At 32.0% G+C, this 141,773-nt stretch overlaps 15 protein-coding genes and 2 long non-coding RNA genes across 24 annotated transcripts in view; 8 read left to right on the top strand and 9 right to left on the bottom strand.

The window, feature by feature from the left end:
• Positions 1-2,075: 2,075 nt before the first annotated feature.
• LOC123230040 (vacuolar iron transporter homolog 2-like) lies at positions 2,076-3,042 on the top strand. The gene has a single exon (XM_044656139.1). It carries the CDS (start codon positions 2,158-2,160, stop codon positions 2,827-2,829), a length of 672 nt encoding a protein of 223 aa, XP_044512074.1. The 5' UTR covers positions 2,076-2,157; the 3' UTR covers positions 2,830-3,042.
• Positions 3,043-12,239: 9,197 nt separating this feature from the next.
• On the bottom strand, positions 12,240-20,524 carry LOC123230201 (eukaryotic translation initiation factor 5B-like). Of its 2 annotated transcripts, none has more exons than XM_044656362.1 (13): positions 20,272-20,524; positions 17,922-20,041; positions 17,267-17,820; positions 17,066-17,173; positions 16,877-16,977; positions 16,677-16,767; positions 16,039-16,149; positions 15,888-15,953; positions 14,967-15,026; positions 14,278-14,835; positions 13,845-13,964; positions 12,804-12,923; positions 12,240-12,720 (listed from the first exon to the last, which is right to left on the bottom strand). In XM_044656362.1, the coding sequence occupies exons 2-13, from the start codon at positions 20,020-20,022 to the stop codon at positions 12,655-12,657; spliced, it is 4,056 nt and encodes a 1,351-aa protein (XP_044512297.1). In that variant the 5' UTR covers positions 20,023-20,041; positions 20,272-20,524; the 3' UTR covers positions 12,240-12,654. The 2 variants fall into 2 exon arrangements, with proteins under 2 accessions (XP_044512297.1, XP_044512296.1); XM_044656361.1 differs by having other exon boundaries at positions 17,922-20,085; positions 20,272-20,523.
• Positions 20,525-24,485: 3,961 nt separating this feature from the next.
• Positions 24,486-29,689, bottom strand: LOC123228901 (cytochrome b-c1 complex subunit 6-1, mitochondrial-like). Its single transcript, XM_044654393.1, has 5 exons — positions 29,529-29,689; positions 29,275-29,330; positions 26,723-26,807; positions 24,794-24,883; positions 24,486-24,713 (listed from the first exon to the last, which is right to left on the bottom strand). Coding segments are annotated over exons 2-5 (210 nt in total). The 5' UTR covers positions 29,277-29,330; positions 29,529-29,689; the 3' UTR covers positions 24,486-24,680.
• Positions 29,690-31,762: 2,073 nt separating this feature from the next.
• Positions 31,763-35,040, top strand: LOC123228914 (anthranilate synthase beta subunit 1, chloroplastic-like). 2 transcript variants are annotated; one of them, XM_044654409.1, is made up of 8 exons: positions 31,763-31,921; positions 32,030-32,172; positions 32,600-32,670; positions 32,791-32,828; positions 32,935-33,045; positions 33,233-33,332; positions 33,750-33,882; positions 34,614-35,040. In XM_044654409.1, exons 1-8 carry the CDS (start codon positions 31,831-31,833, stop codon positions 34,719-34,721), a joined length of 795 nt encoding a protein of 264 aa, XP_044510344.1. In that variant the 5' UTR covers positions 31,763-31,830; the 3' UTR covers positions 34,722-35,040. The 2 variants fall into 2 exon arrangements, with proteins under 2 accessions (XP_044510344.1, XP_044510342.1); XM_044654407.1 differs by having other exon boundaries at positions 31,773-31,927.
• Positions 35,041-36,920: 1,880 nt separating this feature from the next.
• On the bottom strand, positions 36,921-42,775 carry LOC123229560 (ubiquitin carboxyl-terminal hydrolase MINDY-3-like). The gene is made up of 7 exons (XM_044655463.1): positions 41,967-42,775; positions 41,158-41,236; positions 39,858-40,009; positions 39,135-39,258; positions 38,820-39,005; positions 38,107-38,178; positions 36,921-38,006 (listed from the first exon to the last, which is right to left on the bottom strand). The coding sequence occupies exons 1-7, from the start codon at positions 42,377-42,379 to the stop codon at positions 37,182-37,184; spliced, it is 1,851 nt and encodes a 616-aa protein (XP_044511398.1). The 5' UTR covers positions 42,380-42,775; the 3' UTR covers positions 36,921-37,181.
• Positions 42,776-47,122: 4,347 nt separating this feature from the next.
• On the top strand, positions 47,123-51,445 carry LOC123229996 (fructose-1,6-bisphosphatase, cytosolic). Its single transcript, XM_044656081.1, has 12 exons — positions 47,123-47,673; positions 48,571-48,618; positions 48,748-48,822; positions 48,908-48,969; positions 49,085-49,151; positions 49,280-49,393; positions 49,634-49,720; positions 49,928-49,998; positions 50,078-50,143; positions 50,482-50,568; positions 50,699-50,774; positions 51,149-51,445. Exons 1-12 carry the CDS (start codon positions 47,515-47,517, stop codon positions 51,257-51,259), a joined length of 1,023 nt encoding a protein of 340 aa, XP_044512016.1. The 5' UTR covers positions 47,123-47,514; the 3' UTR covers positions 51,260-51,445.
• A 2,446-nt stretch (positions 51,446-53,891) lies between these two features.
• On the top strand, positions 53,892-72,430 carry LOC123229467 (exocyst complex component SEC5A-like). Of its 2 annotated transcripts, none has more exons than XM_044655289.1 (21): positions 53,892-54,643; positions 55,528-55,679; positions 56,078-56,172; positions 58,281-58,475; positions 58,682-58,809; positions 58,907-59,065; positions 59,584-59,688; positions 60,420-60,494; positions 61,367-61,504; positions 61,637-61,828; positions 62,616-62,759; positions 63,669-63,795; positions 63,869-64,079; positions 68,256-68,371; positions 68,464-68,698; positions 70,150-70,243; positions 70,940-71,017; positions 71,118-71,174; positions 71,248-71,397; positions 71,674-71,889; positions 72,038-72,430. In XM_044655289.1, exons 1-21 carry the CDS (start codon positions 54,302-54,304, stop codon positions 72,287-72,289), a joined length of 3,261 nt encoding a protein of 1,086 aa, XP_044511224.1. In that variant the 5' UTR covers positions 53,892-54,301; the 3' UTR covers positions 72,290-72,430. The 2 variants fall into 2 exon arrangements, with proteins under 2 accessions (XP_044511224.1, XP_044511226.1); XM_044655291.1 differs by having other exon boundaries at positions 56,078-56,163.
• A 360-nt stretch (positions 72,431-72,790) lies between these two features.
• On the bottom strand, positions 72,791-74,736 carry LOC123229027 (sm-like protein LSM3A). Its single transcript, XM_044654583.1, has 3 exons — positions 74,536-74,736; positions 73,325-73,420; positions 72,791-73,104 (listed from the first exon to the last, which is right to left on the bottom strand). Exons 1-3 carry the CDS (start codon positions 74,650-74,652, stop codon positions 73,024-73,026), a joined length of 294 nt encoding a protein of 97 aa, XP_044510518.1. The 5' UTR covers positions 74,653-74,736; the 3' UTR covers positions 72,791-73,023.
• A 5,160-nt stretch (positions 74,737-79,896) lies between these two features.
• Positions 79,897-85,367, top strand: LOC123230060 (WAT1-related protein At1g43650-like). Of its 2 annotated transcripts, XM_044656161.1 has the most exons (9): positions 79,897-80,053; positions 83,195-83,388; positions 83,464-83,526; positions 83,624-83,740; positions 83,826-84,063; positions 84,148-84,309; positions 84,514-84,665; positions 84,788-84,971; positions 85,280-85,367. In XM_044656161.1, exons 2-8 carry the CDS (start codon positions 83,216-83,218, stop codon positions 84,960-84,962), a joined length of 1,080 nt encoding a protein of 359 aa, XP_044512096.1. In that variant the 5' UTR covers positions 79,897-80,053; positions 83,195-83,215; the 3' UTR covers positions 84,963-84,971; positions 85,280-85,367. The 2 variants fall into 2 exon arrangements, with proteins under 2 accessions (XP_044512096.1, XP_044512095.1); XM_044656160.1 differs by lacking the exon at positions 85,280-85,367 and having other exon boundaries at positions 84,788-85,069.
• Positions 85,044-86,505, bottom strand: LOC123230061. Its single transcript, XR_006505008.1, has 2 exons — positions 86,217-86,505; positions 85,044-85,882 (listed from the first exon to the last, which is right to left on the bottom strand). It is a non-coding gene; the product is annotated as an uncharacterized LOC123230061 (long non-coding RNA).
• A 4,916-nt stretch (positions 86,506-91,421) lies between these two features.
• LOC123229686 (cytochrome P450 705A20-like) lies at positions 91,422-93,951 on the bottom strand. Its single transcript, XM_044655602.1, has 2 exons — positions 93,847-93,951; positions 91,422-91,820 (listed from the first exon to the last, which is right to left on the bottom strand). The coding sequence occupies exons 1-2, from the start codon at positions 93,949-93,951 to the stop codon at positions 91,422-91,424; spliced, it is 504 nt and encodes a 167-aa protein (XP_044511537.1).
• Positions 93,952-94,610: 659 nt separating this feature from the next.
• LOC123230066 lies at positions 94,611-98,438 on the bottom strand. Of its 2 annotated transcripts, none has more exons than XM_044656166.1 (7): positions 98,026-98,438; positions 97,174-97,347; positions 97,005-97,097; positions 96,856-96,924; positions 95,779-95,985; positions 95,148-95,273; positions 94,611-95,011 (listed from the first exon to the last, which is right to left on the bottom strand). In XM_044656166.1, the coding sequence occupies exons 1-7, from the start codon at positions 98,290-98,292 to the stop codon at positions 94,859-94,861; spliced, it is 1,089 nt and encodes a 362-aa protein (XP_044512101.1). In that variant the 5' UTR covers positions 98,293-98,438; the 3' UTR covers positions 94,611-94,858. The 2 variants fall into 2 exon arrangements, with proteins under 2 accessions (XP_044512101.1, XP_044512100.1); XM_044656165.1 differs by having other exon boundaries at positions 95,148-95,309.
• Positions 98,439-98,695: 257 nt separating this feature from the next.
• On the top strand, positions 98,696-101,245 carry LOC123230067 (cytochrome P450 705A12-like). 2 transcript variants are annotated; one of them, XM_044656167.1, is made up of 3 exons: positions 98,699-98,874; positions 98,977-99,583; positions 101,098-101,245. In XM_044656167.1, exons 2-3 carry the CDS (start codon positions 99,028-99,030, stop codon positions 101,103-101,105), a joined length of 564 nt encoding a protein of 187 aa, XP_044512102.1. In that variant the 5' UTR covers positions 98,699-98,874; positions 98,977-99,027; the 3' UTR covers positions 101,106-101,245. The 2 variants fall into 2 exon arrangements, with proteins under 2 accessions (XP_044512103.1, XP_044512102.1); XM_044656168.1 differs by lacking the exon at positions 101,098-101,245 and having other exon boundaries at positions 98,696-98,870; positions 98,977-99,591.
• Positions 101,246-102,592: 1,347 nt separating this feature from the next.
• Positions 102,593-104,343, bottom strand: LOC123228907. Its single transcript, XR_006504762.1, has 2 exons — positions 104,204-104,343; positions 102,593-103,091 (listed from the first exon to the last, which is right to left on the bottom strand). It is a non-coding gene; the product is annotated as an uncharacterized LOC123228907 (long non-coding RNA).
• Positions 104,344-104,616: 273 nt separating this feature from the next.
• On the top strand, positions 104,617-107,020 carry LOC123228906 (WAT1-related protein At1g43650-like). Of its 2 annotated transcripts, none has more exons than XM_044654398.1 (7): positions 104,617-105,046; positions 105,116-105,178; positions 105,276-105,392; positions 105,480-105,717; positions 105,799-105,960; positions 106,372-106,523; positions 106,615-107,020. In XM_044654398.1, the coding sequence occupies exons 1-7, from the start codon at positions 104,874-104,876 to the stop codon at positions 106,742-106,744; spliced, it is 1,035 nt and encodes a 344-aa protein (XP_044510333.1). In that variant the 5' UTR covers positions 104,617-104,873; the 3' UTR covers positions 106,745-107,020. The 2 variants fall into 2 exon arrangements, with proteins under 2 accessions (XP_044510333.1, XP_044510334.1); XM_044654399.1 differs by having other exon boundaries at positions 105,480-105,537.
• Positions 107,021-128,827: 21,807 nt separating this feature from the next.
• LOC123228677 (trihelix transcription factor DF1-like) lies at positions 128,828-131,348 on the top strand. The gene is made up of 2 exons (XM_044654138.1): positions 128,828-129,277; positions 129,515-131,348. Exons 1-2 carry the CDS (start codon positions 129,009-129,011, stop codon positions 130,986-130,988), a joined length of 1,743 nt encoding a protein of 580 aa, XP_044510073.1. The 5' UTR covers positions 128,828-129,008; the 3' UTR covers positions 130,989-131,348.
• Positions 131,349-140,599: 9,251 nt separating this feature from the next.
• LOC123230018 (trihelix transcription factor DF1-like) overlaps positions 140,600-141,773 on the bottom strand; it is a 2,907-nt gene continuing 1,733 nt past the window's right edge. The window contains exon 2 of the mRNA XM_044656110.1: positions 140,600-141,773. This exon is cut by the window's right edge and continues 545 nt beyond it. Coding sequence (XP_044512045.1) covers positions 140,827-141,773 — 947 coding nt within the window. The 3' untranslated portion in view covers positions 140,600-140,826.

Consider the following 141,773-nt stretch of genomic DNA (forward strand, 5'->3'; position numbering starts at 1 on the left):
TATTTTTTAATTATTATTATTATTATTACTACTTAAAATATAGCATAATAAGCTATACTATTTGAAGCTCATAAATATCTTTAAAAAACAAAGTCAAACATGCAAAACAGTATATTATACGTGAATTCTAAGGAATTTCCTATATTAATTGATACACAGAGCCTGAGCCTACCTTTATGTAACATCAAATTGCCTTGAAAAATAAGATTAAAAAAAAAGAAAACTGACCAAAGAAACAGAAAGTTTTGTAACTCTTCATTGTTTTGCTTGTTCATAAGTCTAATCGATCTTTCTCTCATCCATGAACTTTTTTAATTTGTCCCTGTTCAATTATCGTGCTCAATCTCGTGCTTTCCTCATGAGCTTCAAATTCTGGTATAACCGTTCGCCCTATAATGCATCATCTTCTCCATAAAATTATTGATTTTTTTGGAGAACCCTTGCCACCTCTTCAATTCCCAATTTATCATTGACAACATTTTCATGATTTTCTGTAACTTTTAATTGTGTCTTTTCCCCTTAATTCCCACCTCCTCTCTTTTCACGTTTGTTTCTTCACCATTTAAGCAATTTTAGAGCTACCTATATGTCTAGTCATTAATATTTTTCCAATTACTGAATTCATATTTACTCACCTAAATATATACATAGGATGAGAATTGGGTTTTCATTTATTAATCTGCCTTGATTAAAGGGTAATCCTCTCGACTTAAGTACTATGGCAATAGGTCTTTTTTTTTTTTTTTCTTCATAAATTAATTGAACTTAGACATTATAGATTTCACGTGATAAAATCAAGTTTAAGCTTAAGCTAGTACTATGTATATATTAATTAATATAACTTACTCTTGTTGTTTCCAGAGAGCTTTTGATAATCCAGTTCTTATATGTTTGAGGCAATTTTCAGAAACTCAGAGACAATAACATTTAATGGTATCGAACTGAACTTTCTTTTATTTAAAAAAACTAAATTTTCAAATTTTTTTAATCGAAGAAACTAAACTTTTATTATTTCCATAAAGGTATAAAACTAATCCTTTGACTTTGCAAACAAAACAAATAATTTTAATTATATTCTATACCTTCAATAGGATATATAGAAATTTTCATGAGATATTAATTAAAATAATCTATTTTTTGCTTTGTATATATATAAAACCACTTTTTTTCTTATTACACACGCATAGTTTAAAACATAAAATATTTAAAATACCCTTAAATTTTGTACTCACTTAGCTAAGACTCACTCAGTCAAACATAAACTCATCCAATCAAGGCTTAAAATTCATCTACTCACTTAGTCAAGGTTGAGATATGAGATGAAATGAGGTAAAAATGTGAAAATTTATGGCAACTTTGACTGTGAAAAGGTTGGTCAGGTGGTCGTTCATCTAACTAATTTATTTTTAAAAATTGGTTAGCCAAGTGACACGGTTGAAACCCATCCAGCCATCCCATTTAGGCAACCCAAATCTTAGAATTTTTTTCTTTTAAAAATAAAGTCAAATTAAAAAGTGATTATATTTGTATAGTAGGAAAAATAATGGCTATATATATGTATAAAAGGGGAAAAAATAGCTATTTTAATTAATATCCCAATTTTTATTATTTTTATCTGAGAATTTAATATCTTCAATAAAAAGAATTGATAGTTTAGTTACTTTAATTTAAAAAAAAAAAAAACAACAAATTCGATCTCTTTAACAAGAAAAAAGTTATAGTTTGTTTAAAATTAGTGAAGAATTAATTCTTTTTGTCTTCAAGTAGAGGTGAAAAATGAAGGTTGTAAAATTGCAGTATTTATTCTCAAAGAAGTCTCACTTCAGACTTGACATTTTACAAAGTAGTGTGTGCGGTGATGGCATATTCTTGACCCAACTGTTTTCTCCACAAACCTATATATTCTCAGTTATTAATTAGTTAATTACCATATAGTTTTCTTTAATCAAATATTACTTGTTTCTAAATTGTATTTTGTTTAATTAATTAAAATATTTTCTTCCCATAGTGGATATGCCCCACGTTTGCCTCCACCATACTGAGGCTCTCCTCCTATAAATTCACTTCTTCAAGGCGTGTGTTCTCCAGACTCCTCTGCATCTTCTTCCTTTCACATTCTCACCATTTTCTTATCATTTTCTGTTATAGTTTTAATCAATGGCAGCCAACTTGAGCAACCCCAAATTGACTGTCTCTGTAAATGATGTCGAGCAACAAACAACTCTCGAGCTCGACCACAAAGATGAAAAATTCGACTACTCAAAGCGATCGCAATGGCTTCGAGCCGCTGTTTTAGGCGCCACCGACGGCCTTGTCTCCACCGCATCGTTAATGATGGGTGTTGGGGCTGTGAAACATGATATTAAGGCCATGATACTGACTGGCTTCGCTGGCTTAGTCGCCGGCGCCTGCAGCATGGCGATAGGAGAATTCGTGTCTGTTTACTCACAGTTGGACATAGAGGTTGCTCAGATAAAGAGAGACAAGCAAAGAGAAAATCAAAATGGAGTAATTCAAACACAGCAACTAGATGAAGAAGACGAAGAGACTTTGCCGAACCCTTTACAGGCTGCTGCAGCTTCAGCTTTTACGTTTTCTTTAGGTGCAATGGTGCCATTACTGGCTGCAGCATTTATTGGAGATTACAACGTGAGGCTCGGCGTCGTGGTGGCAGCCGTGAGCGTGGCACTGGCCGTGTTCGGGTGGGTAGGGGCGGTTCTAGGGAAGGCGCCGGTGGTTCGATCTTCGGCTAGGGTTTTGATTGGAGGGTGGCTAGCCATGGCTGTAACTTTTGGGCTAACCAAGTTGATTGGCTCACGCGGACTGTGAATCAATCAATCTCCTCTCACTGCTCTCAAGTTTATTCTTATGTTTGTTTTTTTCACACTATATGTTTGCACAAAACTAATTTCTTTTTCTCTCTTTTCCTCTCCTAATTTGTTAGTGGCAAAATAGGAGGGATTTATCCATAATATTATGTAATTTATCATGTTTTAAATAATAAATACAAATGATGAGGTAGATAAATATATGAAAGTATAATTTTTATTATCAGACCTTACATCTTCTCTTTACAAAATGCATGATATGTAGGTAGAAAATGGTAGCCACATATATATTGGTTCTTTCCATTAAGTCTTAAGGACTACTTTCAAATGGCAACAAATTAATGTGACCCAGGTGTTTTTTTAAAAGGAAAATGATAAACCATATCTTCAACTTTCTAAATTTCTGAACAAAGTTCCACTTAGTATTATATCTTGAATTATATGTTAAATTATCAAGGAAAACAAAAGTTATGGAAAGGAAAAGGGGTTTTGGTGCTTTGCCAACCTGAGTGGCTTCCATGAAAAGGACTTTCATATTTCGTATCCATTTATATATACTAAAGTAGTGAAATATACACTTATTTGTGACATTATATTGAAGAAATCGATGATAGTGGGTATCTTGGGCATATGCATTATAAGCATATTGAAAAGGAAAAGACAATCTTTATAGCCAATTCGATGAATTGGAGATACATTGCTGTTTATGTTATTAGTTAAAGATAGCAAACAATAATTGTTTGAGTGCATTTTGCTTTCACCAATTTCACCTACCAATTCAATGTTGCCATGTATAAGTTATACGTTAGTTTTTCTTTTTCATATATATTTTTTGAAGTTACTTACGGCATGAAAATATATAAGAAAAATATATTTAAGAGTGATTTCCAAAATCAATTTCCACATAGAAATATTTGGAAATAATTCTTCTAAACTACTCTTGTCATTTTTTTTATGTATATGTTTTTTCAGAAGGTTATTGAGAATAATGACTTAATTAGATGTGAAATTTCCTTCTTTTTTTTTTTTTTTTTTTTTACCCTTTTAAGACGAAGAAGGTGACAATTACACATGCTTTGAAAATTTGTTTTGCAGCTTCAATTGATTTTGAAAAAGTTGCTTTCGATGAAAAGACTTTTGACCATATTGCGTTTATGGGCCTCTGTGGCACTCCAAAATTTGAATAAGAAAATGCTGTTTCTCTTAAAGCCACGATATATTTAGGCAAACACAATCCCATTTGTTAGTGCAGTGCATCTGTTATTTCAACTGCAGATGGCAATCAAAGTTGAAGAAATCACAACTCTTAGTTTTATGCATTTTCTGTTTAAGTTAAATTATCATCTCTTTGAATAACTTATCTTTTGTTAACAACTTCACTCGACTATATATATGGTTTGCTGCGTAGGGTTAAACACTCAAATATTCTCTTCTCTCTGTACAGCTTAACAGTTCAACATAAAAGTATTAATCCTCTTAAAATTTTGGAAAAAACTAAAGTTTAAATTTTCAGCAAGGGATCGAGAAGATTAAAAAGAAGTCTTGATTAATCTTGTGTTCACCAACATTTCAATTGTCCCTTGTTCTTGGAGTGCAACTACCCCTTGTTCTTGGACTGCACAGAGGACTTCCAAAACCTCGGGAGTTTTCCACCATGTGAAGATCTCACTATATCTTTTGGATTATGCAAGTTGACAATATTGTCATGACTTTGTATGCTTTAAACAGTGTATCCATCTTATTATTTTGCTTTCCTTACGGACAACTGGATGTACACAGCTTGTATCGCAAGTTGACTGAGACATGTTCATGAGAAAATTGAACATGTGTATTTATATAAATGAATATGTCCTTAGATTTAGGAACAATCATTCTAGGGTCCCAGACACTTGTTTCAAGGAATGAGGAGGAACAATTATTCCACAGTAGAGAACTCTTGTTCCAATGACTTATCCCACAAGTTTAAGGGATGTTATGAGTGCATAAAAGTATAAAACATGTTGAAATTAGTAAATGAAGGGAATGAGTTATGAGCATGCATACATACATACATACATACATGTGTGTGTGTATAAAAGGTGAAAACGTTTAGCAAGCCAAAAGAGAAGTTAATTAAAGCTTGAGCATAAGTTCATGTTTACGAAAACATACCAAGTTTGTTCACGCGTTAGATAAGATAGTACATTTTACATGTTTTCTAAATTCATTAGGGTGTTAAAGCCATGAGGCATTTATGTATGTGGGACTCAATCCCATGAGTCTTATTGTTTTATGAATACCAATTAAAACATTATTTCTCATGGTAGGTCTTATAATGTCCAAGTTTGATTGAGTTCCAATGCATTTATTTCTTATTGCTTAGTATGCTTCAACCTATGATCTTGTATGGCTTGGTAATAATGTTTAGGCTCATCAAGAGAGGATATGGATGCAAGAAAAGTTTGATGAGTTTGAGTTAATTAGGAATTATTCAAATTATGAGAGAGAGAATAGACCTTATCCGAATTTGTTGTCGACGTTATGAATACGTAAAAGTACAAAACATGTTGAAATTAGTATGTGAAGTATAGGAATGAGTTATGAGCATGATAAATAAATAAATATATGTGTGTGTGTGTGTGTGTGTGTGTGTGTGTGTGTGTGTGTATTAGCAAGCCAAAAGAGAAGTTAATTAGGGCTTGAGCATAAGTTCATGTTTATGAAAACATATCAAGTTTGTTCATGTGTTACATAAGATAGTACATTTTATATGTTTTTCTAAGTTCATTAGGGTGTTAAAGCTATAAGGGACTCAATCCCATGAATCTTATTGTTTTATAAATACCAATGAAAACATTATTTCTCAAGGATTTTTAAGGATATATTTTCTAGAAAGTTGTTGTGACGGCCACCCATGATATTTTTTATACATACTATCTCAATAAATAAAGAATTTTATGTTAGACAAAACTTTCAATGTCTCATTAAATAAGGATTGTATAGAATACAAAAAATTCTTCTCAAAGAGTTAACGATATAACTATGGAATCTGACTAGAATTAAATCTAATAATATGCTAAAGATATATCAAAGATATAAAATATATTCTCAAATAAATACAAGATATTCTCAAATAAATGCAAAATATTATAACAAAATAAATTTAAGATATTCTAAATATTCTAACACACCTCCCTCAAGTTAAAGCATGGATATTGCAAATGCCCAACTTGCCAAGTGAGCATTGAAAAAAAAGTGTTACAAAGAGCTTTAGAGAACAAGTCCGCTACTTGGTCAATTGAATGAATCTGAGATGTGTGTAAATTATTTCTAAAGATTTAGTCATACACAAAATGATAATATATTTCAATGCATTTAGTGCATTCATGAAAGATCAGGTTAGTAGCGATGTGGAAAGTTGTCTAATGGTCATAGTAAAGAATCATCGATTTGGATAAGGTTACCTACAAGTCACTAAGCAAATAACGGATCCATAACAATTCACTGGTAGCATTAATCATAGCTAGCTTTGTATTCTACCTTAGCTAAAGATTTAGAAACTGTTTGTCATTTCTTTGACTTATAAGAAATAAAACTATCCCTAAGAAAGCCAACATATCTTATGGTAGAATGTCTAGTTGTTAGGCAACTAGCCCAATTTGAATCACTACATACGAACAACTTAAGAAAGTTTTATGAAGAAAGGAAAATACCTTGATTAAGAGAAGTCATTATATATTTAAGAACTCAAAGTGTAGTGTTAAAATAAGGAACCTATGGGTCTTGCATAAATTGACTAAAAACTTGCACCAAGAAAGTGTGATGTTCAGTCAAGTGATATTTAAATAAAGCAATTTACTAATAAGACACCGATATTGACTTGGATCACCCATTTTTTCTCTCGAATTAATTGTTTGCCATGCTTGTATCTATAGGAAAAGAAACTAATTTAGCACCCAAGAAGTCAGCTTCATCCAACAAATCCAAGCTATATTTCCATTAATTAAATATTATACCTTTTCTACTTTAGGTTACTTCAATTCCTAGGAAGTATTTGAGATGTCCAAGGTCTTTGATGTTAAAAGTGACATCAAGATGTTGTTTGACATGATCAATAAAACTAGAGTCATTCTTTATAATCATTATATCATCAACATAAACAAGTATAGTTGTAAAGGAATTTCCATGAATATAAGTGAAAAGAGAATTGTCGGCTACCAACTGATTGAACCCGAAACTAAGAAGGCAGTCTGTAAAATTTTTGTACCACTTTCGTGATGCTTGTTTGAGCCCATATAGAGACTTTTGTAACCGAAATACTCGATTGTTACTTAGTTTAGCATAACCTTGTGGAACTTTCATATAGACCTTTTTAATTAAATCTCCATGCAGAAATGCATTATTCACATCCAATTGATATAAATGCCAATGTTAAACTACTGTTATAAATAACAAACATTTCAATGTGGTAATCTTTGCCACCGAAGCAAAAGTATCATGATAATCAATTTCCTCCACCTGTGTGAACTCCTTAGCTACTAAAAGCGCCTTAAAGTGCTCAACAAAACTGTCAAATTTATACTTGATTTTATAAACCCATTTGGAGTCAATAGCATGCTTACCTTCTAGTAGGTCCAAGTTTGATTGAGTTCTAATGCATTTATTTATTATTACACGGTATGCTTCCACCTAGAATCTTGTATGGTTTGGTAATAATGTTTAGCCTCATCAAGAAAGGATAGGGATGCAAGAAAAGCTTGATGAGTTTGAGTTAATTGGGAATAATTCAAATTATGAGAAAAGGTATAGACCTTACCCAAATTTGTAGTCGACGTGATACCTTGAGATGGGACCAAGGATGGTGGAAGAGAATATTCAAAACTGGCCAACTTATAAGATGTGTGCATGATGGGTTTTGGTACAGGAGATTGTATAGTTTCTATTTGGTTCAGTTCTATATTAGTTTCAATTGTGGGTGTAAAGGAGTTGGAATCATTTGAATTATGTAAAATATATGGTGTTTCCATTTAGGTTTCAAGGATTGTCTCATTGGTTGGACTTGATTGGTTTAAAGGACCTATAGTTATTGAATTTTCATCAACTAAGTTAATTGTTAGGCTTTCAATTGTTGTATCATGTATAATGCGATCCTAACTACAAGGAAAATAAGTTGTGTTTGGCTTGAAAGGAAAGATTTTTTTTATAGAATACGTCTCTTGACACAAACATTTTCCCTTTTTCTAAGTCATGTACTTTATATCCTTTTTTATCATGTGGATATCTAAGAAAAACACAACAATGTGCTCTAAGGGGAAATTTATGTTTTAGCTTGTCACGATTGTGGTCATAACAAAATGTCCTAAAAACTCTCAATTTTTCATAATTTGGTGCCTTTTTTTATAAGGGCTTCATAAATACTTTTGTTTATAAGAATTGAAGTTGACATAAAATTAATGAGGTACACTGCGGTTAAGACACACTCTCCCCAAAATTTTAAAGGTAGGTGGGCTTTGAAATGTAAGACTCTAGCTACTTCAATTATGTGACGATGCTTACGCTCTACCCTCCTATTTTGTTAGGTGTGTTTACACAACTTGTTTGATGTTTAATTCTATGTGCAATTAGAAATTCCTCAATCGTGAGAAATTCAATACCATTGTCACTTCTTATGGTTTTGAAATTGGTCTGAAATTGTCTCTACATAATGGTAGAACATGACTAAAAAATTACGATTTTAACTTATTGTTCAGAAGAAAAATCCAAGTGCACAAAGAATTATCATCAACCATAGTTAAAAAATAATGGGTTCTAGTCAAGGAAAGAACAAAATAGGCTCCCAAAATATCCACATGAATAAGATCAAAAACAGAAGCACACTGTGCATTACTAATTGGAAAAGAGGAACAAGTTTGTTTTGCCTTATGGCAAACATCATAAACATCAATTGATTTATTTGAAAAAGAAACATTTGACAAAAAACAAAATTTATCCGTAGGTAAATGACTAAGGTGCATATGCCATAAGACTGCGAGATACTCTGACCCACCATTGCAAAATTCCTCTCTAATTGTTATACCCTATCTCGAAGTTTACCCTAGCAATCGGCTTCCTCATATGTAGCACTGAAAAATGCAAAAGTTAAAAAAGAAAGTTATTGAACAATTAAAGTCACAAGTGACTTTAGCGACTGATAAAAGGTTAAATTAAAGATCAGAAATAATCATATTATCTTAAAGTTTTATGTTTAGGGTAATTTCACATTTACCAATGTGGGATATATGCAGTGTAGATCTATCAAGAATTTTAACATGCTACAAGTGGAAGCTTGTTCAATCTCACTTAACACCTTATTGCTACCAATCATGTGATCCGAAGCACCAATAACCCAAGTTTCATTTAATAAACAACATTTACCTGCAAAGTTAGCCTCTAACTCATTACCATGTGATTGGTTTTGGCTAAGTCTTGTACCAAGCGTGGTGAGAAGCCTTGCATATTACTCTTTGTCTAGGACAATAGTGTGGGAATTCCTTATGTCCATACTATCACCTTTTCGCTCATTTCAGACATTGTCCATGTTGTCCCCTACCATTCTTTCCATGCTTGCTAACTTTCCTTGGCCAACACATCCTTTCCCGACTTTGTTCTGCCTTATACTAGCTCGATTATTCCTCCAATTTGAAAGATAACCAATGATCTCAAAACACTCTTCCTTGGTATGCCTCATCTTGCATGATCACTTTTTTCAACATGTAACTATCATTGTATTGTTGTCTTTTACCGCGCCCCCTACCAACTCCTTCATAATCTTAATTTGTGGCAAAAGCTACTTTATGTACTATCAAGCTGGTTTCTAATTTCAACATAGAGATTTATTGCTCTTCTTGTAGAGTAAGAGAGAAAATTTTGCTTAATGATGGAGTTGGCTCCATAGATAGAATTTGTGACCTTAACCTGTCAAAATTCTCATTCAAACCAAGAAGAAATTGTTGTCCCTTTTTGGTTTCTCTCAACTTTTTCTAATCTTTTGTTGTCTCACATTTACAACAACACAATGGACTACAAACTTCCATTTCCTACCATAGATTTTGAATTTGGTGAAATACTGCATAACAGAATACCCTTCTTCTTAGGATAGATGAAAGAGTTTTTTTCTTAATCTTGTAAAGTTTGGGTGCATTGCTTTGTCCATACCACTCACATAACTCACTCCAAATCTCATGAGTAGTGTCGGCATAAGTCTGACTCTCTTGAATCTCCTTTGATAGTGAGTTGCGAATCCATGCCTTCATTATAGAGTCATTCTTTTTCCACAACAAGAACTCTTTGTCTCCCTTATCAAGTTTCTCTAAGCTTCCATCTACAAAACTTCCTTTTCCCTTTACAAACAGTGTCATCTCCATTGAATTTCTCCACAAGGCAAAGTTCTCACCTGTGAACTAAGTAGGAAAAAAGATAAGGCTAGGATGATCTTATAGGTGTAAGGCATATGGGTCTTGATACCATAAAGAATTTTATGTTGGACAAAACTTTCAATGTCTCATTAAACAAGAATTGTATAGAATATATTCAAAGAAGTCTTCTTAAATAGTCAATAATATAAATATGGAATCTGAATAAGATAACCTTAATAGAATGCTAAAGGTAGGTTAAAGATATACAAGATATTCCTAAATAAATACAAAATATTTTACCTAAAAGAATAAACACAATATATTTTCAAATAAATACAAAATATTCTAATAAAATAAATTCAAGATATTCTAAATATTCTAAGAGTAAGGCATGTCCCTAATAGTGGTGTCATGCATAGAGTTCCCTACTTCGCGAATTGTTGAGTTGAAATTGTTTGATCACTAATCACTTATCGAAATGTCTATATTTTGAATAGATTTTAACAAACTACAAGCTGAAACACTACTTAGTAACTATACGTTTGGTCATCATGTCTAGTCATATTTAAACAGTTGATCTCGAAACGAATTTTTTGGCCACATAACATGACATATTTACATTGAACTGTTACTCAATTGTAGATTTTTGGCCAAATCTGAGTGTAACAATAAACTTGAATTGACATATATAGATTCTTGTGTCCACGAATGAGCCCAGATTCTAGATTCACTTTTAATTGAAAAAATTAAAACAATTAAATGTGATAATCTTGCAAGGGATTATGAGCATATAAATAGAGGCATATATAATAATCAACCTTGCGGGGTCCTTGAACTGAGATCTAAGGGGAAGCAATAGAGTTTCTTCAATGTCTCTAATCGTTTATATTACATTATTTCTTACTGTAATTCAAGCACAAATCAGAGCTCTATCAATCGAAGAAAATCTGGATTTGGAGAGGGAGCGCGCCTCCTTCAATAAGTCTGTCGTGAAGACCATCAGGGTAAATTACACTTTAGATTACTCCATTTTTAGCCACCATGCATTCTTACACTTAAAAAAAATTGATATTAGTGAGAGAAAAATAATTCATTGTATCTTTATAAAAACTATTTTTATGATTTTAACAACTAATTTTTATTTTATTGAGATCATAAAAATAATAATTATAACGACTGAATAAATTATTTTCCACTCACTATCATCAGTTTTTTTAAAAGTGTTATCTGAAAAGATTAGATCAAGTCCTCTTAATGTTTACTGCAAATGACAATTAAGTTTTGTTGCAGACAAGGCATGGAGATATTTACGATTGTGTGGATTTATATAAACAGCCAGCACTCGATCATCCCTTGCTTAAAGATCACAAAATCCAGGTCCATTTAATTGCAAATCCCTCATAGCTGAAAATTTTTTTACTTAATTCAATCGGTATTGAACAATCTATTTTGTAACCTTCCGTAACAGAGACTCTAATGTGATTGCCTACAAGACTAGACCGAGCTTCGCTTAGAAAACAGATTCATTAAATGCTAGGGCCAGCAAGCCATGAGGAATTTCATTACATATCAGCTTCAGCTTGGTTGATGAGTGTCCATCAGGAACAGTCCCCATTAGGAGGACAACAAAGGAAGAACTGTTGACGGCAAAACCCAGTCTCAGAAAACTTTTTCCAAGCTCTTATCAGGAAAATGCAGATGAGATAATTAAACCCAAAGTAAGTTACAAGTATTTGCAAATCCTCGTAACTAAATATAATGATCTTCCTTACTTGATCTTATGTTTCAAGAGTCAAAAACATTGCAAATAAAAACTGAATATTAGTAGGGTTGAAATTAAATTAGTATTTTGTTTGAAGCTTATGTTCGATTAAATTATTGGATTACATTGGTCATATTCAAGAATTAAATTAATATTTTAATTAATATCATGAGTAATAATTTCCATAAAACAAGAACACCTGCATCAACAAAAATAGATTTGAATCTCACGAGGAAGAAACTTATGTCAAAACAGTAGGAAAAAAAAAAAAAACAATTTGCGGGATATAGAATGAATATATAAAAAGAGTTTCATACACTGGATTTGCATTTCACACCAAACAATTAAAGATTATTATCTGATCATCTCAACTCAAAACATCGGTGTAAATTTTAACAAAACTGGAAATGCAAGCAGAGCTGAAGAGTTACCGAACAATGATTTCTCAGCTTTTTACCCTCAATTCGGTTTGCACATTTGCATCTTGTATATCACATCTGAAAAGAATCTGGAGGCATCTTTAAGGAAGTCCCAGCTATATCATGGAATAATGGGGGCTTCAAGCACCTGCAATATCTTCATTTAATCCTTGTTCGAGTATAAATCTTTCCATCCAACAAACCCTGATCAGCAATCAGAACCTCTGGGAGTATACAACAACTCTGCCCAAACATTCATCAACTATCTACTTTCATTGTATCTTGAAAAGGTTCTTCAGCTTCACAACCAACCTCCATTCATCAATAGACAGTTCATCCTGAACATTCAGATTATGGTAAGCAACCAAAGTTCCACATTAACACTAAGGAAAAGAAACTAGAAGCACAATCACAAACTCACCCGATAATTGGCTTTAAGTATATCAATTGACTTCCTTGAAATGCAGCTGACAAGCTCATCCTCAATTTCAAAATGCCTGCCATACATTTTTTGCTGCTCCTCAGAATTGGAACCAACGATCTGGAAATATACGAATGAAACAAGTAAATATTAACTCAATTAAAACTTGAAAATAAAACAATGTTTGTTCAGTGGCATAACTTCCAATTTAACATGGAGACCAGGAACACCTCAAGACCAATTCAAGGGTTATATCCCACATATAAAATATAAAAAACTCAAAGAAAATGGTTGCATATAGTTGATATTATGCAGTAATACGAGTGAAACAGGCAGAAATGTCTGACATTATAATTACAGCCAATTATCTGAATCCAAGTGACAGGTCATCAAGATTTCATGACAGGAGCAGTCAACAGCATAAGCCCGTGTAAACATTGGAGACAAGTTGGAACATAATACATAAAAGAGAACTTCAGTCCCGTTATCAGAAAAGATAATTGCAATGTTCGAGAACAAGAGAGTAAGGAAGATTTTTTTTTCAGCTAAGCAAGAGAGTAAGGAAGTTTACAAGAGCTAGAATATGTGACATTTAAGAAAATGGCAGAATACAATTCTATAATGAAATTCTAACGGCACTAAACTGGCATTACTACAAAGACCAAGATCCTAGGCCATAAGGATGTAAAATAAGGAGTAGAGCATGTTCCCTCATCATTAACCAGATTCATGAAAGATAAGTTGAGGCAAAATGACACTCTCAACTTGCCTTTCCGCTTTTCCAGCATTATCAAGGTTGAAGGAACAAATAATTAGATTGCTATCCCATGATTAAATAAGTATTAAATAATTACATCATTAGTTTCCAAAGGCCCCTGAAGGATGGTCATTGATTTTCTTTAATCATTTTCACAACTCTTAATTACTTATCCAGGATTCATCTAATTTCCTTCTGTCAAGGACAAATTAATTCCATGGGAAATCCAAACACCCTTTAACTTCAAAAACATTCTACAAGATATCAGAACTCAGATTTCATACCTTGATGGCTACCTTCTGGCCTTTCTTGGCAATGTCAACAGGTTTATGGTTATTTTCAATTGATGCAATTCGACCAATATCAATAAAGTCCCTTTGAGGGATACAAATCGGAGTTCCAACCTGCATAAAATGCAGATAGAATCAGAGGCCAATAAAACATTTGAGCTTACCACACAATGACTTCTCGATCACTTTCACAAGATGGAAAGAGCTTAGTCTAACAACCCTTTAAGCAATTTATTTTCAGATGTGGGACACTTAAATATTTATGCAAAAATGAGGAACTCCTAACAAAATTTTATTCTTCCTTCGTCAGATGCTCATGTGTAAGTGTCCTTGGCAGACATTTGACATTTTACACATGACCAGTGGTATAACAAACATATTTACCCACCAAAGCCAAACAGGTAAAAATATAAAATATAGTCTATACCTTTGCTATGCCTTCAAGGACATCAACCCCCAACACAATTGGATCTTTCTTGTTAAACACACAGTTTGGTAAAATCTTAAGAACACATGGGAAGACTGCTTCATCAGCAGCTTCCCTCTTCTTCTCCTCCTTAAGATTGTCAATATAAGCCTTGAATTGATCAAATAAGTGGTAAATGATATCGGCAATGAAAATTTTCACACCCAGTTCCTCTGCTAGTTCGCGAGCCTCTGGTGTTACTTTGACATCAAATGCCAAGATAGTGGCATACTCCTTTTTCTTTTCAAGCATTACACTGGCCTTCATGACATCCTTTTTGTGTACAGGACCTATGTTTATACCACTGACTGGTATACTCACTTCAGGGGTCTTCAAAAACTCCAGCAAAGCTTCCAAAGAGCCCAAGGTAGATGCTTGTACACAAACTCCCTCACCGCTTTTGTCAATCCTGCTCATCACTGATTTCATATCTTCCATAGCTGCTTCCTTGATATCATCCAAATCATCATCAGGTCCAACCACATATAGACCTGTGCCAGCTATAGCATGCTCCAGGCCCTGCATCAGGATATATAGGATATGGTAACATAGGTAATTCATTTAACAGAACTAAACTCAAAATGCATGTGAAGCAGCATATTACTCCAAAATTGGTCTTAAAGATTGTATGCTATTAAAGTTATAATCACCTGAGCACTGATCTTAATACCCTGTGCAGCCTTGATTTCTTTATGATGCAGATAAGTTCCCTGAAATCAGAAAGAGATTGAATAGCCATCAGACAAAATATTTTTTCACAGAAACTTATGATGCATAAACAATGGAAAAATAAAATGATGCAATTAACTTTTAGAAATAATATGATTCTAGTTTCTCCTTGAAGGCAATATTTAGGTCCCCAAAATATTAAAAAAAATTAGCCATAATAATAATAAGATGCAAGTATCTTACTGAAGGGCAATGTTTAGGTCCTAAAGAAAAACATTTGGAGACATGAGTCTCTCTCCCACCATCCATCCTCTAAACCTGATTTTAAAAGAATAAAGGCCCTTCAGCAACTAGACTATTAAGAATAGACAGAATTTAGACACTAAATCCACTCCTGCTACTCATGGTTTCATCCCTTTTATCTGTTATTATATTTACATCCCATTCTCTACTCAATTTGTCAGTCTAAGACTTCCAAATACGATAGCACATTATCCCACTCTGGAATTGAGCTAATTGTTGAAGATGCCCTGATTCTTGTTGATTTAAATCAAATGTGCTATATGCACATTGTTCAATCCTGTAGATCATTCACTATATTTAAAGTTGTTTAAATGGCATTGCCCCCCAAATACCTGAAAGCTAACAAGAAAACCAAAGACAGATTTCCTGCATGACTTGCCTTTCAAAGTGTTTAAAAGCTTTATCAGTTAACTCACTGCAATTGAAATCAAAGTGCCTTACTAATATGATAGAAGAAGAGAATGCAAAGCCTCATCAAAAGATGTTTCATAACACACTATAAGTGACAATATAACTTCCTAAGATCAGAAGTGTTACTCAGCAGAGGACGGAAATATATATGACAGAAGAGGAAAATATTCAAAAAGAAACAACCTTACCTTAACTCGAAGTTCCTTCATTGGATGGGGTGTCAATAAAGCTCGAATTGTGGTAACAATAGGTCCCTAAAAGGAAAATTTAGTCATGAGAATATAGAAACAACTTTCCATCAGATTTATGCCAAATGGGGGTTGGTTTATCAATGCTTGCCTGCAAGCCACAAACAACAATTTGATCTCCCTCATGAAGCACACCATTGACCAACACAACATCAATTGTTGTTCCATGGCCTTCAATTACCTTGACCTCCAATACAGTACACTGAAATGCAGTTCCAACAAACAATAAGGGTCAGTCGAATTTTCATTTTCCAGATTTTGTTTCTTTACTCATAAAATGAAAATACTCCTATTGTTGCTTTCATAATCTGCTTCCAACAAAACACAAAATCTTATTTTCTTAATGACAACCAAAAGGTAGTAATCAAATGAAAACAACTTTCTAAGTTTCTTTCCATTATCAAGATCTGTTCTACAAAACCAGAAAGCCCTTTCAAGTTATTTTATCTTTTTAATTAATTTTTTAATAATAAATTGGGGTTTTATTTTTAAAATCATAAAAAATATTAATTAAGTATTTCAATAATTATAAATTAAAAACTAATTTACGTAATTTTTCAAAAGCCTTTATTTAATGTGTTCTGTTATTTTCAGAAAACAAAATTCAAAGCAATCTTAAAAATTAAAAAAAATGGATTTGTCTTTCATTTTTGAAAGACATTGTGGATCCCATGTTCACAATAAAGAGAAGCACTCCACAAGGCAAACATAGAATAAAAAGAAACAAACCTGCACTTCATTACTGAAAGTAAGCTTCTCAACCATTGTTTTCTGACTCCACTGAACCAGTAGTAATAACAGATCTGGAATACCCTCTCCACTGTAACATGACAAACCCAATATTGTTCAAGACAATGGCAAAAAAATAATCACGCTTTAGGATTCAAAATGAATGCAACACAAGACTCAGTCTGGAGTCTGTGACATACGTAATAGCACTTGTTGGTACAATACTGAAAGTCTCCCCCATTTCTTTATTTTTGTAGTATAATTCAGTATTCAATCCTTGCTCTTTGAACTGGGTTATAATCTGCCAAATTAATAAGAAAAAAGTTTAAGAGAACAGGACCTGCAAATAAGGGAAACTAATAACAAAAGAAATGGCACATGTACATCACCTGTACAAGCCTCATGTTAAATTCATTTTGTACGTCTTTTGATTGTTGTTTCATGGATTTTATAATAGGAGCATTGCGAGTAGTTTTCCAACCATAGAGTCTGTCAACCTGCAAGGTAAAGGTAAACAAAAGGAAGTAAGCATCAACTAGAAAAGGTAAAGAATGGCTACTCCAAAGATGACGCTACCGATTGAATCTAACCTTGTTCAATGCGATAATAAACTCTGTATTCCTCATTTTCAAAAGATTAAGTGACTCTATAGTTTGTGGCTCTAAGCCATGCATTATGTCCACAACCAAAATTGCAATATCACAAAGTCCTGAACCCCGTGACCGCAGATTTGTAAAAGATTCATGACCAGGGGTATCAATAACTAATAAACCCGGGACCTTCAATTTTGCATCGGCTTTCAATTCCTTGGTTCTCTCACGTATGTTCACAGCAGGGAAATACGTTGCACCAATCTGTTGAGTAATGCCCCCAGCTTCACCTTCCTGAACATTAGTACCTCGGATACAATCCAGCAGCTTTGTTTTACCAGTATCAACATGGCCCATAATGCAGCAGATTGGGGAACGAAGATTTTCTTCAGCCTCTTTAGGGGTAGAACCTGCACTCAGTGCTTTATTCTTAGCTCCAGCCTCTTTCCTCTTACTTATGTCTGTAACTTCAACCTCAGACCGGCTTTTCTTATTCTCATCATCTTGAGATTTAACCAATTGCACAGGCATGGCTTTCGTGGCTGCAACTGGGGCTGTAAGATTGAAAAATAAAGCAAGGATATTTATCTAAGGCAAACCATGAAAGAACAAGGAAATAACAACATCAAATGCCATAAAATACAATAAACTTTACCTGTATTAGTCTCTTTCTTCACTTCGGGTTCAGGCCCAAAATCAACTTCTTCATCATCAAAAGCACCTTTGACATTAAGATTAACATCATCCCAGCTCTTTGCATCCCAATCCATATCATCATCTTCTTCTTCTTCTTCTTCATTTCCATTCTGCTTGGGCACATTATCAACTTCTGGTTTCTCTTCCACGGTCAACGATTCCCCTTCTTCGACCTTCTCTGTTTTTGAAGAATCAAACTCACCAATGGTTTCTTGTAGCTCTTGATCTTTTTCTATTGTTTCTGCAATCTCCTCCACCTTAGCAGGCACAGAACCATTTGCTTGATGCTGAACTGGTTTTGACTTCTTTGTCTGGTATTTGGGCCTTTTTGGTGAGGCGCTTTCCTTGTCACCAGCAGGGAGAGCAATTCCTGCATTAGCCAGAATCTGGTTTCTCATAGCCTCCAACCGCCGTGCTTCTTCCTTCTGTTTTCCAGTTAAAAGCTTGCCTTCCTGTTTCTTCTTCAAGAGCCTCTCCTTTTCCTTTTCCTTCTTCCTACGTCTAGCCTCTTCTGCTTGCCTCTCAAGTTCTTCTTGCCTTTTTCGCTCCTCTTCTTCCTTCCTTATCCTCTCCTCCTCTTCCCTCTTCTTCCTCTCTTCAGCTTCTTTTCGTTTAGCAAGTGCTTCTTGCATCTCCCTTACTTGCTTTGACAGTTTTGGTCCTTTATTCTTCCCATCAGCCTTCTTGGTTTCTGCTTCCTGTGTTTCTTCTGCTGCTGCAGCAGCAGCAGCCACCGCCGCAGCTGCCTTCTTCTCTTTTTCCTTCTCCTTCTTCTTTTTCTTTTTCTTTGCAGCAGCAGACTCCTCTTTTTCTTCCTCTCCTTCCTTCTCATCAGCAGCATCTGCTGGTTGAGCTGATTCAGCAGGTACAGGAGGCTGAACTTGCACTTTCTCCTCTTGTGGAGGCATGCTGGTGGGTTTCACCATGGCAGGCGCTTCACCAAGCTCAGCAAGGATCTTAGCCAAATCATCCTCTTCTTGAGCTGTCCTTCCACTCTTCTTTTTCTTCTTTTTACCCTTTGAAGTCTCTGCCACCTCTTCTTTCTTACTAATTTTAGAATCATTAGACTCAACATAACTAGTTCCAACACCCTGTTGCTCTGGTTCAACTACACCTGTAATATCACTCCCAAGTCCAGATTCTTCGTCCAATGAAGTAAAAGCACTATTACTCTTCTTCTTAGAAGACTTTTTCTTACCCGTAAATGACAATACAGGTTCATCTTCATCCTCGAATTTATAAGGCTCATCATCATCATTTTCCTCATCAAGCAATGCTCCACTAAATGAAACAACACTTTTCTTTAATGACTTCGATGACTTCTTTTTCTTCCCTGAGAATGTAATTGGTCCAACATCATCATCCTCATCTTTCCTCTGCCCATAAACACCTTCATCATCATCAAGCCCAGTAAATGAAGAAGCCGCATACACACTCCCACCAGCCTTCTTGCCACCCTTCTTCAACTTGTTATCCCCTTTAAAAGTAACTTCTGCCTCATCATCTTTACTCTCCTCCATGTCATTATCGTTATCAATGACCTCACTTTCACCCTCACTAGCACCATCAATCACATCAAAAGCTGATGCTGTAAACAAACTACCACTCTTTTTCCCACCTTTCTTTGATGGCTTCTTTTTACCACTGAAACTAACTACAGAATCATCTTCTCCCTCGCTATCTTTATGCCCATTATCATCTTCCTCTTCAAGTAACCCAAAAGCAGAAGGTGAAAAAACACTATTCCCACCCTTCTTCCCCATAGACTTCTTCTTACCACCAATCTCAATTGCCTCAAAATCATCCTTCTCCTCCCCCTCCAAATCATCATCTTCGTCATCTTTCCTAGAACCCTTTTTATTCCCCTTTTTACCCTTCTTTTTTCCAGTAATTACCACCTTCTCCTCTTGAACGGGTGGTTCTTCAGAGAGTTCAGTTCCAATAGAGTACTCATCATCATCAATAACAACCGCCTTCTTCTTAGATTTGGTGCCACTGCCCTGAGCGGCAACAGGCGCCTTGTTCTCGTCGTCTCTCGCTGTTGGCTTCTTTCTACCCATTGAAATTCAGGGTTTAACTCTACAGAATTCAGTTCAATTCGATCAACTTAAGTCCCTAAATATCTGAATCCCAATTAAAAATAATAAATAAATAAAATTAAGAATCGTGCGAATATAAACAGTTGCATATAATCAGAGATGAATGGTATGAATAAAATTGATTATATAAAACCTAGCAAATAAAAAAAAGCAATAAATGAATCTAAATCTGCATATATTATATAATACAGCAAAGAGAAAGAGGCTAACTTGAAGCGAGAACGACGAAAGGAAGAGCGGAAAGGGATTAAGATTGCGGGAAGATGAGACGCATAAAATATGTGTGCACAAAGGGTTTTTTTCGGTAGGATGATTTCAAGAGAAGAAAAGAAGAGGGAGACACAGAGAATTTGATGTTAAAGAAAGCATCAAATGCGTATGGTCGAGTGGATGGTTTCCCTTTAGGGTTGCCTACGGACCGGGTTGAAGCTGCAGCAAAATACGAATTGGATTTGCTTTAAAGAGAAGATATACGTTCATGCATTTCTAGAAAGGGCAATTGATTGGATGGCCAAAAACTTTATTTCCGCCAAGGTTTAGTTACCCCAAACTCTTGTAGGAAAATTTTTAAAAATCAAAATATTTATTTATCTAATAAATTTTATAATTATTATTATTAGAGATAAAAATCATTATTTAAAAATTTTAATGCTAAATTTTATTTAAACTCATATCCTCACTTCTGCTTCATCCTCCATGATCCTATTTTATCCTCAAACTTCTCATCTTCTATCACAATATCTTCAAACACATGCCTTCTTTGACTCCTATGCATATCTTCATCTTCTTCTTCATCTTCTTGATGCCCATGATGATGGTGGACTTCACATTTTTCCTTTATACAACCACCCCCAACTTTATGAAAAATTTTAGTTTCATCCTTATTCAGCTTTAGTTTTTGGATTTTTATCTTCGACAATTCCTCTCTTGTCAACCCAGTCTTTATCTCTGATAACGTCTCTCTTGACAAGTGCACTTCCTCCCCCCTTTAGTCGTTTTCATCTCAAACAAAGACAATAAGTCTCTGTCTCATACAAAGACCATTCATTTTCATTTGTGATAAAGATGATTTTGTCTTCATTTTCGTTAAGATGATGACAATCGAAGGGGGAATAGAGAAAGACTGAGAGAGAAAAAAGACAATAGGGAGAAAGTTGACAGACGAAGACTATTAATGATCGTTGAACAGGAGGAAAAAAAAACGGTAGAGAGAAATGGTTACTTTTCAAACTTTAGGTAGAGAAAAATTATTAGATTTTTCAACTAAGGGAAAAATACAATAAATTTTTAATTTTTTAAATATTTTTAGTTAAATAATGATTTTACCATTGACAATAATAGTAAAATTTAATTAATAAATGACTATTTAAATTTTTAAAAGTTAAAAGTGAGAGTTGAAGATACACTAAACTTTGGGTGAGAATAAGTTCTTTGGCCTTAATTAAAATAACTTATTGACTGATATGTATAAAATTAATTAACTTTTTAAATAACGTTTGATTAAAAGAGATTAAAAATTATTTTATTACTCAATCTTTTATTATTTATATTACTTTGATAATCAGATTATCATCTCTATCTTAGATATTAAAATATTACAAATATACTCTTGATTTTATTATAATTATATCTTTATTTATTAATTTTTTTAAAAATAATCTTATTTTTAATTAATATAACAAATAACATAAAAAATATTTTAAAATAATTATACCTAAAACTATTTAAGTAAAATAATATATTAATATTTTTTATTACCTCTAACTAAACACAGTAATTATTTATATCTATCCATTTTTATTAAATTTTATCAAACAAAGTAATAATTTATACCTAATAATCCTCAAAATAATATTTTAATTTTAATAATAAAATATTCCTAAAACCGAACACTTCCTTTGATTTTATAAGGTTTAACTAATCAATAAAACTATGTGTACCCACTTTAGATACACAAATATGTATATATTTATATGTGTCATCATGTGATTGGATGATTTTGAATTAAAAATAAAACAATAACCAATCATATGATGACACATATAAGTGTATATATATTTATGTATCCAAAATGAGTACACATAGTATTGCTTTTAACTAATATGTTAGACTTGAGGAAAACTATTCATATATAAAATAGCCTTGGAATGATTTTCAAGAGATATTTCCACCTAAATTTTAGCCTAATCTTAAACTCACATCTGCATCTGCGGAAGATGAAAAACTTAAACTCCCACCCTTATTTTTCCTCATTTTCAACCCTTAAAAATACTCATAATAGACCCTAAACCCAAAGAAAACAACACATAACGATTTTAGTTGGATTTTTCCGACACCTGCAGTCATATTTTTCATGATTAAAATTGGGATAAAGTTAGTAAATTGTTCATCATTATATTTTTTTATTTCTTATAATATTGAGATTTAACTATTTTATAACAATTTTATATATTTCAAATGATAAGTTTTAACAGTTGTATTTTTGTGTGAAATATATTTAATTATATGCAATTTGTATGAATTTTGTCTATAATTTTATACTTGAATAGACTTAAAATTAATTATTAATAAAATTAAATTTGAAAATAGATGATTTGATTGCATTTTTTTCACCATGTGTGTGTAACACCCCAAGTCCAATAACCCGGCCCACTGTTAAGATATTGTCCACTTTGGACACACAGTCCATCATGGGTTTGCTTCTGAGCTTTACAACCCAAAACGCATCTTAACAGTTAAGGAGCTCACAGACTATTTAACCAATACAATTCTCCCACCACTAACCAATGTGGGATCCAAAGACAGAGCACACACAGACCCAACATCTCTCTCGTGCTTTGTCGATGTGGGATTCGCCTAAAGGTATCACATACACCCCCCTTACGGGACTCAGCGTCCTCGCTGAGGTTTGCCCCACCATCGTTCAAGAGGACACGCGGAGTTGCTCTGATACCATTTGTAACACCCCAAGTCCAATAACCCGGCCCACTGTTAAGATATTGTCCACTTTGGACACACAGTCCATCATGAGTTTGCTTCTGGGCTTTGCAACCCAAAACGCGTCTTAACAGTTAATGAGCTCACAGATTATTTAACCAATACAATTCTCCCACCACTAACCAATGTGGGATCCAAAGACAGAGCACACATAGACCCAGCATCTCTCCCGTGTTTTGTCGATGTGGGATTCGCCTAAGGGTATCACAGTGTGATTATAGTAACCATAAGAATCATGCAGGGTAAGAGTTTATTATTTGCGGTTACATTTTATTAATCTTGTTTACAAAGCCAATAATAATATCTAAAATACACGGGCTTTTAAAAAATATTAAAATATTATTTTACTTAAATATTCATTATAAAATTATAACACAATTAAAATTATCTTAGTAATTATATATTTATATTACCTCTAAATTACCTTCCATTTCATTTTGGTAACAAATTTTTATGGTATATTTTATTTTTTGACAAATTAATAAAAGATAAATTTTTAGAGTAATATATTGTTCTCCCAAACCATATACACTTCAAGATAACAAAATAAATAAACCTATAATTAGAGGTATACCCAGTTTAATTTAATAAGATTTAAAAAAAAAAATTTAAACCAAATTGAAAGAAAAAATAGTATGATAAAATCTCGAATCAATTTATACTATTTTAAGTTTCAAATCAAATTAAACTTAACTAAAAAATACTATTTAATCTAATTTAGATTATAGTCTAAACTTATAAAAAACCATTCACTTTAAAATATTTTATATTTAATAAATTATAATTAATAAAGATATAAATATAAAATACATGATAACAAATATGTAAAAAAATGATAAAATTATATAAAAACAAATGATACAATTAATTATTTGTTAAAAAATTGCGTCAAATACAATTATATATATTTTTATTTATAAAATATTTAATTTACCATTTGATTTAATTTAAAAACTCTCAAAATCATAACCTAAGAGATAAACTATTTTTTGTTTAATTTATCAAATTAAACAAAACCAAACTATTTAATAATCAAATTAAATCATTTTATGACCCAATCTATACAATAATTTTCAAAGAGTCCTGTGGCCAATTTATCATCCAAAAGAATTTTCACATTTAACGATTATTCAGAGACCGACAATTCGGACCCAACCGTGTAATACCCACATAAACAAACTTACCTCAAATTTTGATTCCAAATTGAGCATCCTTTCACCTAACAATTAAATTGCTAACAAAATGTCAAACTCCAAACTAAAATTGTTGGCAAGAAAACCTGTAAACTTCACAGTTTATCACTGCAAGAAGTACTTGCATCTTATAAGCCATGTATATTTTCTACTGTTAGCGCAACCATTCATTCCATTTTCTCCACATGAAAATGAATACAATTGAGATTTTTGAACCAAACATATAAACCACAATAGCAGTAAAAAGTTTACTCTTATTGCAGATCAAAAAGATTCAGTTCAGAAGGAAAAGACCCTAAGAAACCGCAGCAGAAGTCAAAATAGATATAGTTTTTGGGTGCAGAATGACCCAATAAAGCATTGTGCCATAGTGCTGACAGTGCCAAGAATTAAAAGAAAACAAATGAGATGGCCCTAGCAACCCGTTAATCACTTCAGTTTTGCAAGCAGTTTGGGTGCGACCTGCAAACCACAATGTTGAGGTCAGCTGCTGACCTAGAACAGTCTTTTAATGACCCTCATAAATAATGTAAAGAACTTACGCATTTATCAATACACCACAAGTAGTCAAAGTACTGTCCAGTACAGTGCTTGTGACCACTGAGATCGCTTTCAATCCTCTTTTTACAGGCCTGCAATAAGGAGCATAGTTTCAAATTTCTAATAACAGAAACAATTAATAAGAAAGCAATGCCCCTTTGAGAATTTGAAATATTTAAAAAATTTTGCAAAATTGAATCTGATTGTTCATTCATTGCTTAATCTTGTTTTTCGAAATCTTAAAGTTCCAAATTGGCAGAGGAGACAGCTAAAGCAAAAACAGAAATAGTTCATGAAACAATTCAAGGCAACAAAAAGAAACAGAACATAACAAATTTCGTGCTATGGTATTATATTTTTAGTATAGCTAATATATAAAAAATAAGAGCTCAGACAGCTGCGGCATCCAGTCACAAAAACTCCATCTTCTCAATGAATGCAAATTATTCAACAAACTAATGAAATTAAAACAGATGAAGCAATAACTGTTAACTGATGTAGCAACATCCAGTAAATAATCCAGCTTTATCACCATCAATTCATGGCAAACGAAACAAGTTGGTTGTGCTAGAGAAAGCTGAAAGCATCATTTATAGCTGGGTAAAAAGCCTGGACCTGGTCCAATGATAAAATAACTATAAATTAAATTAAATTTTCACTTTTTGCCCCCAACAGTCAAATTATTTTTCAAATATACATTTTACTCCAACAATCACTGACCGTTGTTGGGGGGAAATGTAAAAAAAGTTACTTTTTTTGCACTTTCCCCCCACAACCATAAAAACCTCCCAAACCCCTCTCATTCTTCACAAAACATTCTAGTTTCTTATCTTCTACAACATTCTTACTTTTAACTCTCAAACTCTAATTTCATCAATTTTCTATATTTATTAACACATTTTTTTATTATTTTATTTATATTAGTATTTATTTAAATTTTCTTTACTCTATAGTATTTTATAATTTATACTCAAATCAATAATGCATTCCTCAAATTTTGGAGACGAAGGATCATCTTCTTCACAATTCATAAAAGATTTATGTAAATGCTGATTTTATCTCCAAAGATTATAGGTGGCATGTACAAACATTTATTTTGCATCTATAAATATTAGATTTTTTTTTTCAAAAAGCGTAAAGATCTTTCAGAGTAGCTAATTGTAACCCTTCCAACACTTGAAACAACAGCGACAAGTGGTTGCACTTTTGTTTGAGCTTTGCCTAAAGATCCCAAACTACTTAACCTCTTCAAAGATACAAATTTGAAAGTCATTGATGAAGATAATGATACTTAGTTTGTAACAATTTCAATTACTATATCATCTACTTGTAATTTGAAATTTGTGATTTTCACATCGTATTTTTTAATCATCCAACTCAAAATCTATAATATATATGCATTATTCAATTACAACTTATATTGATCATACTTGTTACTTGTAATTATTTTTAAATTTAAATTATTGTTTACATTTTTTCAGACAAAAGTTTAAGTTAGAAAATTAAGGAGTAATTAATAATATTAAAGTAACGTAAATATAATAAAATTTATAATTGTAAATTTTAAAAAATATAAGTGAAGGACCCAAGCATGGGCCCAGCCCATCAGGCCCCTGCATAGAGCCCAGTCCTTGAATTTGGAGACAGGGCCTGCGCTAGGTTTAGTTCGGGCCCCATTTGCCCAACTCTAGCATCATTTAGAGTTTTGCAGGCTATTTGTTGTTAATTAATCAGGCAAAATGCATGATACCAAAACCTTAGAAATATTAAATACTTTTTGGTTCCAATTGGAACTTGAAAACATGATGCATACATTTATGAAATTAGCAAGCATGGCAAAAAAACTGATCTATAAAATCACAAAACAAATAAAAGAAAAGATCATAGGAATTCCATAAAACATGTTGAGTTTCTATTATGCAATGCTTTACCTCATATTCAATTAAAGGCTTCACACATTTAGGCTTGCAAGCATCTTCAAGATACTTCTTCGGATCAACAACATCCTCATCCGCCCTATATTGAATTGAAAGACATATTCAAATTAATAAATGAAAGATATATCAGTTCAAACACATAAGTTACAACTGGAAAATAATAAAAAAGTATAAACTACAAAGAAAACCCTAATATTCCAAAGACCACATAAGAACTAGACAAAAAATTATTGATATATTCAAACGTACATTCAGTTCAACTTCCTCAATTATGATATATGAAATCCATAAACAAGAATCTCAATCAACAATATTCAGAGCCCTTTCCAATCAAGTATGTGCTAGAATTTTGTATCCCAAGAATGAAAACATAGACCTATATGATATCTCAATCCTAGATGATACCTCATGTGCAAATCAGAGATTGAAAACATAGACCATCTCTTCATGTGTTGCCCATTACTTAAAACCTTAAGTAGAGCCCTTTATTAGCCTTCAAGTACCCCTGGGCTTTGCCCCAGTCTTCTTTTCTACAAAGGCTTTGCTTTGGTGAAGAGCACACAAAAGCTTGACTATGTGCAATGGCAGACCCAGGATTTTTACTATGGGGGGCCTCCGCAACTTTATCATTGTTAAGGGTGGATGCAAACCGAATTGTGACTAAACACTCTCTGACTTGAGTTCCGACGAGTCAAAGTTAAGAGTAACTCAAGTTTAGTTTGAATAAAAAATAGTTCAACTCGAGTTAACGATTAGTTAACAAAACTACATTGTTTTACCCAATAAGAAGTAAAAAAACTTTGTTTTAACAATTGTTTGATATAATTTCAAACGAATCACGAGCCCAATTTAAAATGAATAGAGTCATTAGCCCAACTGATGACCTGAATTAAGTTGAACTTCCTCTAGCTCGATTTCATTCTAGTTTTAAAAACTAGCTAACTCTCCAAACTCAAGCACAATTTGAGTTTGATCGAGACTAATTCAAACCAAGCAAAAATGTGTTGAAACAGCTTTTGAGATCAAACCAACTTAGTTTAAGTCCACCCCTAGTTATTGTTTGTCAATCAACTAGTGAAAATTTTTTAATAAACACCTAATCTTGAATATATAAAATAATACAATATCAAGCAAATGAAAGAAAAAATGTAATAACACACGTAATTTTTTACATGGAAAAATCTTTCCAATGTAAAGAGAGAAAAAAAAATGATCTACTTGAACCCAAGTTAGGATGTTATATTTGGAGATCTAAATATTTGAATATCGATTAGTTAAAGATAAAAGTAAATTAAAATGGTATACCTGAAGATCTTCAATTTAACAAGATTTTCCATTTCAATATATTATGAAAACACTGAATGATATCTTCATCGTGAATTGTATGAAAACCTGGGTAATCTTTATATCCAAAGTCTTAGTTCTTATTTTGAATAAAATTGGGTATTTTGTCAAAATCCCATATGCTTTTTATATATGAAAATATGTATCAAAATTTTTATTTTGAATATAACTTGGTTAATTTAAAGGGGCAACGAAAATAATCTACCATGAGAGACAACTGCATTTAATTTGCACAAATTAGATAATCAAGATATGCATACATGTATAAATTCAATGAAAAAAATATAGACACTAAAACAAGATGCACAAATCACTAACTGAATTATGAATCTGCTGCACAAATTCTATGATGAAAATGGTGTTTGTGAAATAGAACAATAAAACAACAAAAGTCTGACATTTTTCATTTTGAAAATAAGTTTTAGCAAATAAGATTAGAAATTTAGAAATGAAAAGTTAATAAATAATTTTAGGGGATTCGGACTCACCATTTGGAATATATTATAAATTAAACTAAAATGAAAATAATACATATATTTTTAATTTATGGTAAATATAATCTAACTATGTTGATTTTTTTTAGAATTTGAGGGTAGCCTCACTACACACTAGGTCTACCCTTGGCTATGAGATTCGTGGTGCTGCCTATTTTTACAAATATTTTTTAAGGGATGACTTGAAATATATGGCCTTGCTTAGGCTTGTGCTTCCTCAAAGTTTTTAAAAACTCATTTCTACTTCACAATCCAGTTTCCTATCTAGTGACAGTTTTATGCTCCTAGTTTTCTAGTTTATATTCACAAATTATGAGATAACATTCTTGCTTTGTTTAGAATCCTAGAATTCTTCTACCATAGGTCAGGAAATTTTTGGGGACTTCTGGTACACTTCCAGAGCTTCTCACCAAAACAAAAAAATCCGAGTCAAGGGAAACTCTCTGGTTTGTTCATTCATATCTGTATTTTCCCTTGCTCAACTCCTAGCTCTCATTCCATATACACATATTAGCGGACAAAAACTCATACACACTGGCACACCGGAGACACATATCATAAGGACGTACAGAGAAAGCATGCTCTCTACATTCTACCCAGACTGTAAAACAAGAAGCATAAGCAACACAATTCCGACGAAATTGCCTAAAGCAGTTAAGGGCATCCAATCAACCGAAAAATGTTATACATTGAAACAAAAATACTCACATTGAGTTGAATTTGAAGTCGAAACGACTTAATCCCAAACAATAACTATATATTTCCTGCGAAAAGAAAACCAACAAAAGAAAATCAAAATTCCAAGTATTAAAATTATCACAGAATCAACGCATCAATTAATTCAGATCTGCGCTAATTATTCCGATCTACGATCAACGCCAGGGAATTTTTTGAAATTGACGACAGGGGCTGAGGTTAATCGACATTATCTAGAAGGAAGTGAAATGAGATAATCATCAAACCTGGTTTTGACGAGAAGCTAGAACAGGTGGCTCGTGAGTTGCAAAATCTTGAGCTCGCAGTTTAGTCTGCGAAAGAACGTACTACATCAAAAACAAGAGTAGATTTGTAACACGAGATCGGCGAATGGACTGGGACGGGCCAGGGCGGGCAGATTGTTTTGGGCTCTTTGTAGAGGAGAACAATCCGACCCAATAATATAGTTAATTTTTGTTAATTATTTTTTAATATAATTTTGATGGTTTATATCAATAGTAAGTAATTAAGGCAAAAAGAGTTGGTCCCACCCAAGAAACAGTAAAATCTCAAATTGACCCTTTTTCAACTTTCGAAAACCCGAACACCCACCCATGAGACAATTTCGGTTAAAATTTTTAATTAGTGTTAAAGGTAAAATAGTTATTTTAATAATATTATTAAAAAACATAAAATTTATTAAATTTTTTTCCTTGATTTTAAAAACTAACACTTTCATCCCTATACAAAGTTTTTAAACTTTAAAAAGTAACATTTCCCTCCCCCCATCCCCCCAAAATCCCTAAGTTTCTTCCCTACCTTTCTAATGACCATCTAACGACTTCCTCATTTTTTTCTCTATTTGGCCAATCATTCTTTACCGTCAAAGTAGTTGGCTAATGTAAGATGATGTGATGAAGAGACAAATCTCTTTTCGTCATACGATGCAACGGAAAAATTTTTGTCTCTTCATCACACTGTTGTACGTCAGCCAATCATTTCGACAATAAGAAACGATTGACCAAACAAAAGAGAAAAGAAAGAAGTCATAAGAGAGAAAGGGAAGATACTTAGGGATTGGGTGGAAACAAGTCTTTTGGCCATTAATTAATTTAGTCATTTTTCAAGATTAATAAACCCTAACTCAGTTGTAACATCTTTGTGGATAACATACCAGGGTTAAAATGAAATTATCTCAAATTGTTGATTCATTTCAAAACTCACATACCATCTATACATTTATTGTCACTCTCACACATACCACCTAATTCATTGTAGATCTTGATAATTTGAAGAGATTTTTTTATGCTCAAAATAGGGAGAAAAAAAAATGTTACAACATTGTTGATATTCATTTTTTCATTGCTCGTGGTGTAAAGATTTTCTTGTAACTGCATTGATAATACAAATAGCATACATATGAGTCTAAAGTTTTTCAGTTTAATGGTTTAAGTTGGATAGAGATTGAATTGATTATTTTGTTATTGAATTGCATGCATGGTCATGTGAATGAATAGGGTTAGAATCAAGTAAAAGGGAAATTGGGCATAAAAATTTCATCTTCATAACTTTTGCAGTATTCATGATTTACATCTAGTATGTGTGTTTCAAGAAAAGTAGATAAAAATAGGGGGTTAATTGAAATTAGTCATGCACAACACACATAGCGAGCCTTTCTAAAATTTTACTTTCGGTAAACTATAGACACGGGAGTTACCCATAATAGGGGTAATTAAATATTGATATGCATAAATTACAGGGATAATAATTTTATGAAAGTTGCTTAGTCAACTTGCGGGCCATTTTTTTGTCAAAAAAGTTATAAAAACATGGTTATCACTTTAAATCATTACGTAATTAAATAATTTTAAGAAAAAAATAAATTAATATTTAATTATATGATGATATATTATCATTTATATAAAAATTAATACTCATTATTTATACATATAATTGTTACTTATATCTAAAAATATCTTCAAAATTCACTAATTGTTTGTTATAACGTCTCAGTTTTGAATCCACTATAGGTTATAGGTTAAAGTTTGAGAATTTATCATCAATTTTTTTTATTATTATTATGTATTTAAATTATTAAAAATTAAAATAAAATAATTTTTTGTTATAAATATAAGATAAATAAATTATAAAATGAGTTAATCCTATAATGAAAACTATAATTTCATTAAAACAAGGTTACGAAAAGAAGAAGAAAGAAACAAGAGCGAAGAAACAGTGAAGAAACAGGAGGCAAGAAGCAAGAATATTCAACAAAATGAAAAAGGGAAAAGGAGCCCTTATATAGCCAATATCTCCCGCTAGGCTCCATTCTTATTTATTGCATTCACACCAAGTTTTTTTAAATTGTCTGCTTGGCTTCTTCTTCTATTGAATGCATTCCCATTATATTTTTCAACTTTGACTGCATTTGGTGGAAAATCCACCAGATATGCAACATTTTCAACCACCCATAATATATAGATATTTGTACCTTGCTACTATTGTTCAAGTATAAAGGCACGTGTTTGAAAAATCAATTCTTACTCTTCCTTGCTCTCTGTAGAAGTAATGGTTGCTGCTATTCTTTCTCAGCCGAAGCTCTCTCTCTCACTCGCAGCTTATAAAAAGCTTCATACTTTCACTTCAGTTCCGCCTTCAGGTAAAGGTTTGTCGCTAAAGGTTTTCGTCGTGTACTTTGATTAATTTTTATAACTTTTTTTATGTGGTTGTATTAAGAAGTGTTAAAAATTGTTACTTCTTGTTGCAGGAGTGCGTTTGTTGGGAAAAAAGGGAAATGGGATTGGGAAATTGTTGATGGCAAGAGTAGAATCAAATTCTAGTAAGAAGAAAAGTATCAGTCCCATTATTGTCATTGATAATTACGACAGTTTCACTTACAATCTTTGCCAGGTTCGGTCTCTTTTTAAATTGTTGTATTTGAATGGTTGTTTGTGTAATTATGTGTTTTATGTGGGCCATGTGTTCGAGTTTGTTAATCATGATTTGCTGGAAGTTGCTGGGAATTGAAACTTTTTTGTAATGGCCTTATATTTTAAAGTTCTATTCATTTCCATTCACTACGATTATTGATTTCAATTATTTGAAGGTTTTCTATATGGTCCTTTGTGCTAACTGAATTACTTAGGAAATTCTGGTAGAATGCTACTGTTAGTTATGTTTATTGTCATGACAATATTTTTGTAAAAGTTCAGATGATATGTGTTTTGAAACAATTTCTTTAAAATATATTTTGCTTGGTTATTCTATCATTCCCTCTCTCCTATTCTCTTTATGGGTCACAACTTATTTTCTGATCCTTTTTTCTGTGATTTTGAAGTACATGGGAGAGTTGGGATGTCATTTTGAGGTTTACCGGAATGATGAGTTGACTGTGGATGAACTAAAGAAGTAAGAACATTTTCTTCGCGAATACATTATAGTTGGCTATACCTTAGATTAGTTTTTTGGTCTGATAATTAAATATCTGTATAATGCAGTTGGTGTTGACAATTTTGTTACTTATTGTAGAAAAAATCCAAGAGGAGTGCTTATTTCCCCTGGACCAGGTAATTTTTTTTTTTTCTAATGTATTCTGTCTAACTATATGAACCAACATTTCTACAATTAAAAGAAAATTGTTGTAGATTGTCATACTCCATGTATTATATGTAGGTGCACCCTGTGATTCTGGAATATCTTTGCAGACTGTTTTGGAGCTAGGACCTATTGTTCCTTTATTTGGTGTGTGTATGGGTTTGCAATGCATTGGAGAGGCTTTCGGAGGTAAGTCTTGAGTATTTCTTCAAGCTCTTACAACTTGTTTCATGTTAGATATATTTTTACTTGATGTACTATTATATGTCTGCATGTATGCACCTTTCTATATGAAATGGAAAAATAGACCGAGCAATTTATTGTTGTTGCTAAGATGCTTGCTGTTTTCTAATCTTTTGGTTTGGATATGTTCCAGGTAAGATTGTGCGATCTCCTCTTGGTGTCATGCATGGGAAAAGTTCTCTTGTATATTATGATGAGAAGGGGGAGGATGGCTTGTTCTCTGGATTATCAAAGTATGTGAGCATTTCATTCTGCAACATTCAATGATTTTCATGATAAATGTGTTGAATGTCTTTTTTTGCTAAGTCTCAGATTGTTTTCACTGTGGATTAGGTGAATAGGTTAATTGGCTAGCCCATGGGTCATTGCCTTCAGTTTTGCCCCTTTTTCAGTGTCGCTCTCTCTCCCTCCTATAAATCACCACCATCCCCTCCCCTCTTCTGTTCTTTGGAGAAGATATATCTAGAATTTCATATTTAAAGAAAAAAGGGGGAAGGGAGGGGGGGTGGGGGGAATGTATTGGTGAAGCAATATTCTGCCATTACGTGGCATATTTTCTGTTTAATTTAACTTTTTCATTCATATTATAGCAAATGTAGATATATTTATTATTTACTCTATTTATTATTTACTCCAGTGTGCCTTTCCAGTCCTTTCACAGCAGGTAGATATCACAGTCTTGTGATTGAAAAAGAAAGTTTTCCTAGTGTGCTTGAGGTTACAGCATGGACGGAAGATGGGCTAATAATGGCTGCTCGTCACAAAGAATATAAGCATCTTCAGGTAAGACACTTTTCTGTATTCTCTATTATAAGTTATTTATTGCCCAACTGGAAGAGATGAAAAGAAGTTTCTGGTTTTGGGGTATGATGTCTTTGTTTTAATGAATAAATAACGATAAACATAATGATTGCACTAGTATACGTGAAATCTTATAGCTTGAATACGATGATTCCTTCTCCAAGTCTGCTTGTGTTTGTACCTGTTTTCTGGTCTATATGTGTTTGGTATAAGTTTTTACTAGGAATAATGACATCTAATAAACTATGTCATTGTGTATATCTTCCACAGTGGGAGGGGAAGTGGACTTATTAACAGTCGGTCCACATGAATGAACTTCAACCAAAATTTATATGAGGGTGATTAATAAAAGAAGTGATTTGTTTGAAACTATTATGAGGGATTATTAACATGTATATTGGTAGCCACTTTTATTGCAAATTGAAGACTCTATATAATACAGCATAGAGATGCGTTTTTGTTGAATTGTTATCAAAAGCAATTGTCCCACTAACTCTCATTTGCTCATTAAGAGAAATGAAAAATTACGGTAAGAGAAGTGTACTTTTTGTTTTGACAAAATGATATTTGTCTTACTAATAGGACATTTACTCCAATATGGCATGTATCATTATATCATACCAAAAGATATTCTCAAAACGTTCTTATAAATTATTTTTCACATGCAAATATTATTTTACTCGGTATAAATATAAGTCGCACAAATTTTGCAGGGGGTTCAGTTTCATCCTGAAAGCATCATAACCACGGAAGGCAAGACAATTGTTTGCAATTTTATCAAACTGATAGAGAAAAGGGAGGCAGCTGAATCCCAGAACTAGAGACATGATGAACTAGGCATAATCTAGTAATTATTCTGGGTTTTTCGGCCTTATCATTGAAGATAAAATAAAGCAAAAGAAGATTACATTATTTGGTGGCCAATAATTTAGCAATTTCTTTTAAATTGAATTGTAACAAAGCCAATTCAACTGATAAAAAAAGTTGAATTGGTATTGGAGGAGTTATGGATAGCGAGTTGTTGTGCTTTTCCATGACTTCTGTGCTAAATTGAAAAAGACTTATGAATAACTATCATGAAATGAAATCCGGCTGAAAGGAGGCTGTCAAGAAAAGAGTGGTGATGTAGATTACTCCCAAGACATGTATGTAAGGTTGGCCTTGTCTTGATTTAGTTTTAAACCCTAAACCCATATAAAAACTGCAACAACAAAGCCGGTTTACATGGTATTAGATCATTACATGAACAAAACAGGATTGATACACTTGAAAGCGTTGTACTACTTCTACTTTTCATTTAAAAGGTATAAAAAAATCATAATGATAAAAGAATGAGTTACATTGCAAAATGGACAATATATTAAAGAAATAAGATAAAAGAATGTTGTCATCGCCATTGTCTCAGACTGCCGTCAATATGTTGGAAAAACCCTTGGAAAAAAATGTAAATTTTTTAAACTTTGGGTGGGGTAATTGTTAGTTTTTAAACATAGAAGGTGAAAATGTAATAAATTTTTATTTATTTTTAAATATTTTTGTTAAATAACAATTTTATCTTTAACAGTAACAACCAAATTTAGTAGGTGGAAAGGTATTTAAGTTTTGAATAATTAATGGATAGAAAATTGGGTTTATATCAAATCTTAGGTGGGAAATAGCCATTTGGCCTTTCAGTTTCTATAATAACTGTAAGTAAGAGTTTCTACAGGATTCAACCTCAGCTACTACTTGAACAAGCATTTCCTAGATGAATTCTTCTACCAGGATATAAATTATATTAACAAAATCACGTTACTGTGGCAAAATATTGCGACTGCAGTTGAAGACATAGCCAGCAAGCAACACCAAATACCCCTTCTGAAGGCTTACCAGCATACAACCGCAAAAGGCAAATAGATGTATCCATCAAAAACTCAAAGCTAGACCGAACTGGGAGGACAGGGTGAAATACTTTATATTAGTAAAATCTTAGGTCTTTAATCCAGCATCTCAACAAATCTTTATAACAGTTGAATATTCTATAGCATACTAAATCCAATGAACACAATTAAGGTTAACCACTTTACAGGTAATCTTTATGGCCAGCACTCAGCAGGCACCTAGGTTGTGTTCCATTACCAACTATCTACCCAAAACTTTCGAGATATAAGTCATACCGAAGCTATTGTTCCCACACAAGCACATAAATAGGAAAATCTGAAGAAGACCTCCTAAAACCGCAACTGCACCAACAACTCGAAGCTGTAACGATGAAAAGACAGTAAAAGAATTATATTATAAGCATGGAGAAACAAGAAAAGAATGAGCAAACCTCTGATGTGGAGAATTCCAGGCCCAATGCAAAAAGAAGGAGTATGACACCGAATTGGGCCATTGTTTCAACCTGAAAGCTTATAAGAAGTGATACATGACATTAAAAAGCTGTAAAAGTTATAATATATGGACTGGAGAATAGCAAACTCCCCTTAAGGCGATACTCAACTCATCTTCAGATTTGAGACAACTCCCCTTTGTTGAAAGATTTTTGTCCAAGTTATAAATAAGCAAAAGAGTTGCCTAAGCAGTCTTATTTGTCCAGTTGGATCCATTTCATTCAGCCCAATTGAAATCTGAATTTTCTTTCTTGTCTAGAACAACCATCTTCATCAGTGAACTTAATCTGGTACGCCATGCTTGATTTCAGCCAAGAATATTTATTGAGTTACTGGCTAATTTAGCCATTAATTTAGGACAATGTTTCATTTTCTTTCTTGTCCTTTCAGAATTTTGCTGAGCAGCTCCAGCGTAGTGTAAAATTGCTTGGTGGGTATGCTTCAAAGTTTATATCTTTGTGATCTGATGAGTCATTGGGTTGCTTTTAAGATTGTTTGACTCTTGGCTTGTTTATGAGATTCGGGCTTTGAAAGTTGTGAATCTGTGTTGTGCAGCAGAAGGCTTTGTTTATTCTGCATTTTTGTGACTCTGAGCCTCAAACATCAGCCGACCAAAAACTTAAGTATGAATGAATTTTACACTAGCTATGACAAATATATATTTTTTGTGGTATTGGACAAATCAAAATCGAATTATAATGTGAAAGCTACAGAAATACACAGGTATTGGTACATGACATACTCGACACCGGAAACACCAGGGAAATAAACGCTTCTCATGCACCCGAAGGAGTGCATTCAAACTAAAGAGGACATGCCAACAGCCCGCCTGATTTCTGACTGCTTTTGTTTTTTACTCTGTTTCTAGCAAGGGCACACGAAGTGATCCTAAGTAGGAATAACAAACATTCAGACTATGCTAGGAGGATCACCAACCCAATTGCATAAGGCACGAGGCCAGCGAGTTCTAATGCAGTCCACTAATGGTGCATGCTGCGGAGGATCGGGTTTAGCCACTTCAGTTTCTTTTCCACTTGATTCATTTCCACCAGATCCAGAAGGCACAACCACATCAGCCAGGAACTCCTCTGGAGTCCATCTAGGGGGAACTGAAACCCTCAACTTTGTGAGCCGAGGCCTTTGCACAGGAGTCTCACCTCCAGAGCTCAGCTGGCTGCCATTCAGATCTGATTTTGCAATTCCATTAAAATGATAGAGATCAAAAACCTTCTTACCCATCAATCCAGTTGAATCCTTAAGGCCTCCCAAATTCTTGTCTAAATCCAAAATAACCTGCCAGAACTCGCTCCAGACAATAAAACCTGTGCTGCAAAGGTTATCAAATTTCTCACGTGGAAGTCTGATATTTGACTCCCTGAGAACTTGATGGAAACCCTCAACACTAATAAAACCACCACCTCCACTCTGATCTTGTGCATCAAAAGCTTTACGAATCTGTGAGTCTCTTTCTTCCAGTTCATTCTCATCTTGGACACTGGTATCAAGTGCAAATAGAACTGTATAATGAGATTCACTCCCAACAACCCATATTGGCCATTTTGGGAATTTCAGATTCTGACCAACCTTACAGAAATTGAGGGATTCCAGGAGAGTAAGGAATCCAACCTCTACTCTTGTGGATATGCCTTTCAGAAACATGCCACCACCCAAATCCATCCTCCCGTCAAATACATTAGGAACAGCCTGACCACAGAGTAGTAGGTTCACAATTTCCTGTTCCACGACATACATTGGAAATTGATAAAGAAAATAATCCAATAGGGCTAATAACAGAAGTAGTAAAAGAATTGATGCTTCATTGATTGTGTGATACCTGAGAGGCATGTCCAAATGGTGCAGTGACAAGAGGTAGGCTAGGGTCATCCCTGTCAGCTTGAATAGCATCCTACACAAGAAAATTTTCAATGCATTTGCAAACTTACATGCTCCGCACACAATGTAAGATGCAATTAGCCATAACCATATGTCACACTCTCTCTAGCAGATTGCAAAATGTTGGCTTACAGTGGTTTTGAAAGTGGATGCGTAAACAGTTATTGTGGCTCTAATGCTTTGAAATTTCTAAAGTTTTTTTTTTTTTTTGGGTCAATAAAATGCCAGCAAAATCTAATGCTCCAAGAAGTTCAAAATATTTGACATGAATAATGGAGTATACACTCACATTTCCATTACTTCTCCCCATATTGCCATGCTGTACTCACAAATTTATCTCAAAAGTAGCATAAATAAACTCATAGTTTGCAGTTGGTGATTCAACTGCATGAAGACAGAAAGTTTCACCTAGCCTCTTGCCTTCTGAAAATAATCATTTATGTTATCATTAAGGTTAAATATCCAACAATTAACCATTTTGCCAGCTATGAAAAATTAGGAATTTAAAAATTGTCTACTCATGTATAGAATATTCATTCGAGCAAATGATCGCCCATTAACACCACCATTCAGGTGTGAGGTCACTCATGGCTTACAGAACATCATAAAATATATTTTAGAAAAGAAAAAGGAGATTTTAAGCTACAAGCATACCAGTTCCCTTGAGAGTAATGCAGAAATAAGGAATAGCATTGCCCCCATACGACTTTGGAAAACAGGAATCATTGCTTCAAGCCTTTGAAGCACACTTGCTTGCGATGTATATGCATCCACTCTCAAGACTTTCTGCAGATCAGAACCCGATTCAATTGAAAGACCTTCTAGTGCTTTTGTAATGACCTGCAAGATCGGACATGGAATTAATCAGCACAAATAAATACACAAAGTACCGCACAAACACACTGAAATCAGCAAATGCTTCAACGAAATGCAAAAAAGCACATTAATAAAAGCCAAGTTCAAACTGACCTCATCCTTCTGACTGTCTTCAGATTCCTCAATGTCATGTCCTATAGTAGTCAAAGTTGAAATCACAGCCCTTTTATTATTTCCACATAAAAACAATATCTCACTCATACTTTTTACCAGGGCTCTGTAAATTGAGAAGAGAAAAAAAAAGGTAAGGAAATAGAGCTCATTCCTGGATTGGCAGAGAAGGTTGTGAAAATCAGATAAAAGTTAATCTTCTATAAGAACCAGATTGCTTTTAACTAATTAGTTACAGATGGAACTAATAACGGATATTTGCATAAGTTTGCAGGGTAAACAACCATCAAGTTTGATTGACAAAATAGAACAATTTCAAACTAGCAGTCCTCCATTGTTGTGTTGATTGACATTTTTTTGAACATTAAAATTTCTAATAAGCATGAAGTGCAGTCACATAAGGTATAGATCAACAAGTGATAATTGATAAACAAGTGAACCATAATAACTGGGGGATCAAAAAACACTGAGAAGCTACAATTAATATGGACAAATCTTTTATTCTTAAGAGGAAGCTGTATTATCATCACTCTCTGGAAATAGAAAAACAAAACAAAACAAAAATGCAGTTTCTAGCTTACTTTCTTAAGGGTCTATGGCTTTTCCCTTCAAAAACTAGAGTAATGGAGCTTGAAATGTTAAATCCGACTGTTTAATAACTTTACCCAGTCTAACAATGTAAAAATTTTCATGAAAAGTAATCACCTCACTTTTGCATGTTCAGAAAGAGAAGCAAAATCACTTTTTGCAATGTATCGATTTTTTGAGAAACTCCTGGGACCCAAATTTTGCATTGTGCTGGGTGCAACTTTACCTAATTCATCTGTGAAGAAAAGAAGGTATTTAAGAACAAATGCCTGCAAAACCAGAGAACAGATATTGTCAACAAACATCCAAACATCAGAAGGCATATCACAATACCAAATGTAATAACACATAGAACCATTTTCAAAGTATAATGAATCTGCCATGTACTACATTAATAATAACGAGTTTACCATGATTTCGAAAAACTGCCATGAATTAACTCTGTCAAGTTCACTACCAATATGAGAATTCAGATATAATATATAATGAACATATATGTTAAAGGAGAGAACCAGAATAAGATGGCCACCTATTTCCATTGCAGAGGATTTCATTGACTTCTATTATTAATTAGAAAGCATGCATTGGATCATTTTCTATAGCAAAGGACTTATAAATTTTTGTTAACAGTAAAAATAGTAAATACAAAAAAAATATATATATATATATTAAAATGCATAAAAGTGAACAAATAAGAAACTAGCCTGGGAGAAAAACCACTCTAAAGATTTGGCTACACTTTTAAACAGATTCAATTTACCAAAAAAGAAAAAAGGTCAGCTCTAAGCCACTTTACAGAGTGGAAGTTGCTCTCATTGTCAATTAACATGTCCATTGCGGGTTGAGGTTATAATTCTTTCAAAAACAAGATTATGAGCAACCACAAGAAGACCTCACCATAAAAAAACACAGTCAGATCAGTTTATCATTCTCAAAACAAAGAATTTGTCCACAGTTAGCAGAATTAAAATTTAAAATAGGTAAGACAGCTAATACTAACTGACTCTCAAAGAAGGACCAGGCTTTAGATATTTAGATGCATCAATGAAGCAAGATAAATTAGAACTGTGTATACTTAATGATTTGCAAGCTTATTCTTAATCTAGAAAGACACACCCAAGAAACAGGGGTTTGAGGACGTTTTTGAAGTGAACTTTTTAAAAAAAATCAACCACAAAATTGTGGCAAATAAAAACAATATCATCATTCATCCTCGGTGATATGGTAAAATTAGAAATTTTTATTTTGTATCAGAGACATAGCCAGTCTGAAAAGTCAAATGGTGAGTTACGACTAATTTGCATGTTAGGTTACATGAGTTTAAGCATTCGGAATTTCATAAAGCACAATAAAGAAGACTCATGCATCTATGTTGCAATAAACTCTTATACTCCACAATCAGAAATCTGGGAATTACTTGTATAGTTGCTAAGACGCCACAGGGCCCGCCTTCATGTTGCACTAGGCCCATAGATGTTTCTGGATCAGAGCTAAACCTACAGGAAAGTTTTACGTTATATCAGCCAATAAGTGCATGCAAACAAAATCTACCATAAAATTACATCACTGAATTAATTAAAAGCAACTTAAACTAAAAAAACAAAATGAAATAAAAATACCAAAACATAACTATATAAACACAAGAAAACCATAAAAACAGTCTACAAACATAAAGAAACGATAAGTTCTGGAAAGTATGTATCAAAAATGTATTACATGAATTATTATATTCTCTTAATTTTAGTACTTGTAAGTGTTAATTATGAATCACTGACAGAGTATAATGTATGATTAAACGCAAATCTTGCAACTTCAGACTAACAATTGTACCGTTCAATCAATCATACTCTACCCAGACTCTATCCATCTTTCTTTTAATCAGAAATCATATCATTTCAAATTTCTAACCCAAAAGATGTATGAATTTGACGTAACATTACCATATAACAAGTTGATGCTACATCAATGGACAATCTCTTAGAAAAAGAAATGTGGGAACAGAAAGCAAATTGCAAATTCTGCATATAATCAACTTAGTTGTCATACAAGAAACAAAAATTACAGTCCATTTACCATTGATATAACCACAAAACAGAACTAAGCATTACCATCATCTCAACCCACCACAACCAAACTCTCATTTAGCTAAGTTGCAGTTCATGTGACAGTTAAATACACAAAGATTGACTTCTATAATCTCGTTTTTTAGCTATAAAGCGACATTACCTAATGCCCTGATTGCTCCACTGAGCAAGTATGTCCTTCGAGACTCCACTCCCAAACAGCATCGTAAACAACTGATTCGCTTCTTCCTTCCCCAAATTTCCTTCCTTTGACTGCAAAACCTTCTCTTTCGACTCCGAAGCCTTCCCTTTCGTATCCACAACCTTCTCTTTCAAAGCCAATTCGCTGCTCTTCACAATCTTAGGCAACGAAACCGATGCACTTTTCGCCTCCTTCATCCGCTTCTCCGCCGCGGCAGCCATCAGCTCGCGCTGCATCCTTCGGCAATCCTCCGCAGAAGTAACTGGAACTCCAACAACCGCGTCCCTCGGCTTGCTCCGCTTCGGCTCCGGCGGCGTGTGATGCATGCTCATACGCAGAGCCATTTTCAAATCCTCCTCCTCTTGATCCGCCATAGATCACAAAAAAATATATATATCAACGAATTTAGGGTTTCGATTTTGGGACTTTTTTTGGTATCCCTTTACTGAATAAATCAACCAATCGGATCGATACAATTATACGATTTGGACAAAAATTAAACCATTCAGATCAAAAAAGAAAAAAAATATTCAGTTAAGCATTGAGAATTTCAGAAGGCAAAAACGGAATTCGATTTAACGAAGTTCCATAGGAATTGTAATTTTAATCGAGAACAGGGTCGAAAGCGGAAGGTAAAACAAATTTTAGTTGCTGGTGCGCCTGCAAGAGTGAAGAACGACGTCGTAAGAAGGTAACCCGCGAATCCTTTTAAAGAGCTCTGGTACTGAACTGACAATTGTATCCCTGTCTCTGTTTTCAACTGCGGAGTGGGGAGGTGATTTGGAGGGAACAGGGGGGGTATTCTGGTAATTTAACAGTTAAAACTTTCTTTTAATGGGGAGAAAGCCTTTCGTTCTGCGATGTCAGAGAATCTATGCTTAGAGTAAATATTGGGGCGAAGGTGGGAAGTGATCAGGTGTGTCAATACATGAGGAAAACAGATATCTAACCGTTAGATCATATTTGACTGAAGATCAGCAAGGACACCGAGGAGAATCTTGACGTGGGACCGTGCTTGTAATAAATCTGTTAGAGGCGTTTGATTTTGGTAATATTTTGTTACCAAAATAAAAAAATTATTTTGAAGATAGATTACATAAAAAATTATTGGATATAAATGATTACTATGTTTGATAAAATTTGATAAGTATAAATAATTATTGTGTTTAGTTAAAGGTAATAAAAAATTATTAATAAATTATTTTCCTTAAATGTCTTTGAATATAATTATTTTTAAATATTTTTTATATTATTTGTCATATTAATTAAAAATAAATTTATTTTCATCTCAAAAAATTAATAAATTATAATATAATTATAATAAAATCAATATTACTTTGATATTCTTTAAACACCTAAAGTGAAGGTGGTAATCAGATTATCACCTATATTATTTGTCATGTCAGCATCGGTAATAGAAGATTACTATAATATTTTATTACTGACAAATCAAACAAGAGAATAAAATATAGATTATCAAGATAATCTTTAAAAACTGGAACCAAACTTCCTTTAGGATTTTTGAGCGATTGACAATTATGGCAGATAACAGAGAGAAAAAATTTATCAGATTAGGAAATACAAAAGTGAAAAAAAAAATATATATATATATATATTATCAAGAGAAGTTAAGATTTAGATAATAAAAATTGAGTTTTTTGGTTCATATAGTTATAATATTATGATAATTAATTGAAATTATAAAATATATTTTTATATTTTAAAAATTCATAAAAATAGAAAATAATAATAATAATAATAAAAATATGTGTTTAATATGAGAAATGTATTTTAATATATTTTGAATTCAAAAATTTGAAATAACATATTTAAAACGTGAATAATTTATATTTATATTAACAAACAATATGGTTTTCCTTAAGAGGGTATTAGTGTCAATATCTAAAAGAACAAAGTTGGTACTAAATGAGAAAAATAACGAAGAAAATAAAAATTAAGTCAAACTTCTATATAGTTACTCCCATTATCCATGTAAAACTCTGAAATTACTTTAGAATTGTGATTTCAAAATTCTTACTCAATTTAAATATAAAAAATAATAACTTAATAGTTGTTGAAAATTTTGCCAAATATAATAGTTTATAGGATTTCGTCGACAGAATTCTAAATATATAATTTTTTGTGTGCAATGTCCCTACAATTAAGGATAAAACAAAAGATCTCTTGAGTATATGAAATATTTGCTTAGAAAGAGATTGTGAACCTCTCAAGAGAGTATACGTGTGAGGGTTTTGTATAATGTTTTACAATCTTCGACTGAACATGACCTACAAATATGGGCCTCAAGGGTTGGCATGCATAAAATAGTAGTTAGACAAAAGAAGTTTTTATTGTTGAAATGCTCACGCAAGAGGTGGTTTAGTGCAATTGTACGATCATTCTTGACGATAATATCACATTTTCAAACAACTTCAACTTTAGTTAATACTTTAACAATCGACTATTTAATTTGTATTATTCGCATGCAAAGTTGTGCACTTATACATAAGCGTTAATAGTATTACATGATTTCCTTGTAAAAATTCCAAAGCAAGTAACACTTTCCAGGAATGATTGAATGCATATGCTATATTTTACCTATGTATGGGCATGTATACCTCTTGAAAGATTGTGTGTCAAAATTTGACTTGTCCCCATGTTGACTTAAACCATTGATGCACAAATTAGCCATGAATGACAACCTTTGCTCGTTAATGTATTTATACAAGTCACGAATGGTCGTGTGTGTTTTGTATGCATAGTGAAAGGTTTAATTGTGAATGCAACACCTTACTTGTTAATGACCTTATATAAGTCATGCACAATCATGTGCCCAAGTTGCACAATCGTTCATCAAGTATTTGAAAAATCCTAGACCCAATCACGATTGAATTTAAAATGTCGTGCTTTTGCACGAATGACACAAATCATAATTATGAATGATTGTTCATCAAATGTGAATAGTCATGCATTGGTTTACGACTTGTATTTTTCAATTTTGGTTCAATTTAATCATAACTTAAGTTGTAGATTTGGACAAATTAATACTTTTAACTTGTTTTTGTATATTATTAAAACATTTTAAGTTTGAACAATCTTTTTTTTTTTTAATTTTAAATTAATGACAAAAACAAGTGAAGACTGACAATTTAAAACATGAGATACGTATGTAATTTTAGCCATTTTATCACTTAAATGACTATTCTCTAAAATGCTATACAATTCCCTATTCAAGACACTTAGTACATGTTTATAGCCATTTTACAATAATATTTACCGTTTGTCCAAAAGCAATACTATATATATACTTTTTGAGTATATAAAATGAATACACAAATGATATCATTACATTATTAGGTATTACTTTATCTTTGATTCAAAATTACACAATCATATGATAACATATTATCTATATACACGTTTTGTGTACTTAAAATATGTACATATAATTTTATTATTTCTCCATATTTACGTTATAAACCAACTTGCAACATTACCATCCATGCATATTCAATTTTAAAACACACAACATTACCATTTCAATACCAATTTCATTTCCAAATTACCAATTCTTCCCCTTTTTGTCATGAATCAAAAAGATAAAGAATCCATTAAACTTGCCAATGACTTTGAAAATTAACATTTTCAAGGTGATTTTTTATCTTATTTTTTCCTCAGTTTTGAAAATTAATATCTCACTCAAGACTTCAATTTTGAAAATTGACTTTCGCCCCCCAAATCCCTGGTTTTATTTTTTTCACTTTTTCGACCATTGATGATTGCTAGCAACTTCACCCCAAACTTCTTTGGATGTTCATCTCGTCGTCTTTCGCCAGTAACCCCATTAGCCAATGTTCATCCTCCAAATCTGAATGATGCTCGTTATCAACACTTAGACGATGATACATTATCCTTCAAAGGACGATTAGACAATGAAGTGTCATCCAATGATGGACTACAGCAAAGGATAACGACAACGACCCCTTCGTTTGTCATTCACCTTTGTCAAGAGAGGATTGTCGTTCGTTGGAGAAAGTGACCAAGTTTCAAGTTTGGTATCCTAAGGGGAAAAGTAAAAATTTCAAAACTTCATTTTAAGAAAAAATTGTTAGTTTTTCAAACTACAAAAAAAAATATGATATAATTTTAATTATTTTAATATTACTAATAAAATAATAATTTTATCCACTCGTCTTAACAAAAAAATTATTAGTTATGTGTCAATATACTCAAATTTAGACCTAATTCTTGGAATCTAAGGTCAAGTTGACTTTACTTTTTTGTACAAGTTCGTGAGCCATCACTCCCTCGGACTTGATTCTGCATCCAAGCAAGAAAATTAATTACGATAAAATAAAATAAATAGATGATTGTTGTGGAACTGCCAATAATTTTTTAAAAACTCATTAAAATAAAATTTTTTATATATAGATATATAATATGAAAATAGACACAAAAAGTAAAGCTCAAATTGTTATATGAATATTATATTTTACATTTATTAAAAGTAATACATATTTTAATCATTATTTATAATATTAAAAATAATTGTATTTTTAAGAACTCACTAAAAAAAATGATCAAAGATAGCATAAAGAGAATATTCTAAATATTTTAAATAATTGTATTTTTTAAATCATTTTTTTAGTATGGTTGTAGTTTATTTAATTTTTAAATTAAACTAAATTATAAATTGTATTTTTTAAAATAACATATATATAATTGTATAATTTTTAATAAATAACTAGATGTATATTTTTTTATATTTATTTGATTATTTTCTTTATGTATAAATTGTATGTATATTTTATATTTATTTTACATATTTATATTATTTTTAAAAAATTATAATTCAATTAATACTATCAAATAATATATATTTAAAATTAAATAATTTTAACCAGCTTAAATAATATTTCAAACTAAATTAAATTATATATTTTTTTAGTTTAATTTAAGATGTATGATTTAAAAATTTTTTAGACTATTTTTTAATTTAATTTAATTTTGAACAACCCTTAAATCACATCGAATCAAAATACGTACAGCCTTAAAAATACTAATCAAAATGGGCCTCAAGTAAACAGAAAGAAGTACATGGCTCTCTGATAAGAAGCCTCTGAGTCAACTAGGTACAAGAACGAATAAAGAAAATAGTTAAAAAAGGTAAAATCGTCTTGAAGTCCGCGATCTCGTCCTCTTCAACGAACACGCAAACCAATACAAAACAAACACTCGTAACCGTCGAATCAGCTTATCGTAAAGCCGACGAAAATCGTAAACGCTATCTTCAGTCACGGCTGCCTGCTTTCTCCCTCAGTCACCTACTGCCACGTGTCCTCTGGATTACAGAATCCCAATCCTCCCTCCCAATCTCATCCTCCCCATCCACTACTTCACTTTCTTGGCTATAGTCCATCCGAAGCACGTATAAATAATAATCCTCTCAGCTTTTTTTTTTTTTTTAAACCAAAACGGTGCGTTTTTGTGGTTTAAGAGAGAACTAGAGATGGATCACGCGACCGAGGCGCACCGGACCGATTTGATGACCATAACTCGTTTCGTGTTGAACGAGCAGTCGAAGCACCCGGAGTCACGCGGCGACTTCACGATTTTGTTGAGTCACATTGTTCTTGGTTGCAAGTTTGTTTGTTCTGCTGTTAACAAGGTCGTTTTTGTTTCTGTTTTTGTGAATTATGAGTTTTTTTAAGCGAGTTTTACATTTTGTTTGTTTATATTGACATGCTTTGATTTCTACAAGTTTATGAGCTCTTCGAAATGTTAAAAGCAAAATTTATTTAACTTAGCGTTCGAATTTTGATTTTGATTCTTGTCAGTTTTATTGTTTTTGCAAGTAAAACAAAAAGCACTTATATTAAGAAGTACTGAAAATCGCTTTCAGTAAATGCATTGAACATGCTTCTTAAAAAGGTCACATATCAAATATTTCTGAAAAAAAAATTACCGTTTTCTTTTTTTTATTTTAATATATAGGAAGCATTGACAAGCACAACAAGATTAATTTAATACAAAAATGTTTTTAGTTATAGAAAGCCCTTTAAATCATGCTATTTTTATGATATATTATGTGTGTTCTTTTAATGGAAGGCTAAAAGTAGAAGAACAAGTGCCACCAAGCTCCTTTGGTCCATCGGACTGTGAGAAAGAATAACACGAGCAATGTCACTAGCAGGACTTGGCTTAAGGATTTATATTATTATATTTTCATTTTATTGATGCCAGGAATTGTGGGATATCCTCTTTTTCAGCTTTAATTGTGGGATTTTAAGGTCAACAAAGTGATATATAACGAACTTTTTTTTTAAATAGACCAACTACTCCAGTTGGTAATGTACTGAAGCTTCTGTTATATGATTCATTAGTTTGATGGCTTCCTGAATAGGGTATGAATCTTCAAAATATATAATCGAGGTTTCCTGGTTTATCTTAGTCAATTGTGGTAATCAAAGTGCATTGCACGAATAAGTGAAGGCTGTTGTGACACCTTTTTCAAATTCTTTGGTCTTGTAAGTTTTACTCATTTTTAGTATATTTACTTTTGCAGGCGGGTCTTGCCAAACTCATTGGACTTGCTGGAGAAACCAATATTCAGGCAAGTATTTGGGATCTAAGCCTATGCTCATTTTTATTGTTCCCTGTATTTATCTTGCTTTATGAGCTATCGGTTTATATTCTGTGGGATTTTCTTTAATACAAGATTACTTTCCTGTATTGATTAAAGGGTGAAGAGCAGAAGAAATTGGATGTGCTTTCAAATGAAGTTTTTATTAAAGCTTTGGTTAGCAGTGGCCGAACAGTAGGTCTTACTGATTTATCTGTTACACTACTTAGACTTAATTAATGTGAAGATTTTTTTTCCTGAAATTTGGATCTCTTGCTAGTGTATCCTTGTCTCTGAAGAAGATGAAGAGGCAACATTCGTGGAGCCCTCTAAGCGTGGAAGGTGCTTTCTGTTTATCTCTGCTTTCAATGTTTTATTGCCTGTTAAAACTTTGATTTTCTACTTTCTATACTCTTATTAATATGCACTCACTTCTACAGTATTCCTGATAATGTAGGTACTGTGTGGTTTTTGATCCATTGGATGGATCCTCTAACATTGACTGTGGCGTTTCTATTGGAACGGTTTGAACCCTCATCTGAGAATATGCTTTATCCAAGTTGTTTCATTGAAATTCTGTACTGACAAGATATAAAATGATTATTGTTTCAGACTAAATTGATATTGCATGATTGTATTATCTTTCATCTAGATTTTTGGGATTTATGCAATGAAAGATAGCCATGAACCAACTCTAGATGATGTCTTACAACCTGGGAAGAATATGGTTGCAGCTGGATATTGTATGTATGGGAGTTCTTGCACGGTACAGAAGGACTGCCTTTCTTATGTCATAACATTTTCTTTAGTTCGTTCCAATTTTCAAAGTATGTTTTAGAACTTTATGGTCATCTTGAATGGAATATATTTGGGTGATAGAATTACAGTGCTTGGCATGATATTATTTTTTTCGAACTCATTTAAGAAACTAATATATTTTTTCAATCTATAAACTTGCACTGAATATTTTTTTTTTTACTCATTTAAAGAAAGAAATATTTTGCAGCTTGTATTAAGCACTGGGAGTGGTGCCAATGGATTCACCCTCGACCCATCTCTTGGAGAGTTTATTCTTACTCACCCAGACATCAAGGTATATATGCTAATACAGTATTAAAAAACTATGCATTTTTCCTTTACATTTACCTGGCTACATCATGCATGTGCCTTTCTGCTGAATGAGAGAGCATCCACTTTCCAAATTGCATGTACATTGTGAAGGATATGCTTCACCTCTGTTCATAATGCCTCTGTTATCTGAAGCATTGACTATCTGTTTTGCATATGCCTTTAAGCTCAGATTCCAAAGAAAGGAAAGATTTATTCTGTAAATGAAGGAAATGCTAAGAACTGGGATGGTCCAACAACCAAGTATGCTGTAATCATTTTAGCAATCTCTCATTTTTCAGCTCATACTATGGTGTACTTTCCTGACATCTCTTAACATTAGGTTTGTGGAAAAATGCAAGTTCCCTAAAGATGGTTCGTCACCGAAGTCTTTAAGATACATTGGAAGGTATCATGGATTCTTAATCTAGCTACTACAATAATTTTTGTTGTTTAACTTCTACAGTGGTCATGTTAACTGTCTTCTTACTGATTATGTGCCTATCAGTGGATGAAACCCTGTTGGTGATTAGCAAAAATACATTGTCAATACATGTTGTCAATTTAACTTTTGTCATCTTAGGTTCGTTCTTATGATTCAGATTTGAAATCTATTATCTATATGCACTGTTTGGTCTTTGAGCATCACAAAATAGACCATTAACTGCATATGCAAAGTTCTATGTTCTCTCTGGTTTTGACTTAATGGTGATTCTGTAGTTTCTGAATTACCATCATTTGTAACAGTATGGTTGCTGATGTCCATCGCACATTACTTTATGGAGGTGTCTTTTTATACCCGGCTGATAAGAAGAGCCCTAATGGGAAACTACGGTATGTTAAGTTTGGTTACAGCTTCAATGTTGTTAGTTCATTCAAGCCTTCTGTAACATTCTGTAGCGGCAAATTTTTTATTAACATTGATAGTTTTTTTGGTGGTGCTAACTTGATTTGTGTGGAACAGTGTTCTCTATGAAGTCTTCCCCATGTCGTTCTTGATGGAACAAGCGGGAGGTCAGGCTTTTACTGGCAAGCAACGGGTATGAACTTATTTATCTTTCTTATTTTACAACTGATTGGCATCAAATTAGATCTTTTATGCCAACTTCAGTTTGGCAAACCTTTGTTTTCTGTAAAATTATGTAGAAATTTTCCAAGCATTCACCATGTTCTGCTCAGAGAGGCTAGAGCTTATTCTGAACCTAGTAGTTGCTTAGCTTTGAAACAAAGATTAAAATCTTCTGGGAACTCTATATAGCTGAAGCCGTGCAAGATTGCTTCAGGCATGTCTCTTGGCAAAATAAGTATTTCTAAGTGAAAAGAAGAGACGATTAGCAAACTTATCAGTGCGCTCTGGTGCTGAAGATAAATTTTAATGTCTGGTTGAAACGAGCTGACAGCATTATTTTGGCAGGCACTGGACTTGGTTCCGAAGGACATTCATGAGCGGTCTCCAATATTTCTCGGCAGCTATGATGATATTGAAGATATCAAAGCATTGTATGCAGCTGAAGAGCAGAAGTAACGAGCTTTGGTCATGCCATGTTTCATGCTTACTTGCCTTTTAGTTTTTCATTTCTAATCAGCTACTTGTGACATACCCTTTCCTTTAAGGTCTTCGTTTGCACTGAAATGATGCAATTTATTGGTGGACAACTAATGTCCTATTGATACATTTTAAATGGAAGGAAGCGAGTAAGTTACCCGTTAATCAGAAAAACTTAGTCCAACATATCTAATTCTTAATCTTTTCCATACTATTACTCATTTTTCCACATTAACTTAGTCATATGGATAACACCTTCGAACTCCAAATTTCAATGATAAAAAATTCTTAGCTTAACTTGATCATTTAGGGAACACCTTCGGTCTTTTAGCTTTGATGACATATTCTCTATCATTTAGGATACACGTGGATATCCTAATCTATGATGACACTATATACAATACATATAAAATATTGGTGTTGAAAATATTTTTATTCTAAAATGTTTTTTTTTAAAACCTTTTCTTCATGTCCACTGGTTTGAACTAAGATGGGGAATAAGCACATTGGCCATGGTAATCATTTTTCCCTGCTCACATCATTGGACTATTGTGTCATAATTATGCCCTATTATAGGTTTATAGGCATTCTCTTGTAACAATCCTTATGAAAACATATAAAATAAAAACTGTCATAAGAAACATTTTTTTATTTGTATTCTAAAAATTGAAACTATGAAACATGTCCCATACATGTACAATGGGTATCCCATATTTACAAGTGTATTACGGGGTTGAGTTTTACACATGTACTAGAGATTACTAGTTTCATATGTGTATTATGAGATCAATTCGAAATCATGGCTCTACACCTTAAATTTGGGAATACATGTATAAAATCTAGTCTTATGAAAAAATATGTTGTCACATGCTTTCATTAAATCTTTGTGCATGCACTCAAGCCACTAAAAGTTATATCTTAGGGGGCGTTTGGTTTAGGTAATGTTTGATTACTAAAATAGAAAGATTATCTTGAAGATAGATTACTGGGTATAAATGATTACTATGTTTGATAAAATTTGATAGGTATAAATAATTATTGTGTTTGGTTAAAGGTAATAAAAGATTACTAGTAAATTATTTTATTTAAATGCCCTTGAATATAATTATTTTTAAATATTTTTTATATTATTTGTTATATTAATTAAAAATAAATTTATTTTGATCTCAAAAAATTAATACATAATAATTTTTCTATAATAAACTCAAGATTACCCCAGTAATCTTTAAATACCTAAGGTGAAAGTGGTAATCAGATTAACACCTATATTACCTGTCACGTCAGCATTGGTAATAGAAGATTACTGTAATTTTTTATTACTGACAAACCAAACAAGGGAATAAAAGATAGATTACTAAGATAATTTTAAAAACCGTCAACCAAACGCACCCTTAAGGTTATATATCATTTTTACTCTTAAACTTATGTATTACTCATATCTAGACTCATAATCATACTCTTAATATGTTTCCCCACAACATCCCTAAAAATTGATGGGACATTACATCGAATGGATGAACATTGTGCATGAACATCCATTTAGCTTTGCTTAGTTGCACGACCGTATGCCTCGAGTAAACATGCTAGCACTCCTTAACATGAACAACTCCCTTACTCATGGTCATTTATACTTGTAACTTCATTCATGACTGTATATGTTCTTGAATGATCATTCATGTTTACGTAAAAAACATATAACATTATTGCATTCATGATTGTACCTTATTATAGATGTATTTTGGTCTTTTTACAACATAAATGATTGTACATTTTTTTACATGACCATTTATTGTGTCTAAACCTACATATTACAAAAGATTGTGTATATTTTATGTATAACTATTCAATATTTAAGATTGAATTTGCCCTAACTAATAAACGATCATGTTTATCTTATACATGATCATTTGTGCGTGTATGAAACCTTAATTTTAAGTTATCATGATCATTTTTATCTTTGGAATAATAGTTCCTATTCGTTTGAAACGATATTTGGTGACCGCTCCTGCCTAACTTTTGCACCAAACCAATGCCAATCCATTTTATGAGATCCATAGTATGATTTTAGGGCTGGGTAACTTCAAAATTCCATATAATAACAAATCTACTATTCAACCATAAACATTACGTTAATTTATTTGTGATATAAATATTTTATTACACAATTTATTAGAAGAACATATTTGTAATAATTGTATTATTACTATTTTATTTGTGCTTTCAATCAAATTCAACCATTATTATGAAAAAAGATTTGATGATGATAGAATTAAAAAAAAAAGTTATGATAATTCTTAGAATTTAATTAAAAATCAAATCAAAATTATCCCATTCTAAAAATTTTATTCCACGTGGCGAGCTTTCAAGCCACTCAACTCTCACGCCACGCCCGTGCAGCTTCTTTTCCTTCTTCCTCCTGATAAATCAGTATAATTCCAACACGCACACAAAAAAAAAAAAAAAAAAACCCAAATAAATACGATAACATCAACATAATAAACAGATTTGAATTACTTACTAAAAAAAAAAAAAACATAATTAACAAACAATTAATCCAATTTTAATAATAAAAATATTTATAATAATAACAATGATAAAAACAGACAAGAAACTAATTATTTTAGGACAAAGAACAAGAGAGAAAATGCTGAATATTCTTCTCCAGACTTCATTCGTAATGAGAGATGTACTGAGTACATTAGATCACCTATAATCACCATTGGATTCAAGATTTCCCACCAAATCGAACGGATTCAATGCTTTAGTTTTGAGAGAATATAATGGAAAACTGGAGAAAGTGAGGAGACTTTGGATTTTCTTTATTACCCAAAGAACTTGAAACGGTTGCGTTTTAAACAAAGATTTGAGTAAAAAGCGCACCATTTTGATTACTGTCAGGCTACCTTAATTGACTAAGGGTTCTTCACTTCTGCTTCACAAGTCTACTTCAGTCAAACTTTTTATTTCTAACAAAAACTAGCAAATCATCCTCAGATCGGAGCCGAACCTCAAAGAATCACAATGTCGAGCGACAGCGACGAGGACGAGCTTCTTCAAATGGCCTTAGAGGAGCAAGCCCAGCGCGATCTCAAATACCAGAATCCTGCCGCTCGGAAGCCTGTTGCGAATTACGTTCAGCCTCCGAAATCGTCCGCGGTGAAGACCGGGAGACCGCCGGCGAAGAAGTATCAGAAGGAGGAGGAGGAGTCTGAGGTGGAGATGCTGAGCATCTCGAGTGGCGATGAAGAGGTGAGTAGAGATCGACGATTTACAGCTAATAATAGAGTTAGAGGAGGAAGGCAGGACGACGACGAATGGGACGGTGAAGAACCTAATTGTTGGAAGCGGGTAGATGAGTCCGAGGTAGGTTCTTTTTCGTAATTTGAGTGAAATGAACTGAAATGCTACAGTTCCGGGATGTAAATTGCTGCAACGTTGCTGGAAATTGCTGGGTTATGATTTAATGAAGTGTTATGTCTTAGTTTTAGTAACATTCTGACTTGGAAAATGACTCCTATTACTTAATTCTTGGAATAGCGTTCATAAAACTGAGGTAGATATTATGGTGCTTTTAAGTGAAATGGAATGAAATGCCACTGCACCGCGCTTTAAGTTATGACAACATTGCCTGAGGTATCATTAGTTATGATTTAATGATAGTGCTTGTTTTTTTTTTTTAATCAATGATGTTTTGGCATAAGAATAGCATAAATTTGTATGGCAACAGAGTGTACAATTTTAAAATTTTTTGCTGGTGCTCAGTCTGACTCTGTTATTTTCCATGTTTCTTATCGGTTCGTTTTTTATTGTTTCTTAGTCCATAAGCTATTTTTTTGTGTTTATTGTGGTCTAATGTTTGAAATTGATTTGGTTTGTTGGTTGAAGAGAAATGGAGTGGTATAGGTAAGCTGAGGTGGTGTTATAAGATTTAATAGGTTTTAGTAATCTTATACGTTATCATGGTATGTGGAATGTTATATTGGTAATGTTTAAGGTGAAAAATAGTGAAGGAAATGTGAATTCTACAGGATTTTTTTAAATATCATATAGCATGTGGTTGATAAATATTATCATTTTTACATTGTGATTGTGAAATAATAGTACTGGTTCTCTTCTTTGAAACATGCAAAATTAGCTTGATATTCAAATTTTTTTCCCATTTTGTGTTTGGCATTATAATATGAAGGTCTCAGTGTGCTGCTTGGTATTCATGTCAATAAAATTGTGCATTTGTGCTAATGCTATAGCTTGCTCGCCGAGTTCGTGAAATGCGGGAGACAAGAACAGCTCCAGTGGCCCAAAAATATGAGCAGAAGCCATCTTCCATTGATGGAAAGGTGCTTAATACGTTGTCAACCTTACCACGTGGCATTGAATGGGTTGATCCACTAGGATTAGGGTAAATGTTCTCCTCTGTCAAGACCTTCAATGAAAGATTCAAAATTTCCTACTTGTGTGTAAAAAGTTTTCTTAATTGGTGCTTGTTTTGCTGCTATCACTATTTTTTTTTTTTTTTTAAATTCTTGTTTAAGTGCATTGTTTGTGGACCCTGTTGCTTGCTGCCTGCCTTGAGCATTGTCAGCTTTTTGGATCTAGAGATCTATTTATAATAATTTGAATTTAGTTATTTGGTAGTTGAAACAGCGATTTCTTTCACAGTCACGGCGGGATAACCTGTTTCTTTATAGTGTTAGTACTATCTGAACTTAAAAGAGAAAAATATATATGCTGGTGGCAGTTGTAACAGTTCCACTTTTTTAGAATATTATTCTGATATAGTTTCTTCTGTTTTGACAGGAGAATAGACAAAAGGTCGTTTACATTGATCTCTGAGAAATTGTCACATGCCCCTTCAATTCCTGATAAAGAATTTCTAGACAGTGGCAAACGTGGTATTTTAATTTTTTATTCTTACATCACATGTTTGGTAATTATTGTGCAAATTCTGGGAATTTTATATCATTTTGTTAAGCTCAAGTTCATAACTTATGGTATATGTTGTTCTTATGTTATCACTATTTTTAATTTATATGCTTTGAAATGCATCATTGGATCTTATAGTTTCCTCTCTGTATTTAATCTGGCTGAGAGTCAATTAAATTTGATGTATATTTATTTTCACACTTTTGTAGTGTATTATCTACAAAGAACATCCCTCTATCATTAAGGTTGTAATGTTTGTAATATTTCCAGCAAGTTTATCTCTTTGGGAAATATACTGAAACCCTTCAAACTTCTTCAACCCGGAGCACCTGAAAAATAGTTTTGCATCCTCAAAATTTCGAAAAAGAAAATATGAAATTCAATGAGATTGTAAGTTCTAAGCAATGATTGTTGGAAAAGTTTGTTGCTTGGGCAAAAGTATCTTTTGAATTTTGAAAAGCTAATGTTGACGTCTTATCTATTTTGATCACCATTTATTAAATCTTGACTAAACTACTTCAAACTCTGTGTAAGGATCTTAAAAAATGGGACTCAATTGAATTTAGCAGTTGTAGAAAATTTAAGGTGGTTTTCGTGTAGGATGTGATTCAAACAGGGAGTAAGGGAGAGAGGGAGACAGATTCTTTATTCAGTGGCTATAGAAATTTTTACAAATTGCGAGGAAGAGAAAGAGAGATTCTTCATTTAGCGGATATACAAAATTTAAGTTGATTTTGTGAAAGGATGTGATTCAGAGAGAGTGGGAGATAGTTATCGTAGTTCAAGGGTGTGATGGCTTTCATGTTCAATGTTTCTTCTCATAATTTATTGAAGGTCATAGATTGGACCTTGTAGTTTTCCCCTTCATGTAAAATTTATATGTTGGTCAATTTTTAAGTGAGAGATAGAATCTTGGTTTTAATGGCATAGAATTGTTGGGGTAGCATTGACTCTTTGTAGAAGTTGTGATTTAGAGAAAGATGGTTATCATGGTGAAAGGTGTTATGTTTGATGTTATTGCATAGTTGCTCCTAAAAAACATAAATTGGACCTGTAGTTTTCTATCCACATTAACTTATTTGTTTGTAAATTAAACTCCAAAGAGAGAAAGAGAGAGATTCATCGGTTAGTGTGTAATAACACCTATATGGAAAATACTCCTAGAGAGAAGGAGGGGGGGGGGGGGGCAGTGGGGGTGTTTTGTGAATGGGAGTTATCACAAACAATCGCAGAATTCAAATTTATCACAGTAAGCAAGCCAAGCACACGAAATATAAACAACAAATAGTAATTTAGGTGGAGTAAAGTAAAAGACTAAGGGAAAGAAAATGCTCAAGAAATTTATAGTGGTTTAGAGAGAGAGATTCTTCACAACCAATATTCAACAGTTCATCCAAATTATCACACCTGAGTAATGCGGGAGAGGAACAAATTCAACCATTACTCAGTTAATTCAATAAACTCAAGCAATACAAGCAGTAAGGAAGCAAGACATAGTCGAAGAAGAGGGAACAAAACAGCTGATGAAATGAAGAAGAAAAAGGATAACTAGAATACAACGGTAATCAAAATGATAAATGACAAAAACAAGAGCAATCCTAGCTTTTGAAAGGCCAGTTCTGTCCTAAAAACTAAACCCACAGTTAGCAAATTCTTCCCCCATTTTAACTCTCTTCAAGCCTCCTTTTATAATATTTCAGCTTGGTCCCCACTCCACCCATTGTACTTGGTTTTGCTACCTATAATAACCTTTTGTTACAATAACCAATCCAACCAGTTCACCCCAATGTAAAGTTCTCCCAGTTGAAACCTTACTTTGTTCCTTGTACACCCTCAGTCTTAACAATCTCCCTATGTAGTTTCTTCACCATATTTTAGCCTGTTTATTATTCAATCGGATTTTGAAGGGACACTAAGAAAAAGAGTTGTTCAGGGTGAAGTTTGATGGGTTCATGTTTACTATCGGGTTGCATAATTTCAAAAAATCCATAAACTGGACCTTCTAGTTAAGTGTTGGAGTTCCTATATAATTTGATGGCAATAATGGATATTTCTTTGTTCTGTTTATTTTTTGCAGAGAAATTGATGTACTACTCTGAAGGTTTTGATGCAAAGCTGTTTCTTTCTCGAATTCACCAAGATACTAGCTCAGCAGACTTGGAGGCAGGTGCTCTTGCTTTAAAAACTGATTTCAAAGGACGAACCCAGCAGAGAAAAAAGTTGGTCAAAGACAACTTTGATTGCTTTGTCTCTTGCAAAACTACAATTGATGGTATGTGATAGTCTCGCTTAAATTACTGATGCTATTTTTAAATTATGGAAACAGAGCTGCAGTTTCTGGAATTGAAATACATCTTCTTTTGCTCATGCTTTTGTTGTGGGAAGCTTATAGGGATTTTAGCTGCAGGCAATAAACAAGTAATATAAATAATTCTGGCTTATCGGTTTTGACTCAAAAGAATATTGGATCTTGTGCAGATATTGAGTCAAAATTGAAGCGAATTGAAGAAGACCCTGAAGGTTCAGGGACATCTCATTTATTCAATTTGATGCAGGGAGTAAGTTTGCAGGCTAATCGCGCTTTTGAACCTCTATTGGAGAGACAGGTTGGTAAGATTTTAATTTTACAATTTCTTGGAAGTTCACACATCTAGATTAACCTGATTACAAGTTCTATATTTTCCTTGAATGACTACATTGTAGGCTCAAGCTGAGAAGATAAGGTCTGTCCAAGGAATGCTTCAGAGGTTCAGAACGCTATTTAACTTACCCAGTACAATTCGTGGGAGCATTAGTAAGGGTGAATATGACCTGGCAGTCAGGGAGTACAAGAAGGCGAAGTCAATTGCATTGCCCTCTCATGTATGCTAATAATCTGACTTTAAGTCATAGTTTTTTGCAAGGTTGATATTTGCTGTCTAATTTGTCACGTATTGACTGCAATTGTTTGAAAATTGATAGTTTGAATATTTATTTAACATCTGTGGCTTGCCTGCATGTTGTATTTATGCAGCTTGTGTTTGCCAAATTAATGTCAGTGAATTGTAATATTTATAATTTCAAAGTTTTCTAAGTTAATCAATGTTATGCTGTAATTTTGGCACATTTTTCATTCTTATTGCTGATATTCAAGTCTAGACTTGGAAAACTTTTATGTATTTTGTCCCCTGTCCTTACGGATTTTATATTATGTTCTTATGTTGTTTTATTTGATATCATAATCTTTAAGACTTCTAGTGGTAGCTAATCCAATCAAACTTCTCTTTATAGCATAATGCTGCTTCATAGAATTTCTGATCTCAATATCTATTGAATTGATTTCATGACCATGCTTTTTTCCTTCTTAAGAATATATCTTTACTTTTCCATACTACTCTCAGGTGAATATACTGAAACGTGTTCTTGAAGAAGTTGAAAAGGTGATGCAGGAGTTCAAAGCCATGCTTTTCAGGTCTATGGAAGATCCACAAATAGACTTGACAAATGTAAGCTCATGCTTTTGATATTTATGATGGTCCTCAATTCTGCTGAACAGGATGTCAAAAGACTAATTTTTTCTTCCTTGTCCTGCAATATGTACAAAAAAAAAAAAAAAACTGAACTATTGCTAAATGAGGACTAAAAGATTGTTAATAGAATAGAAGGAACAAGTTTAGATGGGGAAAGGGAACAAGGGATCAAAAGAAGAATAACCTAGTTAAGTGGGTAGTTACTTTATGGTTGCTCTACTTTATTATAAGTTTTTAAGCTGTGTTTTTCCCTTATTTGTTACACATGATAACTTTAGGATGAGCAAAAGACGGTCATTGTAATTTCCTTTTAATGACTGTTTTAGATGTGCAGTCTTATATTTTTTCCATTTATGCTTTTGGTGACTAAATATCTAACATAAAACATATATAATTCAGTAGTTAGTAGAGTTTTTTGGAACCTTTAATGTAAATCAATCAAGCCAATCAGTCCTGCATCTATTATACTGTTAACTTCTAATCAAAAGGATGTGAGCATGATTTTGCTTGCACTATGCCTTAGACTGGGGCCAAATAGAGTGGTTCATGGTTTCACGCACATATCCACATTGTACTAATAAGCTATCTATTTACTCTGTTTATAATATCTTCATCTCATATTTGTTGAGGATTTGTCTTAACATTTTCATTAATGTTTTTGTTCTTTTTTATTTTTGGGTACTAAAAGATAGTTCTGTTTCCTGTAGCTTGAGAATACTGTCAGGCAGTTACTGGAGCTGGAACCTGAGTCTGATCCTGTATGGCATTATTTAAATGTACAGGTCAGTAAATATGGAGTTACCCCTATACTTTAAATGAACCTGTTAGGAACTTGCTCAAGTCACCCCCAATCAACTCACACAACCAACACTCACAACCGAAACACAAACAGAATTGATTTCGAGGTAAAACAGGGCAACACCCAAAATGGAGTAACCCTCCACTGTATTTTATATATTCTCAAATGGATAATTATGGCTATTCGATAGGCCGGTGCTCCCCACTTTTGGCTATTAAAGAGGCCAAAACTCTCCTTAATTTGACTAGCTTTTGAGAGGCTAGACTCTCTCCCTCAATTAGCTGAAGACTGCCCAAACAAAACCCAATTTCTTCTCCCTTCTCTCCCCAATCTCTCTTTTATGCTTGCTGATTTCATAACTTCCCATACATGTTTCATAACTTCCTAATCCCATTTCATAACTGCCCATATATATTTCACCGAATATTAATCCTAATAGGACCTTTGTAAAATCGTTGTATACTCTCTAAGATTTAGTATTAAACCTTAACAGAACTCTTCCAGTTCTCTAACTGTCAATGATTGTCCCGCCCAAGTTGCAAACCCTTTTAGCAATCAATTTTATTTTCCTAATTCCCGTATAATATGATCATAATTAATATTAACTTCCTAATTATTATTATCTTTCTAATTAATATTATTTTCCTAATTAATATCATCCTGACAGGTTATCTCCAGATTGATCACTTGTTAACCTCTAAATGATCTCTTATCAAAATTACAAAAAAAAAAAAAAAAAAAGGACTTTGAATTCAATTCCAATATGATCAATAACTTTTTTTTGGTTGGAAAAGTGTTATGATCTGCTATCAAAGTTCAACTTTGCTGAACTCTCAAGGTTTATTGCTTTGACAGAATCACAGAATTCAAGGTTTATTGGAGAAGTGCACCATGGATCATGAAGCAAGGATGGAAACTTTGCACAATGAGATACGTGAAAGAGCTATGACTGATGCGAGGTGGCAGCAAATTCAACAAGATTTAAACCAATCTGTATGTGAAATCATTTAGAGTAATATATGTGATATTGGTATGAGAAATACTCCTTTATTTTGCTAATGAAGCAAGAATCCGTGTGTTATTTCTTGGTAATTGTATCTTATCTTATCTTTTCATTGTTGTCAGTCAGATGCTGACTACTCTCTTACTCTTGGGAACAACCAACTGCCATTAGATTCTCTGTCAGTGGAATTGAATGGTGAAGAAGTTGATGCTCTTAGAGGAAGGTATATCCGAAGATTAACTGCTGTACTCATCCATCAGATACCAGCTTTCTGGAAAGCTGCTCTTTCTATGTTCAGTGGAAAGTTTGCTAAGGTATTATTGATATTTTCTGCTATGTTGACTTGATGGGGATATTATTATAGTTGATATAAATTATCTTTTGAAAATTTGTTTGGTCATGCATTGATCCCCTTTATCTTGTATGGCTTTTATATTCTGGCATTTTTTATTTTATTTTATGGTTTCATTTTATCTAAGGGATAACATTGACATGAGTTGCACTTTTTTTAACTTTTTGTGTTAGAAAGCTAACTTATTAAATATTTTCTTTGGAGATATTAATCTTCAAATCTTTGGAAGAGAGATCAATTTCCTTAATTTGTTCATTAATAGGTGAGTATCATCTGTTGTGGCCACAAATTGTTGACATTTTAAATATGGTGCTGATTGTATATTCTATGTCAAGTGGGAAGCAAGCATCAAGAGAAGAATCTCATTGTCCAGTGTCTAATAAAATGATTGAAAAGATTAAGGAACTTGGTCAATTGCTTAATATCAAGAATGAAGTTCATTTAACATCTTATGTTTTCTTATTGCGGCATTGGTGTAGAGCTGTATCTGATATATATCCACATTTTCCTCTATTTTGGTATGTGCTTCTTGCAGTGTATAAACTATGAAAATGCATGTTGCAGATATAAACTTGTATACCCTTAGCTTTGTAACCTTTTCACCTTAGTTGCTGCCATGTTTGTGAAAAAAAAAATGTATGCTTGAATCTATTTTCATTGATATATATTTTTTTCTGTTGGAATATTTAATATTTTTTTCTTTTTGAAAGAATTGGTAATGTTATTTTGATTCTGGGATTTTTTCTTAGTCTTCCCAGGTTTCTTCCGAGCCAAATAGTAATACTTCTGCAAAAAAAGGTGAAGATAAAGTTGGAGATGGGAGGTATTCAGTTCATTCTCTTGATGAAGTTGCTGGAATGATACGCAATACATTATCTGTGTATGAAATCAAGGTGAAAATGTGCTCATTCTTTTCTTTTTGTGACTGTTGCTTTTGGTGTACACACTGTTGAGTATTACTAAGTTTTTTTTGGGTTATCATGGAAGTTCTTTTATTTTTCATGTGATTTGGAAATGTTTGAAGAGAAAATGTATTTAAATTTTTCTTTGGCTTTGATATTGTTCAAGTAGATTCAGCTCACAGTAAAGGTTTTATGTATTTTGATTTAGGTAATTTTTTTTTTCATTTCAAAGGTTTCTTTATGTTGACAGAAATAATTTTTAGTCTAGACCAGCCTTTGGATTCGTGACTTTCCAATTCTTGCTTGCACTATAATCATCTGGACTTGATGTGACTTATCTGAAGTGTAAGTTTGATTAAATGGGACATGGAATGGAATCTAATAGAAGAGTATGAAAATTTGTAATCTTTAGAGTTTTATTATGTAAGCTTCCCTATTATGTGTTGAAGGGGAGCACCGTACACTGAATGGGTCATTGCCTTACCTTTTCTTGGTATGGAAAGTTCTATCACTGGAGGTGTCTGATAAATGTTAAGGGAATCCATGAAGGATTAAATAAATTTTCAATCTGTAATTCTTTCTTTAGTTAGTTTAAGTATTGTTTACATTTTGGGAAGTCTCTAAGAATCATACATCACAAGGCACTGATGTAGGTGATGTACGTGCTAGGATAGATGAAAAGTTTTTTATGTTCTAATAAAGAATGAGTCATGGTTTAATGCTTAGTAAGAGCTGAACTGTCAAGTCTGAGTCTTTCATGTTCTAATGCTTAAATTCATAGTAACTAGAACACAAAAAACATGGAATTTAGCATCTTTAATTGAGTTGGTGGTGCTTCTGCCTCTTCTATTCTGCTATTTAATTAGGATGGTGGATTCAAATAGTTTATTTTTGACTTAGGTTCGCAACACATTTCGTGATCTTGAAGAGTCAAATATTCTGCGATCATACATGAGTGATGCCATAAGGGAAATATCTAAAGCATGCCAGGCTCTTGAAGTAAAAGAGTCAGCTCCCCCTATTGCTGGTATTGATCATATTCTGAGTCTTTTGTTTGGTTACTTCTTAATCAATTCTGATTGTTTGTTCTTCTCCCACAGTAATGTCTCTCCGGACACTTCAGGCAGAGATCACTAAGGTTTACATTGCTAGACTGTGCTCTTGGATGCAGTTCTCCACAGATGGAATATTAAAAGAGGAAACATGGGTGCCAGTGTTCGTGCTTGAAAGGAATAAATCTCCCTACACCATTTCTTATTTGCCTCAAGCCTTTCGTACAATTGTGACATCCGCAATGGATCAGATCAGTTTGTAAGTCGCTAGCTTTCTGTTACATATATTCTGTGTGGTAATCGATAGTGATACTCATGAGCTTACTTTCTCTATGACATAAGTGTTGAGGCTGAGTTCAAACCTCACTGTGTTCTAATAGTAGAGATTTTGTTGCCAATATTAGTTATTCACATTCTCATGTATAAAAATTAGAAAAGACCTTGTAGGGCTTGATCACTTACAAAATGAGAATATCTTGAACTATGACATATTGAAAGAAACTGTTTAGTTTTTATAATAATAATGATGATGATGATAATTAATATTGATTAATGTTGATTACAATAATAATTAGAGTAATATTGATTATGATATTAAATGAAAAGTTAATAATTGAGATTTAAATTTGAATATTAACATATTATATAAATTAGGATAATAAATATATGGGTGAAATAAATGGATTGAGGAGTTATGAAACATGTATGGTATGTATGAAATTGGGGTATGAAATTGGGTTGGGGAGTTATGAAAAATATGTGGTAGGTAAGAAAAGTATATAATGGGGAGCTAGGGATTGTAAAAGAAGGAGAAAATAATATTAATATTTGTGTATTTTGGCAGCCTTTGGTTGATAGCCCTTATGACTTTTACAAGAAGTTGACACCTCTTTTTGTTAACACATCTATCTTTTAATATTAATAATATTTGAGCTAGGTCCCTGATAGAAACCAACATATATCATCAAGCTTTTCCTGGCTAGTTGTTGTCATTTATATCATGCTTGTGGTGTGGCATGATAATAGCAATTTTCATGAACACACCTTGCAAAATCTTATTAGCACAATGATAATAATTAAAATAAATGGAAGCTTCCTGGTTTTTTTCCTTTTACTTCTTTTTTATATTGCTGCAATGCTAGCTAATATATAGAGTTTTCTTAGATAAATAATTACCAACTAGGATAAGTTTATATCAAAAACAAAATAAAAGATAAGATAAGTATTAGCCTAGATAATAAGATGGATTTTAAATAGACATAAGATATAATCTATGAAAAATCTAATATGATAACTTAGAACTCCTACTCTCCCCTTTAAGCTGATGCAATAATATCAACCATTCTCAACTTGGACATTAGATTATCAAAATTTTGTCTAGGTGACCCTTTGGTTAGAATATCAATTGTCTGTTGGATTGTAGGCAAGTAAACAACACACAAGATTCTTTTCTATCTTCTCTTTGATAAAATACTGTTTGATTTCCATATTTTTGGTTTTGTCCTGATGCACTGGGTTATGCACAATATTGATAGCTACCTTGTTGTCACTACAGAGTTCCTAGGTTCCTCTCCTTTATTGTTAACTTCTGCCATAAACTCAACCACATCAACTAACATATCCCATGCACCATTGCCCCTAATTTCACCCCTGTCAGCATCTGTGAATGCTTCAATTTTCCGATCAGTGTTTTTCCCAAAAAATAGGCCCCTACCTAGAGTCTTTTTTAGAAATTGCAAGATCTGATTTATAGCCTTCAAATGCTTCTCTTGTGGATTATACATGTGGTGGCTCATCACACTCACAACAAAGGCAATATTTGATCTTGTGTGAGATAAATAATTTATTCTACCAACCAGTCTCTTGTATCGTCCCTTGTCCATTAGTGTATCTCCACTATCCAGGTCAAATCGTAAATTAGAATCCATTGGAGTTTCACTTGGTTTACTGCCTAACATCCTAGTCTCCTATAGCAAATCTAGAATATATTTCCTTTGTGAAACTACAATGCCTCTCTTACTTCTGGTAACTTCCATCCTTAAATATTTTAGATGCCCACGCTCGTATATCTCAGAATCCATGGTTCCATTTCCTCAAGGTTATCCCCTGTTAGAATTATATCATCCACATATGCTATTAGAATAGTGGTTTTACCATTCATATGCTTGAAGGGAGTTTGATCAACTTGCCTTTTGAGTAAAACCATAGCTTTTAACAACTTTAATGAACTTGTCAAACCATGCTCCAGGTGACCTTTTTAAATCATATAAAGGTTTCTTCAATTTACTTTCCTAACTACCAAGTCTTATCTTTCTCTAAGGCTTCCATTTCCTCCATTACAACCTCTTTCCACTTAGGATGACCTAAAGTCTCTTGTATTGTCTTAGGCAATTCTTAGCTTCTAAGTCTTATTTTTTTCTAAGGCTTTCATTTCCTGCATTACAACCTCTTTCCACTTAGGATGACCTAAAGCCTCTGGTATTGTCTTAGGCAATTCTACACTGGATACATCAAGAGTAAATGTACGAAACCTTGAAGATAGCTTATCATCTAAACCCTGAAGATAGCTTATCATAGGATACATATTTGGAAATAAGGTGTATAGTACTAGATCTAACCCCTTTCGTATGAGCAAGATGTTGGTAAATACTATCATCAACCAGAAAATTTTCAGGAGCTAAAGAATTTGTATCTTGCGGCTATGTAGGTTGCGGCTCATGCATTATTTCTTCTTGTGATTTAGGTTCTATCCAAGGTTGAGGTGATTGACCATGGCATCACTAGTAGGTATATTACATTGAGTTTCACATCTTTGGTAATAGATCTTTAAGCCTTCCAATTTAGTCTTGCCAATCCTCCCCTTGGTTCTAAATTTTTAGTGCCTATGCCTATAGGTTCTATAGGTGGTGTCACATACCAAGATGATGATGTTGGCATTGACATAGGAGTTTTCCAAACACTATTTTTTTCACCTAATATCTCCTCTTGAAGAGGAGTGTTTGGAAAATATGATTGTGATTGAAAAAATGTGACATCTTTTGAGACAAAATACTTATTTTTTACGTGGACAAAAACACTTTTAGCCTTTTTGTGTAGGAGAGTTTTATACAAAAACACACTTGATTGCCCTAGGGTTCAACTCTTCTCATTTATGTGAAAAGCATGTACGAAGGTTTTGCATCCAAAGGTTTTTAGTGGGAGTGAATTTAGATGTGTAAACCCTAGAAAAACTTGAATGAGAAGTGAGACTGGTGTTTTAAGGTTTAGGACCTTAGTTGGTAAGTGGCTGTAAGAATGACCTTCTTGCAGTAATAATAATTCAAATACTCTTTCTTTCTCATCCATCTTGACAAACTTCACACTATCCTGTGGATTGTTTCAATCTGCATCACAAAACAAGTCTAGCTCCTGCCATAGCTTTGTCAAAGTACCATAATATTAAGTTACTAACATAACACTTGTCTTGTTTCTCTCAATTTTGATTTCAACTCAATAACTTGAGCAGAATTACCCAAATCAGAGAAGGTATACCTGACAACTACCCGTACATCCTTTGCTGTAGGAAAGAAGAGATACGATTGCCTGATATATACTTCCATTGAATTGATCAGCCAAGACATAACTTCACTAATTTTTGCTTCTTATTTTTGATATGCTGGATCATCCTTTTTTCTGTGCCTTCATTACACCAGTTAAACAACCCGTCTTTGCTCATCCATGAACAATCAACTTCATTGATTGAGACCACGGTAGATAGTTCTTACCATTCAGTTTATGGATAGTTATCCGAATTGCATTTTGATTCATGCTACCTTGAACCGTAGCCAAAGGTTGCTGAATCTCAGTATGCGGTGAAGTTACATCACTAGCCTAAATAGCAGGATCCCTAGGACCAGTCATCATGACTGTTTTCCATCTTTTATTTGAGACCAATTAGAAACCAGACTCTGATACCATAAAATCAGTTGAAGGTAACTGGTTTTTTCCTTTTTATTCTTATTTATATTGTTAAAATGCAAGCTAATATATATATATATATAGAGTTCTCCTAGATAGATAGTTACTAACTAGGATAAGTCTATATCAAAAACAAAATAAAAGATAAGATATATTCTAGCCTAGATAATAAGATAGATTTTAAATGGATAGTGGATATTATCTATGAAAAATCTAATCTGATAACACAAAACTCCTACAATAATAATAATTTAATGGATATTATGTTCCATGGTTAGTTTAGTTTCATTGTGTGATGAAATCATATGTTTATCAGCTATATTTTAAAAATTGGGAACTAGTCATGTTGTAAGCATATTTTACTGGTTTCCTCTACTATATTACCACTCTCCATTTCTGGAATAAAGGCTTCAAACAAGTTCATGAAAGACTAGTTGTGCTATCTTTTTCTAATCATCTTGTTTTACTTTTTCGTCAGGATGATTCAGTCTTTAAGGACTGAGGCTACAAAATCAGAAGATATTTTTGTGCAGCTTCAAGAAATTCAAGAATCTGTTAGACTGTCATTTTTGAACCGTTTCCTAGATTTTGCAGGTACTGCTGACAACTCACTATTTGTCCTATTTTTGGAAGCCCTTATGAATTCCGGCTAATTTCTTATGCTTTCACTTCTGCACACTATTCAGGTCATTTAGAGCATGTTGCCAGTGAGCTTGCTCAAAACAAATTAACCAAAGAAAACTCAATTCTACAAAATGGAAGTTCATCTGTACCATTTGAAGAGTTATCGTCTGATATCCCAGGAAGTGTTGTTGATCCACATCAACGTCTGCTGATTGTCTTAAGCAATATTGGGTACTGCAAAGCTGAATTATCGTCTGAGCTGTACAACAAGTACAAGCATATCTGGCATCAGTCTAGGTATGTAGTCACTTTTTATTGGAAACCGATAGGAAGATGCATAGCATTTTCCTTTGTGGTAGTCAATGTTTTCAATGTAGGCAACATTGGTCAAATATCATTCAGCATATGTTTGCCTTGCATATTTGATGGTAAAAGTTTATCGGGTAATGCATTATTGTATCATTAAGGCATAACTTTTGATGTGTGAAAAAGAAAATGATGAAGTTCAAGGTTTGGACCACTGGGTCGGCCTTTTTTTCCCTCATACATTGACCTCCTTCAATATTTATCGATGTTGAACGTCATTCATACCTACTCGCAAATGCTGGATGAAGGTGATAAACTTGTAACTTACCTAGGAATTCTGCTTTCATTCATTTTTATTAGCCTTATCTACAATTTATTTCCTTATTTATGTTGCTTTAAGATTTTTCAGTTGAGGTAGGTTTCTATTAGGTTGATTAGAAATTCTGTCATTGCGGATTTTTGATTTTATAAATAATGGCCATTTTTTTATATTAGAGACAGACATATAATTGATGTTAATGACATAAAAAAGCATTGCTTTTTCCCTCAACTGCCTCTAAATTTCTTTATTTTCTATTTCTCTTTTGCTCTGTCTTTGTTAAAACAAAAAGACACAAAGGTTTTATTAGTGAAAGAAATATGAATCATAAATTCAATGATGAATCTTGTTAAATTTATGATATTTTTTAAAACTGGTGTTCTGTTTCATGATGGTCATAGCAGCTAAGGTGTTTTTCAAATCGAAATAAGATGCTGAAGTATGCGCTTGTAACTCCTGTTTAGGTTTGATTTGGTTTGTTGCTATCTATTCTGTCTGTATCTGGGTCTCTGGTTTGATTACATTACATGAAATGGGGCATATTAAACTTGATAGTTTAAGCTTTTTGGTCAAGCAGTTTGTTAAAGTTTCATTTCTTCAATCAAGTATCGTCATGTCTAATAGTCCTATGTCTTTCCTCAATATAAATCTTTTAAATGTAACTAATTGGTCATTTTTATATGCTTAATAGCATGGACTACTGATGATATTATTCTATAAAATTATATTATATTATTATAATATCAAATTCAATGATGATGTCATTCTAAGCATAAGGAACCAGAATCATATTAATCCAAAATTATCCAACCGGTACTACTTACTAAGTTCATTGGCTAGTCTCGTTAGACTTGGATTTAATTATTAACGGATGTCGATATGGACTATTTTTGTCCCCGTCGGTTGCATGCCTGGTGTTATTAGCCTGGCCTATTCCTTTTTGTTTTAGTCTCAACTAATGATTTTAAGGACATATTGTCTCCCGGCAAGTTCTGCAATGCTCAAGTTATAAAAGGGGTGCATTATATTTTTGTTATTTATGCTTCAAAAGTGTGTGGCTAATTCTATCACACAGTCCATCTGCTGATGACTGTTATTACCATGCTTTCATTGTTCACTCTAGGGAAAATGATCATGAAGACAGCGATATACAAGATCTAGTGATGTCTTTCTCTGGACTTGAAGAGAAGGTTCTTGAACAGTATACATTTGCAAAGGTAAATTTGCGATTACTTCTCGAAATTAGATTGAAAAGTTAATGCTGCTGATGCACACATGGGCACTGTACTTTGCGGCTTAGCTGAATAAGGTTTTTCTTGGTTTTGGTAGCAGGTTTTTAGAAATATTATAGGTGTGATTTTCACTGGACTTTTTACCATGTGAGGTGGCAAATGTAGTCTAGGTACAATATAGAAACCTAAAATATAATTTATTTTTTAGGAGGCACTAAACTTAAATTATTGGAAAACTCACTTTAGTAGCAGTCTCTATTGCACTCAATGTATCTTAATAGATGGTTCAGCTGGGTGCATTTGTTACGGTTGTACTTGTAATGTGATGAAGCTTTTTAAGAGGTCAAGAAAGTAATGAGAGAAGAGTGTATGAATACTGTATGTGGGTCTTTCAACTGGGAATGGTCATAACTGATGCATATTATACTTTAGTACATGAAAAGCTGATTCATTAATTCAGTGTTCTCTTTCTGTTCTGGTGCTTCAGAAGTTATGGAGTCTGTGAACATTCATAGACGTTTTAACCAATTCTCAAATTGAATGCAAGATATTTTTGTTGTCCTTTCTCTGTTCAACCAATTAATTGAGATGGCTTAGTTTTTTGCTCAAACAGTTCTAAAATACTCTTACACTGCTTTTTTGGACATTCTGGGTCATATGAAGTTTTGCATCTTACTGCAGGCAAATTTAATCAGATCCGCAGCCACGGCCTTTTTGTTGGATTCTGGTGTCCAATGGGGAGCTGCACCTGCAGTCAAAGTGAGGAATTAGTGATTGCATGCTTGCTTTTTGCCTTGTTTGATATCAGTTTGACAAACTCTATATACTGAAGCACCTTTAAAATGCTGGTATTTTACAGGGTGTGCGTGATGTAGTTGTTGAATTGTTACACACTCTAGTAGCTGTTCATGCAGAGGTACTTCTCGTATATCTTATGAGATGTGTGCATCATAGCTTTCTTTGCTCTTATTGTGGACTTTTTATCATAGGTCTTTGCTGGTGCTAAACCTCTCTTGGACAAGACACTCGGCATTCTTGTGGAAGGTCTGATCGATACTTTTCTTAGCCTTATCGATGAACACAGATCCAACGATCTTAAGTCACTTGATGCAAATGGTTTCTGTCAGCTCATGCTCGAGGTAATACGAGTTATACGATTTATTTCAAAGTGTTATTAAATTCAACTGTCTATATCCATGAAATCGCTTTTTAGTTGCTATTACTGGTTGAAAATTAAAAAAAAAAAATATTATACTGGTGAATATATATATTGAGAGAAACTAAATTGTTAAGACTTCCTAGTTGATTAGTGCATCAGGAGCACAACTAAAATTCCGGTTGACCTTTCACTGAGATCATTTCTTTAGTACTGTATTTTTCCTATGGACCCATATCTCCTGACATGTCTCCTGCAGCTTGAATATTTGGAGACTATACTGAACCCATATCTTACACCCATTGCAATGGCATCACTAAAGTCTTTACAAGGCGTGCTATTGGAGAAGGCAACTGAGAGTGCCTCTGAGGCTGTTGAGAATCCAGGCCATCATCGCAGGTCTACTCGTGGGAGTGAAGATGCCCTTGCAGACGAAAGACAGCAAGGGATGACCTTGTCCCCAGATGATCTAATTGTAAGAATCTTCAGCCTTGTATGACATATGCTTGTAGTGTTTATGTAATATTTAGGCATCCACAATTCTAACACATGGTCGATGCATCGTTTAAGCTTGTGTTTTTAAGTAAGCTATTCTGACAGAGTAGTTGGGATATATGCTGCAGGCCTTTGCGCAGCAGTATAGCACTGAGTTGCTTCAAGCTGAACTTGAGAGGACTCGAATCAATACAGCATGCTTTGTGGAGTCAATTTCGATGGACTCTTTGCCAGAAACAACTAAAGCTGCTTACGCACCCTTCCAAGGTTCAATGGATGCTTCAAGCAGACACTACGGAGCAATGGATTCTCCCAGTAGAAATTACAGAGGTGCACAACCAAGAGGATCCCCTAGTTTTTCACGGCAAAGGCGCAGATAAAATTGTGTAAATCATCCACGTGTACGCTTAATTGTTGTATTTTAGTTCACACATTTTATTGAATGAAATAAACCCGCCTTGCATGTATAATTTGATTTTGGCTTCATGAATATGACAATGAAAATGCCCTTATTATTATAATTAGTTTGCTTTACTCTCATTTTAGTGCAAGTGTAGAAATGCAGCACCGTTACAATATATATAACAATAAAACTAGGTACATATGCATATGCATAAAAAATAACATATCATCATATGATTAGATATTATTATTTTTTAATTATAAAATAAGGTTTAATTGTTTGTATATATTATTTATGCACATATTGTTACTCTGAATATAATATAATATTCTTGGTTAAACCACTTATGATGGCTAGTAGAGACTAACCATAAACCAAATACCCAGAATCTGAGACTGCAGAACAGCTTAATTTAAGACTCGAGCTTATAAAATCACCTAATTTTACCAATATTTGCCAGGCATACCTTAACAATCGCTGCCAAACAAAAGCTGGAACTGGTAATAGAACACTTATAAAGTTATCCATCTTAAGATTTTCCGATAATTAATACAATTTTAAGATAGTCTATTACAGGATGATCTGACATACATGTGATCAGCTGCTATCTTTTAAGATTGGAAAGGTTAAACAGAGGGCAGCAGCAAAGCATTAAATGTGCGATGGGTGTGTTCTCCTCAAAATAAATAAATAAAGGCAAATCTTACAGAATCAAGCTGTCCTTAGTGGAGGAGACACCAGTATGACTCCATCTCCCCTTACAAAGAGAAATGGAACCGTGCGCTTTGTGCTCTGAAAGAAATGAAACAAGTTAAACAAGGCTTGCATATGTAAAACATGTGAAAATTTAATTACATATATATATTTTTTAAACTTCCGGGAAATCAGAAATGTGATCAAATAGTACCCTTTCAATCCCAAACTCACTGTTTCTACTTCCATTGTGTAATTTCTAGAGCAGATAATAATGCAATATAAGATTCAGGGAAAGAAATTTATGATTATCACATACCCGAACAATCTCTTCATAAGTTTCATCATCAATCTCAACAGTGGTAACAACTTCTTCAACATCCCCGAGTATCATATTTAAATGCTGATCATAAGCCTGCAAAGCTACATTGTCAGCCAAAGAAAGGAAAGACTGCTGAAGAACCATAATAATATTAATCCCTTTTTTGAAGGGTCAAATTATCGTAAAAAAATCTTTGCTTCTTCGAAAAAACAATTATACTGTCAAAAAATCTGTGATTTAATTTTCTTTAAGATCTATGTTTTATTAGAAAAAAGTAGTCTGTTTGAAGAAATAGATAAATAAAATACACAGTTTCTTCAACATGTTATCCCACCACAATATATTTTTTAATCTGAAACAGGGCAACTGATCTATATCCTCACATTGGCATGATAATTATAAAACATGCCTATCAACCCAAACAGTTGAAGCAACTTCTGTCTTTTCTTTCTTTTAATAAGCCATGAATGCATCGACGTTAGGTTATGAAACAATGTTGCCATCCAAAAATGCATAATGTAACTATTAACTTATATACTATCCTCGATGCATGTATACACATTTTTGTGAATCAATAAGCTCATAAATATTTGACCCCAACATCAAAATCAATCATATAAATGACAAAAAATCAGTACAATTGACAAATTCTCCCATTTATTATTGTTCACTGCTTCAAGAACCCTAAGCATGAATGCTCCCACAGAAACCTTCATTGCAAAACTATAACCCAAAAATTGCTTCAAACCATATCAAAACCATACAGAGTTGGCTACTTTTTATTGCTTCAACAAACTAACTCAAATTATAAGGAGCGTGCACTATCATTATAACTCCAATAAAAAAACAAAACACACCTTCTAAACAGAACATTCTCAGTCACTTAAATAGTTTCAACAGCCAGAAACTTCATTTAGTTTCCCATACTCCTCTAAACCGAAGACTTTGACAAAGAGAAGAAATTCAAATGAATTATTAGTCCACTAAACAAATGAGAAATAAAACAAAAAAAAAAATTGTTATGTTATCGTCTTATGTAAAACCCTAGGGCTAGCAAAGTGGGTTTCTGAAAATTTCAAGTACACAATTCAGATTAAAAAAACCTAGAATTCACCAAAAACACACCCAAATACCCACAAATTTAAACTCGAAAACAGAATTATAAAACAAAAGAAAAAAAACAAAGGAACACAGTGAATGAATTATACATGGAGTTTGCCCCGGAGTTCACGGTCGGATCGGAGCTTGACGTAAATACGCTCGTCGAGGCTAAGTCTGATGAGATCCAACGGCTCCTTAACTGCGCTTTCTTCTTCGGTTGCCATTGTTTTGTGAGTTTCTTCTTGACTTGGTCTCGTTCAGTATCTTGCGCTGAAACAAAATTGGCAGTCAATCCCGTCCACCTCAGCCAACCTTTAAAATGGACTAAATGAATTACATTTCCCAGCCCATAGTTGGCCTTCAAACCCCTTTTTTCATAAAAATTGTTAAGTTACACTTTTTCCACCCAAACATTAACTCCAACAACAAAAAAGGATCTTCAGATACAAGGTTTATAATTTTCTATTAAGCCAAAGGTTTTTTGATACCGATCTGGTCGTTCTCCGGCCATGAACACGACGAAGATGATGGGAAGAAATATGTTTGTCGAGTGACAGATTTGGATGATTCATCGTGTTTGTGGTCGAAGAACGATGATTACGTCTTCGTCCGGGATGTGAGAGGGAGCATGGATAGATGAGAGGTTAGTTGGAGAACGTTGTCAAAGAAGGAAGGTAAAGAATGAAACCTTAAAGGGAAAAAATAACTTTTCAAACTTCTGAGTGGAGGAAAATTATTAGTTTTTTAAATTATAGAGGAAAAAAATGAAATAAAATTTTAGTTTTTTAATATTATTGATTAAATAACAATTTTATCTTGTAGTTAACAATAAGTTAACTAAATTCGTTAGTTAAAAAGATAAAATTGTCATTTAACTAATTATATTAAAAAAATAAAATTTTATTTTATTTTTTCCCTAAACCCTAAACTAACAATTGCCCCTCACTTAGAGTTTTGAAAAGTTGCATTCTTTCCCATAAGATTTTAATTTTTCAGTGAGTTTTTATAGCGAATAGACACCTTCTCTGGTACTCTTCCAGCAAAGTCTCTTTCCTAACCATCCCTCGACACATCACTCATTGTCGTCTAGACAATAAATGATTTGTTCAGACGAATCGTCTTTATCTAAACAATTTGTCATCGTTCATACGAAGATGAAGCCATCGATGCACCGGGGAATGATCCAAAAAGAGAGATGACAACGGAGAGGGAGAAACTTTTGTCGGGAGAGCACCAAAGAAGGCAGTCGTTCATTAAAAAAAATTCATTGAAAAATTGAAACCTTAGGAGGAGAATATAACTTTTTAAAAATTTAGTTTGAGAGAAATTATTAATTTTTAAAATTTAAGAAGATAAAATCGTTGGGTAACTTGGGAAAAAATGTAAACTTTGGGTGGGAAAAGAGTAGAATAAATCATATAATGAATTAAAACATTAAGCCATTTACATAATTCATGCTGCATGGATTGGATAAATGAAACTAACATCATCCAATTAAAAACAATTTTTGGTTAGCAATATTATGTATAATAAAATCATCTTAACTTAACAACCTTTTGCATTTAAAAATAACAGGAGGAAAAAATAGATGAAATGTGAAAATTTGTTATTTTATGATTTTAAGAATAACAATTTAAGGTAGTTTGAATAAGAAATAGTCATTCTCCTTATAAATTATTATTCTAGATTTTAGTTCTAGGATCAATGTTTTTGGGCAACATATACAAATTAATTAGGGTGACCACCATTTTCCCACCCAAGGTTTAGTCCTAAAACACTTTTTCACCTCTAGTTGACCTAAGTTAAATTTTTTACCCAAAAATCTAATATAAATAGCAATCCTACCCAAAATTATACTTTATTGATGCAAAAAAAAAAAAAAAAAAAAGGAGTGAAATTACTATTTTACCTTAACTATTTCATTATTATATAACCCCTAAATGAACAAAAATTAAAAATAATAATTTTTCAAATATCCAAATTAATGAGAAACCACTTATTATTATTATTTTTTAATTCTTATCCTTTTTTCAAATTAAAATTAATGATTTTTCACAAAATTCAGTGTTAAGGTTTCCTCTTTCTATATATAAATATCTAGCTATCTTACTTCATGAAATATAGGCTATTGCATTGAGAAAATGTAAGACATGCTATTGTGCCTCCCAGCATTTGTGGGCAATCAAGCATTTAAATTCTTCGAGATTTTCCTTTAGGCCAAAAGACTTGTTCCCACTCAAGGTTTGATGTAATCTCAAATTTTCATTTGTTAACTTTTATAAACCTAAAATTTTATTTATGAACTTACTTCTGTTAAAATTCTCTTTCAAATATAAGGGTAAAATTATCATTTTAATAATAATATTAAAAATAAGTATAATTTATTATATTTTTTCTTAAGTTTTAAAAACTAATAACTTCACCTATATCTAAAATTTTTCAATTTTGAAAAGTCACATTTTCTCTCGTCTCAAACCTAGGGTTTTTTTTTTAACCTCTCCCGTCACCATCTTTGTTTCTAACAACCTCTTGTTTCCACCCTAAACCTCGACAAAGTTTTCCATTCAATGACTAATGTGTTCTACAAGGCGTCTTGATGAAGATTTGGTCGGTGATTATCGTCAATTTGGACGCGTCTTCGTGAATGAAGATACCATCCATATCGGCGATGAACGCCACCATCTTGTCTAGACACATCCATCTCGTCTGGGGTGGCGTTTGTCATTGATTTGGATAGCATCTTTGGTGAAGGTGTTCATCCAGAACATGTTACACATTTTGGACGGTGTTTGTCGAATCCAAACGGGTGCTGGAGAGGTGGAAAGGGGAATATGTGGTAGATCAACGATGATGGTTTATGAGTGAAATTGTTAGTTTTTAAAATTTGAGAGAAATTTTTTAATAAATTATATATATTTTAATATTATTGTTAAAATAACTATTTTACTTTTATATTTAATTAAGAATTGTAATAAAAGTTAATTCATGAGTGAGACTTTGAGTTTTTGAAAGCTGACAAGTGTAAGTTTAGAATTACAACAAACCTTGGATGGGAACAAGTCTTTATGAGATTTGTTTTATATTGCAATTCTAGTTATCTCTAAATTTCCTATAATATCTACAAGAATTGAAGAATTAACATCACATGCAACTAAAAACATATCAACACAAAAGCACCTGCCACATTGTCAACAATACAAAAACATACTCTATCAACTCATGCATCTCACATCATGCTCATATTTTCTCCTTCCCACTTACCAACACACACACACATATCCTCCTTGAACCACAAGGGATCAAAACCACAACTGTCATATTATCATGGCGCAATTCTTTTTTATTTTTCAACAAATTAATAATACATTTTCTGTTGCCTAATTACTATGAGAAATTCTCGAATCTACCATTATCATATCATACATAATTAATTAATTAAAACAAATTAATAATTGTAATGATAGTTAATCGCATTTCTGATGGATAAATCAAATGTTTGTTACACCCACATGAACCACACCTTTCAATTAATGCCCCCAAACTGTATATTGCTATAGCCAACAGGCAGAAACAGTCAAAGGGGGTCAGGCTCAAAGGCGTTGGTTTAATAAGAAAAAAAGGCTAAAAAATTAATTAAAATTAAAAAAAATTAAAGTTTCATAATTTAATGAACTGTCTTATAAAAGCATGCTGATCAGCCTGTTATTCAATTGTAAAGCTATAGCTGGCACTCAGGAGTCCACTGTCCACCCAATACAGGCCATATGTAGGAGGAGGACCACATAATTTCAAAACAGAAAGATTTGAGGCTTCAGTGGAGAGATTTTCATGCAGCTAAGGGTCAAGAAATGATCAATATTTATATTCTCTCCAGATAAAAGCTTTCTGATTGATGTTAGGTCTCTCATCTCCATATACCAGTTTCTTTGTATCCCGCACTGACATTTGCAGTTGCAATTCATTTACATTAATAATATTTACACGTTATTTATTTCCCTCTCAAAAAAATTATAACAGGAGATGATGGTTAGTGTTGCTGACTGTGGCAAAAGGTGTCAGAGGTGTGGTCCATCGAAGCAGAGAGTGGTATTGTCTACAATACTTACTTCTATGAGTGCATGTATGAGAAACTCCCGAAATATAAAACCTATAATACAAAGAGTGTTAGTGTATGTTGTAGAAACTATTCATGTTATCGATTTCAGAATATTTCTTCTTATATGTATGTAGATATGATTTATTAATAAAAAAATAATTATTTTGTTTATATACGTAAACTGTTTTTTTTTTATTTATAGTAATATAAAGTATATATATAAATAGTATAGATAATTTTCTTAATATATAAAACTGAATTATTGAATTCTTCTTTATGGTTATGATATAAGTTGAACAATAATATCATATAGTAGATATACTGAATGCCTCCGTTAAATATCATGTGCTGATATTAGTGCGGATGCCGATGATGGTTATGTCGTTAGGGTATTAGTGTGGATTAATAGTTAGTAAACCGTTTTTTGAATGTGATCAATAAAGATAAATCATATAGTCATTAAATTATACTTAATGACTGATCGTATAATTATACTAGTATGCAAAATAATCCTATGACCTGAGACGTCATAATTGGATCCAATATAGATGCATATAATTTATATGGTGTATAAACATGGATAACCACACTTCATACTAAAGGCCATTTTGTTCATATGTTGTTTGTATATAAAGACAAATGATGATTAAAATATGATCTATAGACTCAAAAATATTGGGTCTAGAATATCCACTGATTTAATCTAGATCTGAGTTTTGAAAAAAATGTTAATAAATATTAGAAACCAAAATCTCTGACCAAAGTATAATGTAAGTTATTCAAAGGGTGTTCGTGATGACATGTTTTGAATATATTGATCGACAATTTGTAGGGAATTGAAATTAGGGTTTTGACTAATCGTGAGCCTTAAATCGATCAGAATTAGACAACAAAAGGATCTTATCTATATGAAATGTATGATTGGAAAAGTAGGTTCGATAGAGTGTTTCTTTATTGTGGCTTACCGGTTTTGACACATTATTAGATGTTTATCATAGTCGTTAAGTTTTTTGAATAGGTTTTTGGATTGTCTGAAAAAGGGCTTACGACTATGCCACATTAAACTTAAAGGGTCACACTAATAAACTAAACATTTTGAGAATAATGATTGATTATCTAGCACTTTTTGAATGATAATAAAACTAAAATCATATCAAGTGTCACATGGGTATAAAAGTAATATTTTAAAAGTTAAGATATTAGTGAGATTGAATTAGGGTGATAAAGTATTTATTTGATATACTTACATGATCATAATTTAAATTGAGAATTTAAAGGGACCAAATAACAAATATGAAATTGTTAATTAGCTGCCACTATAAAATGGGCTTTTTGTTCTTTTTAGCACATTAGTTCATTTGAACTAAAAATTCTCTCACAAAAAAGAAAAAGAAACGGCTCTCCCTTCCTTCTCTCTAGATACGCCTCTCAACCTTAATGTTTTTGCTTGGTTGGTGCATCTCTTTGGAGATTTTTCACTTGAGAGGCTATTTTCCAGCATCTCCATCAAAGAAAGAAGCAAAGAATAGGTAAAATCACTAATCCTTCTCCATATTTTTCTTCTACATTAATTCATACTTATATGTCATATGTATATTGTTTTTCCATCCTAATCTTCACCAAGTTCTTTCAAACACTTAGAAACTTGAATGAACAAATAAAAAAATTTGGTGGGGCTTGGCCTTGATGTTAGAGTGAAAAAGTCTAAAATTTGAATCTCCACATTCAACTTAACTTGATAAATATTTTAACATAATTTATACCAAACCTTCATACAATTACACAGGAAAACATTATGTTTGTATGCAGATGTCACATAAAATTTAAAAAAAGAAAAAAAAAGGTTGCTGTTTACTGTATTATCACTTAAAACAAGTGAAATTACTCTAAAAACAGAAAACGCCTAAAATGTTTTATAGAGAAGCAAGCACGTGATCCAATATCCATGTTGATATATATATACATATGAAGAACACTTATTGACAAGTTTTGTTTTAAAAGGTGGTCTTAGAACTGCCGCAGTCCAGAACTTTTGAAAGAATAAGAGTGCTCTGGTTTCTGTCTCCTATTTTAACCCATTCAAGATAAGAGCAAGTATTATAAAGCGTTTTTGGTTCACATATTAATTTGTCTTACTAGGTGTTGTTGGTTTAGTCCTAAAAATAACGATCTGATTCGGATAAAGTTTTTTGTTATAAAAAAAAAAAATTAACTTAGCGTTTGTTAATCATACTAAGCAGATCAACCAATTATAACAATATATATTTAGGATTTATGCATTAATAATAAGGCATAAATAACAAACATTAATTGGCCAGAATGAAAGTTTCTTTTATGATAAAATTATAAAACATAAATAACAATTTTTTATCCACAATTAAACTCTGTTAATAAAAAAATAATATTAATGAATGGAATTATCATTTTTTATTAAAATTATCATATAACTCTAAATTAACAAACATTAAAAATAACCTTTTAAAAATATAAATTATATAAGAAGTTACTTAATTTCATTTCATTGCATTCTCACCTCTTTTTTCCCTTTTCTTATAAGTAGGTGTGTTTTTGTCATATAATTTATGTCATATATTTTTTAAGGGGGTGATAGAATTCAAAAAAGTTTGGGGGTCTTTGTAGAAATTGAATTAAATACAATAGTGGTTTTTAAAGGTCAAATTGTCATGTTTAAAATATTTGAGTATAATAAAAAGTTATACTTTTCATTTTTAAAATTAATAGAATGTAAAATTACTATTTTACCCTTGTCATATTATTTTTTTAATAGAATTTGAGTTGGATTGAAAAGATGTTAATTTTGTAAACTAGAGGTGGAAATGTGTTCTTAGACTAAACCTTGGGTGGGAAAATGTTAATTACTCAATGCTAAAAAAATATATTTTTAAAAATAAAAAATATTTAAAATTTTATAGGCCAAAAGACTTAATCCCACCCAAGGATTAGTCCGTCTCCAGATACTAATCCGCAGGGTATTAAAAACTTAAATACCCACCATTTGTCTAACTTTTATTAAATTTTACAGTTAATTATAAGGGTAAAATCATTATTTTTTTATTAATATTAAAATAAATAAAATTATATCTCATTTTCCACTTATAATTTAAAAAACTAACAAGTCTCCCACCTAAAAATTTTAAAAGTTGTATTTCCTCTTGCTAAGGTTTACTTTCTATCTTTTTGTTCTCCGGTGACTGAACTCTTGTCAAGACCGTCTTCATCCACCCTTCTCCCTTTTCTCCAACAATGAAGCTTGCTAACAAGAAAAGAAGCCTCGGATGATGACTGATTGAAAATGAAGAAGCCGAATTGACTTCATAAGGTTTCAAACTAAATCATTTTAGGTTTTAAACCAAACCAAACCAAACTGAAAAAATATGTTTTGGATTACGGTTTGAACTATTGTTATCACTATCCTACGATACATTTTACATAATACACGATATGTATCATAGGATACAATATGATATATGCAAAAAATGATACTTATTATAAAATGTATCGAATTAATACAATATAACAAACGTATCATATGATATGATACATATTATTGATATAAATCAATACACTTTTTTTAGAGAAAATGATGATGTAGTGGGGTGTATATAAAAATTTTTAAAATGTTAACAGTATTTGTGATTTTTTTAAATGATGACATGTCAATTACAAATTTTTATTATTTTATTTTTAAAAGACATATAAAATGATACAATACATGATATATGATATGGAAAATAAAAATTTTAATACACTATACGATTCATAATTTGACTATTATAGTTTAAACCTTTTAAAATAATTCAATTATATATATATATATATATATATATATATATATATATATATATATATATATAAAATTATATAAAATTAATTGAAATATAATTTTCTTAAAATATAATATAAATATTTAAAATAAGTATAAAATATATATATAATATACATGTAAAGAAAATGATAAAATCAATATGAAAAAATAAGTTGTATACCCAATTTTTTATTAGAAAATTCTGTCAAACATAATTTATCATTTTGTATATATTTAAAAAAATACAATTTATGGTTTGAAAATTACCCAAACCGCAACCTAAATTGAAAATAATAGTTTAAAAAATTTTCAACCCTTACCAAACAATTTTACAAACCAAACCAAATTAAACTTAATTTTTAAATGGTTCGATTCGGTTTTACTGTTTGAATTGAATTATAGACACCCCTATTGAATTCATATATGCTAACCAGGAAACTTGGAAAGGGTTTGCTTTTTCTATTCAAAAATCAAAATAAATAAACATAATTAACCATGAGCAAAACATAAACAAAATTTATTTGATGTTTTGTTTCTAATAATAAGAATTTTTCAAGTTGAAAGTATAGTATGAAATTTCTTTATTATTTGGGTTTAGTAAAAACTCGTGGGCAATACTAAAAATATTTTTTTAGAGATAAGACCATTTTTATGTAATAGAATTCAAGTTTAATTAAATTCTAATTTTGGTTACTGAATACAAGTTGGACATCTAAAAATCTCCGAAAATTTCCGTTAATTTAGTTTAAAAAAAAAAGGTTCACTGTGTTGTCATCTTGATAGCTTTACTGCTTCTCTTCTTTATATATAGAACTGCTTCTAATCTATCTAACCATTACAAAAGGCCCGTTTAAGGCTAGAGAAAATGGTGCAAATGAAGCCGTACATGGCTTTGCTGCTTGTTGAGCTTTCTTACGCAGGCATGGCCTTGTTATCCAAGGCCGCAGTTACTGACGGAATAAGCCCTTCTGTGTTCGTGGTCTATCGTCAAGCTTTAGCCTCTCTTGCCTTAGCTCCTTTCGCTTTCTTTATTGAAAGGTTTGCTTCGATCACTCACAATTTCTAAAGCTTGTGGATAATATTGTGTTGATGACTAGAATTTGTAATTTGCAGTAATGAGATCTCTCCCTTATCATACTACCTGCTTGGCAAGATCTTCCTACTTGGCTTAATTGGGTATGTATGAACTTTGTTGCAATTCTATTCAGGATTTTGCAATCGGTCAAAGCAAGAATTAATGCCATCAAATTTCTTCCATATGCAAAAATTGCAGGCCCTCCCTAAGTTTAAATCTCTACCTTGTTGGAATAAACTATACAACAGCCACATTTGCCGCTGCAATCCCCAACACTCTTCCCGCCACTACGTTTGTCTTGGCTGCTCTCTTAAGGTAATCAAAACAAGACATAATAAATTCATTTTCACTTTAGAAATTTTTAAATTATCCTGAAGTAATGGTTTTACAATTATTTCAGAATGGAAAGCGTTTCCATCAGACATATTTATGGCATTGCCAAAGTGTTGGGTTCTGTCGTAAGTTTTTCTGGGGCTTTAGTATTTGCCTTAGTGAAGGGGCCTTCTCTTCCAATCTTGCATTGGCATGCAACCACCGCACATTCTTCAGAAAAACATCCATCTTTAGAAGAATGGATCAAAGGCGCTTTCATTATGATTTCAGCCAACACATTCTGTTCTTTGTGGCTTGTTTTGCAGGTTATTATTATCATCTCCTACGCGATCACTTTCATCCCTTTTATATTTTGATGCTATCTTATATATATTTTTTCTCTTTATCAGGGTATAATTTTTCAGCAATATCCTGCAAAAATACGTCTTACCACTCTCCAATGCTTCTTCAGTTGGATACAGTCAGCTATTTGGGCTGCTGTGGCTGAAAGACATAATCCATCTGCCTGGAAACTTGGGTGGAATATTGACCTTCTTTCTGTGGCCTATTGCGTAAGTTTCATTCATTTTCATCTATACAATTTTTTAGTTTTTTAAATTTACTGTATTAGTATTCATTTCATTTAACTCTAAAATATTAATTACAAGGATATCATATCAATCAAACCACAAGTTTATACTTTTGCACCGCGATTGTAATTATGCTGCATTTTATTAAGTTCTGACTATATAATGCAATCAATATGACGCTGGCAGGGCGTGGTTGTAAACGGCATTACTTATTTGCTGCAAGTTTGGGCTATTGAGAAGAAGGGGCCAGTTTTCGCAGCATTGTTCACACCAGTTGCTCTTATTGTAACAGCACTCTTCTCAACATTCTTTTTTAAAGAAACCCTCTTCTGGGGAAGGTCCATACACAACTCTTTCTCTGCACCATACATACACACACACACACACACGCACGCACTTATATTCTAATATTCTTTATGTAAATCTGTCCATTTTTAAATATTGTGCCTATGGGGTGCAGTGTTGGTGGGGCTGTGTTGCTGGTTGTTGGTCTCTATAGTGTGTTGTGGGGAAAGAACAAAGAAGCAAAAACAGTAACAAATGATGAACAAAATCCTGGAACTGATGCGGAACTACAAAAAAGCCATGAGAATACCACAATCAAGTCTGCATCTCAACTAGAGCTAGCTAGCTAGATATAAAAAGTTTGTCATCTCTTCAGCTTTTTCTTTCTTGTCTTTTTTCAGATTGCAGTATTGTATATCAGCTTCAATTAATTCAATTACATGAGAACAATTCTTCATAATTCAATTAAAAATGATTCCAAGTAGAACATACATAAAACAAAGCCAATACACATTCATAAACTTTAATTTAATATGATATCTCAGGCTCCAAAAATAAAATGAGGCCACTGATTAATGGTTCATCTAGGATTAATTTCTCCATCTAAATGTCCTGACTATATTATACATCACAACAAGTATTTGTAATTGGGCATGCTCTTTTGCAGGGCACATGAGGACCTCCTCCAAATTGACTCCATCTTATTTATGTCCTCCGAATTCAAAAGCTCTCCCGGTCATTTCAAATTTGCTATCTCTATTTGCTCTTAATTTTCAAACAAATACACATAATAAAACAAGTGAATGTTACGTGGAAACTCAAGTAATTTGTACTGAAAGCAAACAATCAACAAATAGGGCAAAAAGAAAAAGTACACTAAAATTTATGTGGAGCACCTACCTTGAATTTGAATCATCATATCCAAGAATCTCCACTTGGACACGAATTTTGCAAACGCGAACCCAAACAACTTCAGTCTTTAACATAATTCTCCACATCTTCAACAAAATCCCCTTAGGGCATGTCTCAATACTAAATACCGACAGAGTTCAAGCAAGTCCCCTAAGGGCATGTCTCAATGCTTGAACTTGGTGATTGAATACTAATCTTCTTTGCAGAATTGTTGCCTTTAGTAAAAATATCCTATACAAAATGATACCTGACATCTATATGCTTAGATCTCTCATAATACATTTGATCTTTTGTCAAGTGAATTGCTTTTTGACTCTCACAATGAACAACAATAGAAGTGGACATAAAGCGGATATACCTACATTCAGCACAAATAAAAGGCAATATACCAAAGTTTGAGAATAAATAAAATAATAAGAATGCAGTTCTATATATTTCATCTCAAACATACCATATACTTTCAGACTATACAAGAAATTTTCTAAGATTACACATTTTATGTTTTGTTGCTCTTCATGATCATCTTATGTAAAGAAAGCTACATAGATGATCCAATGTTTTCATAAGTAAGACTTTGTTTTTTTTTTTTGCATTTTAGTGACAAACAAGTCAAATTGAGAAGATGAGTTGTTTTTCAAAAGCACTAAAGCAAAAATATTCAACATGAAAAGAAAGAAAATTCAAGCATTTACCATCCAGCAGAACAAAATGTACTGCCTCCATGAATCGGGTATGATAAACAGGCCGCTTCTCTGGATCCTTTGCAAGTGTGAGAAGATTTTGATGCAACAAAACGTCTTCCACTCTATCCATATTGATATCAAGCCCATAACTAATACAAAAAAGGATGCAACTTAATTTACTAATAATGTAATTAATCATAGTTCCAGCCAAAAGAGATCAGAATTCAAGATAATAGAAAAAATAATTAAAAGATTCAACAAAGACTTTATTTTCTTTGTTAGATTTTTATTTATGGAAGTAATATCTGAAGCTTTTTATTGCAAACTATGTACAGAAGATTAATTAAAAAACAATGTTGGTGGATTCTAACATAAGTTTAGAATGTATTTGGGAAGATTCTGTTAGAGCAAGGGTGCACGTGAAGAGAAGGAAGGGAAGAAGAAATGCCAACACAGGTGGACAGCCTATGGAGATGACAGATGACACTCTCTCAGAAATTAGACAAGCAGCAGATTCCCAGCAAGAAAATCAGGGCATGCAAGCAAGAGTAGGGACCACAGAGATATGCTGTGTTGAGCTGGCGCAATCTGATTTGGGAGCCAGCTATGGTGAGCGAAGGAAGAAAAAGAGACCTGGAGAGCATGAAAGAGGCAGAGAAGAAAATGGTGAAAACAGCCTCTCGAATGCTGGAAGGGAGACATTTGAAGTGTTTCTGGAATTAGTTATATTTTCCGAGTTGTGTTCTTATTTTCTGGATTGTAGTTTGTGTTGGTATTTTGGCTTGTTAATCTGTTCTGTTATGAATAAGAGGTTAATGTGGAAATCTTCTATGAATGCTTTTGACATTTTATTAATACAAAAGGAATTCCACTGTTGCAATTGTCTTTGCAAATTACATTATCAAATTCTGCAGATCTTCTTTACACTAGTTACAATCGTTTACACAACCCCAGACATTTCCAGGTACCTAACAGATTCTATGTAACTTTGGACTTCATTGTGCTAGTTATCCACAATAGAAAACATGCCTATATAAAGGCTCCATTTAGAGCTGTAAGAACAATGATAAATTGTGATTAGTAAAAATTCATCCAAGAGTTGTTTGCTTTCCTTTACCTTAACAGCTATTTTCTCAAAACCCAAGTTTATCTTTTCTATGATTTATATCTACCTTTGATCCTCTTTTTTCTGCTAAGTTCTAATTTCAATTTCTGGATCCATAGACCCTATTGTCAAGCTATATCAAAAGAAGGTATAGTGCAAGAAGAGAAGTTCGCAAAGCCCCACCAATAAAAGTTGCATACAACTCAACTCAAGAGGCCAAGCCTTCACAGTAAACCATGTAAACAACAAAGGAAAAAAAATGAAAACATATATAAAGATCCAATAGTGAAAATAGTGAAAGCATATTCCTGATGACTCAAGCAGATATCAGCACCAGGAAAACATAAATTACCAAAAAAAAAAAAAAAGAAAAGAAAAAAATGGAAATCAAGCGAAAATTGCTTCTCATGCCCATCAAAATAATTCCCTGTCAACATCCATTTTTTCCTTTCTTTTAACTTTTTTTTTTGTTTTTAACCAAACAAAGCAACAAAAAATCATTAAGTCATTTACCAACAAAATAAAAATGAACTAACAAAAGAAGATCAAATCTACATGACTACATGCAACATACTAACACAGTGTGACTCCATCCGTACAATCCGAATCTTTCTATTCAGCTTGAACAACTTAAAATAACAAGAATAATGTTCACATTCAAAATTAAAACAGCAAACTCAAAATCAGTTTCTTTCAAAAGAAAAAAAAAAACGTACACGTATATATTTGTATGATTACCTCGCAGGCGATTATTGAAGTGAGCATCCAACTGTTCGCGAAACTCCGGATTATACACAGCCTCTTCATTTCCACACTATACCAACCGATTAAACATGTCGTTTCGCAAACCGTAGTTACTAAAACTCCCGAAGCTACGTGGTGGAGACGAGCTGCTCTTCTAGAGTTAAAAATTTTTAATACAATCTGTTAATCCGACACAACATGATACGGAAAATATTAGGTTAGAGTTAAGTTTTTGATATAAAATTTATTTTGGGTTAATCTGATATGATTCGAAATTAATTGTGATATTATTAGAGTTCACGCAAAAGTAATCCGATACGATATGATACGAAAAATATCGAGTTAGGGTTGAGTTTTTTATATGAAATTTATTTCGACTTAAAATTAAATCAGGTAATGTTAGAGTTTACACGAAAGTAATTCGATACGATTCGAATTGATACGAATGTTTTGGATAAATATTATTTTAAAATATTACGTATAATTGTATTTTTATATAATTATAATTACTCATATGATTATTTATTTTTATTTAAATATTTTATTTTATTATTAATTAGTAAGAATTTGATTTGGTTAGTCAGATTATAGATATCTTTTTTAAAGATTTTACTTATATTATAATTATATGTTGCATTTTTATAGTAATAATTTGAAATTTTTACATATTACATATAATTGTATTTTTATTTAATTATAATTACTCATATTATTTTTTTTTATTTAAATATTTTTTTATTTAAATATTTTATTTTATTATTAAGTCGTAAAAATTTGATTCGGTTAGTTAGATTATTGACATGTTTTTAGATCATTTGTCAATAAGAGAAAATGTTATATTGTATGTTTTATTAATAATAGGTTGCGATAATTTAGTGAAAAAATTAAAACAATAAAAACACTTTGAAGAGTGAAAATAATAAATAATTTTGGATCAAATTGGGTCAGTTTGGATTAACTCGAATATTAAAGGGTTGAGTTAGGGTTAAAAAATTTTAACACGATTTTAATTCTAATCAGATTAGAGTTAAAGGTTTTTGACATGAAACTCGAAATAACACGAAACGAAGACGCAAACTGCTAGGTCTACTCTCTCCCACTCCTTTAGTCCAATCCATAGCGCTTTACTTTCAAGAATCCTTTTTCCAAGTCTGGTTTAGAAGGAAAAATGTGATTTGTCAGAATTAAAAAACTTTAGATAAGAGTGAAATAATTAGTTTTTAAAATTTGAAGAAAAATATAATAAATTATATATATTTTTAATAATATTATTAAAATGATGAATTTATTCTTAATTTTAACTGAAAATTTGAATAGAATTTATCTCATAGATAAGTGTTTAAGTTTAAAAAAAATTAGAGTACAAGACTTTCAGATTTCAATATGCTTTAGGTGGGAGCAAGTCTTTTGGCCTATTTTTTTTTATATCAGAAGAAGGCATCTGAAAAGGGAGCAAAAGGGGAGGAAGAGACATCTGGCTAATGACGGTCTACTTTAAGCTCGAATGACTATCAGGGCTGATTCAAAATTTCCAAAATCCGATCCAAAATGGAACTTAAACCCGGTGAAAACGGATTGCGAACCTAGCTAATCAACCAATTTCGTATAAACAAGTCTTACCATCAAGAGTAAATTTTTTATGAGAATAAAATAAAAGGAAATTACATTAAAATTTAGGTCCACTTGCACAAGGTAGGTTAAGCATTGGATATTAGGTACGTAGATTGTGCACATACATGGAACGTGATACGCCGCCATGAAATTTATTACGAACTGCTCAATTCAAACTAGGGAAAGGGCTAATTTTCCATCCAAGTTTTGGTCAAAATTCAAAATCATATTTATGACAGATGAAAAATTCAAATATTTATTCATAAACTAATTGTAATCTAAATTTTCAGTTAGAAACAGAGGTAAAATTCTCATTTCATCCATACGTCTTAAAACCTAAAAAAATTATATCATTTCACCCCTTAGTTTAGAAAACTTACATTTACCCCTTCAATTAAACTTTAAAAAATTCACTTCCCCCCTTTTCAGATTTCATCTCCTGTGGCTTAAGGAATCGATTGACGATCGGAAAGAAACAAACGCTTCTCTGATGAAGGGCAACCCTTCGTCATCCAGATCTAGATAATGAAGAGTCATCCAAATTGGCAAGAAGAGACAAAAGACGATGAGTCGTCATTTTTTACTTTGTCCATACGCAACAACGAAGGAAGATGAAGCGTTGTCCTTCGTCATTTGGATGAAACGATGAAGGACGACGCTTCGTCGTTGCGTTTGGATGATGCAACAAAGGACGACTCATCGAATCTTTTAGATGATGAAGGACGACTCTTCGTCATCGTCATCCTTCATTGTCACGTTTGGATGATTGTCCTTCATTGTCTTTCTTGATTGGATTTGAAAGATGGGTGGGTCATCGGTCGGAATGATGGTCTTCGAAAAATAAATAAAACCTAAAGGTGAAATCTAAACTTTTCAAACTTTGTGAATGAGTTGAAGTGTTAGTTTTTAAAATCTAAAGGGAGGGGATGGGGGGGGGGGGGGGGGGGGGGGGAAGGAATGATATAAATTTCAAAGTTTTATGGTTATGGGTAAAATAACGATTTTACTCCTGCTTCTAATTGAAAATTTAGACGACAATTAGACTCTGGGTGAATGTTTAAGTTTTTCATCTGTCGTAGGTATGATTTCGAGATTAGGCTAAAATTTGGGTGGGAAATAGTCCTTTTCCCTTCAATCTATTTCGAATATTACTTCAACAAAAAATCATAATCTTTGCTGTCATAAACATGCCATTGATGGAATGGAAAATATATATTCCATAATTGCGTAACTAAAAATAGAATGATCCGCCATGTATATGAACCGTATCTACGTAGTTTCATATTGCCTCTAGAACACCATTACTATTTCCTAGTACTTTGATTATACCCCAGTTACCTAGCTAAAAGTTTAATTTTGTTTAAATTCCTACCATTACCTTAAAACACTTATTCTGCTTCGACTTTTTGCCTAATATTATACCATTATATACAGGATTTCTTAAAAGCTGATCTAAATTTTTATGTAAAATTTGAAAAATATAAATGTTTATTAAAGACGCATAATATATAATTAAATTTATAAATAAATTTTTGGTTACTTCATTTTATAAGTTTTAATATTTGGTTCTTCACAGTTAACATTTTCCTAAATAAAATGTATTAATTGATATGATGAAATATATTATTCATTGACGTCCTTAATATTGATACATATTAAGGGCACCCTACTATATTTTTTTCTTAAAAAAAATTGAAATGACTAGGAAGGAAATTTGGACTCAAGATAAAAATCCTAGTATTACCACCATAAACTCAATATAAAAGTTCTTCACGTCTGACACTAAGTGACCTTTCAATATGTCTCACTCCAAGTAGTTGAGTAACGCAAAGTTTCTTCATGAATTTCCAGTAATCTTCATCTGGGGCAGCAACGAAGCCTGAATCTCCAAAGAGTATAGTATCCCGGAAAGCGGATTTTGGGAGAAAGGAGAAGTTGATATCATGTTTTTTGAACATTTCAGTGGCAACAGAAGCAATGAAACGTGAATGCAAGACATAGATCCAATTTCGGAGAAGGAGGAGAGGACCATATTTGGAGGAAATTTCGGCCAAGTTGTGAACGGTTGGGCTGAGAAGATGAGGATGACCGATAAGAGGAAGAGCTGGTGGGCTTGGAGGGAGACAAAGGTGGGTGTATGATGATCTTTTCAGCTGTATGAAGATAGATGAAAGTAAGAAAGGCAAGATTATGCAGAGCAATAAGAAGAAGATGAGGTAATAATATTGCACGGTGGACATATTAATCGCATGCATGCATATACATGTATATATCATCTATCTGAGCCGCCATTTATCGCTAGCAAACTTCACAACACATTGTTTCCTTTTCGCTTTACTTTCATGTAAATGGCATTTATTTACAGATGGATTGAATTAAAAAGTTAGGGTACTGCTTCATCAATTGACCATCCAACTCTTAAAACACCCAGTTCGTCTTTTTATTTTAACTCTATTTGGAAATAAAAATTAAGTAATTTGTCCACAAATTGAGTAGTTATGTTTTAATATCCAAGGAAAAAGTAGAAGTCAATAGATAAAACGATAACAAGGTGTTGGAACAAGAAATCCTTTGCTATATCTTTTGGAAATATTTTGATATGTGGTAAGATTAATTATAATTTTGATTAAATAAAATTAGATAATTAAATAATTTAATGTCAGTTTATAGATGAATACAGGTGATAAATACAAATAAACTCAATACAATTAAAGGTTATAATCTAAGTAAATAAAATAAGTGTGTTTTGGGGTTTATTAAACATTGATGAAGGGTCAATTAACTTATTATATATTAGTTAGATCTCTGTTCTAAAATTTGATGTAGGATAATTGAATTCAAATTATATAATGATTCATATATTCTTATTATCTTAAAATTTAATTCAATATTTTATAGGTATAAATCTACATATTTAATATATGCCTATTTTACCATGAAGGGCTGACTTTAAAATTAAATAAATAAATAGTAAAATGGACCGTTCAAGTCAATGCATCAATTGGGTGGTGGCCCAGTTTCTGTAAGCAAGTTGTTCAGAGCAATACAAAGCCTGGGTGATCTGGTCAATCAGGTGAGTACATCCATGTGCTAAAATGTGCATAAAAGCTAGCAAGGGTGAGCCAGTCACCAGACAAATAACGTAAGTGCCTGTCGACTCAAGTCTTTAAAATATTTGTAGAATTGTGCTCAATGATACAATTAGTTAGCGTTTCATGAAATTCGCCTATAAATACTATATGCTCTTTATTATTGCTATTAATTTTAATTCGAGAGTTTACAGCTAGCCTTTTGGGTCACCAATTAAGAGAGACTTGCTTGCTCACTGATCTCTATACCCAAGTAAGCATGGTCTCAATACTTTGCCCACAATTTTTGTAGAAACGCTCATGTTTCTTTCGTATGTTTCGTGGCCGTGCCCACAGTTTTTCAAAGAATAATATCTTGATGTTTGTGCTGTTCATGTTATGCATTTGCCAAAAGTTCATAAAAAGTTTCCACCCCTAATTTTCACCGAGTGGTTTCATCAAACAATGTCAAACCAATATATTTAGACCCTGATCAGATAGTGGCTTGGTCAAAGAGACAATTCATTGGTTAAGTCTTTATAACATAATTAAATTTTTAATAAATTTTAAAAAAATAATCCTATATTAATTTGCCACTAGATCTCTGACCTAATGACTGAAACACGACTTAGTGTTATACATTATTCAAAATTAAATCTAATAATTAAAATGAATTTAAATTATGATTTGACACTAATTTACAATCAGACCGGATGATTTAAGATTTTAAAACATTGTATTAAACCCCTTATATGTTTGAAAGAAAAATTAATTATCTTTCAATTCCTCAGCCATATTTAGAACAACCACACACCCAACTATCTAAGAGTAAATTAATTGCGATGGAATAAGGTGAAAGCTTTTCTTTTCCCTTCGAAGCAAATATGAATTATTAATGCATGTGTTTTCAATTCCACACACTGAAAACCCTTTTCTGAATTGGTTCATTCGCTTAAACAACATGATATTTATTCAGATATGATTTAATTTTATGGATAGAAATTCACAGAACATACAAAGTACACTGAAAATTCATCCTTTATTTCCATCTAGTCTACTGAAAATCACACTGCATGCTTGGTGTCATTTAATGAAATGGGTTGAAGTGAACCACAGGCCGGCACTGAAGTTGCTGAGACAAGGTGGTTATTGACATGCCTGATCCAGCTTCCGCAAAATCAAAGCATTGAACCATTGTAGCAATTGCAATATTCATCTAGGCTAATGCTAAGAGTGAACTGGGGCAACTTCTGACCTTTCCTCCTCAAAAAGAAACATAATTTATAAGTTGTTTCTTCATCTGGGTTATTAGATTTTTGTTCCTTCAAACAAACTAAGAACCTCTCAGGCTGGAACTCCTGTGGTTTCTCCCATAAATCAGGATTCCTCATAATGGCACATACATTAATGGCTGTTATAGTTCTTTCTGGTATATCAAACCCCTTGATGTTACAATTTTCGTAGACTTCCCGGACAAATACAGGAGTTGGTGGATACAGTCTCAGTGATTCCTTCAAAGCTGCCTGTAAATAAGGAAGATTTGGTACCTCTGATTCTTCAACTAGTCTGCTCCTTTCAACAATTGATTCAATTTTTAAGTAAAATCTATTCATTATAATTTGATAATAAGTTGAACTGATCGATTCCCGATTGAACTGGTTAAACTAGTCAAACCATAAACCAGTGAGATAATCAATTCAATCACCGGTCCGGTTTTATAAATATTGTTTTTCTTCTTTATTTTGTAAGTCATTTCAACCCAACAAACAACATTGCAATATTGTACATGTTATAAGATGTTTGGAATGGGCCCTTATTCAATTAAAACAAAAAATTAAAACATAAAAAACAAAAAAATAAAACACAAAAACACAATAAAATAAAACTATTTCATTAATTAAAGGGTTACAAAGATAATCTGAACAGTTTAAAGATTTCGAGACTCCTTTTTTTCAACTGTTCAAAACATCAAAGACCTTCCTGAATCAACCGAAAGTGGCTGCCCTCAAAATCTGAACCCTAATAAATATATATTTTTTTCCCCATTTTGAAATCTAACACCTTATTTATAATAAAATTATCTTATAAATTGAGGACAAGTATCCTAATCCTAATATGAGTTATCAAGACCCCCCTTTATTTCCTCTAAATTTGATACCAAGCTCTTGTTCGACAAACTCTCCTCCACAAATAGGCGGATACTTGCTGGCAAGAGGGGATTCCGCAAAGTGGCCTAAAGGCTTCAACACAGCATCTGACGCAATGTGGGCAAAAAGCTACATATGACAGAAAATTACCATAAATAAGCATCTTGGGAGCTAGGAAAAGTCCATTACAACCAACTGTCAAAATGCCACCTTGGAAATAGACAATGATATAACAGAATTAATGATAGGTGCTGGCAGCACTCACCGTTGAAGATACTCTCCATAGGCTGCGGTTTTGCTCTGATGCTAGTTTGATTTCATTGATTGTCCTGCTCGTGACAACAACTTCATGCATTCCGGCAAGGCAGTCTTCAGCAGTCAACCATTCTATCTGCATATGTACCCGGTGCAAAGAAAAAAGACTCGACTTAAAATAAAAACATAATGGATCATTAGTGTATCAGTCTAAGAGCTCAATTAATGAAGTGTGAAAAATTAAAATACAAGCAGTGAAATTCCACGCTTTACAAAAAAAGGAAGAATCTCTAGCACTCCTAATTAGGACATAATTCATAATGGTATACATAATTAATGTGTATACACGCTCATTTAATCAGTGACATTATAGCTAAGTAATGAAGCCTCAATGTTCACCAAATGCAAGTAACTAGATAAAACGATGACATATTAAATTAATTAAGAAGATCATAACTTCAATGATGGGTATCAGCCCTTAAATTGTCAGACTCTGACATCTCAGAATGTGACATTACTGTTTCTGTAAACATTTATGCTAATTGCTTTCTGTAAAAGCCAGCTCATTCCGGCAGTGAACTAGTTTATGCAACAACCATCCTAGCAATTCATCAATAGAAATGCGATGATCATGGTCTTACCTGCTTTCCTGTCTGAACCAAAAGGCATCCAACAGGAACCTTCACTTCAACTTTTTGCCCATTCCTTAGCCAAATGTTTAGACCAGGGAATCTACTTCTGCCGTGAATTGTTAGAAAGTTAAGGTCATAATGATATCCTGCAAACACAGTGCCTTCCTGACCATGACGAGCAAGGTCACTCCCAGTTGGAGCAACAAGATGTGGTCCCTGCATTCGAAGGAAAAATTACCAGCAACTAAAAAGTGCATGAAGTAGACAGGGACAGAAAGTTCTTTGATAGATATAAAAGGAATGTTGCAATAAAAATAAAAGTAATGAAGTGATACAATGTCACACTTGCAGGCAACAGTAAGGACTAAGAAGGCAAATATTTCTGAAATACGAGAATATGTTAAGAAGAGAGCCGAAATACTAGTGAAGGCAACATCCAATTGCTACTCTAAACAGAAACTATTCCATCCAATCAAGTTATGAAATTGTTAGAAACTTTCAATATACGATCAGACCAGATTATCAAGGAGGTTCTATTATCTTTCTAATCCAGCATCAAAACCTTTTGCTTATAACAGCCCTCTCAACCTGGCCTATGAGACACAAAAATCTCATCTGGTTAATTGTGACAAGGCATAAACAAGAACTCATAGTGCAACAAATTAAATAGCCAATGATTCATTATTGACAAATAACTTTACACTTGTTCTGGAAAAGGAGAGGAGAAAGATAAAAAGAAAGAATCAGAAACAAAAAGATTAAAAAGGAAATAGCACTGTATGTTATGCTATAATTCACTTTCTAAGGAGTCAAATGCCATCATTTAAGAATGGAAAAAGCAAAGGAATTAGCGTATTCCCGCTTTTCAGATAAAGTAGAGAAATACATGCAGTGTGATAGAATGTAGTAAACTTCCAATCAAAGCTCTTTTAAAAACTGTTTTATTAGACCATCGTCAGCATAAAAAGCTTACTTATAGAATTCTGATTTTAGTCTGAAACAAAATTACCAGCAAAGAGTTCGAGATAGATTTGAAGACACTAAATGATACAATTAGTTATAATAGAACTAGTAAACATTTTTTACCTGCTTCATAAGAGAAGTGAATGCATCCTTTGGCAATCCAAAACCAATAGCTGCCATTTCAGCAACAACCTGATCCAGGAATCAAGGTACAAGAAATAATTAAATAGTATTAATCAGCATACAAAAACCAAACTCCAGCATCAACTCACCTCTATAGCAGATATCATTTTGTATCCCCAGGAGTCCATGGTATCTTTCCACTCAGGAAAACCATCAGGTATGACAGGCTCTAAATAAAGTTCCTGCATGAGAGGGATGGAAATGAGAATATAGTACTCAAAGTAATTGAATATGACTGAAACAGCAGCAAGGTGAAACCTGAAAGCGGGTGTTTGATGGCCGAGGACCAACCCTCCACAAGTATCGCCACTTTGTATCTGGTCCACTAGGCAAGGTTGGTTGAGACTTTTTGGGCATTGCTTTTAATTTCTCTTGCATTTCCTCATCAACCAGGCTTCTTGGAACTTCTACTCCTTCTGGAGTGACCCCAACCTTTTAAATCCATTACACCAGAGACCTTTTAAAATAATTGTCCCACATACACCAATGTGAACTTACAAGACAAACATTAGCAAATAGAAAAAAAATCATTTCATCTGTTCTTGTTAAAATTCACTCCCGTTAAATAAGATTTAAGCTTCTTTATCCAGTTTTCAACAGCAGTTCTCACTCTCTGCTAGACTAACGAAGGAGAGTGCCCATAGAATCTAGCAATACTGAGACATCCCTAAAATTGCTGCTCTCACTTTATGCATCAAGCCCAACCATCTAATAATGCAGAAGGGAAAGAACTCTTTAATTTTTTTTAAACAAACACAAACAAGTCAAATAATAACCAAGGCAATTTTTGTATTTTAGTTACTAAACTTAACTTACTCCAATGGTCTTATGGGAACCCTATCATTGTTGGCTGGGAACTCTTTCTTTTGTGAAGGAAGAAAGGAACTAAGTGCGATCAATACATTCAAGACAAGAACTGAAAATTTCTCATCAATATCCAAACAAAACACTACAAAATTAATTATAGAAATATATTAATTTCCTCCCACTCAGTTTGGTCAAAATTTACTCTACTTTCTTTGCTCTCAACCAAGGTAAAACCAACAACATAAAAATAAAAGAAAACGGAAAGAAAAACATATATCCGCAATTAAATTATACATATCAGACCTGGTAATGCAAATTTGGCCTCTCCTGCAACAGCTTGAACTCCTTTGGTCTCTCGAAGTACTTCTCCATCATATCGAGAAACTGATCGTTGTCCTCCACCGTACATCTCGGATCCTTCACCAACAGAGCCCCCGTTTCCCTCAGAAGCCGACTGACCTCCCGACACAATTCAACGAGTTCAGTCGACATTGTCGCCACGTCACCATCTCCGTTGGCTTCGACGGCGACTGACAAATACGGTGAAAGATCGATCACCGGTATATCCATGGCTCGTATCTTTTTTTTTTTCAATGGAATTTAATTATTTGCTTTCAAAAATTTAACTTTGAAAAAAGTGAGAAGAAAAGGAAGTGGTGATGCGGCAGATTGATGGATTGTTTAAAAGGAAATTGATTTAGCCTCAGGATACGTATCAATTTTTTATGGCTTTGCTAGTGAGGAACAATTATTAAGTAGGAATGGCAACTGTCTTTTCCTTTCATTGGTTATGCAGCTATTCGTCTTTTTTCTGATTTTAGCAACTCCCTCGCGTGGCATGTTCTACAATGACAACTTTCTTGCATTTTTTTAGAACTTTGTAGGTTTGGAAAGTACTTCTTACGAAATTTTAGCATAAGCCAAACTAGTTTTAGCCGTTTTAGCAGTTCTTGAAAAATAAGGGTGAGGATCGGATTCTGAGGGTGGGTGAGTTGTGTCGGGAAGTCAGTCAGATTCTGATGATCAGTGAGGATCGGTGATTTACAGATTTTGTCACCAACAGAGCCCCCGTTTCCCTCAGAATCTGACTGACTTCCCGACACAACTCACCGAGTACAGTCGACATTGTCGCCAAGTCACCGTCCACGGCTCGTAACTTTTTTTTTTTTCCAATGGAATTTAATTATTTGCTTTCGAAAATTTAACTTTGAAAAAAGTGAGAAGAAAAATTTAATTTTGTTCATTTCCTGACAGGATCTCTTGGTTGCTGGAATCAGTGGCGCAGAGGAGGCCGTGAAATTGGCAATGGTGGAGCTTATTAATCATCCTGAAATGTTCAGTAAAGTTAAGGAAGAGATTGAATCAATTGTTGGAAGGAGCAGACTCGTTGAAGAATCAGGTGTACCGAATCTTCCTTATTTACGGGCAGCTGTGAAGGAATCACTGAGACTGCATCCACCAACTCCTGTACTAGTCTGGGAAGTCTACGAAAATTGTAACATCAAGGGGTTTGATATAACAGAAAGAACTATAACAGTCATTAATCTTTGTGCCATAATGAGGGATCCTGATTTATGGGAGAAACCGCAGGAGTTTCAGCCTGAGAGGTTCTTAGTTTGTTCGAAGGAACAAAAATCTAATAACCCAGATGAAGAAACGAAGAAGCAACTTATAAATTATCTTTCTTTTGGAGGAGGAAAGGTCAGAAGTTGTCCCAGTTCACTCTTAGCATTAGCCTTGATGAATACTGCAATTGCTACAATGGTTCAATGCTTTGATTTTGAAGAAGCTGGATCAGGCGTGTCAATAACCACCTTGTCTCAGCAACTTCAGTGTCGTCCTGTGGTTCATTTCAACCCATTTCATTAAAGGGATATTGAAATTTTTAGCACTATTTTATTCCGTGTGTACAAAATTGCCACCTATCCTAAAGCTTTCATAAATATACCACAACAGTACTCATCTTTCCCAAAATACCCCTTTTTAATATTTCATGCATAAATTCTCTCTCTTCTTCTCTACAATTTTTTTTTCTCTTCTTTCTCTTCTTCCTCTACTTCCAAAGTGATAAAAGAATCATTCTCTTTTCTCCCTTATCTTAAAAAACAAAAGCAGGAAGGAAAAAACTGAATTCTTCATATTAAGAATTCTGTTAAGTGAGGATTAAAAAAAAAAAGAATAACGCACAAAAAAACTCAACTGGAAAAAAATAACCATCAAAAAAGTGTAAAAAATGACCATCGAAGAAGATCACATTCAGTAAGATTTAACTGAAAAAAAAAATTAACATTTAAAGATTAAAACTGAAAAAAAAAATTTTACGTTTAATAAAAATAAAATAGAAAATGTTAGCGTGAAATTCTGAGAATAAAGGTTGGCGGAAACGCCAACCCTTGGCGCGTTTCCGCCAACTTTTGGTTACTCCAAGCAAAGTTTATAAAGGGTGAGCCCACCCTATATTATAATAATGTCAATTTTCTTATTTCAATAGTTTTAGTTTATAAAAGATGGACCCACCTAAATTATTAAGGCTAACAAACTAACTATTTTCGCCAACCTTTATAATAATAATATAATATGATATTATATATTATAATATAAAATATTATATATTATATATTATTATAATATTATATATATAATATAATATATTATATATTATACTATTGTAGTATAATATATATAATAATATTATTATATTATAAAATTATTATAATATAATATAATATTATTATATTGCACGCCAACCCTTCCCTGTTTTAATATTTATGGGTTGACGTGCGCTACCCTTTCCCCTGCTTTAATATTTATCTTCGCCTATTTTTTAAAGTATGGGTTGGCGTAACGCCAACCCTTGGCATTACGCCAAGGGTTGGCGTTACGCCAACCTTCAAAAATAAAAAGAAGCGCTAATTTTTTTTTTTTTAGTTAAATGTTTAATTTTTTATTTTTCATTTAAATCTTTAAACGTCAATTTTTTATCTTTTTTTAGTTAAATACTACTATATCATCTTCTCTGATCATCATTTTCTACAAGGTATATACAGTGGATATGTTGGAGTTTTTATAAGTTATTCTTTTTTTATTAAATATTTACTTTGAAAAATTCTTAATATGAAGAATTCAGTTTTTTTCTTCTTGTTTTTGTTTTTGAAGATGAGGAAAAAGTGGGAGTGATTCTTTTATCACTTTGGAAGAAGAGGAAGAAGAGGAAAAAAAAATTACAGAGAAGAAGAGAGAGAATTTATCCATGAAAGATTGAAGAGGGGTATTTTGGGAAAGGTGAGTACTGTTGTGGTATATTTGTGAAAGCTTTAGAATAGGTGGCAATTTTGTATACACGGAATAAAATAGTGCTAAAAATTTCAATATCCCTTCATTAAATGACACCAAACATGGAGTGTGATTTTCAGTAGAATAGATGGAAGTAAAGGATGAATTTTCAGTGTACTTTGCATGTTTTGTGAATTTCTATCCATAAAATTAAATCATATCTGAATAAACATCATGTTGTTTAAGCGAATGAACCAATTCAGAAAAGGTTTTTCAACGTAAGGAATTGGAAACACATGCATTAATAATTCATATTTCCTTCAAAGGAAAAAGAAAAAGTTTCATCTTATTCAACGTAAGGAATTGGAAACACATGCATTAATAATTCATATTTCCTTCAAAGGAAAAAGAAAAAGTTTCATCTTATTCCATCGCAATTAATTTACTCTTAGATAGTTGGGTGTGTGGTTGTTATTTCTAAATATGGTCGAGGAATTGACAGATAATTAATTTTTTCTTTCAAACATGTAATGGGTTTAATTATTAGATTGAATTAATTTTGAATAATGTATAACACTAAGTCGTGTTTTAGTCATTAAGTCAGAGATCTAGTGACAAATTAATATTGAATGATTTTTTTTTAATTTATTAAAAATTTAATTATGTTATAAAGACTTAACCAATGAATTGTCTCTTTGACCAAGCCACTATCTGATCAGGGTCTAAATATATTGGTTTGAAATTGTTTGATGAAACCACTCGGTGAAAATTAGGGGTGGAAACTTTTTATGAACTTTCGATAAATGCATAACATGAAGAGCACAAACATCAAGATATTATTCTTTGAAAAACTGTGGGCACGGCCACGAAACGTACAGGAGGAACATGAGCATTTCAACAAAAATTGTGGGCAAAGTACTGAGACCATGCATACTTGTGTATAGAGATCAGAGAGCAAGCAGGTCTCTCTCAGCTGGTGACCCAAAGGGCTAGCTTTAAACTCTCGAATTAAAATTAATAGCAATAACAAAGTGCATATAGTATTTGTTATGATTTTTGCCCAAAAATATTACCGGTTTGGCAAACAATAGTAAAATACAAAACAAAAAAAATAAAATACACGAGTTTTACTTAGTTTGAATTTTGTAAATGAAATTCTACATCCAAGGTAGAGGTATTCCTCTAATCAATCTATTATATCAAAATCCAAATACTATCGGTGTACAACAGATCATCCAAGATTACAAGATTAATACAATATTAACTTAACTTGAGAATACACTTAACAAAAACAATCAAAATATTCTCATCGGATGACCAAACTTGACTGATCAGACTTCTCCGACAACAACCCAAGCGCCATCATGAGAGAGAATAACACTAAACTCAAGAGAAAAAATCGAGTTTTTTAGTTAGGTTTGTCAATGACTTAGGCCAAAAGGAGAATAATAAAACCTTTATAATTAGGTTAAAACTCCGGTGCAATGACCATACTACCCCTGCTTAATTCACAAAATTCCTAAACAATCAAAAACGTTAAAAAGACCGTTTTACCCTTTTGACTGTTTGAGACACATTCAACAAACTCCACCTTGTTGAAAAACAGACAAACATTGATCTGAGAAATGTCTTACTGCATCTTACTACACTAGAGTTCACCAACATTTAACAAGTCTAAGGTTGACTTAAACTTGTTAATTGATACAAACTTTGTTAAAACATCTGTAAACTTAATTTTATATGCAATCTTTTCAAACTTAACCTGACATGTGCCAATAATCTCTCTCACAAAGTGCAACCTAACATTTACGTGTTTTGTTCTCTCATGAAAAACACTATTTTAAGATAAATAAATGGCACTCTAAGAATCGCAATACATAAAAGGTACAAAATCCACCAAGCCAAGCTCTTTTATTATTCCTTTAAGCCGCAAAGCCTCCTTGACAGCCTCAACTAAAGCCACATACTTTGCTTCTATAGTAGATAAAGCCACAATATGTTGTAGACTACTCTTCTAACTTATCACATTCCCACCAAAAGTAAAAATATAACCTGTCAATGACCTCCTCAAGCTGGATCAAAGCTGCTGGAAGGAGCTGCACTCACACACCAGAAGAATACTCAAGCAGGAAATCAAAAAGTAATCAGACTGATGAAGATGAACATCATGCCAATTGAGCTCAGACAATGATAATTAATCCCATAAAACAGTTATCTCACATAAAAAATTCATTAATAAATTGACCAAGTTTTTGATGCATACGACTAACATTACTATAAAGTTGAAATCGATAAATTGCATTAATAGTGGAGTAACGATTTGAAAGCAAATCCCAAACTTATTTTATAGTATCAAAACGTCTAAATAGTAGTTTGATAGACTGAGCATGTGTTACAAAACCAAGTAATAGTCTGATAATTTTTACTACCCATTCTTCAAGAATTTCAATATATTTGGATGTATTCATGTCATGACATTTGGTTGGTTGAGGTATATCACCAATCACATATTGTCATAATATTTTACCCTTTGGTAAGCCAGATATCTCATGAGTTCAGACGATATAATTGATCACATTAAGGATGGTATTAATTAGATGGGAAATATATAATTTTTACTGTGAAGGGTAAAAAATCCAAGCACACTGACAACTAACCAATGCAGGTCTAGCTCCAAAAGTACGCAAAAAATTAACCAACTAAATAAATTATCAACCCAATTAATTCAGAACTCCACCAAGAAGTTCAAATTAGAATTAGAAGGCTCAATTCAATGGGCCAATAAAGCAATTAACAATAGGCCAAAAGACTAGGGGTGAAATTGTTATTCTTTAAATTTTGGATGAAAAAAATTGTTAAATTTTTAAATTAAGAGAAAAAATATGATAAAATTTTAATTTTTAAAATTTTTTTATTAAATGAATTTTTTTCTTAATTTTCATTAAAAATTTTAATAAAATTTTGTTTAAGGTGAGATTTTAAATTTTAAAAATTTAAAAGATAAGAGTTTGAGATTACACTGGGTAGGAAGGTCTTTTGGCCTTAACCATATGCTATAAAAACTCCAAACTTCAACAAAAAAATTTATGAAACCAAATAACCGAACAGCCCAAGAACCAAACAACCCCAACAAAAAATTAATGCAACCAAATAACCAAACAGCCATCTATCAGAAGAACAACCAAAAATAAGCAAATATTCGACTCACAGTTGCGCCGGACAGTCGCGAGTGCGGTCGCCGGAGAGCTGAGTGTCCAGGCAGATCCGAAAGGCTGGACGACGAGCTGAGAGGTGCCGGTGTAGTCTGGAAAGAGATGAAGCAGGACGGGGAAAACAAAGCACTGCCGCCGGAAAAAGGAAGAGCCGGTGTGATCGGCGTCGGAAATCGAAGAACAATTGAATAACCTCACGAATGCCGCCGGCAACCAAAGGAATCAGCGCCAGAAAACAATCCAGAGAGCCAAGAAGAATTTTCTTCCTTTATGTGGGGTTCAAATGAGAGTTTTCAAACTTAAGGGTGGTAGCTGCAATAGGAAAAAGTTATGAAATCCTAATTTCAAGGGTATCATAAACTGATTTTAAAATCAATGGGATGCAGATATAGCTCTCATAACATGTGAAAATATAAATAACTTATATTCATGTTGTATAAGTTACCTATAATACATGAATTTATATATTAAAATAAGGAAATAAAAATTAAAATAATAATTTTATAATAATAGAAAACAGGAAATTACATATTTAATATATATCCTTACATAGGAAATCATAGTTTTGGAATATATTTTAACCTCCACAGCGTGTTTTTTTTATATATAGAACCGCTTCTAATCAATCTGACCATTACAAAAGCGCGGCGTTTTAGGCTAAAGAAAATGGTGCAAATGAAGCCGTATATGGCTTTGTTGCTTGTTGAGCTTTCTTACGCAGGCATGGCCCTGTTATCTAAGGCTGCAGTTGCTGGTGGAATAAGCCCTTCTGTGTTCGTGGTCTATCGTCAGGCTTTAGCCTCCCTCGCCTTAGCTCCTTTCGCTTTCTTTCTTGAAAGGTTTGCTTCGATCACTCACAATTTCAAAGGCTTATGGATAATATTGTGTTGATGACCTGTAATTTGCAGTAATGAGACCTCCCCCTTATCATACTATCTGCTCTGCAAGATCTTCCTACTTGCCTTGATTGGGTATGTATGAACTTGATTACAATTCTATTCAGCATTTAGCAATCAGTCAAAGCAAGAATTATTGCGATCTAATTTCTTCCATATGCAAAAATTGCAGGCTCACTCTAAGTTTAAATCTCTACCTTGTTGGAATCAACTATACAACGGCCACATTTGCCTCTGCAATCCCCAACACTCTTCCTGCCACTACGTTCGTCTTGGCTGCTCTCTTAAGGTAATCAAAACAAGACACATAATAAATTCATTTTCACTTCAAAATTTTTGAAATTATTCTAGAGTAATGGTTTTACAATTATTTCAGGATGGAAAGCGTTTCCATCAGACATATTTATGGAATTGCCAAAGTGTTGGGTTCTGTTGTAAGTGTTTCTGGGGCTTTAGTGTTTGCGTTAGTGAAGGGGCCTTCTCTTCCAATCTTGCATTGGCATGCAAACACCCCACATTCTTCAGGAAAACATCCATCTTTGGAAGAATGGATCAAAGGCGCTCTCATCATGATTTCAGCCAACACATTCTGTTCTTTGTGGCTTGTTTTGCAAGTTATTATTATCATCTCCCACGCGATGAATTTTTTCCCCTTTATATTTTGATGCCATATATATATTTTTTCTCTTTATCAGGGTATAATTGTTAAGCAGTATCCTGCAAAAATACGTCTTACCACCCTCCAATGCTTCTTCAGTTGCATACAGTCAGCTATTTGGGCTGCTGTGTCTGAAAGACATAATCCATCTGCTTGGAAACTTGGATGGAATATTGACCTTCTTTCTGTGGCCTATTGTGTAAGTCTCATTCATTTTCATCTAGAATATATCTTTTTTTAATTTTAATGAATTAGTATCTACCTAAAGAGATACACATTTATTGCTGATGATATTTTTGCTAAAACGATCAATAAGCAATATGCACCATATCCAAATGTTACACTTTTGGAGATCTTTTCCCCCATTGCTCTCCTCCCCATTAAAACAGTATCTTTTTGAATGACCCCATACCCATCAATAAAATGACAATTTTTTTTGTATACACAGACATGTTTTAAACAGTATTCATTTCATTTAAATCTAAAATATTAATTAGAAAGATATCATATCAATCAAACCACAAATTTATACTTTTGTGCCGCCATTGTAATTATGCAGCATATTCTTTTAAGTTCTGACTATATAATACAATTAATATGGCACTGGCAGGGTGTGGTTGTAAATGGCATTACTTATTTGCTGCAAGTTTGGGCTATTGAGAAGAAGGGGCCAGTTTTCGCAGCATTGTTCACACCAGTTGCTCTTATTGTAACAGCAATCTTCTCAGCATTCTTTTTTAAAGAAATCCTCTACTGGGGAAGGTCCATACACAACTCTTTCTCTGCATTCTTATATTCTAATATTCTTCATGCAAATATGTCCATTTTTAAATATTGCGCCTATGGGGTGCAGTGTTGCTGGGGCTGTGTTGCTGGTTGTTGGTCTCTATAGTGTGCTGTGGGGAAAGAACAAAGAAGCAAAAACAGTGACAAATAATGAAGAAAATCCTGAAACCGAAGCTGAAACAACAACAAAGCCATGAGGTTACCACATTTTAATACCGTTGGATCTTGATTAATCAGCAATCAGTTCACCGGAGTTGTAGAGAGAGGTAGATAAATATTCCTAGTTTTTTTTTCTTAATGTAGGATTTAATTTCTTGTTAATATGGCTTACGTGGGTTGAAAATTCCCTTGACATTTATGATTGAATATGCCGTTATATTAGAAAAACAATTAGGCCTGGATGTAAGAGAAGCCGATTTGGTTTAAAAAAATAATAATAATAATAAGGCATGTGAAAATTTCTAAATTTATTATACAAATCTCTTCAATTTGCACGTGAAAGATTTTTTTTAGGATAAAATTATAAAACATAAATAACAATTTTTTATCTAAAATTAAATTTGTAGAAAATAAAATTATAAAATGTTGTTACTTTTTATTTTTAAAATTAATAGAAAATAAAATTACTATTTTCCCTTACCCTATTATTTTTTAACAAATTTTGAATTTAGGTGAAAAATGTTATTTATGTAAACCACAGGGTGTAACGTGTTTTATGACCAAACCTTAGATGGAAAGATGTTAATTACTCAATGTGAAAAAATTATATTTTTAAAAATCTAATTAAAAATAAAAAAATATTAATTTAGTAGAACGATTTGTGAAAATTCATGAATTGGCCTACTAAGGGCCCATGAGGGCACAACCCTAGAGGCCATGGGTTGTGCCTCAAACCCTATGTTTTTGTCAGGCTTACCTGATGCTTGAATCCGATGGGCTGCACTAAGATTAATTCGGCATAACTCGGCTTAAGCCACTAACACCTCTACCAATTGCCCATGCTTATTGACAAATTAATTTCAAATAAAGATTAAAGGTACTTCTCCTACTCTTATTAATAGTTTTAGAAAGGCCAAAAGACTTATTATCACCCAAGGTTTAGATCATCATCAAACTCTTATTTGTTAAGTCTTGAAATTCTAAATATCCATCCGTTAGTTATTAAAGTTAATAAAATTTGTTAATATTAAAGGTAAACTTGTTATTTGACTAGTAAAATTAAAGAATTAAATTAAATTAAATTTTATCTTATTTTTCCATCAACCTAAATTTTAAAAAATTACATTTCTCTCATATGGTTGTTTTTCTTATATTTTTCGGCCATCAAATCCAACCTATAGGCTACCTTCTTCAACCCAATCTCTCTCCCTTCCAATGCACTCTCTCCAACTAGTTGCATCTTCGTTGATTCAATTGAATCAGCTCCATCTCTCCCTCTCAGACTCTTCGTCTTCATGGTTAATTCATTAAGCTTAATGGTTGTTTAATTGATTAACACAACTCAAGTTATATGACTTTCGCTCCAAACTATTTTCTTATAGAGTTAAATGTCTATGTCTAATTGCAAAATTTTCCTTCTAGTACTCACCATCCAAAATATAGTACCAGATGTATCTAAAATATTGTCAATATTTGAGAACAATCCAATTGTAAACGAAAAAAATTGTTTTTTTCAAACTGATTAAATTGAATTTTATAATACAACTAATCATGTTTTAACATATATAACAGTTTATCTGAAAAATAAAACATGAACTCCACCATTTAGAATAAAAAATAATGAGTTTTCTATCAGTAGTTCAACTTAGAGCAATCCAACAGTGAAACTGAAATGACCCTTATTTTGCTTTAATTTATTAATATAATTGGTGGTGTTTTTTCTTTTAAACAAATTTGGGTTCTTCACAGAATGGCCCAAAAGCCCAACGAATATGTCCATTTAAAAATGTTGCACGTATGGGCTGCAGTGTTGGTTGGGCTGTGTTGTTGGTTGTTGGTTGGTTGTGGGGAAAGAACAAAGGGAGAAAAACAGTGACAAATGATGAAGAAAATCCTGAAACCGAAGCGGTAACAACAAAGCCATGAGAATTACCACAATAGAGTCTCCATATCCACTAGAGCTAGGTAGCTAAATATATAAAGGTTGTCGTCTCTTCAACCTTTTCTTTCTTGTCTTTTTTCTTTTTATCCACTAGACTCTCACAATGAACAACAACAGAAGTGGACATGAAGGTGATTTCACTCACTAAGCTTCTAAGTCAAATTGCCCCTTTAACAACCTTTGCCATAACCATGCATTTTCCCTCTTGCGGTAAACTGAGCCACGGTGAATTGGAAAGTAGCTTTCCAACTGAATGCACACCTCCCAAAGTGAAGATTTTCTCTTATCAAGATTCCCTGTATTGTCAAACTGTGACTGCCTCTAACACACTCTAAACATGCATCCATGGTATCTAACAAGTATTTGATGATCCATTTCTCCAAAGAAGAAGAGCCCCCGGAGCTTGAATATGAATCAATTTGGTGCTAGCCATAAATGAGAAAAATGCGTAGATGATTTCAGTGGATGGTAGGATAGAAATAATGAATTGAATTAAATAATAATAATAATAATTCATTTATTCAAAATTGAATTATTATCAAAGTGAATATTCACTTACATACCAAAAAAAAAAAAGTGTGAATATTCACTTTCAATTTTAAAATAATTTATTAACTTTTAAATTCAAAGCACTTCAAAGTTCCATCACATTTTAAAATCCATAGGGTGTTTTTTTTTTTTTAAATTTGAAATCAATTACCTATTAATTCATATTAATTGATTAATAAATAATTATTCAAATGAATAATTATCTAGGCTTAAATGAAAAGACACATATGCCTCTCACCTTTTAATAACTTCTCTGGTTAAGCCCAATTTTTAATTCAATAAATAATCATGGCGCCTTAATAGGTAGGCCTAGTTTAGTCCAATTTGAATTTTGGGTTGAATCTATCATTGATATGAAATCTTAAGGATGTGCACAATTTAGTTTGATATAATTTAAAAAATTTTTAAGTTGAATTAAAAAATAATTAAAAAAATTTTAAACTAAATCAAGCTATTTTAAATCAAATTAAACAAAACTTAAAAAATATGGTTTAGTCTAATTTGAATTTTGGTTTGAATCTATTAAAATCATTAATTTTTAAATATATATTGTTTAATAAAATTAATCAAATTATAGTTTTTAAAAATATAATAAAAACATATAAAATATATGTACAATATACATGTAAAAAAATAATAAAATAAATATAAAAAAAGTTATAAACATAATTGTTTATTAAAAAATTTTGTCATATATATTTAAAAAAATATGATTTATAATTTGATTCAATTTAAAAATTGTCTAAATCATAACTCAAATTGAAAATTGTCTTAAAAAATTTATCAACCCAAAAACCAAACTAAATTAAACCGTATTTTTTAAACAATTCAATTTGATTTTACATTTTTAACCAAATTATGTGCACACCGCTATGAAATCCTCTTGTGCATTTGTCTATTTAACTTGCCATCAACAAATACCTATGTGTCATATCAAATTATCGGCTAATAATATTTTTATATGAAATTTATTACTATTTTTTATCAAAATTGTTTACCATAATTTTATTTTATTATTTTATTTATATCTTAAATCAAAATAGTATCTAGTTTATAAATATTTTTAGAATAATTAGTGTATACATTGGTAAGATTCTCTAAATCAATAATATATATTGATATCTACACAGTTCACATCCTTCAAATGAGCTGATATCAGAGTCAATTATTTGCAGCTGATGATGTAAAGCAACAAACCATCTCATCCATGGGGGGATTGAACTAAACCTGCAAAAAGCTTCCATACTTGGCTACTAGGAAAAGTCTTTGAATGCAAAGTAGGGAGTTTTTGGTACTGCATTCTCATGGTTCATCAATTTCATCACCCGTTCCTTTGCCTTGAGCTCTGTTACTATGACCCGCTCAGCCGGATGGTGCTGGATGAATAGCGAGAGATCAAAGCAAGCTACCGCAAGAGCTCTTGGATCCATGGATGTATCCAAAATTGTTAGAATCTGAGACAGATGATCATCAGTATTTTCTAAGTCTTATCCTTTTTCAAACAAAATAATTAACGACTCCAAAAGCTGCATTCTTAAGCACTTTCAGATTTCAATCAGAATAGAAAAATGTCGGAAGGTTAAACTGGGGAAACTGTCTGTAAGGACAGAAAAATTACAATCATTCTCTTCAAAGTTGTTAATGTTATCACGCCAGAATAACGGATCTTTGTGCATGAGAGACCAGTCAAGATGACCGAGGAGAACTTCTTGCTTGTATACTTATCAGAAGAACTCAACCTCTTAGGGTGCGTTTGGTTGGCAGTTTTTAAAATTCCCTTGATAATCTATCTTTTATTTCCTTGTTTGGTTTGTCAATAATAAAAGATTACAGTAATCTTCTATTACCAATGCTGACGTGGTAGGTAATATAGGTGGTAATCTGATTACCACCTTCACCTTAGGTATTTAAAGATTACTGGGGTAATCTTGAGTTTATTATAGAAAAATTATTATGTATTAATTTTTTAAGATCAAAATAAATTTATTTTTAATTAATATGACAAATAATATAAAAAATATTTAAAAATAATTATATTCAAGGACATTTAAGTAAAATAATTTACTAGTAATCTTTTATTACCTTTAACCAAACACAATAATTATTTATACCTATCAAATTTTATCAAACATAGTAATCATTTATACCCAGTAATCTTTTAAGTAATCTATCTTCAAAGTAATCTTTCTATTTTAGTAATCAAATATTACCCAAACCAAACGCTCTTTAATGTTATCCTTCAAACCTTCCTCCAGTTGATTCAGGGCGTCCCATAAAATCCTATAAAAGATCCAGAGATGTCATTCAATAAATATATGCATCTTACTATCTATCATCTAATTATTACTCTTTTCTTTAAAGCTCTCAAATAATATCATTATCATATACATAGGCTCTTGATTTTTGGGTTGAACTATACCAGAAATTTTATAATCTCTTGATCTTCTTATGTCTCTTGATCTTTTTACACTGAATTTCATAATACTTCAATGTACTTTTCAACGGTGTTAATCTCATCACCAACAAAAAAGTTGTAAAAAACAAAAAAAACAAAATCCAAATCTCTTGCTCAGAGTGATTCTTTTTTTTTTTTTTTTGCTAAGCCAGAGTAATTCAATTATAAGCTCAAACAATTGGCCTTCATTTAGAGGAAATATTTACAGGTAAACTTTAGAGAGATTGCTTTTTCAATGTTTAAAACTTGGGCTTGAGGTCTTGAAATATATTAAAAAAATGACACTTGGGCTTTTCGTAGGTGGAAAGTGGGCGAGTTTCAAGTGGCCCAACTGAAATTTCCTTGGGGTAGATGGTTATTGTATTACACTTTGTAGAGTATTTAGATAGAAATTAATTAAACAATAAAACTATGTATACCTATTTTTGATATATAATTTATGTACATAATTTATATACATAGATGAGATGTTATCATGTGATTGGATGTTTCTTTATCATATGATAACACATGTTTTAAAATCACCTAATTACATGATGACACATCACTGTGTACATGAATTATGTACCAAAAATGGGTACACATAGCATTGCTTTTAATTAAAATAGGCAAGTCTATGCTCTCGGCCATAGTTTTAGCCTAGAATCAAATATTTCAAATAGTGACAAGTCTATGACCATTCATAACGTTTCAGCATTTAACAAAATCCTTTGTCTACCTCTCTTTTCCAAAAATCTCATGCTCAAATTTTTATTCAAAAAATACAAAATCAAGCATAAAAGCCCAAGTAAATCCAGGTAAAAAGATGTATTTGCTTTTTTTTTTTTTTCCTATTTGAAAGCATAAATACAATTTTAAAGGGGAAAAGTAATGCAATTAGTAATACCGAGCGAAGTTAGTGAGCATGCATGATTGAGTTCGATAGATGAATTAATGCCTAATGGATTAAAATGTTATTATATTTTTGTTATATGAAATTAGAGGTATTATGATATTTTATGTTACGGAGGATTACATAATATGTTATGAGTAGGTTTTTTTTTTTTTTTGTACTTTTTATCATCAAGTTCAATATTTCTCAACTTCATATTTTTTAAAAAAGTTCATTCCTCTCATATGATGCCAAAATAAGACATATAAAAGATAATCAAATCAACTGACATCACCCTACTCTTAATAATTACAAACTCCCCAGCCAACACTTGATCACTAATCAAATTATCCCTGTTTGGCAACTCACTCAGATCTTTGAGCTACTCTAACAAGTTTCAATCCCAATCTATCTATAATATCATGTGCACTAAAACAATGACTGGTTCTAGAATTAATCCAAATATATAAAGGAGTTTCATGAAAGAGTAGCTAATTAATAACAACTAATGGACTGGTGTTTGTCTGATCCTAAGCAATGGTATCAACCCTAGTATTGGCACCTCCCACTAGCTACTCGGCTTTAGATTTGCCTATGGTGCAATTCTCGCATAGTGGTTGGGTTGTCTGCACTTGAAGCAGATCTATGTCAGTTAGTCACTCTCCCTATGTTGTTTTCCACATTTTTGTCAGGGTAAGACATCTATTTTTTCTGTCTCATGTTTCCCTTCTATTTCTTCTTATCTTCGGGTTAGAGGGTCTCTTGCCCACATCAGATCTTTTAGGCTGAGACTAATTCCTCTTACCATTATTGTATGTTAATGGAATTAGTGTTGAGTCTTTATTCATCTATATCATGAAAACCTTTAATCTTATTGCTCTCTTCAATGTCTCGATATAAGTTTGTGGTGGATGGTCTCCCATCATCACATTTCTAGCTATGACATGATTGAGACCAATTAATAAATTTCTCCATTTGCTTTTAAGTTCTGTTAGCCATACTGGGGGCATATCTCATTAGAGCATTGAACAAGGTAACATATTTTTTCACTATGTTGAATTGCTATTGCAGATTAATGAATTTATGTGATTGTAGGTGCGTCATATCCCTCTTCTTATACTCAACATCAAACAATTTCCAAAACTCAACCTAACTCAAACTCACCACATTTATCAACTTAGTAGTCATCCTCCACAAAACTTTAGCATTAGCTTGAATAAATTGGTGGCATACTTAATCTTCTCAAAAACTAACATCATGAATAGGGATATGACACTCTTTATTGCCTCAAGCCCTTCCTTGGCTAATATAGGGTCACTCGTGTTGGAAAATTTAAAGGGTTGGTGCAATTCTGACAACTCATACATTAGATGTAACATGAACTCCACAAGGCTAAAATTGGTGTTGACACTATTTAATCTAAACCAAAACTTGTTTGTTAGGTCCAATAAATGTATTAGTATGACACTAAATCGATGTTCATTCAAGTCTAGAAAATGCCCAAAACATGTTGCCCTAAATAATTCTCTCTGTGTAATATTTAGTTTTGAGCAAATGTTTGATATTATGTCCTCACACCCTAAAACAGTTAACCAGATCTGAAATTGGTGGGCCTCATGAAATTTGTATTTACCTTCATGATATTTTATCTCATATCTCTGAAAAAAAAAGAAGACAAAAATCGCATTTAAGTTAGTAAACAAAATCAATATTTGCTAATAATGGACTAAACAGAAATCAACCAAAAAAATGAGTACTGAGAAAATAATTTTGTCATCGTGAGCAATAACTTCTGTTATTGTTCTGTCAAGTTTAACAGAAAAATTAACAATAACAAAATCCACTTAGTTTTCCATCTTTGTTGACACCCAAAATTAACTATATCGTGTCTGTTAACGAACACGTAATAGTTTCATGAACAATAACATAAACAATGTAAGTCATTTCTGACAAATATCCATATGCCCTCCGTAGGCTCCCAAGCTACCAATGAAACCCAACACAATGTTAGGTGCTTAAACCAACAAATTTCAACACGAATTTACTTACGCAATTCACCAAAAACAATATTTCAACACTTATTAACAATTTCTAATTGAAAAAAACACAAATTTACTTTACAAAAATTAAATCTCAAAGTTTAATTTGACTGAAAACATTAGGCTTCTTCATTTTTCGGCAACAAATATCGATAAACATACTTAAATCATGAACTAAACAAACAAATAAGCATTTTCCCTCAAATAAGAACTATTTTCAAATCGTAAAACAAAAATATCAAATTGAAAATGCAATATCTAACAAAATCTAAAACAAACACACAAAAAAAAAAGACAAAATGATATGATTTCTAAGCTATGAAGCCATTTTTGAGATGATTGCAACTAAAAAAGGGATCAAAATCGAAGAATCAGAGCCAACATTGGGTGGAGAGAAAATTTTGAATGTAGGATTGGTAGGTCAGTGAAAGGGAAAAAATTGGGGTGGTTGCCATTACATATTTAGTGTTATAAATATTATAGTATAATGAAAGATGATGAAGATTTGAGAGATATTTATAATGAAGCAAGGAAGAAATCAAGGAAGAAAGCAAAGAAATTTGGAGATTGAATTTCCCGGATACAAAAAAGATGCATAAAAAGTGAGAGGTGAATAAACAAATTTTTACCAACTCCCCTTGACAATTTGGCTTGCTCATATAAAAGGCATTTAATGTCTCTCTTCAATTTTCCAATTCCATCATCATATAGGCACCATTCCATAAATGCATTCCCATTGATTTGCTTTGATTTGCTTAATGCATTTGCCTTGACTTGATTAGGTGGAAAGCCACTTAGATATGTAACACTCCCCCTTGGATTTCCATTACTTACAGATAATTACTCTCACCTTGCTAAGGAAAAATCCGGTGGGATAAAAACCAAAGCAAAGAAACATAATTATTTAATGTCCTATAAATTGGTGTTGGACGTGCTTAAACTGTCTCATTAAAAACCTTATTAGGAAAACCCAGTGGGACAAAACCTAGTGAAGGAAAAAAAAGTACAGTGCACTTTTGTCCAATATTTGATAAACTTTATACTTTTGCATGATGAATGCTCCCCCTGATAAACGTTTCCCCTCTTTGTAGTAGGATTAACTTGATTGCTTGTTGAACTATCGCATACCGATGTTATACACTAACTTCTCAAATGTTGATGTCGATAGTGTCTTAGTGAACAAATCTACAAGATTCTCACTGGATCTTATTTGCTTGACATCAATCTTTTTGCTCTGCTGGAGCTCATGAGTGTAAAAGAACTTTGGTGAGATATGTTTGGTTCTGTCTTCTTTGATGTATCCTCCTCTAATTTGGGTTATACATGCTGCATTGTCTTCATATAATATAGAAATAGTGTATGTTGTAGAGAGAAGACTACATGCATTCTGGATATGATGGATGACAAACCGTAACCATATGCATTCTCGACTGGCTTCATAGAGAGCTAAAATTTCTGAATGATTTGAAGAAGTTGCCACCAAGGTCTGTTTGGTGGAGCACCATGATATTGTTGTATCATTATAAGTGAAAATGTATCCCATTTGTGAACGAGCCTTATAGGGGTCAGAAAGATAACCAGCATTTGCATATCCAACCAAATTAAGATTTTTAAGGGATTTGACAGAAAAGAATAATCCTAAATCTCTAGTTTCACATAGGTAACGGAGTATATGTTTGATTCCGTTCTAGTGGTGACAGATTGGTACAGAGCTAAATCGGGCTAACAAATTAACTGCAAATGATATGTTCGGTCTAGTGCATTAGGCCAAATATAATAAGGCTCAAATAATATTAAGATATGGTACTTCAAGACCAAGTATCTTTTCATCTTCTTCTTTAGGATGAAATGGATCATTTTTCGGATCAAGAGACCGAACAACCATTAGGGTGCTCAAATGATGAGTTTTATCCATATTAAAGCGTTTTAATAATTTTTCAATATACGCTGATTAATGAATAAGTATTCCATTTGAATTGTACTCGATCTGCAGACTGAGACAATATTTGGTTTTTTCCAAATCCCTCATTTCAAATTCCTTTTTCAAATATTCAATAGTTTTTGAGAGCTCTTCAGGAGTCCCAATTAAATTCATGTTATCAACATAAACTGCTACAATAGCAAATCTCGATTCTGACCCTCTGATATAGATATATGGGCATATAAGGTCATTCACATAACCCTATTTTTTCAAATATTCACTGAAGCGATTGTACCACATACATTAGGATTGTTTTAATTGAGTACATGCCTCTTGAATTGACCTTTTTTACTTCAGGCAATCTGTATCCTTCAAGGAGTTTCATATAAATTTCAGTGTCTAAATTTCCATACAAATAAGTAGTAACTACGTCCATTAGATGTATATCCAATCCTTCAGAGACTGTTAAATTGATTAAATATCGAAATGTGATTATATCTATCACAAGTGCATATGTTTCATCAAAGTTTATACCGGGCCTTCAGGAAAAGCCTTGGGCTACAAGTCTAGCTTTATATCTAGCAATTTCGTTTTTCTTATGTTTTTTCTCTTACAAATACCTATCTATATCCAACAGGTTGTACGTCCTGAGGTGTTGAAATTACAGGTCTAAACATTTGACGTTTTGCTAGAGAAGCTAATTTTGCTTGAATTGCTTCTTCCCATTTAGACTAATCATGTCTTTGTTTGCACTCAGCCACAGTACGTGGTTCAAAATCATCATCATTCAGAATTTTAGTAGCTACTGCAAATGAGAATATATCATCAATTATAATTGTTTCAAGGTTCCATATTTATTGTGTATGAGCATAATTTAAAAATATTTCAGTATTCTCATTTTCTTGTTCTTCAAGATTTTGTACCACTTCAGAGGCTTGTGTCTCTTTAGGGATCATAACCTCTTCTGGAGGAGTATGAAAAAATGTGGATTTTTCATTTTTCTTTGGATCATCATGATTGATATTCATTTGATTATTTATCTTTCTTTTTTGAGGAATTGTGTCTTTCGATCTAATAGGTCTATCACGCTTCTGGCGTGTAGTAGATTGATCAGTTACATCACGAATAGACTGTTCAGCAGTCATATTGATTTTTGCTGGTATATTAGCAGTTGAAACATATGATCTTGTTACTTTTGTCGTATCTACAAATGCATCAGGCATTTGGTTGACAATAATTTGTAAACATACTATCCTCTGTACTTCAATTTCACTTTGAGATATGCGAGGATCTAAATGAGACATGGTAGGTACATACCAAGTAAGTTCATGCCTAACTTTAGGAGGCATTTTCTTTTCCCCTAAAGACAGGAAAGTTGTCTCATCAAAGTGATAATCTGTAAATCGTGCAGTAAAAAGATCACTTGTTAATGGTTTTAGATACTTGATAATGGATGGTGAATTATATCTAATATATATTCCCAAGCAACGTTGGGGTCTCATTTTTCTGCGTTGAGGAGACGCAATGGAGACATATACAACACAACCAAATATTCTTAAGTGAGATATATCAGGTTGGTAACCAAGGACCAACTGTAGGGGAGAATATTGATGATAAGAAGAAGGTCGCAAGCGAATTAACGCTGCAGCATGTAATATAGCATGTCCCCACATAGAAGTAGGTAATTGACCTTTTAGTAATAAAGTACGTGCAATTACCTGGAGTCGTTTGATAAGAGACTCAACTAATCTATTCTGTGTCTGGACATATAGGACTGGATGTTCAACCTTAATCCCCATAGACATACAATAATCATCAAATGTTTTGGATGTAAATTCACCAGCATTATCTAGCCGTATTGTCTAGAACAAATAATCTGTGAAATGTGTCTTTAATTTGATAATTTGTGCTAACAATTTAGCAAATACAACATTTCGAATAGGCAATAAACAAACATGAGACTATCATGCAGATGCATCAATTAAGACCATAAAATAACGAAATGACCCACTTGGTGGATGAATGAGTCCACATATATCCCCTTGAATCCTTTGTAGGAATGATAGGGATTCACCTCCAATTTTGGAAGGGGATGGTCTTATTACTAATTTATCTTGAGAATAAGCAGTACAGAATTGTTCATTGGACAATAAAATTTTATAATTCTGTAATGTATGTCCATGTGAATTTTCAATAATCCTACGCATCATTGTAGATCCTGGGTGGCCTAAACGATCATGCCAAAGCATAAATGCTTTTGGATTAACGAACTTCTGATTCGATACTGCGTAGGTTTCAATTACCTTTATGATTGTATAATACAATCCAGATGATAAAGCAGACAATTTTTCTAGTATAAGCCTTCTTTCGAAGGCATTACTAGTTATACAGATGGATTCTGCATCATTCTCACTCATGGTTTTAAGATAATAACCATTTTTTCTTATATATTTAAAACTCAATAGATTTCTTCTAGATCTATTTAAGTATAATGCATCATTAATGCTTAATTTGGTCTTATTGTTTAATATAATTGTAGCTCTTCCAGAGCCTTCAATCAGATTGATTGATCCTGATATATTATTTACTTTAGCCTCTATTGGTGATAAAGTTAAAAAGAATTTCTTTTCTTTTAATATAGTGTGGGTGGTTGCACTATCGACTAAACACAGGTTTCCATCACTAACTTTTGAAGTTAACGCTTCAAATTTGGAGTCCATTTCCTTTCATTTTAAAATTTACATTATTTATTAAAAAATTTGAAAGGAAGAAACATATAGTATTAATTACACACTATAATATACATAATTTTCTAATCTTGAAGAAATTCTGAAAGGTCAAAGTTTGCCAGATCTATAGTGTCTGGATTATCAACACAATTTGATTCGATCTTCTGGTCTGCATTTTTAATAGATGCTTAGTATAAATTTATCAGATGTCTTGGCGTACGACAGGTATGTGACCAATGACCTTTAGAACCACATCTATAACATTTACTTTCATGGTTATGTGGTTTATTCTGCATTATTTTCCCTTTATCCTGTTTTGCTTCATCTCTGGTCCTTTAAAGGTGGAAAGATTTTCTATTATGACCACCTCTGGATCGAAAATTATTTCTTCCAGGATCTCGTCTGCACCCACGATGACTACTACTAGTAGTTGCGTTCACTTCAGGGAACGGGGCAGTACTAGCGGGGCGTGTCTGATGGTTTCTTAATAATAATTCATTATTTTGTTCAGCCACCAATAAACAGGATATCAGTTCAGAATATTTTTTAAAGTTTTTTTCCCTATATTGTTGCTGCAGGAGCATATTTGAGGGATGAAATATGGAGAAAGTTTTTTCTAACATATTTTCTTCAGTTATTTTTTCTCCACATAGTCTCATTCGGGAGACAATTCTGAACATAACAGAGTTATATTCACTTACAGATTTAAAATCTTGTAAGCGTAGATGAGTCCATTCATATTGGGTCATTGGTAATGTAATTGATTTATGATGATCGAATCTTTCTTTCAGATTTCTCCATAATTCTAGTGGATTCATAATATCCATGTATTCTACTCGTAGCCCTTCGTGGATACGATGACGAAGGAAAATAGTAGCTTTAGATTTATCCTGTTGGGATACATTATTTCCTTCTTTTAATGTTTCTCTAAGGTTCATTGATTGTAGATGGAGAATTGTGTCCAATGCCTATTTAGAATAATTTTCTTCATTTAATCGAAGGGCAACATATTGAAGTTTTATAAGATTTGTCATTTTCACCAATTGAGCTGATGGTATTGATAACGTGTTATAAATATTATAGTATAATGAAAGATGATGAAGATTTGAGAGAGATTTATAATGAAGCAAGGAAGAAATCAAGGAAGAAAGCAAAGAAATTTGGAGATTGAATTTCCCGGATACAAAAAAGATGCATAAAAAGTGAGAGGTGAATACATAAATTTTTACCAACTCCCCTTGACAATTTGGCTTGCTCATATAAAAACATTTAATGCCTTCCTTCAATTTTCCAATTCCATCATCATATAGCCACCATTCTATAAATATATTCCCATTGATTTGCTTTGACTTGCTTAATGCATTTGCCTTGACTTAATTAGGTGGAAAGCCACCTAGATATGTAACATTTAGGGGTATTTTTTTATCATTTGCATTGTTTTGGCTAAATAGTACAATGAAAAAAATGAGAGTTAAAATTATATAGACGGATTAAAAAATGCTTAACATAATTCATTTCCCTTTTTTTTATATATGTTCACAAAAGGATTTTGACTTTTTTTAGGCCAAAAGATTATTTCCTACCCAAGGTAATTTCGCTTGTGAATTTTAAAAACTCTAAATACTTACCTATAAAGTGTATTTATTAATAAAATCCGTTAGAGGTAGAGAAACAATAGTAATTATACTTTAGTATTAAAAATCCAATTTAATTTTTTTGATAATTAAAAAAGATTTATTTTATAAATCATGTGGGGTTATATATAAACGTTTTCTAAAAAAGACAACATAGCAATAAAATAAAGTTTTAATATTGACCAATTGTATTTTGACACGTGGTTGAACAATGAATCTTGTGCAATTTGAAATAAAAATCTCAATAAATTTATAATTATGATTAGTGTGATTCATTTGCGCATTAACATATGAAGAATCAATGCGTTATTCCAAAATGTGAAAATCAAAGAAATTTAATATAACATATTATTTAATATTAGATCATAAGACAAAAATTAAAGGTCATAAATGTCAAAAAAATATCTTTAAATAAAATATTCAACTCTTTAAAATTCTCTTTTGAATTGTATTGTATATATTATTTTTTAATATTAAATATTTAAGAAGTAATATCTTTTTAAAATTTTTAATAAATTGCTAAATTCATGAAGAACGTTCAAATGAATTTAATGAAGTGTAGAAATAGTAAACAAAGTATACTCCATCATCCAGGATGATCTTGTGTGTGCATCTTTATTGTAAGATGAAGGTGATGATGTAAAGATGTTTGAGATTTGTGTTACGGGTTATTTAATTATATTGATAAATTGCAGTATATTGGTAACTTAAATTAGTAAATTTGCCTTAATTATATTAATTAAATTTCATTTTTATTATAAAGGGTAATTTTATTCAGTTAAACTAAGTATAAATATGTAATTTAAATACATAAAAATTTATGGGAGTGTTTTTTTCATTACATTAAATTAGGGTACATTAGTAATTTGATTTGAAAACTAGCCGAAGACACCAACAGAATTTGATCATAGGAGGGTATTTGACTTTTCCAAATTTAATGGATAAGAATTTATCATTTCGGCAATCCTGGGTAGGAAACAGTCCTTTTTTTATTTTTTAATTTTTTTTATAGTTTTTGAAAATGTCTGAGCTAAACCCAATATTAGTTTTGATGGAAATAAACCCACTTTTAATTTTTTTTTTCAATAAAATGATGATAAATAAAAGTTAGAATCTGTTACATTAGATTTTAAAAAAGTTGGAATAAATAGAGAATAAATCCAGGGAGTAGTTTCGCATGCAGATTCTGGTTGTTCAGCTACAATTGGCAAGCAATAAGAAAACATTTGAAAGGTGTCGATTACCATTTAAGGTTTGAGACAGCCCAGTCTGATTCATGGCATAAGCAGCTTGCTGCTGTATAATTTGTTCATCGATTGTCTTTTCCCTTCTCTACTTGTATTGTTGCTCACCAATTGTGATGCATGTGTTCATGTCCTTCTGATTTCCCCACTCATTCTTGTTTTTCTTTTTTAACCGGAGATCCGTCATTATTAGTTGAATAAATAAATTTGAAATATAATGATCAGACTCATAGAGACTTAAACCTAGATCTTCATCTGAAAAATTTTAATATTTTATTAATTTTATTAATTTTTAGAGTCTTTCCCACTTATTCTTCTCTCTCACACACAAAATGACTAGACCCAAAGAGACTTTTGGAAGTTTAAATGCTTACCCTTAGGGTCTTCCCACTCGTTCGTTCACACACATGCATATATAGAGTCCTGCATGTTTATGTATTTTTGGCTCATCTGATTATGTGGATGATTTATGTCTGCATGTATGTATGAATGAATATTCATTATCGGTTATTTTTGCAAGAAATCTGATAAGGACGAATGTTAGATAAATTACAAATGATTAATTATGAAATTATAAAAAATAATTGCGAATAATAATGTGAAAAAAAAAAAATTAACCTTTCCTCCACCTACATTCATGTAGTTTTATTAAAATTACCAACAAAACTCTGTCACTTCTAAAATTCCTCAATTATTGATGAAACTCATTCTATCCATTTTTTCAAGTCTCTTCTTTAAAATGAATATATAAATTACGAAAAAGCTTTTATATATACATATAAAGTATAATTTGAAAATTATTTCATTATATACTTTTTTTATAACCGGAATTCTGTCTGTGTTTATTAGAGTTTATTAGATAGATAAACTCAAAACACAATAATTAGATATACAATCATTGCACAAAGTAAGTCAAAATTTTACAAATATAATAGAGATTAGAATCTAGATTTTTTACCCTAAAAATTTTAATATTCTATCAGTTTTATTAACCCTTAGGTCCCATTACATAATTTGCTATAGTAAATTGTAAATTACTCTTAAATTAACTTTTCGCTCAACTTCCCCAAGAGCTTTAGCTTGTAACTTTTATATATATATATATATATATATATATATACATAGAGAGAGGGAGAGAGAGATTTTATGATCAATCAGGTGAAGAGGCAATATTAACGTGGCTTAAAAAATTCTAAATGGCTTTTTGTGTAGGTGGAAATTGAAATTGAAATCGTAAAATAGCGTTGGCAATGGGAGAAATTTAAGCCGAAATGGTAAAAATAATAATTTAAGCTATTTAATTCTAATTCAATTGTTGGTTAGTCACAATCAAGAGATAACCATCACGAAATAAAAATAATTGATTCTTGTCTTTAATCTAACAACAATGAAGTCTCAAAGTCGTCTTGGTGGGATACCAAAAGATTTGCTAATTAATCTAATTTTTAACAATAATAACCCTCTTTGTCCAATTTTTATTTTTTTATTTATTTATGAGCAATTTTGCATGAAAAAGCCCACAAATAATATGGAGCTATATTTAAGACTATGTATATAAGATGTTTTTTCTTCTTTGAACAAAAAAGAAAAAAAAAAATTTAGCCCACAAAACTTTAGGCATTAAAAAGTTATTGTCACATCCTAAAAACATATGTTATAAAAAGGTTTGGATTTGAATCTATATTATATTTGTAAAATTTTAACTTATTAAATACAATAATTGTGAATCCGATTAATATATTTTAAAATTTATCTGTTTAACCAATTCAAGTGGAGTAATGGCATCAACTTTTGGAAATGAATTTTCTTTTCCAAGTGTGAAGAAAAGCAGTTTCTATTATTAGGGGAAGAAATATAAGTAAAAAAATAAAATAAAATAAAATAAAAAGTATATAATGCTTAGGTAATGGGATGTTATTTAAAGGGTTAATCCACATGGATGGCATTTGATTTGAGGGTACATTCACATGGGCTTCATGTTATATGCATTAACACTTTTGTCAACATGTAACTTTCCTTAATCTGCTATTATTGTGACTTGTGAGCCACCTCACCAGCCTGTCCTTCACCATTTTCTGCTTAACATATTCCACTCATTTTTCATTTTTACAATTCCTAATTTCCCCAAATATAAAATTTACTTTCAAATTATTCATCCTAATCCTGTTTTTCAACTGTTTTAAGTTTATTAAACAAGCAATATTATGTCTATATATTTTAAATACATAAATAAATACATATTTATATATGTCATTATATGATTAAATGTTTATTTATTATTAAACTAAAATTACAAAATTATATAATGACACATATAGAATATATATTTATTTGTGTATTTAAAATAAATACATATAGTTTTATTGTTGTTAAACTCAGGATGCTCTGAAATGTTTGCACTATATGAAAAAGATTAGCTAGAAGCAATATTTTAATCAAATCACCCGAAGAATGACTCTAGTTTCAGCATATAAGATTTAAATCCTTCCTAGTATATGCATTTTGCAAGAAGGGTGTTTATGTAAAGAGTGATACTATATACATAAATAATAAATACAAACTTGAGTACAAATAAGACATATCACTATATAATTAAGTATTATTATTTTATCTCTAATTCAAAATCATTCAATTAAATAGTGATATATCACTGTCTATACTCAAGTTTATATTAATTGTTTTTATATATATATAATATTATTGTTACGTAAAACTCAAACAAATACCTAAACGGCCATAATTTGTATGATAAAAACAATCTTATACTTAGTTGAACCGAGATAAGACATAATCTATTACATCTATATATATATATATATATATATATATATATATATATATATATATATATATATATATGTGTGTGTGTGTGTGTGTGTGTGTGTTTGTATACCTATATTAAATACACAATTATATATATTATCGTGTGATTAGATGTTATTTTATCCTTAATTCAAAATCACTCAATTATATAATAATATATAAAGTGTATATTGATTTATGTACTCAAAATAGATATATATATTTTATTTTTTTGTATATATATATATATATATATATATATATATATATATAAATGAAATTTTATTTTAATATAAAGATTTTATCATTAATTAAAAGAAAGAAATAAAAAGAAAGAAGGCCAACAAGGTTTTATGGAGCGAAAGCAAGCTAGTAGTATGAGATTATTTTGTTCCACTTGAGTTTTTTTTAAGTATAAATTTATGAATGTACAACCAACCATCAATCTTATTATTCACCACCATGTGATGTGTGTTTGTTTATGAAATTAAGAAAGGGAGAGTTGGTGTAAGATTAATTGCATTAAATTGGTGACATAGTGGGCAAGCAATTTACACATACATACATGCCTTCTCAGTTCTCAATTCTCAAATCTAAGAGAACCAAAATTTGCCAGCAAAGCATCCATGCAAACACAGCAATCTAGTTATTGATCGACATAAAACAAATCAGTAAAAAATATGTCTCCTCCTTTGCAAGGCAAAAACAAAGACACAAAATTAAAATTAATTGGCTGGTTAGCTACCTAAGTAAGTTATTTAGTGTAACACGTATATGTGCGTGCATAAAGATAATGTGACAACTTTCTTCTTTCTTTTCATCACGAATTACGTACCCTTCTCCTTCATCCATTTACTTTTATACCCTTAAGTTATTCATTTAAATAAATTATAAAAACTTATTTACATAAATTCGTGTGTCAACTTAAAATTGGGTAATGTTATTATTTACTTTTATACATTTAAGTCTTTTTTTTTTTCAATAAAACTATGTATATTTATTTTTTGTACATAATTTATATACACAAATGAGATGTTATCATATGATTGAATGTTTTTTTATCATATGATGACACATGTTTTAAAATCACCTAATTACATGATAACACATCACTGTATACATGAATTATGTATCAAAAATGTGTCTAATTTATAATTGGGTAATATTATTATTTACTTTTATACGCTTAATTTTTTTTTTGGCCTTAATTTTTTTTTTGGCCAAAAGATTGTTTCCCACCTAAGGTTTAGTGAAAAATCAAATTATCACCCGTTAACTTTGAAAAACTTAAATATTAATCAATTTGTTAAAATTCACTATTATGATTAAAGATAAAATTGTTATTTAGTTAAAAATATTTTAAAAAACTAAAAAATTATCACATTCCCCTCCTAGATTTTAAAATCTATTAATTTCCATTTTATCTAAAGTTTGAAAAATAGCTATTTTTCCTTTAGAGATTTAATTTTTTTCCTATATTTTTTTGAGGGGCTACTCTGTTGCCATTGTTATCGCTCTCTTTCTCCCAATACTCTCTCTTTCTTTCCAGCTTCATTGGATTTGAATCAATCATACAGAACAGAATAAATCTTGAATCTAGTAACTAACCCCACAACCATTGAATCAAGTAAATTAAAAGTTTGATTTTATTATGTTATTAAAGAAGACTTAAACTCATACTCTCTTATACATAAAATCTCGTTTTTTATCACTCAAACCATCCGTTGAGAATACTAATTTGTTAATTTATGTGAGCTCTTGAATTTCAAATTGTGTTGAAAAAAATGGTCACATTTTATTCGATTGAATTGCTCAACGTCATTTAATAATCGAGACCATTAGGTTGATGAATTACCATTCAACTCCGCTAACAAAACGAAACTTGTCTTTGTCTTTATAATTAAAACTGAAAAATATTTCTATTACTTTCAAAGACCCTGTAGGGTCATTTGCTTACTAAAGGAAACCATATATTAATTAATTTGAAAACATATTCCCATCATCCTTTTATTTAATGCCATCAAACTCGTAATATCAAAACTTACTCAAAATACCCATTTATTCAATTAATTATTTGAAAAATTACTCAAACTCAACGTGCAACAACTTAATCTAACATGGTCCAAAATTTTTGAAATAATTTACAAATCATGATATAGAAAAATAATAATCACAATAACATGGTATTTATTTGAACAAAATTTTCTATACCATTTATTACGGTAGGTGACAGCCTAACTAAATTGGTCACTACTAACTTTAAATCATAAATGGCTTGTCCTAATAACATGACCTACATCTAAGTTGTTTAAGTCAATTTCAACATTCTATACACACCACTTATAAATTCCATTCAATTTTAAGATAAGATTTTTTTTTTTTTTAATATAAGAATTTAATATATAGTTTGATGACAAGATTATTTGTCAAGTTTTGATGGTCGACATCTCCTGGTTGGCCAGTTTCACCCATGTGGCTACACGATTTTTGTTGATTTTATGTGCACGTTACACGATTGTTATGGTCCCCTTTACAACATTAATTCTATACACACGATTATTTCAGCCCCTTTACAGCTTAATTTAGCTTCAATTCAATCACACATTTGAGGAAGTTTCATTGACCATTTATCAACAAAAATAAAGTAAGATATTACACAATAATCTAATAGGCCGATCAGTTTGTTGGAACAAAAGATTATCTTAATAATTTATCATTAATTATTGATATTATTTTATTTGATTTATCAATAAAATAATATTTTGTTAATATTTAATTATTAATAGTGATGTAACAGATAATATAAAAAAATTAAAAGTTTATTAAGGTAATTTTAATTTTGTTATAATTATATTTTACTTATAAATTTTTTAAGACAAAAATATTTCAATTTTCAATTAATATAGTAAGTAACAAGAAAAATATTTTGAAATAATTAAAGTTAAATAATATGTTAATATTTTTTTATTACCTTTAATTAAATATAATAATAATTTATAATTAGTTAATCTTTTAAGTACTTTATCTTTAAAGTAATCTTTTGCTTTTAATAATAAAATAGTATTTAAACCAAACACACCATAAAGAAAAATAATGATGAAGGGTAATTTGGAAAGTATATATAAACACAAGAAACCTTTGTTGTGAAATAAATTGAAGACTATAGCAGTAAATAAGAATAATATTATGTGTATTCATTTTAAATATACGAATATGTATACATATATATATATCATCATATGATTGAGTATTATTTTATTTTTAATTTAAAATTATTTAATTATATAATAATATATATAAATATGTATATATTTATATATTTAAAACAGATATACATAATTTAATTAGATAAATAATGACTAAGGGTAATTTGGGAAGTATAAATAAGAAGTAGAAATCTCTGTTCCAGAATAAACTGAAGACTGTAGTAGTGGAGATGATGTAATGAAGAAACAGCGTTAAGTAATAATAAATAATTAGGTCAATGGGATTCATGTAATGTTAAGGGTAATTCAGTAAAATCATACAAGCTCACCCAACGGCCACTGAAATCCAAAACGCCCGCAAAAAGCAAAGCTGACCTACATGGCCCAACTTATTATCCCCATCGTCGCTATCTGCAGCTGTTGCCACTGCCTTCCGCCTCATCATAAATTTTTTCTTACATTATTATTATTATTATTTTCTTAATTTATTCCTCCTTTTTAAAATAAATTTATTTCAAAATATATATATATATATATATATATATTTCTCTTTCTGCTTTCTTTCTTTCACTTTGTTACTGATGATATATAAATATAAAAAACAAACCCCAGGTGAGCCTTGAGTTGTACTTTTTTTAAAGAAATTTTAATTATTATATAAAAAACTGAAGATTCCGCAGCTTAATTGTTAAAAAAAAAAAAGAGATCTTGTTTTCTTAATTGTGCTTTGAGGTAGACAGGAGATTGATCCCACAAGAAATAAATAAATAAATTAATAATTAAAAAAACGCTCCCATCCTCATAAAAACAAACCCTTCAAAGAATTCACCATCTTCTTTTCTGATATTACTTTTAATTTTTGGAGCTGCTATAGCTGCTAGCTGTAATTGCTGTAAGTCTTCTATATGCTATGCTAGCTGCAGACGACTCATCACCCGTGCTCGGAATCCCCTCCACCGGGGACGTTGCCGCCCCTGCCGCCGCGCCAATTGGAGCTCAGGAAGTTGGTGGTGATGTTGGCTCAAACTCTGGCGGCGAAGACGATAAAGGCGACCGCAATTTCGGCGGAAACCGGTGGCCAAGACAAGAAACTTTGGCTCTTTTGAAGATACGCTCCGATATGGATCAAGTGTTTCGTGATTCCAGTCTCAAAGGTCCATTATGGGAAGAAGTTTCAAGGTCAGATTATTTATTTTTAATATATCCTCACTTTTAATTTGCAGCTGAATTTGTTTCGTTGAGTTATATGATCTAGGTTTCTTTTTTTTTTTTTCAAAGTTTCCTAATTTCTTTTTTAATTTGATGAGTTTGTAAATTTTTTACGTGTGGAAATGGTAAGAAACTTTGTTGAATAGCTGAATTTTCAATGGGATAAAAACAGAAATAGAGCTGTGATTGAACTGTAATTGTTATCAGGAAATTAGCAGAGCTTGGGTATAATCGAAGTGCCAAGAAATGCAAAGAGAAGTTCGAAAATGTCTACAAGTATCACAAGAGAACCAAAGATGGCCGAACGGGTAAACCAGAGGGCAAACATTACAAATTCTTCGATCAATTAGAAGCTTTTGATCATCATCATCATCATCATCATCAGCATCACTCTCAGTCGTTTACTCCACCATCTTCATTATCAAAACCTCAAACGGAAACTCCATTTCAAACTGTAATTACTTCTCCTCCTGCTCCAACCGTAATGGCTTGGACTAATTCAACAAACCCTATTGCCCAAAACACCACTCAACATGTTGCAGCAAATAACCCTACACCAATTTCGTCAACGCCTCCATCACATAGTTTTCCCAATATTTCATCTAATCTTTTCTCGAGCTCGACCTCGTCGTCGACGGCGTCGGACGAGGAGTATTTGGAAGTGGTGGGGAGGAGTAATAAAAACAATAAGAGGAAGCGGAAGTGGAAGGCCTTTTTTAAGAGGTTAACGAAAGAGGTGATCAAGAAGCAGGAGGAGCTGCAGGTTAAGTTCTTGGAGACAATCGAGAAATGCGAACATGAAAGATTGGTTCGTGAAGAAGCTTGGAGAATTCAAGAAATGACACGAATTAATCGGGAGCATGAAATTCTAATTCAAGAAAGAAGCACGGCGGCAGCTAAAGACGCCGCCGTCGTTGCATTCTTGCAGAAGATCTCTGGACTACCCCCTCAGATAAACTTGATCCAATCACGAGAAAATAATCCACCGCATCCGCCTGCTGGGCCGCCACTAGAAGTAGCGGTTAGGCCACAACAACCACCACAAGTTCTACTGCCACCGGCGCCTACAACAACTACGATTAATTTCGATACTACTACTCCGAAACCGCATAATGGCAATAGCGGTGGTGTTATATCAATATCGAGCTCGTCCAGATGGCCGAAAGCTGAAGTTCAAGCTTTGATAAAATTCCGAACTGATTTCGATAACAAGTATCAAGAGAACGGACCGAAAGGGCCTCTGTGGGAGGAGATCTCGGTGGCAATGCGAAGCGTGGGGTACAATCGGAGCGCGAAGCGGTGTAAAGAGAAGTGGGAGAACATAAATAAGTATTTCAAGAAAGTGAAGGTGAGCAACAAGAAGAGGTCGGAGGATTCGAAGACATGCCCGTATTTCAACCAGTTGGACGCTTTGTACAAAGAAAAGATGATGAAACCGGTGAATAACCCGATGGTGCCATTGTTGGTTCAGCCGGAGCAACAATGGCCGTTGATGCAAGAAGATGAAGATCACCATCACAATGCAGATCAGATGCAAGAAGATGAAGAAGGCGAAGATGTGGACACCGAAGACGACGAATACGAAGGTGGAGACGGCGGTGGCGGTGGCGGTGGAGATGGTGGTGGCGGTTACGAGATAGTAGCCAAAAAAGCAGCTTCTCCAATGGGAAATGGTGAGTGAATTGAAGAGACAAGACAAAAACTTAGTCAAGAATCGATCAAAATTTTTACATTACGGTAAAAAGGTCAAAAGTAATTTAATTAATTAATTAATTACAATTTATGACAACAAAATTAAATTTCAGCATGCATGAACTGGAGTGGAGATCATACACGTGGTGGGTTTGTAGTTAAATAAATAAAATTTCATAGTAGTGGGATTTTTTATTTATTTTATACGGTCGATTAATTATTATTCTCATGAATGCAATAAATTTTAAAAAAAAAAACCAAATGTTTGTACGTGCGATTGAATGGAAATGCGAGAAATGGTTTGTAGTGTTTGTTTTTGAGTATATGAAGAATATTTTTTAATTTTAAATCCCAAGGGGGGAAAAAAAAAAAAGGTGAAAACCAGAGTGTCAGACTTTTATTTTTATTTTAATAATAAAATGAAGAATAAAGGAACTACCGAAAAAGAATCTTCCAAGTTATATATTGGATAACAATGTGTCACTTGTGTTGACTTCCCACAAGCCACTTAACTTTTTTATTACCATTTTCTTCTTCTTCATCCTTCATCACAAAAGATTTAATTTACTTACTCTCTCTTCATTTGATTCCAAATTTTCCTTCTCTAGGTCTCTGCATCTGCATTTCCAAAGATTTTCTATCATTTTTTCTACAAATTTAGTCGTCTTTAAGATATGGCAATTCAACATATGAAATCAGTTCTTTAGTCTACCCCTTTTTAAATAGATTAAGAATTTTCTAATGAAAACAAAGATAAAGATCGTTCATTTGTTTCCTTCTTTATATATTTTTTAAACCTTTACTTATTTAATGATCCTTAAAAGTTTTAAAGAGAGAGAAAGAAGAGAAAATTTTTTTTGGTAAGGATGAGACATGAATTTCTAATCATTTATGTATCAGGAATGAGATAAGGATGTACATAAGAATTAAGGTATTTGACTCTATTTGACCAATTGTCATCTCTATTTTTACCCATACTCCGAATTCGTTTGCCTGCATACATGTTTGAAAGGGAGAAGTGTAACATAATTCATAATTATTTGAGTATATATGAATGGCATTAGGAAGCATGGTCCATATATCCCACTTAGAGTTGAAATGAAGGAGTGCGGAGGTGGCATGATTAATTTTGCCAAATTTGACGGGGGCTGGCAAAGGCATGGAGCATACCCAATAAAGAATAAAAAAAGGCCCACAAATTGAGTGGTGATAACTAAATGAACAACGATAGATCATAGATGGATAGACAGATATTTTTTTATTATATTTTATATAATCTTGCATTGTTTTTGGATCAAGTAAAAAGATAGCTTTAGCTCTCCTGTTGCTATCAGTATACATACATACATAAGTCTGCTCAAAAACAAGATTCTATCTTCTTCCTCAGTAGGGTTTTTCCATGGATAAGATAAGCTCTTAATTCTCCTTTACTAAATGACAAACTTTTATGTCATACCAATTTCCCCGCTTTCAACCATTATTCTCCACTCATTTCACTGCACCCAGTAGATCAAACAACACGGAATTCTATCATGTCAACTTTGAAAAAACTTTCAAATATATATTGGAAAAAATCTGTAGTGCAGAAGCTTTAAATTTTTGAATATGCAGATCAAAGATCCAACTGGTGCCCATGTATATATATAACTGAGAAAATATAAAATATTGCAAAGTTTTTCAGTTTATATTACATATAGATGAGATCAAATGCTGATTTTTTTTTTTCGAAAAAATTTTAAAACCAGTTAATTAAAAATTCAATTTAGTTAATTAATATTTTTAATTCAATTTAAAATCAATTAATCTTTTAAACGATTCGGTTTTAATTTATGAATTTTTTTTTTCAAAACAAAAATTATCAAACTGATTCAATTAATTAACTGTTTTGAAATGGGTTCACATAATAATTTTAAAAATCAAGTAAGTCAACTTAAAATTTGGCTGTATATGGCGTGAATTAATTCAACTCACCTAAATCTTAAACAATTATATTTAAATTGAATTATGCAAGAGGGTTACCCCATTAATTAATAAAAAATAAATAAACAAAGCTTGTTCATACACAATTATATTTATACATTTGTCCTACCCTGGAGCCTCTAATAGTGATTATTTTTTGTAATATCGAAGGTTGCTGAAAAAGATTGCAATAACGTATAAGAAATGAAGTTGAATTATATATAATATGATTTATAAAAAAAGTTGATATTGGACATGGGGTAGGGCCAACCCCTTCCATTTTGTGTAATTATTTAATTTATTAATACAACTTTTACTGGTAAATTAATTCTTAATTAATTGTTAGTTCAAAGGTGATGGATTCAAAATTTTCTGATTATTTATATGACTTCAATATCAATGCAGAAGAAGCCGGCTCTTAATGTTGTTTCAAGTTTAGACACTAGGCAAATTTCCCTTACATTCAATGCCGGCCAACAATATTATGCAAACTCATTTTTTAAAATACAAATAGATATACACATGATATGTTATTATATAATTGGACGTTACTTTATCATTAATTTAAAATCATTTAATCACATAATAACATATTATATATATACTTTTTTTGAATATTTAAAAGTTGATACATATAATTTTATTATTTATATTATAAACATGGTCAATAAGGTCATAAAAAATACTTGTCAATATTAATCTAATAGTTAAATAAGTAATTTATTTTAATAAATTATTCTTTTAAAGTCGAGTTTATAAAAGGTTTCTCAATTATAAAAACACATTTGTGTATATATATGTTGGTAAAAATGCGGTAGATGATTATTTTTATTGCAAAGAGATATAATAAAAATTGCATTAAAATTAAAATATTGAGGCACAACTCTTTTGAAAGAGAATCGAGCCCTCCACAATTAGTAAAACTTGTAAACCCATGTAGTTTTACAGCAACTTAACTGTGGAGGGCTTTGACATGTCCTCTCTTTAAAGAGAATAACTTTGACATGTCCCCTTCAAGATACAACACCTTTATCTAGTTGGAATTTTCTTAAAAAAATAAAAAAAAAAGTATGTAAGATTGATAATAGATGTGTGTACTAAATGAATATAGGAAATATTTATATTCAACTCTTCACAGACTCTTCATCTTTTTATATTCACAACTCATATTTTAACTCGATTAAAAACACTATAACCAGCTCAAGTTTAATGGCTTAACTCCTATCATATTTCCTCTTTTCAACTTTCCTTTTTCATCTTCCAACTCTATCACTTTATGTAACATAAAAAATTAATGCAAGTTACAGCATTTCCCGTCTCTTTTTTTTTAAAATGATGATGAAAGAATGCAAATGAGAGAGCATAAGAGAGAAAAACTAGTTAAAGATGGACTGTTATGCTTAATGAAAGTAGGTTCTACAATGAACTCTCCTTAGTGAAACAATAATCTTCACTTCAGAACCAAAGTATGTGTAACACCCACTTCAAGAAGTTCTACTTTTCGGAGAGAAGTGCTAATTTAACAATTGTTTACCTATGTATGCTTACATTTAAAATACAAGATACAACAATGAACATTCAAAATACCATAAATAATCTCATTTAATTAATAATCTTCAACAATGAACAATGTCAAAAGATGTTGTGAAATCCATAAAACCAAAGTGTGTGTAATACAACAAATACATAAATACATATATAACATCTTCGTTACATAACTCATAATCAACTAACATAAGTCATTGTCATGCATCCATGCCCGTTTATTTGTTGCTACGCAACTGTTATAATCACCTCTCACCTGTAAATTAAAAAAGGAAATTAGTGAGTAGAAATCACTTGATAAATAGGAGTCTCTGATCTTATAAGCGTTTTTCTAGTTTTTTTTTTCTCTCTTGTAATTTAGGTCACAAATAAGGATAGAAACATCATATCTTTTCAAAAATCATTTGCTGAGTATGGTTATTATTCCTTTTTATTGAAATTTCATTTTTTTTTATTGAGATATATTAAATTCTTCTTCCCAATGCTATTATTTGGCTTCAAATATGTATTTTAGGAATTACTGGGCATGTTATTAGAAGTGACAAGGTCTACCTTAATGGAGTTCCCATTTAATTCTTGTGCAACCATTGCATCCTGTCCTCTTGTCTCCTCTTCTCGAATGCATGAGATCAAATACTCCAAGGTAATATGTTTTTGTTTATGATGGAGTATTTTTGGAATTCACTACAAGAAAGAGGTAGCTTGTCACTGATACCCAACATGTCAATTAGAATCAGATCAAATCAGAATTAAACCAAATGGGAAAATATATTTTATTTAACACTCCCCTATAATTATAGTGAGAGCTCACAGAGCTATAATTAAAAACAAAAGTTGATGAGTCAACGACATTATGATAGTAGCAAGAGATAACATCATTGTTGAAAAATCAATAAGAGAGTTCTCAAAAATAGAGATAGCGTCGGTGGCAACAATGTAGAAGGAATCATCAATACAAGAGGGAAAACCATTGACAAGAGAGATACAAGAACCAAGACATAATTGTAGTAAGAGAGATGAGAGTAGATGTTTAATTGTGTGAGGGACGAGAGTAAGTGTTCAATCGTATAAGAGGGTGGCCAAAGACACGACACAATAGAGAAGGAGGTTGTTACCGATGAGGAAAACACAAGTAAGTACATGATTTTGGAAGAAGTCACAAAAGAATTGGGAGAGAAGCCCAACAACAATGATAGTGAGAGAAAGGTTGAACGCATTCATCATGAGGCCAAGGAGATTTCCATAGAGGAAAAGGTTGTCAAAAAGATAAAGCATGATGCCTAAGTGAGTCACCAAAAGGAGAGGGTACCAAAATGACGGCAGAGCAATCGTGGGGGAAACTGTTGGCTGCTCAAAGTGTAGTAGGGTAAAAGACAAGCTTCTAAAAGTATGGGGGCGATTGATATGAGAACAAGATGAAACTCTAGAACAAGCGTTAAAAACTCACTTTTTAAAACTAAGAAGAAGGGGGAAAAAAACCTATGCAAAAGTCAAAGGTCAATTTTAAAACTAAGGAATATAGAGGGATTTTGTCACTTTGATATCATGTAAAATTGTGAATTGAGTTATGAACTCAATCAGTATTATTAAAGAAATATTGTATAACATATAATATTATAATATAATCTAAAATAGAATTATAATCTTATAAAATAAAAAAATTAATATACAATAAATCAAAATTATATCAAATCATAATCAAAATTATATCGAATAAAACTCAAATTGAAAATTAAATCAATCAAAATCATGTTCAATCAAAATTAATCTGAATAGGAAAATATATTTTTTTAACAATATATATAGAGAGAGAGAGAGAGAGTACTTTTACTTTTCACACACTCCACCTTCTATATTCAAAACTCATAATAACTAATACTTTAACTTGGTTAAAATCATCATCACTATTTCCATTTTAATGACTTACTCCACATATTTCATCTTTCCAACCTTCCATCTTTCATCTTCCAAACTTTCCATAACATCAAAAGAAAAAAAAAATTCAAGTTACAATAATTTATAATATGAAACTCTAAGATTTGTGATATCAATTGGTAGGTAATTAACCCACTTAATGTCTCACAGACAAAAGCCAAAAGGAAACCACCATCTCCATTACCATCCGAGCCACTTTTCTCTAGCAACAGCACCATGCTCATAATTTTTTCACATGCTGACCATTAACTCAAGATAAGAGAAGAACTGGCCATGGAGGTCGAAAGAGAACTCGAACAAGAGATCATGGGAGGCATTTTATCGTTTTGATTCGCAGGTTAACTGACCTTGAAACCAATATATATATATAGAGAGAGAGAGAGAGCTTCAAATTTGTGTAATCACAGGATTCAGAAGCGTTAAATATTAGAAAAATACTCCGTTTGGAACCTTTTTATTAACTTAAAAAAAAAAATACAAAATCAGTTTATTTTATTATTTATCATCCGTCTAATTTCTTTAAAATTGAAATTTTTCTTTACTTTTTAGCATTCAAAGATTCCCCTTCTACATCAAACTTATTAGACAAGACTAAGTGGAGTTCTCGACCAAATAAAGGCAGGCTCCATAATACTTGTTCCCCCATTTTCAGTGCCTATGTAAAGCTATCATCTTACTTCATATTTAATTATGCTCATGGTAGTCAAATTCTACACTGTATTGTTTATCAAAAATTAATTTTTTCGTTTTGTATATCGTATTATAGGATACGTCTATTTAAGAATAAAATATTAATAAAATAACAAAAAATTTTAATTAACATGTCATTATTTTAGAAAATATCACAAATAACCTTCACGATTTAAAATTTTTCATATTCACTTCTACTACATTTTTATTTTCTCTAAAAATGTGTATTGATCTATATCAGTAATATATATCGTATTATAAAATGCGCATTCTATCGTACAATATTTTCACTGTTTCATATTAATTCGATATATCTTATGATACATATTGTAAAATACATATTGTATATTATAGGATACTAATAATCATATTTATACTTGTAATCAATCTTTGTTCTTATTCCATTGAAGCTCAAAAAACAAAAAAATAGTAAACTAACCCTAATATTAAAAAACTGGCAACACACAGATAGTAGCTTTGAATGACCTGAAATTTTCTTATATAGTAGTGGTTCCAAATGAAAGCGAGGCAAGGCTAAATTCTCATCCATGAATTTCTCTTTTAATATGGAAAAACGGAGAGGGTAAGTTGATGAAAAGAAAAGTGCGATATAATTGATATTAGGGTTGAATAATACAATAAAACTATATATACCTACTTCAATTATGTAAATGAATATATATTTAAAATGTATTATTAAATAATTTAATAATTTTAATTAAAAATAAAATAATATTTAATTATATGATAATACATTATATATGTATTCGTTTACGTAACTTTATCCGAAATAATATTATATAAATGTTTGTGAATGTGAACATGAATATGATGGGAGCAAGAGAGGTTTAATTGTCTTATACTGTAACCGGGTGACAGAATATATATGTGATCTTATCTTTCCACAAGATTCTCACCAATCAATTTGTGGGGGCATATTTTCAATTTAATGGACTATATTTGCCGTATTTTGTTGGCAACAATAATTTTAGGCTCTTTCTGCAAGTCAATGTTGTTATAGCATAAAATTAATTTTCATTTTTTTTTTCTTTTTAACTTTTGGATGGATCGAATGTTTTAAATAACGTGATATAGGACAAGTGTCGTAGAGATTGTGATATCATTTATAAAAATATTTAAAGTTGATATCATATATCAAACGTAAAATTAAATAAGGGTTTGAAAATTAAATTGTTCAACTTTTTTTAATAAATGTTTATGGAATTATCTTAAATAAAAAATTTGAATTTCTGGGTGAATAAAGCTATTAATTAATTCTAATAAATCTTTGAAGAATATAATCAGAATATAGATGTTCAACAATGAATATGACTATATTTCAAAACCTATATAAGTGATAGAAATAAAGGGGCTTTCAACATTCTCATGCAATATTTATCTGTTTCAAATAGTTTTAAAATGAAAAAGGACAATTAAATGACTCTTAAAATACATGGAAAAGGTTAGTTTATAAAAAAAAAAAATTTTATTTTCTTAATTAAAAATTATAAAATAATCAAATTAATCTATATATTAAGAGCAACACTATAAATACACATTTATATTATACAATTTAAGATTACAGATTATGTGTCATTATATGATTAGGTATTATTTTATCTTTAATTCAAAATTATTTGATCATATAATGACACATTATCTATATACCTAAATTATATATAAAAAATAATATATATAATTTTGTTGATAAATTAATCTCAATGAATATTTAATTAATTAATTAATTAAATAGCTATGAATATATAGGTCCTTCAATCAAGAAATTGAAAGATTCCTCGTGGACCCTTTAGATTTTGAAGGTCCACGAGTACATGTGATGCAGGTTTATTGTTGGCTGGCAATTTTCAATTTTATAAAATATCCATTATTTAACCCATTTTAACTCCATTTTCATTTTTTTTTATTAATTGCCACCTCAATTTTTAGTTAATTATTGAATTATTGTACTTTCATTTCCAATTTATTAATCTCTATAATTTTAATGATAAATTAAGGTACCACTAATCCAAACAATTTATTGGGTCGGTGATATATAGTTTTCAATAAAATTATATTTACATATTTTATATATATATATATATTTTACATAATTTTAATAAAAAATATATATGTTGTTATGTGAATTAGGGATGATAATTTAGACCCGACTTTAGGGATCCCGATTCTAACGGGAAAGGGGACAAGAATGAGAATGAAAAAAATCTTCACAATCAGGAACGGGCCAGGGATGGGGATACATGTGTCCCCTCCCCGCCCCGATCCTTCCCCTCCCCGCCCCTTTATAATAATATATTTATTTAAAATACTAATATATTTTTTATAGTTTTAAATTATTTATGTTTTTCAAATTTATTTAAGTTTTTGTTGTGCATATTAAAGGAGTTAATATATTATATTTATGATATTTGAAATAGTAGATTAATTTTAATTTTACTTAATTTTGTTATTTAATATATTTATATTGTATTTACAAGGTAAAAAAAATATATTTTTTTTGCGGGTACAAGGATGGGATTTTTCTTTTCGGGGAGGGGACGGGGAATTATTTTCATCCCCATAGCGGGGACGGGTCGAGGACGAGGATTGATATCCCCTACAGGGACGGGGATGGGGATTGAGATCCCCTCCCCGCCCCTCCCAGTTGCCATCCCTAATGTGAATAGATAATATTAAATTATAAATAAAGTAACACCTAATCATATTATGATATATTATCTATGTATTCAAATTATATATTAAAACTATATACACATCGTATTGTTTTATAGTTCTTTCAAATAATTGAATGTTATTTTTTGAATTGATTTTTAGTTAATTTACATATCAAAATATACACTTGTGGTGAATAGTCTTTAAGACTTAGAATATCCTTTTTAACTAAGGGAGATATTAATAAGTAAAATAATAAAATTATATGTACATATTTTTTATATACATTTAGATACACAGATGATGTCTCATTACGTATATAGATTATTTTAAATTAAAGATAAAATAACACAAATCACATAATGATATATAATTTATGTACATAAATCATGTACTAAAATTATATACATGTAGTAGCACTCTAAGTAAAATAATACCTTATACATTGATAGATGAGTTTTAATGAGTTGATGTATTATCATATAATTAAATCATTTTGAATAAAAATAATTAGATTATCGAATCACATGATTACAGATCAATCTTTAATACTTATCCATTAATATTATATATCAAATTTTTTTTATTATTTTATTAATATAAATTGATATATCAACCTATAATTGAATAATTTAATTATTTATTTTATAACTAATTTATAATAATAAAATAATAAGAGAAAGTTTGTATGCAATTATTATTGAGTATTGGTTAATTAATTAATAACTAATTAAAAGATGAAATCATTTATCACCACCATAAACTAACTAATAAAATAAACAAAAAAATATGAAAAAAAAATACAAGAAAAACACTAGCCCCATCTTTATTTGTTCAATGAAACCCTCAATCTCTCGTTCTTTCTCTCAACTTATTTATTTAGCCAAAAAATTAAATAAATTACAAAAAAAAAAAAAACATATAATTCCCACTGACTTTATGTTACAGCCCCATGTGCATGCCCCCTCACTATAATTAAATCCGAATTTCCCGGCGCCCCGCAACCCTACCCGAAGTTACCACAGGGATTACCTTTCGGTTGCATCGACCGCCGCAACTTGTTTGTTTGGCACAATTTCGAAGCCACTTCCATCATCTTCTTCATCGTCATCCCCCATATCTTTCTCGTCTTCTTCTCCAATTTGATCGCTCTCGATGTCGTCCATGGCGGAGTCTTGATGTCGAAGTTGATCAGGCTGAGGCGGCCATTGCTGCTCGGGTGTTACCATTAATGGCACTGAGTTTTCGGGCTTCATTTGATTGGAAGAGCTATCAAATTTGTTCTTTTCTTTATATAAAGCGTCAAGTTGCTCGAAATATGGGCAAGTTTTGCAGTCCTCGGGCCTTTTCTTGTTGCTTTCTCTCACTTTCTTGAAGTACTTGTTTATATTCTCCCATTTCTCTTTGCATCTTTTGGCATTGCGATTGTAACCTAGCTTTCTCATCCCTGCTGAGATTTCTTCCCATAATGGCCCTTTAGGTCCATTTTCTTGATACCTAGAGTCAAGATTAGTCCTTAGATTAATCAATGCTAGAACCTCAACTTTTGGCCATCTTGAAGAGCTTGTTGCCATTGAATTTTGGTCCCCATTTGACCCATTTGACATCTCTAAATTTAATACCTGTCGTGTCTGTGATTGTGGTCCTGGTTGTGCCTGCGGCTGAGGTGCTGGAGGCAATGATACTGGCTGTAGCGGAACCGGTGCCGGTGCTGGTGCTAGTACTGCTACAGGCTGCGTTGCCGCCGGTGGTGGCTGAGATATTTGTATTACTGGAGGAACATTTATATTTTGTACTTGCCCAGTAAGGGGGTTTTGCTGATCGGATAATTTTTGCAAGAAAGCCATTACAGCTGCATCTTTAGCTGCAGCAATGGATCTTTCTTGAACTAAAATTTCTCGCTCTCTATTAATTCTTGTCATTTCTTGCATTCGCCAAGCTTCTTCTCTAATTATTCTTTCATGCTCACGTTTCT

The sequence above is a fragment of the Mangifera indica genome, chromosome 11 (genome assembly GCF_011075055.1).
Source record: "Mangifera indica cultivar Alphonso chromosome 11, CATAS_Mindica_2.1, whole genome shotgun sequence".
NCBI lineage: Eukaryota > Viridiplantae > Streptophyta > Magnoliopsida > Sapindales > Anacardiaceae > Mangifera > Mangifera indica.

What these genes read in the sequence shown, in the direction of transcription:
- LOC123230040 (XM_044656139.1), top strand. Translation starts at nt 2,158, where the DNA reads ATGGCAGCCAACTTGAGCAACCCCAAATTGACTGTCTCTGTAAATGAT.
- LOC123230201 (XM_044656362.1), bottom strand. Translation starts at nt 20,022, where the DNA reads ATGGGTAGAAAGAAGCCAACAGCGAGAGACGACGAGAACAAGGCGCCT. An exon ending in TTATTATCGCATTGAACAAG is followed by an intron (nt 17,174 to 17,266) that starts GTTAGATTCAAT and finishes TTTACCTTGCAG; the next exon opens with GTTGACAGACTCTATGGTTG. An exon ending in TTGTTGTTTGTGGCTTGCAG is followed by an intron (nt 15,954 to 16,038) that starts GCAAGCATTGAT and finishes TTTTCCTTTTAG; the next exon opens with GGACCTATTGTTACCACAAT.
- LOC123228901 (XM_044654393.1), bottom strand. An exon ending in AGCCTTTAATTGAATATGAG is followed by an intron (nt 24,884 to 26,722) that starts GTAAAGCATTGC and finishes TCCTTATTGCAG; the next exon opens with GCCTGTAAAAAGAGGATTGA. An exon ending in TGTGGTGTATTGATAAATGC is followed by an intron (nt 24,714 to 24,793) that starts GTAAGTTCTTTA and finishes TGTGGTTTGCAG; the next exon opens with GTCGCACCCAAACTGCTTGC.
- LOC123228914 (XM_044654407.1), top strand. Translation starts at nt 31,831, where the DNA reads ATGGTTGCTGCTATTCTTTCTCAGCCGAAGCTCTCTCTCTCACTCGCA. An exon ending in ACTGTGGATGAACTAAAGAA is followed by an intron (nt 32,671 to 32,790) that starts GTAAGAACATTT and finishes TACTTATTGTAG; the next exon opens with AAAAAATCCAAGAGGAGTGC. An exon ending in AAGAATATAAGCATCTTCAG is followed by an intron (nt 33,883 to 34,613) that starts GTAAGACACTTT and finishes CAAATTTTGCAG; the next exon opens with GGGGTTCAGTTTCATCCTGA.
- LOC123229560 (XM_044655463.1), bottom strand. Translation starts at nt 42,379, where the DNA reads ATGGCGGATCAAGAGGAGGAGGATTTGAAAATGGCTCTGCGTATGAGC. An exon ending in TCTGAACATGCAAAAGTGAG is followed by an intron (nt 39,259 to 39,857) that starts GTGATTACTTTT and finishes CTCAATTTACAG; the next exon opens with AGCCCTGGTAAAAAGTATGA. An exon ending in CATTTGGACATGCCTCTCAG is followed by an intron (nt 38,007 to 38,106) that starts GTATCACACAAT and finishes GTCGTGGAACAG; the next exon opens with GAAATTGTGAACCTACTACT.
- LOC123229996 (XM_044656081.1), top strand. Translation starts at nt 47,515, where the DNA reads ATGGATCACGCGACCGAGGCGCACCGGACCGATTTGATGACCATAACT. An exon ending in GAGCCCTCTAAGCGTGGAAG is followed by an intron (nt 48,970 to 49,084) that starts GTGCTTTCTGTT and finishes CTGATAATGTAG; the next exon opens with GTACTGTGTGGTTTTTGATC. An exon ending in TGGGATGGTCCAACAACCAA is followed by an intron (nt 49,999 to 50,077) that starts GTATGCTGTAAT and finishes TCTTAACATTAG; the next exon opens with GTTTGTGGAAAAATGCAAGT.
- LOC123229467 (XM_044655289.1), top strand. Translation starts at nt 54,302, where the DNA reads ATGTCGAGCGACAGCGACGAGGACGAGCTTCTTCAAATGGCCTTAGAG. An exon ending in TCTAGACAGTGGCAAACGTG is followed by an intron (nt 56,173 to 58,280) that starts GTATTTTAATTT and finishes TATTTTTTGCAG; the next exon opens with AGAAATTGATGTACTACTCT. An exon ending in AACAAGATTTAAACCAATCT is followed by an intron (nt 61,505 to 61,636) that starts GTATGTGAAATC and finishes CATTGTTGTCAG; the next exon opens with TCAGATGCTGACTACTCTCT.
- LOC123229027 (XM_044654583.1), bottom strand. Translation starts at nt 74,652, where the DNA reads ATGGCAACCGAAGAAGAAAGCGCAGTTAAGGAGCCGTTGGATCTCATC. An exon ending in AACTCCGGGGCAAACTCCAT is followed by an intron (nt 73,421 to 74,535) that starts GTATAATTCATT and finishes GTAGCTTTGCAG; the next exon opens with GCTTATGATCAGCATTTAAA. An exon ending in CTTATGAAGAGATTGTTCGG is followed by an intron (nt 73,105 to 73,324) that starts GTATGTGATAAT and finishes CATTTCTTTCAG; the next exon opens with AGCACAAAGCGCACGGTTCC.
- LOC123230060 (XM_044656161.1), top strand. Translation starts at nt 83,216, where the DNA reads ATGGTGCAAATGAAGCCGTACATGGCTTTGCTGCTTGTTGAGCTTTCT. An exon ending in CTTTGTGGCTTGTTTTGCAG is followed by an intron (nt 84,064 to 84,147) that starts GTTATTATTATC and finishes TCTCTTTATCAG; the next exon opens with GGTATAATTTTTCAGCAATA. An exon ending in TTCTTTCTGTGGCCTATTGC is followed by an intron (nt 84,310 to 84,513) that starts GTAAGTTTCATT and finishes TGACGCTGGCAG; the next exon opens with GGCGTGGTTGTAAACGGCAT.
- LOC123229686 (XM_044655602.1), bottom strand. Translation starts at nt 93,951, where the DNA reads ATGAATATTGCAATTGCTACAATGGTTCAATGCTTTGATTTTGCGGAA. An exon ending in AACTTCAGTGCCGGCCTGTG is followed by an intron (nt 91,821 to 93,846) that starts GTTCACTTCAAC and finishes ATCTTCATACAG; the next exon opens with CTGAAAAGATCATCATACAC.
- LOC123230066 (XM_044656165.1), bottom strand. Translation starts at nt 98,292, where the DNA reads ATGGATATACCGGTGATCGATCTTTCACCGTATTTGTCAGTCGCCGTC. An exon ending in GGCCAAATTTGCATTACCAG is followed by an intron (nt 97,348 to 98,025) that starts GTCTGATATGTA and finishes TGGATTTAAAAG; the next exon opens with GTTGGGGTCACTCCAGAAGG. An exon ending in TCACTTCTCTTATGAAGCAG is followed by an intron (nt 95,986 to 96,855) that starts GTAAAAAATGTT and finishes CTTCGAATGCAG; the next exon opens with GGACCACATCTTGTTGCTCC.
- LOC123230067 (XM_044656168.1), top strand. Translation starts at nt 99,028, where the DNA reads ATGGTGGAGCTTATTAATCATCCTGAAATGTTCAGTAAAGTTAAGGAA.
- LOC123228906 (XM_044654398.1), top strand. Translation starts at nt 104,874, where the DNA reads ATGGTGCAAATGAAGCCGTATATGGCTTTGTTGCTTGTTGAGCTTTCT. An exon ending in TTCGCTTTCTTTCTTGAAAG is followed by an intron (nt 105,047 to 105,115) that starts GTTTGCTTCGAT and finishes TGTAATTTGCAG; the next exon opens with TAATGAGACCTCCCCCTTAT. An exon ending in CTTTGTGGCTTGTTTTGCAA is followed by an intron (nt 105,718 to 105,798) that starts GTTATTATTATC and finishes TCTCTTTATCAG; the next exon opens with GGTATAATTGTTAAGCAGTA.
- LOC123228677 (XM_044654138.1), top strand. Translation starts at nt 129,009, where the DNA reads ATGCTAGCTGCAGACGACTCATCACCCGTGCTCGGAATCCCCTCCACC. An exon ending in TTATGGGAAGAAGTTTCAAG is followed by an intron (nt 129,278 to 129,514) that starts GTCAGATTATTT and finishes AATTGTTATCAG; the next exon opens with GAAATTAGCAGAGCTTGGGT.